Raw genomic sequence first — 140,313 nt, forward strand, 5'->3', positions numbered from 1 at the left:
TAGTGTCTGCGGAAGAAGATCATTCCCACCTGGGCACCTTTCCTAGCCACGGCCAGCGCTGTTCCGATCCCAACCAGTCCAAAACCAGCACCGAAGTACGGGTTGTCCTTCAGGCTGTCCAGAAAGTCCGACAGCGGCATCGTTTCTGCTCCTCATACGTGAAATTAGATTCTATAACATTAAAACACCGCGTAGAAATGAAAAGTCATGTTAGACCCGTAAAACACTCAGTTAAACTCCTAAAATACTCATGTGTTACAAATGAATCAACAGCAACCTCCGTTTCCTGTTGTCTCGTCAATAACATTCCGACTACACCGCAAGGCTCAGAGCAACGTTCCTACTGTTCTAATATATATATATATATATATATATATATATATATATATATATATATATATATATATATATATATATATATATATATATATATATATATAGCAGTCCAGCGGTGGCTAATCATTTTTTGGCAGCCAGTCTATTTATGGCACAACACCGGGATTGAAGGAAGGGAAAAGCGATGAGAGCCTCGACTGGTGCAGAGATTTTATTTCTGTTCATCTGAAATTACTTCTGATGAGGTCAACCATCAGACCGTGAAAACTGTACAAACGGTTAAATGAACAATGGTTACAGCAACTCAAAAACTAAACAAAAAAACACATCTTAATCACAGGAGCAGTAAATCATATACCTCGCTCCACTTTCCCAGGGGCTGCAAATATCAGATCCTATTGGGATGCTGTGTCACACAATACATAATCTCTGGGCTGGGCACATAAACCAACCAACATACATCAGTGCATGGTCAAAATAAACTCAATATTAATGTTCAAACATTTGTTAAACATGCACCTCCATTCTGATGGTTTGTTTGAGGCAAAGTTCCATGTCCTAGCTCAGCCGGGCGTGTTTCCTTGCAGAAAGTTTTTCTTTGCCAACACAGCCGTGTTTCATATGAACTAATGAGCAACTTCTGGTTTCACCAAGCCCCCACAATGCGGGTCAAAAATTGAAGCAAACCCGGAAGTAGCAAAAATTGCAGTTCCGTCCTCATCCGCTGGGGGCTGGTGTCAGAAGCGAGCAAGTCCTCCTTGACTCCCATGTTAAAAATACCAATTTCACAGCAGAAATAAACATGTTTACAGCCTGGCTCCAAAACATGTTTTTGGTTTACATGATCTAGTTTACACTCATGACAACTCTGAGGGGGGTGAATTTTTTTCTCACTCTTCTGTTTAAGTGTATTAAAAGCCTGAAATTCTGTATAATTAATGAGCATCAGACCCACGTGACCACAAAGCTAGCACTAGGGAAAGGCCTGTAACAGGATGAAGGTTCTCTAATTTGTGGCAAAGGTCACATCTACCCAGCTGGGTCAAGCTGGGTCAAACAGTACTTTTAAATCCACAGATTAACACAAGGAGCCACGTCTGCAAGATCATATCCATATCTGCCCAAGATCATATCACCTATCTGCTGCTGTTCCATCCCAGGAAGAGGACACTTCAAGTCACGATGATACTAACTAGAAAAATTGCATTTATTGCACAAATGCTGTTTGAATGCTGGATAGCTGAAACTGTAAGCTGAAGCTGCTGAACAGCTGAACTGAAGCTGAAATTAAGCAAAACTGTCAAAATGAGCTGAATGTCTTGAAAGATGTAGAAGCAAAAAGCACCAACAAGCAAATAAAGCACAAAAAGTAATTGAATAGAGAAAAATAATGCTAAATAGCAAAAAAAAAAAAAAAACTTTAATCTGTGAACATTGTATAAAAATCTGGACAGTTTAACTGTTATTTCAGTTTGCCAAGTTTAACAGTTTAATCTTTACATTTAGCTGAACTGTGAAATTAGCAGTGTATGCTAAATTTGGTAACTGATTGCTGAAGTTGTTGAATAGCTGAAGTAAGCTGAAACTAAGCTAAACTGTCAAATGAGCTGAATGTAGTGAAAGATGTGAAAGCCAAAAGCACCAAGAAGCAAAAAAAGCACAAAAAGTAAGTGAAGAATCAAGAAAACTAATCCTAAATAGCAGAAAACTCAAATCTGTGAACACTGTTTAAAAAAATTGGACAGCTAAAATGTCTAAACACCTGTTATTTCAGTAGGACTAGTTTCACAGTTTTATTTTTTACATTTAGCTGAACTGTGAAATTAGCATCATATGCTGAATTCAGAAACTAATTGCTGAAGCTGAAACTAAGCTAAACTGTTAAAATGAGCTGAATGTTTTGAAAGATTTAGAAGCAAAAAGCACCAAAATGTAAATAAAGCACAAAAAGTCAAGAACGGAGAAAACAATCCTAAACAGCAGAAAACTGAAATCTGAACATTATTTAAAAATATGGACAGCAAAAAGGTCTAAACACTTGTTGTTTGAGAAGGACTAGTTTAACAGTTTAATTTTTATATTTAACTGAACTGTGAAATGAGCAGCATAAGCCGAATTCAGAAACAGATTGCTGAAGTGAAGGTGAAACTAAGCTAAACTGTCAAAATGAGTTGAACGTATTTAAAGATTTAGAAGCAAAAATCACCAACAAGTGTCATAAAGCTCAGAATATAGGTGAAGAATGGATAAAAAATGCTAAACAGAAGAAAACTTTAATATTTGAACATTAATTAAAAACTCAAAATTTGAAATGTTAAACAGCTGGCATTTGAATGAGAATAGTTTAATGGGTACATTTTTACAATTGGCTGAACTGTGAATTTAGAAATATTTGCTGATACCTGAAACTGATAGATTAACATATGTTTAGATTTGATATGGGATGGATGAATGGTTGGATGAATGAAATGCCAGATGGTCTATTGGATGATGTTAGATGGTTTATTGGATGGATGGATGGATGGATAGAAGCATGTATGGATTTATATTTAGATGGATGGATTCCATAGGCCAAGCCGATCGATTTGATATCTCACATGTGTGGGTGTGTAATTCCATTTAGCCAGAAGATGATTGACCTCTCTCAACCAATCAGGAAGCTGGGAGGGATCGGGTAACTTTCCCACCTTCTGACGGTCAATCAAATTGAACTTAAGTATGTTGATACAGTTGTGTCTAAAATGTTGTTAAATGTTGTTGCTAAGCATGTTGCCATGGTAACAGTATCAAGTTAATACAAGACTCTTGAGACCAAGCAGGTTGAATTGATGTACCATCTGTGTGGGTGCATATTTCCTTTTTGAAAACTCTCAGCCAATGAGAGACCAGCGAAGGAGGAGGGGGCGGTTCCTGCCTTCTGACTAGTATTAACATGTCAGCTATGCTGCTAGTTTTAATTGTATAGAGCTAAGAAAGATAAGAAAAAGCAGTATGTTATAGGCTCAATATTAGGCTTTTCACATTCATTTCAATAAGACTTGTTTGGGGATATACTTATGCACTTGTGTTACCATAGTAACAGATAACGCATTTAAAATTGAATACAAGATTCCTGAGACCAAGCTTGTCGATTTGATGTGACATATGTGCGGGTGCACCTCCACCTGCTCCGACCAGAATAGCTAAAGAATAAATGAAACTGTAACCAGCTAACGAAGACTCTACCCTGAGTCATTGATTTCTGAAGTTAAGACTAGAACGTCCATCTGCCAGACGCTTGACAACCGTGTACCCAGGACAACTCTGGACCAGACGATCAGACACTTGCGTCTCCCCTACCAGACTGAGTGTCATCTTGGATGAACACATCCTCCTGATCTCCGGATCCACAAGAGGGTCTCCTGTTTGGGTGAGGTAGAACACGAGAATGCGTTTGATGCCGTTTTCTCTCTAAATAACTCAGTTAGCCGCAAAACATCATTTCATCCAGAACGCTTCCAACTCTCTGTGAAAGAAACCTTCTAATAACCTCATTCACGCATCCAAACTCGTATTTTTCATTTAGCTTCCATTCAGCCACAGGTTTGATTTTAAAACAAGTTTAATGCCAAAGCTGTTAACAATTGTCATGAAAATTTCCATCCATGAATTGTCATTTTATAATTGTCGTTTCAAATCTTTAAGTTTAAAATTGTTAGTAATAAATTTCTTCATTTTTAAACTTGCCTCATTATTGAAATGAAACACAGAAAAGGTATAATATTTCTGGTTATTTGAAAGCAAAGATCCTAGTTTCTGATTAAAAATAAATTTTGCTATTAAATTTAATTATCTAAATTAAACGTTAATCTATGGATTAAAATTATATCAAACATGTTGTTGTATGAACTTAGATCGATATATAAGTATCAGGGATATTTATATATATGATATAAGCTTCATAGGTTAATCTGATTGGTCATTTTTCGGAATCTCCACTGAATAGCAACAGAGGTTTTTTCAGTATGCAGATAACTCTATAGGCCTCAGTAGAGCCTCGGCCTCACCTGAAAACTGTTCGGTCATTTTCAGTCTCTCAACTTAGACCATTAGTTGTAGCGTTTGTGCGTTCTTTTTGGATATTATTTGTGCAATTGTTGGACAAAATGACTTGCTGTGGCATTAATTGCACTAATAAAGCGTCCAAGGAGTCTCCACTTCATTATTTTCAGTAAGTAAAATTATATTTATGTATTTTAGGTCACTGCCGCTCTTGCACTAGCTGAGCTTAGATTTTAACATGTACTGTTTAACCATGAAATTTAAATGTAATAGGGTAAAGCCCAGTGCATTTAACATAATGCTGCACTTTAGAAAATGGGTTGAAATATAACATGTTGGTGGAGCTGGGTTCCGACCAAGCCCCCACAATGCGGTTCTAAAATTGGTCCCAACCCGGAAGTAGCAAAAATTGCAGTTCCACCCTCATCCGCTGGGGGCTGGTGTCAGAAGCGAGCAAATCCTCATGCATGTTAAAAATACCAATTTCACAGCAGAAATAAACATGTTTACAGCCTGGTACCAAAACATGTTTTTGGTTTAAATGATCTAGTTTACACTCATGACAACTCTGAGGGGGGTGCATTTTTTTCTCACTCTTCTGTTTAAGTGTATTAAAAGCCTAAAATTCTGTATAATTAATGAGCATCAGACCCACGTGACCACAGAGCTAGCTCCGTGGAAAGGCCTCAGTAGAGCCTCGGTCTGGCCTGGAAACTGCTCCGGGATTTTAAGTCTCTGTGTTTGTGTATTCTTGTTTGGATATTATTTGTGCAATTGTTGGACAAAATGACTTGCTGTGGTATTAATTGCACTAATAGAGCGTCCAAGGAGTCTCCACTTCATTTTTTTTTCAGTAAGTTAAATTAAATGTATGTATTTTAGGTCACTGCCGCCTTTAAACTAGCTGAGTTTATCGAAGTAGCTAGCTAACTATCATTTTAACATGCAGCATGTACTGTTTAACCATGAAATTTAAATGTAAAATACGGTAAAATAATTAATAGGGCATATGTCGATGGGTACAAGGGTAAAACCCAGTGCGTTTAACATAAAAATGGGTTGAAATATGACAGAGAGACATAATAAGATACCTTTCGTCAAACATTTTGACAGGTCTATTGTTCTTTGACCTTTTTGACCTTTCAGTCCTATTGTTCATTTTGACCCTTGACCTTGCCCCCCTTCCCTATCATCAATCAAATGGACAGGTGTATTGTTCAATGACCCCCTGACCTTGCCCCCCCCTTCCCTATCATTAATCAAATGGACATGTGTATTGTTGAGCGTCCAGATGGCTTAGACCCCCCACGCCTCAGCATCAATGGCGTATTGTTGAACGTTCAGATGTCCATGATCCCCCACGTCATAGGCTAATGTGTGAAATATAACATGTTGGTGGAGCAACCCCTCCCTTCTGAGTGTATTCCTGTAGTGTTACCCCTAGCATAACTCTTTAAAAGCTCAGATTGTGTCCGAATGCTGAAAAGCCGACCTCTAAGAAAAAATGATGAACCACGAGGAGCTGAATGAAGCACCAAGCCACGAGGAAGAAGTGTATATCTAACATGACATGGGTCACTGACAGTGGATGAGTGCGGCCTAACTGCTGTGAATGACAGCCCCACACACTGATCAAGTACTTATGAAATGGTTGTACGTCTCCTCAAAGTTAAAGAATCTGACTGTAGAATGGGATGTGTCTGCTTGCTCTCGAGTGAGTGGCAGAAGCTGAAGTCAATGCAAGAACTTTTGCAGCCTTTTGCTGAACACACACAAACTCTTCAGAGTGACACATTGTCTATGTCATTAATACTCCCTGCTCTCTTTGATTTACTCAGCCATCTGGCAGATGTTCACAAAGTGCTTTTCACCCAAATATTAGATATTTGGATTTCGTATGTTCAGTCTTAAACTTTGTGTTTAAATGTGTAAATATTTACATGCAGCTCACTGACACTTTTTGACCAGAACTAAAACTATTGTGTAAAACTTTCTGTCCAGCAGCACATCAGGCTGAATCATCAGAGGCTGTAAACACACACACACACACACACACACACACACACACACACACACACACACACGCACACGCACACGCGCACACGCACACGCACACACACACACACACACACACACACACACTTCTCTAAGAAGTAAAAGGATTACATTCAAACATTTGTCTTTGACTAAACCATTCAAACATTTGTCACACTTCACAAAAGCAATGGTGAGCGAAGATCTAGGTTCACCATCCTAAACCATTTATTGTTCTGTTGTAAAGCACCCTGCATACTCAAGCCTATAAGAATAAAAGTTGATCCTTACCTCAGCGTGACGCTTTTAGTCGACAACTCACAAAGCATTTGACTTACTTATTGTTCTGCAGGTGGGCTTGTTTGAAAGCGTGCCAGGAAGTTGGTCAACAAAGAACTGGTTGAGCTTTCTTAAAGCTCATTCTAACCAAGTTTGCACGGCCGGCGACTTCTCACAAAGCAATTGACTTCCTTTTTTGCAGGTGGCGGGAAAGTTGTAAAACAAAGAACTGGCTGAACCGACAACACACAAAAGCAAATGACTTACTATTGTTTCAAAGAGCTATTTAGGTGAACAGCATCCTTTGGTTCGTCATCATCAACACTGAAAGCTTAACCCCTCGCCTCCAGCCTTTAGTGTCACATTTTGTGACATTTTGTTTTCATTGTCACACACACACACACACACACACACACACACACACACACACACACACACACACACACACACACACACACACACACACACACACACACACACACACACCCATCCCCTTGCTTCCTGCCTTAGAGAAAGGTTTGATCCTTTTTGTAGGACCTATAAACGGCTGAATTAAATAAAAAGCAGTTTATGAGGTTTGTTTTTTGGGAGAGGGGGATTAGTAAAGTCTCGGAGCAGACGTACCTCTGGTCAAACCTTCTTTATCAAACCTTTAATGTCTTACCTCTCAGAATAGTTAAACTAGGACACATGCATGTCGTAAACTGATTTACACACACGAGTGAAAGAGCTGCTTCATTTTATCCAATATTAAGGAAACATAAGCGATTTCAGGAAGAAATGTCCGGTACAAAACCAGTCCGGTATTATTTTTTGGATCGTAAAGGTTTTTTTATTTATGCTCTGGGAAGTTTTGAAGAAGCAATGGATACGAGTTAAACACACACACACACACACACACACACACACACACACACACACACACACACACCTTTCAGAAGACTCTCTCTGGGTTACCAACTCTAATCAACCATTCAATCATTTGTCTCCTTATACAACAAAGCAAATGACTCTGTATTGTTTATAAACATTTTTTTTCGACCAATCGCAACCATTTTCTATTCAAGATTTTTTTAAACAGCGGTATAAAATGTAAAACGCATTTTCGGAGTCGTGATTTGAGGTGTAACAAGCTAAGATGACGGGTAAGTTTTTAACTTAAGATGCAAATCTTTTTTTTCTCTTTCTGGTTTAACATCTTTATTTTTCAGACGCTATTGTCATATCGGACGGCGAGTGGGAAGAAATTCCTATTGAGGAATTAACTTGTAAAACACCGATACCTTACCCTAACCCGCTGGATGATTTGTCTAAAATTAACCGTGCGGTCGACAATCTGAGTGAGTGGATTTTATAAATATATACGTAACGTTCTTTTCTTCAGCTGAGAAATATCTCACTTTACAGAAAAGGAGGGGGTTCAACCAGGGCTGTTGCTAGCTATTTTGGTGCCCTAAGCACAAAGGCTTCGTGGTGCCCCCCCCCCCACACACACACACATACAGAAAAAACAACACAATAACACAGTATGTGCAAGCGCTTCACCTTAAATTTTCTTTAATTCTCTTGTATGCACAAACTGCTTATTATTTTCCAAAAAGTAGGATTGATATTTAGTGTGTGTGTGTGTGTGTGTGGGGGGGGGGGGGGGGGGGGGGTCATTTTGCCTTGGCCCCCAAAATATCTTGAAACGGCCCTGGGTGTGTGACTGAGTTTTGAAGGTGATCTGAATTATATCAGATGTATAAATATTGCATGTGTGTAACTTATTGTTTTATACAGGTAGAAACGTGTAGTGGAGATAAATCTACCTACATTTTACTTTTCAACACTTTGTTTTGTTTTCTTGTTTTTATTGAACTATTTTCCTGTCCTGTCTGTCTCTCATCTTCCTGCATCTCCTCTAAACTCTCCAGAAAATCTGCTGCCTGGATTTTTACTTTTTCACCTCATCAGTTACTTCTGAGCAGATCAAAGGGATCTCCTGACCGCAAAGCGGAGTGCACGATTCGATGCTGCATCAGTGAGGTGAAATCACCGCAGGTGATGAGCTCTGCAGTAGCGGAGCGCCAGGCACAAATAAGACAGAAAGTGGAGAACATGAGCGGACATGAACGATCATGTGCTAATTATAGTTTTTTTGGTTGCGCCACTTTGAGAATGGGCCGTGCGCTGGAAGCAGCTGCCTGGATCGCTGCGCAATAACGCAGCGCTGTGCCGCTCTCTGCGCTCTCTGCTCAGAAGAGTCCATAAATGATGTAATATAGGTAGAAAACTTTTTTCCGGCTCCCCTGGATGTGTAGGACATACAACTCCCCCATAATTCGATCCCTGCTCCTGGATGAAAAGCCGGACATTTTCATCAATAAGAACCCCCAGTCCGGACGTCCCGGACAGAGTGAAAAGTGGACACGGTCCATCTCCTTTCCTTTTTGTATTGTTTTCTCTCTGTAAACATGCTGTTAACTTGCTTTGCACATCTTCTAATTGAAATCTGTCTTTATCATATATATATATTATTTTTCATAAGCTTGCGTTTGGTGCCCCTTCCCCGGCGTGGTGCCCTACGCGCTGTGCGTGGTGTGCGTGTGCGGAGCGCCGGCGCTGGGTTCAACCTTACCCCGGAAGTGATAACTTTTATCCAACCACGCCTCCATCCACCAGCCAGGAACGAGTTAGCTTACGTTCAAAACAACCCAGCCAGACCGTCAGATCACACGCGAACGCGAAAGCTGTTCGTTACAGGACCATCACACCACAGACGATCCTCGAAGCTGGTAAGTGATTACAAAATAGCGATTAATAAGTCAAAGATGTGTCGTTCATATTTATCGTTTTTATTCTCCAGAGCAACAGCCGACGGCCTACGCAGCCCCAATATCTCAGCCCCCACCACCTCCACCTCCTTCTCCTGCGCAGACGGATGGTAACGATAAAAAAAACTGATTAATAAGTCAAAGATGACTCGTTCACATTTACCGTTGTTTTTATCCTTTCAGAACAACATCCGACAGCCTACGCCGCTTCAATATCTCCACCCCCACCACCTCCTCCTTCTCCTGCACAGTGTAAGATATATAAAAAGGTGTTTATTTACTTCAAAGATGATTCGTTCATATTTTTCCTTGTTTTTATTCTTTCAGATCAATCCGACAGCGACTCTGAAACCGCTGACCGTGCTCCTGAGCAGCCAGCCGGTAAGCTGTTTCACAAAACCGCTCTGCAGCGTATATTAAATTTTGAAGTAAAAAGATTATGTTTTTTTTTATCCTTTCAGATGAAGAGGAAGAGAACGCCCCACCTCCTGCACCCGTACAGAGTAAGTTATATATTTATATATATATAATTTATTAAAAGCTCGTTCATTTTATTTATTTTTATTTATTTTTTCATCAGAAAAACGTATTAAGAAGAAGAAAAACAACCGTCTTACACGACTTCAGCGGTTGAATCGTATGAAGTTGACATACTTATTACTGCAAGTCAACTCCGGCCTGGTCGATGTTGTGCAGCAAGTTTTGGGTTTGTAAAAGGAGGAGGACGACGCAGATTTTTTTTCTTCATTTTTAGTAGGTTTTTATTGTCTTTTGTATCATGAGTGAAAATTGGTTTGATGAACTTTCAGATTTGTTTGAAGTAGATGATGAATTGTTAGATAGAATTCTAGCCAGCCAAAATCCTTCAGAGGAGGAGGCCGATAATTTGGTGTTAACTGACTGGTTTGATTTAACCGGACTGAGTGAAGTAGATGAATTAGCTTCAGATAGTGAGATTTTAGACGATATTTTAGCATCCCAAGCCGTTTCAAACGAGGTCGATCAAATTCTATCAAATTCAGATCCGCCTTCATCAGAAGCAATAAATGGAATTTTGAGACAAATAGAACACCAGCAGTGTGGAGGGGTCATAAACGAGATCGATCAAATTCTATCAAATTCAGATCAACCATCTCCACAAGCTGTAGATGAAATTTTGAGACAAATACAACACCAGCAGATCGGAGGGAGCGTAAACGCAGCTTTTAACCAGCGTGAAATTAGAGAGAGAGTGTCTTTTCAAGCAATCAACGACCCAGCCGAGTTTTATATTAATCTGATGGAAATATTAAGCAGGTTTGCTGAAAGAGGAAGCCAGATCGCACGTCCCAATGATAGGGTACAGTTTGAAATTAATACTTTGCACACGGTGCACCACGTTAATTTTAATTATGACGGATCAAATATGTTAAATCAGCTTCAGTATTTACTGGATCGATTAGTCCAATCTAATGAAGCATTAGAGGCCGACAACGAATTTAATTTCAGACTGCAGGTGATAAATAACCCTTCTGGCGGCGGGAAACGAAAAATCGAAACCATTCTGGATCACGAATTAGTCAATAAAAAACGAAACCATCTCATTTGCCCTCCAGAGGCCAATCAGCCGTTGTGTTTTACGCTAAGCATAGCCGGACTGTTAAATCCCTCAGCGAGAGATACAGAATTATTGAATGTGGCTAAAAATATTCATCAACAGTCAGGGCTTCAGGAGCAATCAACCGTTTCATTTAGCGACGTGATTCAATTTGAAAATATTGTTCAAAGAAAAATAATCATTTTTTACAGATCCGACAGAATCATTTCTAAATTTGAAACAGATTTTAGCGATCAGTCAAATCCGTTGTTCATTTTGCTATTGAATCAACATTATTACGGCATAAAAAATATTAAAGGTTTCTTAGGAGCCAAATATTTTTGTTCATGGTGCTTTATCCCTTATAATAACATGAACGGACATCATTGTAAATGGTTCTGTCGCGTGTGTAATACCGATTTATGCAAACGGACAGAAACGTCTCTCATCACATGGTTCTGATTGTAATTGAATATGCCAAAATGTAATATGTTTTCAAACTCACAAAACACCTGTTTTCAGGCCTCAAGCAGACAGGGCAGTTTCTCCTTGCAAAATGTTTAAAAAATGCACCATTTGTAAACAAACTTATTACATCGCTATGGGTGGAAATGGCTCACAGCACGTTTGCTCAGCGACCAAATGCATCGTTTGCAAACAGTCGGTGGTCACGGATGATCATCGCTGTTTTATTCAGCTTGAAAAAAAAGATGACGGTTTAACGGAAAAGGTTATTTATTACGACACTGAAACGTTTACGGATCAGAACGGTGTGCATACACCTTTTTTAATCTGTGCAAAATGCGATTCAGGCGATGTTTGGGAGAAATTTGGTTTAGATTGCATTAAAGATTTTATTATGCAGATGCGTCGTCCTAAATTCAGCAATTATACATTTGTTGCACACAACGCGCGCGGATTTGATGCTTATATAATTTTGAGAGCTATGTGTCAATTAAAAATTGTTCCCAAAAATATACTCATGCAAGGCTGTAAAATCTTGAGTTTTCACGATCCAGATTTCGGGCTGAGATTCATAGATTCCTTAAGTTTTCTCATGATGAAATTAGCCAACCTTCCAGCTGCTTTGGGCTTTACAGATGAAACTAAAGGTTATTTTCCTCACAGATTTTCATCGCTTGAACATCTGAATTATAAAGGGCCTTATCCAGATGTCAGCCATTATGGGTTTGAACAAATGTCTCCGGAGCATAAAAAAATATTTTTAGAATGATACAGCGATGTGACTAAACATCAGCTGTTTGATTTCAGGAAGGAGGCCATGTTTTATTGTAGAAACGATGTGGAAATTCTGCGTAAAGCATGCGGTATTTTCAGAGAGGAGTTTTTTAATGAAACAGGGATCGACCCGCTGAAATCTGTCACGATCGCTTCAGCTTGCATGCGCGTGTTTAGATCAAAATTCCTAAAACCAGACACATTGGCCATCCCTTGTCCGCTCGGCTATCGACTGCAACAAAAACCATTTTCAAGTTCAAGCATCGTGTGGCTGGAATGGGTTTCACGCAGTCAAAATGTAGACATTCAACATGCTTTAACGCCTTTGGGGGAGTATAAAGTGGGAGATTTTTATCTCGACGGATATGCTGTGATTTCAGGCGTTGACAATGGCTTTGAGTTTATGGGTTGTTTTTTCCACGGCTGTCCAAAATGTTTCCTGCCATCATCCATATGTCCTCTGAGAAAAATCACTTTTGGTGAAATTTATGACAAAACCGTCGAAAAGCTTCAGTCGTTGGAAACTGTGCATCGATTAAAAATGAATGTCATTTGGGAACATGATTGGCATGAGATGGTAAAAACTGATCCAGACGTGAAACAGTTTGTCTCAAGATTTGACCCCCCGCCAGCTCCTCTTTCACCTCGTGAAGCCCTGTACGGAGGCAGAACTTGTCCGGTTCGGCTGAGGCATTCGGCTCAGAGCGGTGAAAAAATCCACTATGTGGATTTTACGAGTCTGTACCCTTACGTAAACGCCACACAGACTTATCCCATTGGGCATCCCGAAATTCATGTTAAAAATTTCAGAGATCCAAGTCACTATTTTGGTTTGATTAAAGCGGTTGTTTTGCCACCCAGAAAACTGTTTTTCCCTGTTCTGCCTTTTAAAACATCCAAAGGTAAACTAGTTTTTACACTATGTCGTACATGTGCTGAAATGAATAATCAATCTGATTCTTGTTCACACAGCGCGTCTCAACGTGCTTTGACGGGCGTTTGGGTGAGTGTAGAGTTCAATTACGCGTTGGATTCAGGTTACCGTCTGGTGAAAATGATTGAAGTCTGGGATTTTGAGAAAAGCAGCAAAGACGTGTTTGCAGGTTACATTAATACGTTTCTAAAGCAAAAACAACAAGCCTCAGGTTTTCCTGAAGGATTGATTGACGATGAGTCTAAAAGAAAATACATTCAGGACTACGAGCTTCATCAGGGGATACAATTAGATGAGTCTAAGATTCAACACAATCCTGCTAAGCGTGCCATTTCAAAATTATGTCTCAATTCACTCTGGGGAAAGTTTGGCCAAAGAGATGATCTTGTGCAAACCACATTTGTTCAAAAACCTGATGAATTTTTTGACATTCTGTTTTCAGGAAAATACGAAGTTAAATTCTTCAGCTTTGTCACTTCAGGAGCCGTTCTGGTGCAGCACAGTTTGACAGATAAATGCCTAACATCTCCTGGCAGAAGCAACAACATATTTATCGCCGCTTTCACCACAATTTATGCCAGATTGAAATTATTAAATGCGTTGAACAAACTGGGAAATCGCGTCATTTATTACGATACAGATTCTATAATTTATTCTGTCAAAGAGAATGAGTGTGTTTTACCAACAGGACCGCTGCTGGGGGATTTAACCGATGAACTGCATGGTGACTACATCGTGGATTTTGTATCAGCTGGTCCTAAAACGTATGCTTACAAAACCCGGGACCGCCAGCAGGTGGTGATAAAGGCTAAGGGTATCACACAGTCATTCATTTCATCTGATCACATCAATTTTGACAGTTTGGCGCAGCTGGTGGAGGGGTACATCGCTGGAGAAAGGGGGAGGTTTTTGCAAACTCGGCAGGAGATCGTCAAGAGGGATAAAAAAAGGCCTCATTCTCTCGAATGTTTCATTTGTGAAAAGGTTTCGTGTGATTTTTGATGAACGGAGGTTATTTGCTGACGGCAGTACAGAACCATTTGGGTATTAAAAATGGAAACTGATTTTGACGCTAGACTGAAATCTCCATTCAGTGTACAAATTGCTGGTCCGTCAGGCTGTGGAAAAACCTTTTTTGTAAAAAGTATTTTGGAAAATTGTATGCAATGTTTAACTGAAATGCCAAAAAACATCGTGTGGTTTTTTACATCTTATCAACCTATGTATGATGATCTTTGTAATAAAAGTATTAGATTCATTCAAGGTCTCCCGCTTTCATTCGATGATGATGATTTATTTCCATCGGGTCAAAACCACTTGGTGATCTTGGATGACATGATGTCTCAAACGTCCAGCCATCCTGGAGTGTTAAAATTATTTACGCAGCTGAGACATCACAGAAATATGAGCGTCATTTTAATCACTCAAAATGTTTTTCATCAAGGAAAACATAGTCGTTCCATCAGCTTAAACACTAATTATTTGATTTTGTTTAAAAACCCTCGAGATAAATTGCAAATCAATGTTTTAGCAAATCAAATATATCCTACCAAAAAGATATTTCATGGAGAGTTTTCAAGATGCTACGTCGGAACCGTACGGATATTTAATAGTGGATTTAAAAGCGGAAACGCCAGAATCTTTTCGTCTTCGTACGGGTTTACTTCCGGATCAGCTCACTGCAGTGTATTTACCTAAAACAGAGCCATGTCAGCCCGGATAAAACGCAACGCCAAGATTCTACGTGCTTTGTCACGTATGAAGCCTCGCCAACGTCAGGAGTTTTTAAAAGGGTGCTCCGAGGACGTTCTCAAGGCTTTGTGTGAGATAGCTTTAAACGTGATCAAAGGAAATATTCGTCTGTCACCGCGTCAATTTCAAAAGTTGTCTAAAAGCAGAGCAGTGCTCAGGCAGTTGACTCATAACAAAACTAGCCTTTTTAAAAAAAAAGAAGCTTTTAGTCGGCCAGAAAGGCGGATTTCTACCCATACTACTAGCTGCCGCAGCGCCTCTGATAGGGGAACTGATAGGTGGGTTAATAAGGAAATAAACGATGGCTTCTCAAAAAATGTTTATGGTGACCCCCCAACAATTACGTCAGCTTGTTAAACCTACGATACGGGACGTGGCTGAAGAGAATCTTGACTCTGAAATGAAATTAATTATGCAGGAGACGGGATTAACGCCGTATGAGAAAATTAAAAAATACAATGCGCTGCTACAGCGTTATTTAAAGCTGTTGAGAAGCGGTTTACACGAAAGTGCACCTCCCACTGAACCACCCGCTGTGACGGCTGAGCCTACGTCAGCTTTAGAAACAGCCGCTGACACACTCATTAATGAAACGCTACAGAATCTTCCTGTATGCGGAAGAAAAAACGCCGAGTACTTGCTGAAAATGACACGATTAAACTGGACTCCGACGGGGGAATTTAAATATAAAGGCGATGTGCAGAAAGGATCACACATCCTTGACTTGATTAAAAGCATCAGCAACCCGTTAAAAAAACATCCACAATCAGAACCGACGGGTTGGACTCATTTCCTAAAAACTCTGGTAGAAAAAAATGTACCCTTATCTATCGTGTCCAATCCGCTAGCGAAACGTCAGATTACGCAACTCAGGAACGAAGGGGGTGTGCTTCCGGATTCTGAAGACGGTGTTTTGAAGAAGAAAAAGAAAAAACCGAGGAGAGATATCATTTTATCACCAAGATGGGCCGACCCCCCCACTTTGAAGAAATGGATCAGCTTTTCACCTTAACTCTCTTGTTTGTTCAATAAAACTTTATTCAAAACAAATTTCACAGTCCGTGACATTCTTTAAACATTTCAAAAGTACAATTCACCTGTGTGAAGTATACATCATGATGTTTGATACAATTTGAAAATTTTTTAACAAAATGATAAACCATAGCATCATTCTTATCTACATTTTTATGATATTTAGACAGAATTTGTTTCAGAGAAAGTCCATAAGCCTTATACACAGGAAAAAAACACAATGCTGGCCACAACGGTCGGATGCAAAACTCTGTAGCTGATGATCTTGATATTGTATTCGTGAACAACGTTCTGTTAGAAAATTCAGGATGTTTTCAGGGTAATATTTAAATTCAGGCGATAGACCGTAAGAGTCAAAAAATGTCCTGAGGCCATTTTGTTCCACAGCTAGCGCCAACCAGTGTTCACCGGGTAAATGGACAGGATGAGTGTTTACCACAAAGTAGGCCGGTAGTTGAATGTTTTTTGGGACGGTAGACAGCTGATCAGATGCGTTCACGCCACCAAAATATTCTCCCAGCAGGTTCGATAATATACCGTCCAATTCGTGATTATCCATTAATAATAATCCACCGATACCTCTCTCTTTGAGTTTATCTCCAGAATGGAGTCGTAACACGCATACACAATGAGTGTAGCCGTGGCTCTCAGAGGTTCTCCAAAACGCATCTCCATCCTCAGGTTGCCGGTGGAAACGGTTGAAAGCGCCTCCGAGTCATCCGCCGTGTTCAGATTAAAGGCAAAGAGTGTATACCCCTGTTGATATTCCAACCTATTAATCGATAGAGGCAAATCTTTCAATTGTCTTGAAGTGGCTGTAAACAGATTATAAAATTCTCTGACCGATGTTGCCTGGTAAAAAGTAGGTTGAAAGGCTTTCGAAGGAATCTGTTTTCCGTCTCTGGACAACGCCAGATATTCCACATTCATGTGGCGAAAATTAAATGGAGAAAGGTCTCTACGTCCTGTGTAAGCCTCGTGGTCAACCAATCCCAAGACGATATATTTAGGAATGGCGCCGAGAAAGAGGTTCTCCAGATTACATATCCTCAAATTTTGTGGAATGGAATAAGTTTTGACGGTCACGCGTGAGAGCGGATACATGGCGTTTGCTTTTAGTAAAGCAGGCTCGTGACCCAAACGTACGGCGGGTGAAATATTAACTTTCTTTACAAAAAGTGATGCACCCATCAGTTTCAGCTTGTAGGTGGAATCACGCGCCCCCATCAGGCAAAAAGCATCACACGCTCGTGTCAGTTTAATTCTGAGATCGACAGAATTTAAAAGAAGTCTTTCACAGAAAAATATATCAGAATGCAGGGGTCCTATCAGATCCACTTCTCTGGAGTTTTCTGTAAAAGTCGCTCGTTGATTAAGGCCTAAATTGTGTCCATTAATTACAACGGTGGAATCGTGCGCACCTGCGGTGTCTTTGAAGAACAACCCCGCGCTGAATTGAGAATTCAAACTCGCTTCAGAAAAGTTCAGCAGGGTTTCGATGATCGCCCTGTACGGGTGCGTGGCGCTGGACTGTGAAATCAGACGGTCGCCGAGAACCACGTCACATTGTGAGAAAATCGTGTTTATCGGGTAATTAATCAGACCTGTGGCAGCACCATCATCTAGCGGGCTGCCGTCATCGTTTGTAATTTTCACCCGCAAAAATAGAAGAGTGTCGTTTAAATCCAAATATTTTTCTCCATCTCCGGGGACAAAAATTTCTACAGGCCCGCCGTCCGTCAGGGCCGCTATGGGTAAAATTTCACTGTAGATCTTATCTTCGATAGACAACTGCGTCATGGGGACGGTGAAGAGATCCAGTTCACTCAGCGTACATTCTGACGATTTGTTGTGGAGCAGTGACATGATTAAAAAATATCAGAGCCTGTCTGACGAGACTTCTTCCTCTTTTGCTTGCGTTTTGTAACTGGAGCTTTGATGCACCGGTCGCTTCGTGATGTAGATGTCTTTAAACGCCTGCCGGGGGGTCTTTTGTGAACACGCCTCGACAGAACCATGAGGCCTGACCCCTCTTGGGCATTAGGGTCATTGATTTTACCGACGGCTCTCGTCAACACATCTGACACGATTCCTGTAGCGGCCTTTTTGAGATGCGGTTTAGCCAGAGCAAATCCTTTTTTAACAAAAGGTGATATGAATCGAAACAGTCTTGAAAATATCGATCCAAAGCCACGTCCGTACATATAAGGAACACCGCTAAAACCTGGTAAACCATGACCGGCCTGAGTGACGTAATAATTGATAAAACGGTTGGGATCGTTTCTCTGCAGGTGATACATCATGTTTGCAAGAAGTACGAGCGTAACTGACTCTCTCACCCTGTTTCACGAGCGTTATATTATTGTATTTCTCTGATGTGCGGGCCTGAAATGAAGCCTCACCGTTGTTTTTCCGTATAAGAAGTGAATCGGCTCATTCTGATCAGATTTTATTTCGATATGAATGCTTTCTATATGATTCGTAGAAACGCTGATGTAATCCACAGGGTTAAACACATGAGTGACCGTGTGACCGAAGGTCCCTTCAACTTTCACCGTACGTAATAAAGGCGCAAAGACGTCGCCGACCAACTGCTCGGTCACGACATCCGTGTGGCAGTAAAATTGATATAGACCGCCTGTTAAATCGGGGGGGGGGGGGGGGGTGAGGCGCCGATTTGATCGGTTCATCGAAGCCGGAAGTACCTTCAGGCGTCAACCACTCACCCGCGTTGAAACCTAACAGATAGGCCAGAGGCGCTAAAAATCTAAATTCTATTTCATCGCCGATCTGATATTTGAGAATGGGGTCGGGAAATCTGTGAATGAGATAGAAATCAGGATCAATCTTTCTCATAGCAGTCTCACACTCCATTCTAAGTGTTTGGATAGCTTTATAATATCCGGGAGTAATCGGAGCTCTGTTGATTTTCTTAGGTTCTTTCGCTCGTCGCCATTCAACAAACGCACGATCGTTCGGTAAATTAAACCACGAGTACACGTAAGTGATTTCAGACAGTCCCACTTGCCACCTGCCATTGAGATTGATGTGACGGGCTAGATCGGTTCTGTAACTGGCAATCGTGTTATTTTTAAACACTTCGTTACTGGCATTAGAGGGTAATGTGATATAAAAACCCTCCTCTTGTCTCAGATCCATTTTTTTTATTGTATCTGTTTTTAAACGTCGTACAGGTCTGAGGCTTTAATCCAACTGGAAAATTTTTGAGGCCAGCCAAGCCATTTAACAAAAACTTGCTTCTGGCCTCTGTAAGTTCTGCGCTTTAAAAATTTTTCAACGTGGAAGGATCGTTCGATCGATAAGTTTACTTTCTGCAATTCGGGTTCATAAAATGACCCTTCAATTTTTTCCCCATCAAAATCTTTGAGTTTATAAACCGGCGGCGCTCGATGAAGACACTCGTCCACGGTGAACAGCTCGTGCGTGAAACTCTGCTCATATTTTTTATCAAAAACACCTCTGAGTTTGGAAATTCTCACAACGTTAAACTTCATTTTCTTTGCAGGCTTCGATGCGTTGGTCCCGTAAAGGCTGCGAAACACTTGCCATTGATTTTCCGTGTTAACTTCAAAGGGGGCCATTTTGATAGAAGTGTGGTAGCTATGATTATAACCTTTCACCAAATCTTGAATCACATCTATGTAGCGATGGGTGTTTTTAGCTGTGAAATATCTCCACATTCTACCTTTTAGAGTCCTGTTAAATCTCTCCACAACGCTGGCCTTTACGCTGCTGGCTGTGGCAAAATGCACAATTTCGTGTTTCTTCATGAGGGCTTCAAATTTCTTATTAAAAAATTCTTTACCAGAATCCGTTTGCAATTTTTTAGGGACACCGCTGTCTTTCAAAACTGAAGCAAAAACTTCTGTAACATCTTTCCCCGATTTGTTTTTCAGGGCTCGTACATAGGCTTTCTTTGAAAATACATCTATGACGGTTAATAGGTAATTAAAGCCGTCGTTTGATTTTGACAAGGCCTGCATGTCGCATAAGTCAGCTTGAAACTGTTTTAGCGGCCCTGAGACAAAAACCTTATTTCTCGGAAAATGAACTCTTGCAGGTTTGTGAAGTGTATAGGCGTCTTGTTCTGAGAGAAAATCGCGAGCCTTATCCGATGAAACTTTCTCCCCAATATCTTGTTGTAAACCGGTTCTAAACCTTTCCACACCACCGTAACTACCCTGATGTTCTGGTGTAAAATAAACCTTTTTCATTACCTCCTCCATGATGAATGGTTGGCAAAAATGATGCATATTTGTTTTCATTAGTTCTTTTTATTTCATAAATTGTACACACCGTCGTCAAATATAATGAATAAAATCACACAATCTAATGACGCTACCGTCAGAAATGAAATCTAATCATACTGTAAAAAAACAGCAGTCATCAAATATAATGAATAAAATCACACAGTCTAATCATACTGTCGTCAAATATAATCTAAACACTAATCATACTGTAAAAAACAACCGTCAAATATAATCTAAACACTAGTCAGAACTAAAAACAGTCATCAAATATAATGAATAAAATCACACAGTCTAATCATACTGTCGTCAAATATAATCTAAACACTAGTCAGAAATAAAATCTAATCATACTGTAAAAAACAGCAGTCATCAAATATAATCTAAACACTAGTCAGAACTAAAAACAGTCGTCAAATATAATGAATAAAATCACACAGTCTAATCATACTGTCGTCAAATATAATCTAAACACTAGTCAGAACTAAAATCTAATCATACTGTCGTCAAATATAATAATAAAGTTGTAGAAGAGACCCTCCGCAGCTCGCTCACTCCATCACCACCCCGGACAGCGCGTCCAGGTCAGCTTTGGACAAGCGATCGTACACCGGAAAAATGTCTTTGTGAATGGGCATCACAGCCCTGAATCCGTGCAGCTGCGTCACAGCCATGGTGAACAGAATCTCAGTGTCCAGAGGCTGGAAGCCGTGCAGACTGAGAAAACTTTGAAGAGCCGGAATCAGTTTAGGTGTTAAAACCCTGCGAATAATGTCCGTAAAGTGAAAATCGTAAAATAATTCATTTTCAGCTACGTAAAGACATTCGTGTTGCCTTTGACTGGGGTGATCGATCTTGCATCCGTGGCAGATGGTTGGTAAGTGAGCTTTGATCGCCATGTTGACCAAGTGAAGAAGACCCATTTTCACACGGTCTACTTTGTCTTCTGAAAACACCCAGTCAGGCAGACGGTGAGGCTCCTCATCGGTGCTCTGGATGTCGAGGGGTTGCACATCCTCCTCCTCCTCCTCGTGACCTGGCGGCGGCTCAGGGTTTGATGTCACCAAAGGTGGATCAGCCCCATCGACCCAGGGCCTGAATGGTACGTTCTCCGGAACCTCCATGATGGTGGGGAGTCGTGGTAGGTTATCCTCTGGAAAACACGGTGGCGCCGATGCGGGCCTCGGACTGCCGTTGTATCTCGGCGGTGGTGGTGATGGTAGCGATCTGGACCTCGGACTGGTGTTGTATCTCGGTGGTGATGAATCCGTTAGTACCCAGCTCGGTGGTGGGCTCCATAGGTCTTTAAGGGTCGTCTGATTGTAGAACCCCGTCATGCTGATGCCTTAGATCGTCTGTATGAAATGGTTTCTAACTGTAAGCTCTTTATAACTAGTGCTGGGTGGGGGGGCGTGGTATGATGCGACCTCCTCCTCCTCCTAAGGCAGGTCTTAGAACTCCAGCTTTTTTCGCACTGTCAGAATGTCGTTCCAACAGCGGCTGGTACGAAAAAGTGAAGTAATACGATCCTCCACTTCATTTATTTTTTCACACCAGGCTTCGAAAGGTACAACCTGTAGAAGGCGGTAAATTCCGCATACAGAATGCACATTTTCCAGCACAAAAATGAGCTCAAATCCTCTCACACGGACCGAGGCCTTGAACATCCACTCTCCATCCGCATCCTCTTCCCCCTCCCATGAAGCGCTGAATGCTGTCACAGTGTTCTGGATTTCATCCAACGTTGGAAGAGCTTGCGGCCCGCTGCGATTGACAGGCGGACGAGGTCTCTCACCATCATCTCTGTACACCTTGCGTGGAACAGCCAGCCTGAGCACAGCCCAGTCGTTGTAGGAGAGAACCGCTGGTGAGTTTGATAAATACGATTTAAGAGGTTCTCCCTCAGCCACATCTTGGATTAGACACAGTTCCTTGGTGTCATAGCTGAACCGGTACCCAAAACTACCGGAATAGCCGTAAGGTTCCAACTGCCATATTTGCTCCAAGATCTCTTTACCGCCGAAAGGAGGAACCTGCACTCTGCAGATGTAGAATGTAGATTTGCGGGGAGCACCAATCCCTGCAGGCATCTGATGGATAGCGATGGATTTTTCACAAAGCATGGTTTTTGACAGCGGCGTATCCACGCTCTTGTCTTTCACTTTTTGAGTTGAAGTTGAAGCGTCGGATGTAGTAGACACCTCTTCCTCGTGGCTTGGTGCTTCATTCAGCTCCTCGTGGTTCATCATTTTTTCTTAGAGGTCGGCTTTTCAGCATTCGGACACGATCTGAGCTTTTAAAGAGTTATGCAAAGGGGGTAACACTATAGGAATACACTCAGAAGGGAGGGGGCTGTGAGAACCACTGGGTAACACAATAAGAAACTTCACACACCATTACACACATTAGGCTATGACGTAGGGGATCATGGACATCTGGACGTTCAACAATACGCCATTGATGATGCGGCGTGGGGGGTCTAGTCCATCTGGACGCTCAACAATACACATGTCCATTTGATTAATGATAGGGAAGGGGGGCAAGGTCAGGGGGTCATTGAACAATACACCTGTCCAATTTATTGATGATAGGGAAGGGGGGCAAGGTCAAGGGTCAAAATGAACAATAGGACTGAAAGGTCAAAAAGGTCAAAGAACAATAGACCTGTCAAAATGTTTGACGAAAGGTATCTTATTATGTCTCTCTTATGACGGAGCTCTTGGAGGGACACTTCTGTGCTCCATTCTTCCACCCGGTTCTCCTCAGCGTTCAGCCCGGTGCAGGTCTGACCGATGCGGCGCCTACTAGCTGCTGCGCAGGCTGACCGCTCGTGGAGCTCTCGGACTGGGCTGACCGCTCGTGGAGCTCTCGGACGGGGCTGACTGCTCGTGGAGCTCTCGGACGGGGCTGACCGCTCGTGGAGCTCTCGGACTCGTAGAGAGACCTGACCGCAGATATACTGCAGCTCAATTCCCTACCTAAATGCAAAGTTTGAGAGACGTGGTTTACTTAGGTCTGCACTTCCTTCGGGCTAATTTGTCAAGTTCACAAAATGTGGAACGGGATGTAAGGTTAGAATCAGCGGCGAATCTGAACATATCTCGAAGCCCTGGCCGACGAAACGGTCCACATGACTATTACTGTCAGGCTCGGAGAAAATTCGGGTTGTTTTTGTGTCAGTCGGTAATTCTGCAACAGTGACTCTAACTAACGCAGCACTAGTTGACAGACATCATTACAGCGTGAAATCCAGCACAGAGTGATCCGGTTCTGTAAGGAATTCTGTTCAGGAGGTCGCATTTCAGGCTCTCCACATCATATGTGTTTATGTGTTTGTGTTTATGTGCTTAGCAGACGCTTTTACCCAAAGCGACTTACAATTATTTTTTTAACCTATAGGGCATGTTGTGATCTGTGGGGGAAACCGGAGTACCCGGAGAAAACCCACGCATGCATGGGGAGAACACGCAACTCCATGCAGAAAGGCGAGTTTTGAACCTGCGACCTTCGTGCTGCGAGGCAACAGTGCTAACCACTGCGCCACCATGCAGCCCATATGTGACTGACTTTTATGTTATAATAACGATCACACACTAGGAATGTTATAAAGCGCCTATATCTGACAGTTTCTTTTGTATATTATCTGACTTTATAAACAACAATGTGCTTCTATTTTTTTTTTCAGGCTAAATCTACCCAAGACACTGGCTGTCAGATTGATTTAGCTGCAAGAGTGCACTTGTCCAGGCTGACATGAAGCCTTACCCGTAGCAAAGGTGAATTATTTTTAATAATCTTCTATGTAAACATTTTATTATTACCTTCTAGTTTTAATTTGTTTTACAGATTATTGTTACACGTGATTTTATGCTCTTTTAAACATTTATAAATGTGATGCTTATTTGTTTTATATAGCCACCCAGTTTAGAGCTCCCAGCTGCTGTGTGTCTGGTGACACAGGGACCATGACGGAAATTCATCTTCCAGAAAGTCTGGCTCATCATTTAGCCAGATTTCTAAGGTATAGGCCAAAAATGTTTAGGTTAGTTTTGATAAGGTCTGTGCATCTCTCATTTCATGACATGTCTGTCCCAGGTGGCAGCCGGGTGAGGGTGAGCGTGTTGGGGGGGGGGGGTTGGTCATGCTGAGGGTGCGTTACCTGGAGGTGTGGATGATGTTGGAGAGGCTGTGTGGGTGGGAGAAGGCTGCGGGCTGGGGGAGCCTGATCCTGGGTGTGCTGGTGTTGAGTGTGGGTGGGAGAAGGCTGCGGGGATGGGGGAGCCTGATGAGCCTGGGTGTGATGCAGGTGAGAGAGGGGACAGGGCAGAGGCCGGCTGGACGTGCAGCGGGCATGGGGAAGCTTAAACCTGGGTGGGTGGAGGTGGATCCAGGGCGGGCAGGGAGAAGTGAGACCTGGGCCCGGGCTGGTCGTCAGCGGCGCGCCACAGGCAGCTGATGGCGGTGTGGAGGCCCAGCAGTCTCCAGCAGGTGATGGCGGGGAGGAGGAGCAGGAGTGCCCAGCAGGTGATGTTGAAGAAGATGGCTGGAGAAGCAGCAACAACAGCGGAGAGAGATCCGCGGCCGGAGACGCCAACGCACAGAGTGCAACACAGCAGGCAGGCAGAGTTACTCTGCCCCCGCGCGTAAGTAATTGATCCGTGCCTGGCAGTGTTAGAGTTGCTCTCTCTCTCTCTGTGAGTGGTCTGGTGCCGGGGACCTATTTACTGCCGGAGTTGTTGTGTGCCACAGGAGCCGGGCCGAGGAGGATTGGATCCACCGTGCGGCGATCCTGTGGTTCCCAGACGACGACGCCGGCCTTGGAGATTCCTTGGTCGAGAGCTCAGCAGGGCCGGACTGGACCGCCTTGTCTCTTGGGGCCCTGCGCACACTCGATTGAACGCTTTTTCCCCCTTGGCATCATCATCAGGGTTTTGTAATAAATGTACCTTTTTAATTTGCTTTGGCTGTCGCACTGCTTGCCTTGTTTTTTTAGAACCTATTTTAATCCTTTTAATATTAGTGGCACCTTCCATTCCACCTGGATCGTGTCACAGATACATAACCCAAACCAATATTACAATAACATAAACTCTTACACAAAACACTCCTCTTGATAGAGCAAATCTGTTCAGCACATTCTGACAGACAGACCACCTTTCTTCTGTCATGTTGCTGTACAGGACATTTTTAGAGTTTTTCTTTTTAAAGATAAATAGTATTCATTTAAAGAGCAATACTTTCACATTATCATCTTCCCACACTTTCTGTATACCTGTATTTTATTGTTTTTCAATAAAGAATGACAAATTATTTAAGTTTATGGTTTTTTTAGCACACAAATATTTATCTGTAAGAAGTATCTACAAAGGTAATATTTACATAACAAGTATGATTTGGTTTTGCAATACAGCACTCTGTTTATTTTAGTATGATTTTTAAACCAAGTAAAGTTAGTAAAGAACACATTTCTATTGGCTGCTAAGAAACTGTTGGACTTAAAACGGGCCTGTTGTAGAAACAACTTGGCATAAATGATTCTTCCTTTTTTGTCTTAACCAAAGAAATTCCAGTAAATGAGCAAAAACATTTATTTTTTTACGTCACATTTTATAAAATAACAGGACACAAAGTGTCGGGACATTAAAAAATACTTAAAATAATAAAAGGGGCCCAGAGAGCTGCAGAGTGAGTGGAACATTGGGTTGTGAAGGAAGAACAGTTCTCAACAGTGTGATATGAGGGTGTAGAAGGTGAAGCCGGTGCAGGTCCTCCTTCATGTTCACACTGCAGATCAGGAGCTGCTCTTCCATGCATGGAGTTGAAAAAGAAGGGGAGAAGGTCTTTCCACCTCAGTCCGCCCCAACCGAACCAGGAGACACGGACGTAAGGGAGGCCAAGGTTGTCTGAGGGTCTCTGCAGCTCTCTGGGCACCACGTCTCACTCAGCTGTCACCGATGATCCAAATGGCTATGGAGAAAAAATAACAGGTTTGGCCTAGCTGTTTAAAGAACAAAACCATACATGAAGTGGTTGAGGCAGGTATTTGGAACTTACACTTGCTGCGTTGTGTAGCTGATGTTGGAGACACACAGGCTGCCATGGTGACCTTTTAACAGATCTAAGAAAAAAATGTAATAAAAGAATGAAACTTAAAAACTCCCAGATCTCATGTCATGATTTCTAATCAGCTATGGCTGATTTATTGTTTAGATCACAGTGAGTTACACTAATTCTAATATATTTTTATTTCTATTATACATACATACTTTTTAACTGTTATTTTCACATGACTGTTATCAGGCTGTCTTGTTCTGGTTCTCATGATAATAATTCTGTTTCTTCCAGTAAGTTATCTTATGCTTACTTCATCTGTATAATGTCTCTTTACTTTGGGTGAATTGTACTGAGTCCAGAATAAAGGCTAGTTGGCTGTACAAGATACAAACAAGGATTACGTTTTGGAAATATATGAAATGTATTTAGCCTGCTAATTTATCTCAAATACTAATAACTGTCAGAGTCCAAGCCCCCAGGCCGGGCTCTCCCAGCTGACCGGCTTCTGTCTCGGACCATTACCCAACATGCCCCTCGCGGGGATTCCCTCCACGTTGCACCTGCGTCATCCATGTCTATATATGGAAGACGCCACACCGGCTCTTCACTCAGTCATCATTCCACAGTGATCCATGATCAGAGTATTTTCAAAGCTACTACAGCTAAACCTCCACCTTTCCTCCTCAGACCTCATCCGTCAGCCTTTCCAGCACCGCTTTCAGCCAACCGTCTGTGTAATAAACGCTCTTACTCCCGAACCCAGTCTTCGAGTCTGACAGGATGACTTAGACCATTAATCCAGCGGAGTTCGAGCAGGTGAAGAGAAAGATGGAGCAACTGGTGAACGAGAACGTTCAGCTCCACGCCCAGGTCGACCGGCTTAACACCAGACTGAACTCCCAGACCGATCTCTCCATGCAGCTGTCTACTGCCGTCACGGCACTCCAGCAGCAGGTTCATGCTCTCCACCTGCAAGCCCTCACTCCACCGACGGGAGAGCCACACTTCAGTCTCCCGGAGAAGTGGAATGGAGAGACGGGGAGTCCAGACAATCTGCTCGCTACCCTCGAGATGCAGTTCGAGTGCCACCCAGGACGCTTTCCCACTGCGCGTTCTCGAGTGGCACAGCTCACCTCCCTGCTCACCGGACGCGCTGCAGAGTGGGCCGCTGCGCTCTACAATTCCAAATCACCGGACTGCAATGACTACGCTGCATTCGTGGCTGCCCTCAGAAAGACGTTTGTTCCACCCAGCAGCGAAATGGGGGCAGAGGCATGACTCCTAAAACTCCGCCAGAAGGAGCGCTCTGTGTGCGCTTATGCGTCGGAGTTCCGCACCATCTCCGCCAAGCTGCGGTGGGATGACTCTGCCCTTCGAGCCGTCTTCTTGGAGGGACTGGCAACCTACATCCGGGATGAGATGGCGGGAAAGGAGCTGCCCCAGAACCTGGATGAAGTGGTGGATCTGGCGTTGCGCATGGATCAGCGGGTTCTGGTTCGGCCCAAGCCCTTCACTCGCCCATCCAGGGCGCCTGGACCTCTTCCTCGTTCCCCCACGCCTGCTCCGGGACCCGCTTCTACTGATGAGCCCATGCAATTAGGCCACCTTCCTCCAGAGGAGAGACAGCGACGGTGGCGCGAGGGTCTCTGTGCCTATTGTGGCTCCTCCCACCACAGACGCCTGAACTGTCCATTACGTTTGGGAAACGAAGGAACCCACTGAGTATCGGGGTCGCTCAGCCTGGGTCACCTTCAGCCCCCGCCTCTCCAAATCGACTCCTTCTTTATGTTACCCTCCTTCATGGTGAGGCCTCACTCAAGATGCATGCGCTGGTGGACTCGGGGGCCGCTGACAATTTTATGGACATGGATCTGGCTAAGCGCCTACGGATCCCCATGACCCCCTTGGAGAGAGTTGTGCCAGTGACCTCGGTGGACGGTAGGCCCCTCCAACCCTATCCGGTCCAAAACCGAACCCAGCCACTCCAGATGATTGTCCAAGGCCACAGAGAGACCCTCCAGTTCCTGATCATATGTGCTCCCTCCTCTCCTCTAATCCTGGGATTTCCCTGGCTCCGTCTCCATGACCCCGGTTTTCCTGGTCCCAGGGCCGCCTTTTGGAATGGGGGACCCAGTGCCAGGCCCACCTCTCTCCTCCTCCATCCATGCCAGACTGCCCGGCCGGTGACCCTGGCCCAACACCGCCCAATCTGCCACTGCCCTACCGGGACCTGGCTGCGGTGTTCGACAAGCGGCGCGCCACCACACTGCCGCCTCACCGCCTGTACGACATGGAAATCAAGCTGCAACCAGGAACCAGTCCACCCCGGGGGCGCCTTTTTTCTCTCTCTCCCGCCGAGTCCAGAGCCATGGAGGAATATATTGACCAGGCCCTCCAGCAGGGTTTCATCCGACCCTCGTCGTCCCCAGGTGCCGCAGGCTTCTTCTTTGTGAGGAAAAAGGAGGGTGATCTCCGCCCCTGTATAGATTACAGAGGACTGAACAAGATCACAGTCAGAGATCGCCATCCTCTGCCGCTCCTCACGTCCGCCCTGGATGCCATCTCCCAGGCGCGGATTTTCACCAAGCTGGACCTCCGGAGCGCCTACAACCTGGTCCGTATCAAAGCTGGAGATGAGTGGAAGACGGAGTTCATCACCCCCACCGGTCACTGGGAGTACCAGGTCATGCCCTTCGGACTGTGCAATAGCCCCACCGTTTCCAACGCTTCATCAATGATGTCCTCCGTGACATGTTGGGACGGTGGGTGTTTGCCTACCTGGATGACATTCTGATCTACTCCAAGTCAGAGGCCGAACACCACCACCATGTTCTCGCTGTCCTGACCCGGCTCCTGGACAACAACCTGTTCTGTAAGCCCGAGAAGTGCTCCTTCCACCAGCGGTCCGTTTCATTCCTGGGCTACCTGATTTCAGATCAAGGTCTAACTATGGACCCTCAGAAAGTCCAGGCGGTGAAGGACTGGCCCCTACCAACCAGCCTGAAGCAACTGCAGAGTTTTCTGGGTTTCTGCAACTTTTACCGTCGATTTATCAAAGACTTTAGCACCATTGTAGCACCTCTCACCTCTCTCACCCGACCGAGCCCTCCTGGTCAACCGTTCCGGCTCACCCCAGATGCCGTTCGGGCCTTCCACTACCTAGTCGCTCGTTTCACAACGGCTCCTATCCTGCGCCATCCGGATCAGGCAGTCCCTTTTGTGGTCGAGGTCGATGCTTCGGATGTCGGCGCCGGCGCCATCCTGTCCCAAGGCGGCCCAGATGACAGGCTACATCCCTGCGCCTACTTCTCCAGGAAGTTTTCCACCACCCAGCAGAAGTACTGCGTAGGGGATCGCGAGCTGCTGGCCATAAAATGGGCGTTGGAGGAATGGAGGCAGTGCCTTCTGGGCACCACTCAGCCGTTCACCATCTGGACTGACCACCAGAACCTAACCCACATCCGGTCCGCCAAGCAGCTAAATCCTCGCCAGGCTCGCTGGGCCCTCTTCTTCGAACCCTACGAGTTCCATCTCGCCTATCGCCCCGGGACTAAAAACCAGAAGGCGGACGCCCTCTCCCGGCAGTTCACACATTCAGCGCCCACGTCCGAGCCGGCGCCCGTCCGAGCCGGCACCCATCCTCCCGGAGCACCGTTTCGTGGCCTACCTTGGGTGGCCGTTGGAGGAGGCCATCCAAAACGCCCTCCGGGATGACCCAGCGCCGCCAGAGACCCCCGCCGGTCGGCTCTACGTCCCCGCGGCCTGTCGCAGTGAGGCGTTGGCCTGGGCCCACTCATCACGCCTGTCTGGTCACGCGGGCTTCTCTCGGACTCTCAAGTTCTTGAAACGGGCTCTCTGGTGGCCACGTATGGAAAGGGATGTTAAGGAATTCACGAGCGCCTGTGACGTCTGCGCCCGCTCTAAGGCATCCACCCAGGCTCCGGTTGGCACCCTCAGACCTCTTCCGGTGCCCAGCCGCCCCTGGTCCCATGTGGGGCTGGACTTTGTCACAGGTCTCCCGCCGGTCAACGACCTCGACACCATCCTAACGGTCACTGACCGGTTTTCCAAAGCTGTTCACTTCATCGCCCTCCCGGGCCTTCCCTCGGCCCGACGCACTGCAGAACTGTTTCTGGAGAATGTGGTGCGTCTCCACGGGTTCCCGGTCGACGTGGTCTCAGATCGTGGTCCCCAGTTCACGGCCCGTTTTTGGAAAGCCTTCTGCCATCTAGTGGGAGCTTCTGTCAGCCTGTCTTCGGGCTACCACCCACAGACCAATGGTCAATCGGAGCGGGCGAACCAACAGTTGGGCCTGTACCTCCGCTGCTTTGTCTCGGCCCAGCCCTCGCAGTGGCCTAAGTACCTCCTCTGGGCGGAGCTGTCTCATAATCTCCACACCTGCTCGGCCACTCAGATGTCCCCTTTCAAGGTCTGCTATGGCTACCAGCCCCCAGTCTTCGCCCACCAGGAACCCGAAGTCGCGGTGCCAGCCGCTCAATCCCTGGTGAGGCGCTGCAAGAACGCATGGATCAAGGCGCGGGCCTCCATTACCCGGGCCAACGCCCGTTAATCACACCAACACCTCCGCAGGTACCGCCCGGGTCCCTCCTATGCTGCAGGGGACAAGGTCTGGGTGTCCACGGCAGGCCTCCGGGTCCGCGCCGGTTCCAGGAAGCTCGCTCCCCGGTTCCTCGGGCCCTACCCCGTGCAGGAGGTCATCAACCCGGTCACGTACCGGCTGCGGCTGCCTACAAGCCTTTGCGTCCATCCTACCTTCCCAGGGTGTCCGCGGGGTTTTAAAAAGTATTAAAAAGTGATAAATAAAAATAGTCAAATTTAAGGCCATTAAAAGTGTTAAATTTGGTCTCGGAGGTATTATTTTTTCCAAGTTAGGTATTATTTTTTTCAGACTATCAGGTGTCGTATTCTGAACATCGACATAGAAATATATTCCGAATGAAATGTTTTGAACGATTATAAAAATAAAACAAGCCGATTATTTGCTCCTCCCACTTGAGCTGCCCTGTTACAAATGAAGCGCTCCGTTGCCAACTTAGCGACTTTGATGCTATTTCTAGCAGCTTTTCAGACCCCCTTCTTGACTTTTTAAATCTTAAAAGTACCTAGCGAACACCTCAGAAACATCTCTGGTAACCCTTAGCTACTTTCTGGATAACTGTCGTCGACGTTTCCTGCTGCAGGTTAGCTAAACACTCCGCCTGCGCTCCGGACCGTTCTTCAGGACATTAGGAAAGGGAATGATGTAGTGATGTGTCATTCGCTAAAGACAGCTCTCGGAGCCGTCTCCCTGTTGGAGTAACCAGAGTGAGTGACACACACTGTACCTGCGGACTCCTGAGCAACTAAAAACAGCTAAATGTGCGCGTGCGGCGCGCTAAACACACATGCAGCTTGCCCCGATTGCTGTGAGACCGGGTTGGGGGGTGGGGGGTGCAGCTGTGGTTGGGACAATTATTACATTAACTGATGGACGACTTGTAAATAAATAGTTTATAAATAAGGTAGAAATAAGTTCCTCACGCTGATAACTAATAACTAATCTCTCTGAGGACACGGTGCTAGTGCACTCTCCTACAGCACATTGACATGGCTAAATAAATGTTATGCAACATTTTGTGAACATCAATTTATTTGCATTTATTTGTTATAAATGCCACTGTATAATTCTTGCTGTCAGTATTTGCAAGATATTGGTATTTGGGTCTGTACTGGTTAGACTTAAATGAGTTAAACCAAGGTCTATAGCCCTTGGGTCATAAACTATGAGCTATGAGTATATTGGTCTTTTTATACTGGGAATCAGGAGTTCTTTTAGTGATCATCTTGTTTTTTGTTTATTTTTGCCCTGATTGTGCCCTGAGCAGTTTTATGACTGAATAAAAAAAAATCTACATAAATTGAAAAATCGTCTTAAATAATCGAGATCTCAATTTCAGTCACAATAATCGTGATTATTGTTTTTGCCATAATCGAGCAGCCCTGCTTTAGCATATCCGGTCACATTATGATGACGTCATATTCAGTGGTTCTGCATCATTTCAGGCCCCGTGGTCAACTGTCTGAACCGCTGAACAGAAGTGCCTGGCTTATTTTCTAAGTAAAATAAATATGCGCAATACGTTGTCAACATCAGTGAGTCTCTAAGTCTATTCTTTTTGTATGTTATATATGTTAAAATATGTGTAAATAGGTCGCTGATTAACACTTGCAATTTAGTGTTGTGATGGTTTTAAAAAAATTCTGAAGGTAGTAAAAAAGGTATTAAAAAGTAGTAAATTTTACTTAAGGATTGCTGTATATACCCTGCTTCCACACCTCCCGGCTCAAGCCTTACGTGGAATCCCCCCTCCTGCCACCTCAGGCTCCAGCACCTCCGCCGGCCCGCTTCCTCAACGGTGAGCCCATCTACACAGTCCGCCGCATTCTGGACGCTCGCCGCCGGGGTCGGGGCTGGCAGTACCTCGTAGATTGGGCGGACTACGGCCCTGAGGAACGCTCCTGGGAGCCGGCCTGCTCCATCTTGGACCCTGCCCTCATCTCGGACTTCTGGGCCCACCGAGGTGGCCCGGGGACTTCTGGAGCCGTCCCTGGACCGGGGGGTCCTGTCAGAGTCCAAGCCCCCAGGCTGGGCTCTCCCAGCTGACCGGCTTCTGTCTCGGACCATTACCCAGCATGCCCCTCGCAGGGATTCCCTCCACGTTGCACCTGCGTCATCCATGTCTATATATGGAAGACGCCACACCGGCTCTTCACTCAGTCATCGTTCCACCGTGATCCATGATCAGAGTATTTCCAAAGCTACTATAGCTAAAGCTCCACCTTTCCTCCTCAGACCTCATCCGTCAGCCTTTCCAGCACCGCTTTCAGCCAACCGTCTGTGTAATAAAAGCTCTTTCTCCCGAACCCAGTCTTCGAGTCTGACAATAACTACCGCATTTTCCGGACTATAAATCACACTTTTTTTCATAGTCTGGCCAGTCCTGCTACTACGGAGCGACTTATATAACAAAACATGTAGGCTACACCGTGCTGCTGCGGGCCGGCTCCGACTGTCATGTTCCTGGGAAGGTGTTTAACCCACGACATGAAGAACCATCACAGGACAAAGGCAGAAAGTTCAAACAATGATTTACTAACCCTAACTAAAAGTGTCCTGGAGATATCCAAGTGTGAAGTAGTCGGCAAGAGTCCAAAAGCCAGCAGGGAGGGCAAACGGTGTGACGGGGTACGTCCAGGAGAGGGAGCCAGATGATGGCGGCAGAGGGCAAGTGAAGCTGGAGGAGAGGTGAACCTTGAGTGTGTAATCCAGGCGGGTTATGGTGACTTCCAGGTAGGTACATCCATCTGTGGTTCAGCGATTCCAAGTATCCTGAAGATGAAACAGACTTGAGTCCAAACACCAAAAAATCCAAGCACAAAAAACCAGATAAATCCAAAAACTGTGACAGCACAAATGTCTGAGCAGAGACCAAGTAAAACCTAGTACTGAGTGGCAAGATTCTACCGTGAGTAGTTAATCATCCAGCGATGTGAAGTGGTTCCCTCTCCTCTTAAATAGAGCTCTGCTGCGGTTGATTAGAGGATCTGCAGCTGCCGCTGATCGGTAATGCCCCACAGCTGGTGAGTGCCCTCTCCTGGAATGACAGTCTTACAAAGATGTTGTGGAGAAGAGGGAGTACTCACGCCGTCACACAACAATGCCCCCCCCTCAACGGACGCCACCTGGCGTCCTAGCAACCGACTCCTCGTAGTCCCGAATGAGGGAATGGTCCACGATGAAGGAGCGCGGGACCCAGGAGCGTTCCTCTGGGCCGTACCCCTCCCAGTCGACCAGGTACTGGACCCCACGACCACGGGGTCGGGAGTCGAGGATCCGCCGGACTGAGTAGACCAGTCCCCCCTTGTAGAGCCGGGCCGGCGGTGGAGGCGCAGGAGCAGGGCAAAGAGGACTGGAACCAACGAGTTTAACCAAGGAAATGTGAAATACAGGGTGTACCTTCATATTCCTGGGGAGGTCCAGCCGAACCGTGGTGGGAGTAGGCGTGTCCAGGACTCTGAAGGGGCCGATGAACCTAGGAGTGAGCTTCCTAGAGGAGGCCTTTAGCGGGATGTCCCGGGAAGACAGCCAAACATCCTGACCAGGAGAGTACAGCGGGGCGGGGCGCCGGTGTCGGTCTGCCAGCTGCTTGTTCCTGGCGGCAGTGCGCTCCAAAGCCGCCCGGGTTGAGGCCCATGCCCGTCTGGCCCCCCTGAGAAACTGCGGGATGGAGACTGAAGCCGAGGACTGCTGTGGAAACAGTGAGGGTTGGTAACCCAGAGACGCCTCAAATGGTGGAGGTGGATACATGGCAGTTGTGAGCATACTCGATCCATGCTAAATGTGTGCTCCAGGTGTGGGGCTGGGAGGAGCAGACACAACGCAGCATGGCACCCAGCTCTTGGTTTAACCGCTCACACTTCCCATTAGTCTGAGGATGGTGGCCGGAGGTGAGGGCGACCTTGGCGCCCAGAGCTTCTGCGAACTCCTTCCAGACCCGAGCCACGAATTGGGGACCCCGGTCAGACAGAATCTCCGTGGGAATACCATGCAGCCTAAAAACATGCTTCACAAGGAGTTTGGCAGTAACAGTGGAGGAGGGAAGGCCTTTAAGAGGCACCAAATGACATGCTTTAGAAAACCTGTCAACCACAGACATGATACATGTGAAGCCCTGAGATTCTGGAAGACCTACAACAAAATCAAGCGCTATATGCGACCAGGGACGTGACGGATTAGGAAGGGGACAGAGGAGCCCAGCTGGGGCTCAGTGGTCTCCCTTTTGCTGAGCGCACACATGACAAGCTGAAATATAGTTCTTAATGTCTATATCCATGGAGGGCCACCAGAAGGTCCGTCGTATCAGAGCTATAGTGCGTCCCACACCTGGATGAATGGAAAACCTTCCTGTGTGTGCCCAATGTATAACCTGCCCCCTAAGCGCCTGAGGAACGAATAGCCTCCCTGGGGGTCCCCCTGGTCCGGGCTCGGTTTTGAGTGCCTCCAAAACCTTGTCCCGGATCTCCCAGGTGATCCCACCTACCACACACGACGAAGTAAGGATGGGTTCGGGCTTGGGTTCTTGGTCTGGTGCATAGAGTCTGGATAAGGCATCAGGTTTAGTGTTCTTTGATCCAGGGCGATAAGAAATCTGAAAATTAAAGCGTGAGAAAAACAACGACCACCTGTATTGGCGGGGGTTAAGATGTTTGGCTTCTTTCAGATAGATTAAGTTCTTGTGGTCTGTCCATATTAGGAACGGCTGTTCCGCTCCTTCCAGCCAATGCCTCCATTCCTCGATGGCGAGTTTCACCGCGAGCAGCTCCCGGTCTCCCACGTCGTAACGGCTTTCCGTCGGGGACAGCCGCCTGGAGAAAAAGGCACACTGGTGCAGTTTATTGTCCTCGGGCGCTACCTGTGAGAGGACCGCCCCCACCCCGGTCTCAGATGCATCCACCTCTAGCACGAACTGCCTCTGGGGATCGGGTCTGTGGAGGACTGGAGCGGCGGTGAAGCGCCTCTTAAGTTCCTGGAAAGCAGCCTCGGCTTCTGGGGACCAGACAAATGGGCGTTTCACAGATGTTAAGTTAGTTAGCGGTGCGGCTACCTGGCTGTATCCCTTAATGAAGCGCCGGTAAAAGTTCGCAAATCCCAGGAAGCGCTGCAGCTGTTTCCTGGATGAGGGGGTGGGCCACTCCGTGACCCCGCGGACCTTCTCCGGATCCGCTCTGAGCCTCCCGTGTTCCACGATGAACCCGAGGAACTTGACCTGTGGGACATGAAACAAACACTTCTCTGCTTTGACATATAAGCGATTCTCCAACAACCGCTGGAGAACCGCTCTAACATGTTCCACATGCTGTGCAGAGTCCTCTGAAAAAATCAAAATGTCGTCTAAATAAACTGTTACAAACTTATTCAGGAAATCGCCCAACACAGAGTTCACAAGCGCCTGGAATACAGCAGGGGCGTTAGCCAACCCAAAAGGCATAACCAAATACTCATAATGTCCAATAGGAGTCTTAAAAGCCGTCTTCCACTCATCCCCTTGCCTGATGCGCACCAGGTGGTACGCGTTCCTAAGATCCAGACGGCTAAACACCCGTGCGTTCTGCACAGGTTCGAAGGTCGAGCTGAGTAGAGGCAATGGGTATTTATTCTTTACAGTGATCTGGTTTAGTCCTCTATAGTCTATGCAAGGTCTGAGGGTACCTTCCTTCTTTGGGACGAAGAAAAACCCCGCGCCCAGGGGAGAGGAAGAGGGTCGAATGAGTCCAGCGGCCAGGGATTCCTGTATGTAGGTCTCCATGCTCTCCTGCTCAGGTCTGGAGAGGTGGTACAGACGACTGCTGGGAAGAGGAGCCCCAGGCAGCAGCTCTATGCTACAGTCAAAAGGCCTGTGTGGAGGAAGAGAAGTAGCTCTGTCCTTACTAAATACCTGTGCGAGGTCGTGATACTCCTGGGGTACATTAGACAGGTCAATCTTCTCGGCTGATGGCGGTCTAAAAGCGCTGATGTTAGGAGGGGCTGCTCCGAGGCAGGACTGGGAGCATCTCGGGCTCCACCCCTCCACTCTTCCCGTCTCCCAGTTCACCTGGGGATTGTGGCGGAGGAGCCAAGGGTGACCGAGCACTACTGCAGTCTGTAGGGAGGGAAAATAAAAAAACTCTATTTCCTCCACATGATTTCCCGACACCCTGAGTTTTACCGGGACAGTCCGATGCGTGATGGTGGTTAAGCTGCGTCCATCCAGAGCCGCCACCGCGAGTGGAGTGGAGAGCCGGGTCGTGGGAATTCCCCACTGACGTACTCGTTCTGTGTCAATCAAAGATTGTTCACAACCTGAATCCAACAAAGCATCAACCGGAAACTGTTTAGCATTAGCATACAACATACAAGGTAACACACTGCGGGACCCCTTAGAGTTCTGACTGCCCACCAGTAGTCCCGACATTACCGGTGGGCACGCCCTTTTACCAGAACCGGGCAGGCTTTGGCAAAATGCCCAGACCCCCCACAGTACATGCAAAGACCTGACCTCATGCGATGTTCACGTTCCTCCTTGCTGAGTTTGGTCTTTCCTAATTGCATGGGTTCCTCCGGGGGAAGACTCTCCGAGGAATGACTTACTGACCCAGTTGCCGGTGTGGGTGTGGGCACGTGAAGCTCCCGGTGCCTCTTGTCGAGGGAGATGGCCAGCTTGATCAGCCCCTCCAGGGACTGAGGTTCCGGGCACATGGCGAGCTGGTTCCTGATGCGGCTGTTTAGAGCCTCCGTAAAGGCGGCGATGAGGGCCTCCTCGTTCCAGGCGGATCGAGCCGCCAGGGTACGAAAATACAGGGTCATCTCTGCCACCGTCCTCTGCCCCTGTGACAGCGTCCACAGCCTCCTGCTTATGTCCATAGGGGATATGTCAGAGCCAAAAGTCAACTTAAATTCGGCCAGGAAAACGTCCAAGGGGCCTGCCAAAAAGGCAGGGTTGTGGCTCTTAGCTTCTGCCCACCTTAATGCTTTTCCTCGTAGCAGTCCAACAATATAAGAAATGCGACTTACATCAGTGTGGAAGGCTCCAGGAGACCGTGCAAACGCCAACTGACACTGGAGGAGAAAACTGTGGCACTCCTCGAACTCTCCACTGTACGTCTGAGCAGGAGGCGCAGGGGCGGTGTGGTAATAGGCGGGTTCCGCGGCCGCGGCCCCTTCAGTATTGAGCTCAGGAACGGCGAGGTTTCCTTGGGAGGTGGTGGCTCTCTCCTGAGAGGGGTCCTGAGCCTGGAGCTGGGTCAAGCCCTGTTGAAGTTGACGGATCATGGCCTCCAGCTGTTGAGATCGTTGGTTAACAATCTGGAGGTGTTCCAATAAGACCGGCAGGGCCTGTTCCTGCTGAGTTAACCTAGAACTGAAATCGGTGAGTGATGATTCCGTGGGGTTAGCGTTTTGGCTGGATGATTCTATCATGTTCCTGGGAAGGTGTTTAACCCACGACATGAAGAACCATCACAGGACAAAGGCAGAAAGTTCAAACAATGATTTATTAACCCTAACTAAAAGTGTCCTGGAGATATCCAAGTGTGAAGTAGTCGGCAAGAGTCCAAAAGCCAGCAGGGAGGGCAAACGGTGTGATGGGGTACGTCCAGGAGAGGGAGCCAGATGATGGCGGCAGAGGGCAAGTGAAGCTGGAGGAGAGGTGAACCTTGAGTGTGTAATCCAGGCGGGTTATGGTGACTTCCAGGTAGGTACATCCATCTGTGGTTCAGCGATTCCAAGTATCCTGAAGATGAAACAGACTTGAGTCCAAACACCAAAAAATCCAAGCACAAAAAACCAGATAAATCCAAAAACTGTGACAGCACAAATGTCTGAGCAGAGACCAAGTAAAACCTAGTACTGAGTGGCAAGATTCTACCGTGAGTAGTTAATCATCCAGCGATGTGAAGTGGTTCCCTCTCCTCTTAAATAGAGCTCTGCTGCGGTTGATTAGAGGATCTGCAGCTGCCGCTGATCGGTAATGCCCCACAGCTGGTGAGTGCCCTCTCCTGGAATGACAGTCTTACAAAGATGTTGTGGAGAAGAGGGAGTACTCACCCCGTCACACAACACCGACCCAAGAATGAGATCTCCTCGCCCGCCGGGAGGGTTTCAAACACCGCCTTCCTCTGCTGGAGACCGTGGCGCGCTGCTGTGGCGCATTATTCGGTTATTGTTACCGGTACTTGTCTTGCAATGTGAAACGCTTGGTCTCAGATTTTGTAAGAAAAGTAAAATTTCCCCCCAAAATACGACTAATATATGTTTTTTCCTTCTTCATTATACATTTAATGGCTGGTGCGACTCAGGAGCGACTTAATAGTCCTGAAAATACGGTACGTGATAAATAGTGAAAACTTGCTCAAAGCAAAATATATTTTCATTACGGAAATAACATATAAACTTACCAATTTAATATTTTTTATTCACAGAAAGGTACGTCTCATGAAAAAGCGCCGCAAACCTCCACCTGAACTCCATGCGGTCGATGGGTGTTCCACAGAGTTAGCTCCGGTTGTAGCTAGGTGGCTACATCCGTTAGCTCGGCTCCCACCTCCGCGTTAGCTTTGGGTTAGCTTGTAGCTAGTTCGACCGGGTGTCGTCAGTTGATCCCAGCCTTACAGCCCCACCCTCAGCTCCACCTCTCTTCCCTTTTGTGGAATTGTCTGGGCTTGACAGAACCTGTGACACGGTCAAAATGGCGGTGGTGGCCACCTCCCATTTTTCTTCAAAAGCGTGTTATTGGAGTCTATGGAAACCCATTGTCCAATATTTATATGTCGATGGGTTTCACACAGGATCAGTCAGCTACTGATTAGACAACAGTGCCCCCGGCTGGAAATTCTTCAAAGTGTTTGAAATAAACAAACAACTGACAGCTACACTCCCACCAAATCATGTATAACAATTATCCGAACATGATTTCCCATCATAGGATAAAACAGTGCGAAAGAAAGAAAGAGAGAAAGAAAGAGAGAGAGAGAGAGAGAGAGAGAGAGAGAGAAAGAAAGAAAGAAAGAAAGAAAGAAAGAAAGAAAGAAAGAAAGAAAGAAAGAAAGAGAGAGAGAGAGAGAGAGAGAGAGAGAGAGAGAGAGAGAGAGAGAGAGAGAGAGAGAGAGAGAGAGAGCAAGTCTTCCAAATAATCTTTCCAGGCCTCCCACCGTAAGCGCAAGTTTATGGAAGGAGTTCATCCCACTTGACACAACGGCGACACAACTCCTGTGGCACACTCTTCCTCTTAAGGTGAAAGGCGTCAAACCCTAAAGCGTCTCACAAGATGAGATAACAGACAGTGTGCTCTGACGAGTAGAAGGTTGTTTCTTGGTGCTTGTATTGAAACAGAAGTTGTCATTCTTCATTGATCACTGAATACCAAGGACATGACCTTGAGAAGTTTCACCAGTATCAAAATTGAGTGATTCATTGGTGTCAGTTCTTTCCGAGGGAGCAAGATGGGAGAGTGCCTCACTTTGGTTAGAGCTGGACTTATGAAGACGCAACCCTGCTTGTCTACAAAGTGCTTGGGTTTTGGTAATGAGTTCTTGTGAAACACTGGTTAGACCTCTCTCATTAACATCCGACTCCAGGACCTTAAGTACATCTGGAACTACTGGCGTAGGCAATTCTTTGACATTTAGTCTGTGCACATAACTATGGCTATCTGCCCTTTCTAGGTGGGGATTACAGGACCCGATAATACTCCATCCTAATATGGTTCTTTGAGCAAAGGGTTCATTCTCTCTTCCTGTGATGACTTCTAAGGGGGCTAGTGCTGATGGACAGTCATAACCAATCAATAAACCAACCTCACAGTCATGTAATGGTTGCAACTTGGTTGCCAAGTTTTCGAGGTGGGACCACTGAGATGCAGTTTCATGAGTAGGAATGTGAGACTTTTCAACTGGGATAAAGTCACGAGAATAAGTTTGTTTGATTTGAAAATGAGTTTTAGAATTAAACCCATGCACCTGTAAGTTGTTAACAAGTTTACTAGCGACATCTGTGTTAACTGAGGTCATTGTGCTAAGTTTTAACCGAACAGGTTAAGCATTAATACCCAGTTCTGAAGCCAAATCCTCTAAGATAAATGATGAATCTCTTTGGGTGTCAAGCAGAGCATACGTAAGTATTTCTTTCTGTGGCTCTGATAAAAACGGACACAAAAACAGGTACTATGCTAGATGTAGGAGGTTTTTCTCGTCAAAACATGGGTCATGATGTTATGCGCCTCAGCTGGGGTTTCAAGATCCACAGTTCTCACCAGTTTTGGTTCAGTTACTCTATGTGCAGACAGGTTGGGTGACGTTGTCCACACTTTCTGCAGGAATGACGTCCTCGGCATTCTTTGGATAAATGACCCTTTCTCAGACATCCAAAGCAAAGATGATTTTCATAAATGAATGATTTCTTATCACTATCAGACTTTGCTTCAAACTTTGGACACAGAGCCACAACATGAGAATATTTTTCACAGAACAAACAAGGTGGCTTAGGTCCAAAGGAGAATACTGAAGGAGACTCGGTGAGTTGCAGAGTAGACTTTGGTTGGGTGTTGGTACTAAATGTTTTAGCTCTTTTAATGAAGGCTCTCTCTTCTGAGGCCTTTTCATTCTTTAGAAAAGGTGAAGCTACAGGATTACAGACAACTTTAGCTTCCCTTTGTAAAAACCTTGTAAATTTGATGAAGTCATGATATTCTTGGCTTTTATCCAGTTCCTCCACCACAACACGACTCCATCTATGTACTATCCATTCAGGTAATTTTCTTAAGCTTGTGATTTTCCTCACAATCATTAAGAATATCCAAACCCTTAACCTGAGGGATAGCCTCGGTGCAGCTTTGTAGGAAATCTGCAAACTTTCTCAGTGCTATTGGATCATTTGCAGCTATTCTAGGCCACTTTGTAAGCTTAGCCCTAAAGGCTCTTTGGATGATAAAGGGGCTGCCATACCTCTCCTGTAAAACACTCCAAATGCCCACGTATGCCTGCTCACTGTTACGTAAAAAATACCCATCTACTGCTCTAAGTGCTTCACCTGCAAGATACCTCTTCAAATGTAACATTTTTTTTCACACACAGGTAAAGGTTTATCACCAAGAAGTGCCATAAAGGATGTCTTCCAGTCCATAAATCTAAGAGGGTCGCCGCTAAAAACAATGGGCTCAGGTACAGGGAGTCTGTTTAAGGCAAGGGAGCTGGCAAGAGCCTGAGCCAAGTCAAAATCTTAAAGTTGAAGGTTTAGATGAAGCTAATATTTTTGATAACTCTGAAAGCTCAACTGGATCAAAACGGTTCAAACACAGATGAGGTTCTACAGTTACCTCTGATGCTGCCTCACTTACTGAGGAAGAAGAAATCGCATTAGGGAGGATGCTAAAGAATTTTTTTTCTAATAGAATTAATTTTACTTGTAAAAAATCCCATGAAGTCATTGCTGCTGAGGGCTAAGGGAATAGATGGCTCAGAGCTATGATTCTGTGTAAGTTTAGCAACTGTACTGAAAAGAAATTTAGGATTATTCTTATTCTCCTCAATTAACGCTGAGAAATAAGCAGTTCTAGTTTGTCTAAGCTTATTTTTATAAAGCACAAGACTATTTTTCCAGGATAGGTAGGCCTCCTCATGGTGCGAAGAGCGCCATGCTCTCTCCAATTTCCTAGAGTTTTGTTTTAAAGCTCGTAAATGAGAATTAATTAGGGACAGGAAGTTGGCTCCCTGGTTTACCTTCTTTTTTAAAGGGGCAACATCATCTAATGCCACACGTAAAGAGGAATTAACATGAGGAACTAAGGCATCAATTTGTGAGGGGCTAGAACTGAAAATATTGCCTTCTGCTACATGCCTCTGAGATGCTGAGGACAGTAAAGATGGAACAGTTGATTTAAAAGATGCAACAGCGTTGTCAGATAGAGACCGACTACAGTGAAATTTACTTTCATGTCTTGAGAACTCAGTTATATACAACTCAAAGGTTATCAGAAAGTGGTCCGAGAGGACTGGAATATGTGGAAAGATTGTTATTTCCTCACACTCAATGCCATAAGTCAGCACAAGGTCCAATGTATGATGGCAGAAGTGGGTGGAGCTATGTATTCTTTGAGTGAAACCAATTGAGTCTAAGATATTACTAAAGGCTACATTGAGGCAATCATTTTCAATGTCCACATGAATATTAAAATCCCCCACTACAATAACCTTATCAGTATTTAGCACCAAATCAGATAAAAAATCTGAGATCTGATCCAAAAACTCAGAGTAAGGGCCTGGTGGACGATATAAAACTACAAGCAAGAGTGGTTTTACAGTTTTACAATCTGGATTAGGAAAACTAAGAATAAGATGTTCGAACGACCTGTAGCTATTAATTGGTAAGGGACTGATTAATAAGTCCGAATGAAAATTGGTTGCTACTCCTCCTCCTCGCCCTGTACTTCGAGCAATATGATGATATTGGCTGTGTTTGAGATAAGCTAGTTCTGCGCAGATTGGACCAGCGGTGATCGGCGCGGAGTGCATGCTGGTTAGATTTGTGTCCGACTTGACGCCGACTTGCTCTGACGTCATGCACACGTAGGCAGCGATAACCTCATGAGATCAAGGCGGCCGCAGATTTTGGAGCAAGGCGCTGCAGTTGCTCTCCACCGAGTAGGTCTAGCTGCGGACGGTTGGCCGGGGGCGTGTTTGGCCCGGGCTACGTCCGCAGCTATGCTCCACCGGCTGCAAAACCTAGAAGATGACGGGAAACACCTGGCTCTCACCTGATCTAAAATCTGATTGGTTCTTATTTTGATCCAAACATCCGGTGGTAGAACATGAAATGTTAGTTGGTCGCATGTATTCTGTAAATCATGTTATGTTGATGATGATAACTATATAGGCCATAAAGAGGAATGTGTTTTGTGTTCTTTTGTCACGTTTCCTATGAGCACACTAAACCTACAGCTGATAACCTTTACTTATTATTACAGTCATGTCTTCATATACAATATATGATATCCACAAGCATGTGAGGATGTGTTTCAGCTGCTAACAGGCACCAGAATTAAAATAAATAATTAAACAGTGTAAACTCTAACGCGATATCTTCAGCCATCGTCACCCCCGAGCTACACATGTAGGGAAATCTGTCCGACTTAAACGCCGGCTTTCAGCCACTCCCCCTGCTGCGTCCGTCTGCTCTTGTCTGTTTTCCAGGCGAGGCGCTGCTCAACTTGAACACGGCCAATGTTATGATATTTCATAAAGGCAGCACTATCTGATGAAATAAAACTTTAGAGGATTATGTTGAAAATAATGTTCACTATCGAAAACGTTGTAAATGTCACCAACCAAGCACCAGAATATCTGATGATGGTTTTTTTTTTTCTTGTTTTGTTTGATGTTTTTTCGTGAAGACAACCTCAAATTATTGCACTGGAGAGGCTACTGAGAAACTGCATTTCGTTTCAGTTTGTGTATTTCTGTAAATAGCTTTGTAGAATAACAAAAAAACAATCTTCAAGTTTGTAATAAAAAACAAGTGTCCATTGGGTCGTAATAAGTAACCACTAGAGAGCGACAGTCATTTTTAATAGAAGCCAAAGAAAAAAGTTGCAAGATAGTTTGCTGCTTTGTACTTCCGAACATGCAACAAAAATTCCCTCAGCAAATAGCTCAAAAATGAATTATTGTCCACCTTAACTTAAGGTTGCGTTCTCATCAAAATTGTAACAATTTAACATGTCTTGTGTTTTATGGGATTTGTTAAGATATTCACTTCATTTATTGAAAAAGGCGCAAACCATCCGGAAAAGGTATAAAAACATTGCCTGTTCAGCATCCGGGTCTTTCTATTTGTAAGCACCGGTAAGCACTCACAACTAAATATTTTCTCAGTCATTGAGGTTCTAGAGTTTTGTTTTGTGGACTGGGTGTTTTAACTTAAAATTTTGTTTGCTGCTTCTGTGTGTGACAGGATGCTCACACTGTGACAGTGTGAGCATCCTGTCACATGTGTATTAATTTTTTTTGTTTTACTATTTTCTGTAAATTCAATCAGGTATTTGAGTTTTTATTTATAAGTTGATATGATAAGTTATAAGGTATCTTAAAACTTATATTTATAAGTTGACCTCAGTTTACAAACTACAGCTAGTTCATCAGAAGCGGATCTTGTTGACATTAAAATGGTAAGTCTGGGAAATTGACAGGATGGGGGAAAACGGCTGTAAAGTGGAGTGAAATAAGGGGTTTCCTGCCAAAACTGAAATTTCATAGCCATGTCTCTAATGTTTCTAAAAAACCAAACCGTATGAAAATCGGTTGAAAATTGAGAAAGCTAAGAGTGGTGCATGCACCACTAAACACCAGTGTTAAGAGGGCAGCTGTCCGAAGTAAGATGGCCGCCGCGTACTGACGTCAGGGTCCATTGACGAACAGCACGGGCGAGGGATCTAGTTAATTTATTTCTATGCTCACAACAAGTTAGCTAACACAAGCTAGCTAACAATAACAGTGTTTATTATAGCGTGTTTAAACCGGTTTAAACTGTTTAGAGTTAAGAGTAAATTAAACTTCTGTGACGTTTAGTGTATACTAAACCCTAAAGATAAAATCTGGGTTAACGGAGCAGAGAGGAAATCCCGGCGGATTGGTCTTTTGTTTGTCAGAAAATCCAGTGAAAACACAGGTGGTAGGTCTGCCAGCAGATCCAGTTTCTGATGTAAGCATTTTATTATTTTACAATCATACTGTCTGTCTGTCTCATTCATTATATCACATAGCAAAAATCATGTTATAAATCTAATCCTTTTCCCCAGAAACCTATAACCCTCCCACTGTCCTAATGGGTGTGACCCCGCGAGGAAAGTTGACCATTGAGCAGGGTTGATGGTTTATCCCTTGTGTCCATGTGGCAGGGGTGAGGTGGTTCTCACTCCTCACCCACCACCTCACCCCTGCCACATGGACACAAGGGATAAACCATCAACCCTGCTCAATGGTCAACTTTCCTTGCGGGGTCACCCATGAAGACAGTGGGAGGGTTAAAACAGATTGAATGTGTTTTACTCGGTTTATAACTACTTATTTAATATCAACTTTTACAATTAAAACAGCAAAATAGAAATTTTTGTAATATATTTAACAACCTGTGATTTGAAAATAAATACTTTTCATTTTCAGGCTTATTGACTCAACTGAAAATTAATTTAAATGCAAGACGTGTAAAAAACGTTGAGGTCTAAATTCATATGATCATGTTACTTGTTTTCAGACATGATGGAGACACAAGGACATCAGAGTTTCCCTGAGATGGGACCATCAGCTCCATGCAGTAAACACATGTTAGACAGCTACAGGTGTTCTCAGTGCAATCAGGTTTTCTCTAAGCCACTGGATCTAAAAAAACACTTTAAAAATGAACACAAAGACCACGAGTCCAGAGGCCCATTCACCTGCTTGGAGTGCCACTGTCAGTTCAGCTGCTCGAACCATCGGGACTACCGGGATCACCTGGTGTCGACACACGGTCTGAAGCTCATCCCCTGCTCCGAAAGCTCCTGTAAATCATCATTTCTCACACAAGGAGACATGGAAAAGCACCGCAGAAGCCACATGCCATTTGGGTGCTTTCACTGTCAGTTTGTCTCTCAAAATGCAAAAAACATGAAAGTGCATCTGTTGGAACACAACCATCTGGCCAAGAACAGCCCAGGTAAAATCATCTGTGCACAAAGTCATTGGGCGTGCGGGTTTTTTCTTTTGCTTTTCATGTTGAATTGTGGTAGAGCAGGATTTCTTTTGTTTGCTGTTTTCTGTTTGTGTTTAGGAAACGGGACTGAGTCGACATCCAGGAAACGTCTGAGAACGTCAGTAGAAAACAACATCTCTTCATCACCACATGCAGCTCCTCTGCCATCCAAAGGTAAGAAGATACACAAGTGCTTTTGCGACTAAAACTGGCCTGTTTTCATCTCTTCTCCTACAGGAGTGTGTTACGGATGTAAACCTTTACAAAACAAACTCCTCTTGTCCTTTAGAGTACCTTGCTGAGGGGACTGAGGACACTTATCGCACCCACACCTGCCCCAAATGTCGCCGCTGCTTCAAGATGCGCTCTCACCTGCAGGAACATCTGCGTCTACACTTCCCCGACCCCAGCCTCCAGTGTCCCACCTGCAACCGCTTCTTCACCAGTAAGAGCAAGCTGCGCTTGCACAGACTCCGCGAGGCTGGTGAGAAGACCCATCGCTGCCATTTGTGTGACTATTCTGCTGTGGAGAGGAACGCCATCCGCCGCCATGTTGCCAGCGTGCATTCAGTGGATTCAGAGGACACCATGAAAAGTCAGAGCTTCCTCTGTCCAACGTGTGGTCAAAGTTTTCACCAGAGCAGGGCCCTAAAGGCTCACATGAAGACACACAACGTCCTGTCAGACCGCACACCGTTGGACTGTTTCCAGGAAGGTTGTGCTTTCCAAAGTTCTGTTCGTAGAGATCTTCTCAAACACGCCTCTGAGGTGCACGGCATCAAAGCGGCAGAGTGTCGTCACCACGCCTGTGGCGCCGTGTTTAGGTGCCACGAGGACATGGAGGCTCATTATCGAACTCACCTGGCCTACCACTGCTCGGACTGCCGCTTCGCCTGCTCTAATAAATCCCTCTTCCTGCAGCACCGGAGACTCGGCCACTCTGGAAACGAGAGGCTTTGCTGTGACTTCTGCCCCTTTGACACCTTTAACCCCATGGAGTTTGAGCAGCACGTTGGACATTTACACGCCAACGAGAAGATCCACCGCTGTTCTCAGTGCAGCTTCGTCACCTCACATAAGCGTGGATTGAAGAGACACGTGTTGATGCACAGCAGTAAGGACGGCCTCAGAGATGTTGCCCTCTCAGGTGGAGCCCTTATATTCACCACTGTTTTCTTTTGCGTTGTTTATTTTCCAGGTGAGAAGCCCCACAAGTGCAGCCTCTGTGATTTCAGGTGCAGAGACGAGTCCTACCTCTCTAAACACATGCTGACCCACGAGGACGAGAAGAACTTTATGTGTGCTGAATGTGGTTACGTCACCAAGTGGAAACACTATCTCACCGTCCACATGAGGAAACATGCAGGAGATCTCAGGTAGTCAGGGACCCCAGGTCACGTTTCTAATCTCAACAACGGAAAAAGACTTGACTTGTTCTGCATCCTGGACCTGCAGGGCCGGTATCCAGCACGTTTGACTGTTTTCCTCCTTCAACACACCTGATTTTAACCAGCAGGTGATTATCGGGGTTCTGCAGAACCTGATGAGCTGCTGTGAATCAAGTGAGCTGGATTAGGGACACAACTAAAACCTGCCGGATACCGGCCCCCCAGGAAAGGGAGTCTACCGTAAACCCTCCTAATGTTGTCTCAAAGTTCAGAAACTGGGTCAAGCGAGGTTCCAGGTGCCTGCAACAGCTTTGCTGTTTGTCGTTCTAAATGAGCAAAGTCCTGTTTGTGATTTGTTACGATTTTGTCCAGGCTGCAGTTGGAAAAAGAAAACTATCTTTACATTAGGCATGACTTTTATTTTGAAAGGACAAAAGAAGTCTTCACCTCCTGTCAGCTCTTCTAGCAGCTTTGCTGAAGTAATTTTGGTTTGGTGTTCTGAATGAACTTCCTGTCTCCTCTGGCAGGTATTCGTGTGATCAGTGCTCCTATCAGTGTCACCGCATGGACCAACTAAAGAGCCACAAATTACGGCATCAAGCTGAATCGCTCATCTGTGAGATCTGCGCTTACGCCTGCAAGCGCAAATGCGAGCTTCGCAACCACATGCTGGCCAAACACTGTGGACAGGAGAAGACGCGCGCTGCCTTTAGGTGTAAATACTGTACGTACACGACCTGCTACCGGCAAGCACTGCAGAACCACGAGAACTGCAAACACACCAAGCTGAAGGAGTTTCACTGTGCCCTCTGTGTCTATTCGTCCTTCAGCAGCATCAGCCTCTTCCTGCACAAGAGGAAAGTCCACGGGTATGTCCCCGGGGACAAGGCATGGCTGGAGAACTACGCAGCAAAGGAAAAGGAGCGGAGTTCTGCCGAGTTCATGCAGGGTTTTTATGTGAAATCGTCTGTAGATCATAAACTCCCTGAACAGCCCACCTGTGGATCCGAAGCTCAGCTCATCTCAGCTGCCGCTGGACGAGCTGGGAATTTTGTTTTTGATGGTTCTCAGGATGTTGTGAGTGAAAGCGCTGTACCGTACTGTACCCTTGTGCTGACCACACTAACAACTGCTGAAGATCAAACAGAAGTTTCACAAACGGAGGATGCAAACTGCAAAAGTGTTTCATCCTTGGATAGCTGCAGACCCGAAAGATCAGACCCATCGATGCTTGCAAGCTCGCTGGAGGAAGAGAACGTGCAAAGTGAAGAGAGTTTCACAAATACAGAAGACCAGACACATGAAGTGGAAAATAATGATCAAAACCAGCTGCCAGAAGCAGAGATTCGTCTGAAAGCTCTAAAGGAACTTGACAAGGAGCAAGCAGAAGCCATGGTTCTAGAGGGGCGGGTCCGGATGCTCGTGGTGCCGTCTGAAGAGGTTTACTGCTGTGACAAATGCTCGTATGTAACATGCAAGGAGACTGCTCTGAGACATCACCGCAGAGCTGTGTGCACTGGCAGGATTAAGGCACATGAGTGCCAGGCCTGCGGAGTGGAGTTCAAACAGAGACGAGGGCTCCAGTTCCACCTCAAGAAGTGTTCGGCGCTTCCACGCGAGACCAGAACGTCCACAGATGTTTCAAATCCACGTTTCACCCCAAGAGAACCTTCTGCTTCAGGATCTGAGCGAGTGGAAGGAGGAGGACGTTCAGATCAGGTTCCGACAGAATGTCCCCCCACACCCACACAAAGGCTTTACGTTAAAGCAGGCGGGAGATTCAGGTGCCAGCTGTGCAGCTTTTCCTCCCTGCAGCTACGGACAGTCAGACGACACCTGTCTACCTGCAGGGAAACGAATCTGGAGCATGTGGATGAGATTGGTGAAAGCAGTAAACTAGATCATCCACCAAAACGTTTGCAGTGCCAGCTCTGCGTCTTCAGCTGTAGACAGCAGCGATCCATGAAGCATCATTTATCACTTAAGCACAAAGGTTCTGGGCCTCATCGCTGCCGGTTCTGCCCCTTCGGCACCACGAGGCGCTACCGCCTGGAGGAGCACGAATCTCTGCACACGGGAGTTGGCCGTCACAGCTGTGACACGTGCAACAAGACCTTTGGTGCCATGTCCAAACTGCGTCAGCACAAGAAGCGGGTCCACGACAAGCAGCCGTCATACTCCTGCTCCCGGTGCGACTTCGGAGGCTGCACGCTGGACGATGTCCAACGACACCACCGCAGATGTCACACCGGGGAGTTGCAGGATGTTTGCACTCATTGTGACTCTCGGTTTAGTTCTGAGATCGCTTTGAGAAACCACTGCAAGCGTGTGCATCAGCTCCAGGCCCGGTTCTCATGCAAGAAATGTGACTTCACCTGTAGCAGTGACGTGGTTCTGAAGAACCACCAACTGGACAGACACCCCGAGGTGAATTGCACCACCTGCCAGGAATCCTTCGAGACAAAGGAATGCCTCGAGGTCCACCAAAGAACTCACCTGCCTCATCGGTGTCAGTGCTGCTGCTTCACAGCCAAAACCCGGCAGCTGTTGGCCCAGCACCTCCTGAGTGAACACGAGGAGGGGCCTTCGGAGGACAAACCTCTCAGGTGCAGCGTTTGTCAGTTCGCTTGTCGGCATCGGCTGGTTCTGGAGCAGCACCTGCGCTCACATGGAACCAAGCGCTTGTACAAATGCACGGACTGCGAGTACGAGACCCGAAACAAGCAGAAGATCACGTGGCACATTCGTATTCACACAGGAGAGAAACCGTACGGTTGTGAGAGGTGCAGCTACGCGTGCTCGGATCCCTTTAGGTTAAAGGTAATGATGGAGGGGACAAACACACACGGTGGCTCGGTCCTGCTTTCTGTTTAGGGTTCACCATTCAGACTGCAAGCTGTAGTCCTTCAGATTAAAACAGCCAGAGCTGTGTTAGAGAAGATTAGGGGGTTAAATATAATCCAAGTTGGCTGACATAAAATCCAAGGGCAGCTAAAATCCTGCTAAAGTGTGGGTAAACATGGCCTGAGCAAGGTGGGATTAGTGTGTTTTGGTCTCACTAACGCCTGTGTGACAGAACCTTTCACTCGTTTCTACCAAAGCTTCACATGAGAGTTCACCAAGAAGAGAAGAAGTACCTCTGTCCAGAGTGTGGCTACAAGTGCAAGTGGGCGACTCAGCTGAAGTACCACATGACCAAGCACACAGGTATCAGCCGCACACGAAAACAGGTGCAGATTAAATTAGATTAAGCCCCTAATCTATAAAGTCTTGTTTCTTTGCTTGAATTAAATTGATGAATAGTTTTCATATTTGTTGATTTTGATCTCCTGGTGAAATTGTAGTTTTTGCCGTTTTCAGGAGAGAAACCGTACGGATGTGATGAGTGTGAATACCGGACCAACAGAGCGGACGTCCTCCGGGTGCACCGGGACACACAGCACTGCCAGACGCGTCTCTATATCTGCGAGAAATGTGGCAAAGCCTTCAAGACAAGTTTCGTGCTGAAGACCCACCAGCGGGAGCACAGCGACGACCGGCCGTACGCGTGTGGACTCTGTCAGAAGTCCTTCCGATGGCCGGCGGGTCTCAGGCATCACTACCTGTCCCACACCAAGCAGCAGCCTTTCAGCTGCTGCCACTGCTCCTACAGAGCCAAGCAGAAGTTCCAGGTGGTGAAGCACCTGCGGAGGCACCATCCAGAGGCGTCGGTGGAGCTGGGAGTGCGGAGAGATCCTGAGGGTGGTGGTCTCACGCTGAAAGAGGCTCTGCAGGGGACGCTAGGAAAGGAAGCATCGCAAGGAGCAGCCAATGAGGACGGAGACATTCGTGAGTGTGCGGCAGCGATGTAAACTTCAGAGAGACGGTAAAGATTCTCTACGGTTTTTTATTGCCTGTTAAATGTAATCGTACAGAAAAACAAGAAATGACCTCTGACCTTTTCTCTGTCAGCGATCAGCAAGAGAGAGCTATGCACTAAACCAATTACAATACAGGCCTTTGCACACATTTCCATCCCATAATCGTGTTTCTTTAACATTAGTAAACAGACAGGCACTCTGCAGCTCAACAGTGGATTAATCACGCAGCGTCTATAACACGACACCTGGCAGCTTTGTTTGTTTGTATAAATGGAAACGATAAACTTCCACAGCTGTTATTCCAACAAACATTTAGGCAACATGCAGCAGATGTTCCTGTTTTTCATTCAGACCAGGATTTTTACACTTTTCTGTGTCAAATTAGGATCAAATTAAACTAAATGTGTTTTTATTGCTTCGAGTTCAGGTTTGTTGTTCAGGTTTGGATTCATTCAGGTGTCACCAGTATACCATGTTTTAATCAGACTCCTGAAAAGTAGCGTGGAATAAAACTAGACATCAGAAAAACCTAAAGGATAAAACGATTCTAACTCATGAAGACAAAGTTCAAACATCAGGTCTTTGATCCGTACGGTTCTCCGTCAGGTTTTTAGAGATCCAGGACCTTCCTCTGGGTTTGGCCTCTTCATGTCAGCTCTGAAATACTGACGTTAACGAAGAGGGAGGAGGGGGGGATGGGCGTCCCGTCTTTACTCAGCAGATGGATGTGACGGTATCCTAAAAAAGATTGGATTTCTACAATCAGAACTAAAGCTCGGTAACGAGATGGAGTGTGTCCTGCTCACCTGGCTGGATGCAGGTGAAGGGAAGAGTAAACTGTCCAATGAAGTCGTTCTTCGTTGTCATGTCGAAGTCCTCCACCACGAAGCGGACCAGCGCCAGCTCAGGAACATGGATGATGAAATTCAGAGTTTGGTTCCAAACTGGGTTAAAACCTGCAGGTGAGACAGCAGCAGGTGAGGATGACCTCATGTTCTAGTCCTCACAGTCTGACCCCGGCTTTCCACGGGAGCCGTCAGCAGCACGCTACTGCAGCAGCACGCTACTGCAGCAGCACGTTACTGCAGCAGCACGTTACTACAGCAGCACGTTACTGCAGCAGCACGTTACTGCAGCAGCACGTTACTACAGCAGCACGTTACTGCAGCAGCACGTTACTGCAGCAGCACGCTACTGCAGCAGCACGCTACTGCAGCAGCACGTTACTGCAGCAGCACGCTACTGCAGCAGCACGTTACTGCAGCAGCACGCTACTGCAGCAGCACGTTACTGCAGCAGCACGCTACTGCAGCAGCACGTTACTGCAGCAGCACGTTACTGCAGCAGCACGCTACTGCAGCAGCACGTTACTGCAGCAGCACGCTACTGCAGCAGCACGCTACTGCAGCAGCACGCTACTGCAGCAGCACGCTACTGCAGCAGCACGCTACTGCAGCAGCACGCTACTGCAGCAGCACGCTACTGCAGCAGCACGTTACTGCAGCAGCACGTTACTGCAGCAGCACGCTACTGCAGCAGCACGCTACTGCAGCAGCACGTTACTGCAGCAGCACGCTACTGCAGCAGCACGCTACTGCAGCAGCACGCTACTGCAGCAGCACGCTACTGCAGTAGCGTGCTGCTGCAGCAGCACGCTACTGCAGCAGCACGTTACTGCAGCAGCACGCTACTGCAGCAGCACGCTACTGCAGCAGCACGTTACTGCAGCAGCACGCTACTGCAGCAGCACGCTACTGCAGCAGCACGCTACTGCAGCAGCACGTTACTGCAGCAGCACGCTACTGCAGCAGCACGTTACTGCAGCAGCACGTTACTGCAGCAGCACGCTACTGCAGCAGCACGTTACTGCAGCAGCACGTTACTGCAGCAGCACGTCTTGCTCGCGTAAGCTGCTGCTTGGCCCTTCCCACGAGACGCGAAGCAGCAGGGGAGCAGCTGTCACCGACCGAGCACGAAGTCACACGAGTGACTTCGTCAGTAAACACAACAACAAGCAGGAGAAAATTACAACATGGTTTGTGTTTTATGTTCTGTCCGTTTTATAATCGCCAATACGGACCTGAAAAATAAAGGAGACCGCTAGCTAGGTGATAACTTCTCACGGGGACGCACAGTTAGGAACCTTTTTTAAAAGTAAAGCAACCGGAAGGCAGTACGTTCTTTATTCTGAAAATCTCGGGAGCTTCTCTCCATTTCCACGTCCGATTTCCTGTCTTTCCTTCCCCGAAAATGTCGAACTTGACCCGTTTCAGAGGCGTCGCGCGTAGAAAATAGAACCGGCGCGTAAAGGCCGCGACATGCTGCTCCTGAGACGCGGCCGACTCGCGCTGCTGACGGCTCCGGTGGAAAAGGTTCTGTTGACCACAGCGGTTCCTATCAGCAGCTATGACGTGCTGATAACGGCTCCGGTGGAAAGCCGGGGTTAGTGATGGGACTGGTGTGTCACCGTTGTTGTTGATGTGACTGGTCTCCGCCTTGACCTGGTCTATTGGTACTCCAAAGATCTCCACTCTGACCAGCGGGTCAACTATCGAACCTTCTTTCATGTTCACCTTTGGCAGCTGCTGCCCACTGATCACCTGAAACACATGTTTAGATCAGGGATGGACAATATAAAAAAAGTATATCGATAACACATTTCTATGTTGATCGATATCGATAATTCTTGTAAAAAAAAATTTAAATTGTAGAAAATATGTTTCACGTGCAGCCCTGGCCATTTTATTTTTGGTTTTTATACTTTTTCTCTGCCTCTTCTCGCTGTGACATGTTGCTGCCTCATGCTCTGTTTGGTTTGAGAGGGGGAGGGGCCTGGTGATGTAGCGTGCCCGAGTCTGTGGTTTTGATTGGTTAGGAGTAAGTAGTGAGTCTAGTATGCAGCTACCTGATAGCTTCTAACGATAAAAGGAAACTTTTTTATCAAAGTTTTCTCGACCCATTCTTTTTTCTATTGCACATGTCTATCGATAGATCTGTGGATCTATTGAAGTATCGTGCAGCCCTAGTTTAGATGTTTGTTTTCTTTTAATCTTTTATTTCATTCACAATGTATAAAATAAACACAAACAAATACAACATACATTAACATATTGAAAAAAAAACATTTGAATGAAAAGGAGCAGATAGAAGAAAAAATCTTCTGATTGTTTGTTAGATGTTTAGATGTTTAGATGTTTCTTTTCTTGTCTGTACTTAATAGCTTTTAGTTGTATTTGTGCATCAAACCTGTATGGACAGGCGTAGCGGCTTGTAGCCTGGTCTCTCCTCTGGTTTCTCTGGGCTGAACCGACTGTTGGCGTCTCTCATAAAGTCCGGTTTGAGGATGAGCCCACAGGAGCCGTTCTGCCTGAAGAACCCATCATTCAGATCCATTTCCAGACCAGCTGTCTGAAAGTTTAGAGCCACTTTGAGGAAAAACAGAAAAAGTTAATCCACTTAACTTTCATTTTCTGTTAGTTTGGCTGCATCACGTCATCTTCCAGGCTTTGTCTGGCTGTCGGAGTGGAAACATCTGAGCAGACTCTGCCAGTGAGAGTTAAAGTTACAGGAAACATCTGTTTATTCTGACTCCATCACAGAGTAAACAGTCCATGGATGTGTTTTTATTCAGACAAATAAGCTGTTGCACCTCACTGCACCACTCCTCTTACCGATCTGACAGCCTGTGCTCCACATGTCCTGAGGATTGTAGTTGGAGGAGTCGGTCCTCATGCCACTGGGGTAGGTCCTACTCAGCTGCTGAGAGTTGTACCTCACAAACTCTGCCCCTGGACCAACAGCAAATCATTACAGCTGTAGGATGTAGGAGTCCTGTTCAAATCAATCCAGCATGTATCCACGTCATTTAGATACCTGCTTCCTTAGAAAGCCTCTTTGCTTTGGATTCAGAGAATGAAGATATCTCATAACACGTAGCGTTGGACCGGGCCTGCTCAAAGCCCTGGAAGCGCACGTTTTTACAGTAAACCACCAAGTCGGAGAGCTCCCGGGACAGTTTGGACTTCTGCGAGAGGACGGGACGTGATATTAAATTAGTGTGCACAAGCATTAAAAACCACAGCTAAACTGGGTTTATATTTTAATTTATAAAAAGCAACTTTTGGTTTCTAGATACCTTTGTGTTTAATATTTATTTACACCTTTGATTCTTTATTCTCATGGCAAGCCACTTCTCACATCAATAACTGGTTTATGTTATTACTTCTTCTGTAGATTCTACGACAAACTTTCTCCAGTGCTTCACACAGACTCTAAAAGCTTAATACAATAAAAGATTTGTTCTTTCACCAGAGTGGCCCTGATGCAATGTCAGAATTCTTAATAAATAATTAAGTACTGAGTTTTAATTCTAATAAAAAGCTAAACTCACCTTGTTCTCCTCTGCTTGTGGATCTTTTAAGGTCGGGCTCTCCGGGTCCCCATCAGCCACCTCCTCCTCATCACTGGCTTCATATGCCAGAGTTTCATCGAGACGCGTTTCCAGACCGCCACTTTTCTTGGCTTTGAGTAAAATCTTCCCCCTCAGTTGCTGTAAAACACACAGAGCGAGAGAGAGCTGTCGGTTGTCCACAGCAAAGCAACAGGAGGTGCTCCGTCTTGTTGCTCCTAACTAAATGCTGCACTGCAACATTATTGACTAAACCTGCACAGGACTCCGCATCGCTCCAAGTTAACATTGATTATTTTAAGTGCTCTGATGGAGAAGAGCCTCTGAATGATGTTAGTGCTTTTAGCATAAATCTTTAAAATATCCAATATACTGAAGTTCACCTGCTATTTTTAAAGAGGTTTATGAGTGAATGCAGTAGAACCACGAATGATCAAATGTTTCTGGGAATGTTCAAAATAAATAGATATTAGCTTTTTTTCTTGTTTACTTACATTATTTTAATTTTACTTTACAACATTTGGTTTATCCTGTAATAAACAATAAACACGATCTATCATCTATCTGTCTGTCCATTGTCCTTGAGAAAGAATGAAAACATTCAAAAAAGGGTGAGAATTTTTAAATTCCAGAGTTTTAAACTAAGTTGAGGAATGATGAAGTCACAGCAGCTTTGGTCAAACTGACAAGATTGTGACCTGCGGTGAAGGGAGACGTTCAGGGATCTGTCCATCCAGAGGAGCAGTTAGCAACATGTCACCAAGGATCTGGCGAAGGTGGTTGGCCATGACAGTCTGCTGCTCCAAGCAACAGTGGTTCTCGAGAGACACGATGACGGGGAACTCTGACACCTAGAAAATAAAGGTACTGTTATTTTTGTTGTTATATAATATTTCAGAGTAATTTTTGGCTGTTTTGAGGATCACCAACAACCAAGTCTGGATAAGTATTAAGGATTTGTTTTATTCTGCCTACTGTGCGGCGGCTCAAGTACATTACAAGTTCCTGTCTCTTAATTAGTGGCTAATCCAGAATCCCAGCATGCTCGATAATCAAAAGACCACTGAGCAGTTCTGTTGAGGGGAAAACAAAAACAGGAACCGGTTAATTTCCTTACCTTGAAGGCGTAATCCCTGAGAGTCAAAATAACATCTTTGAAGAGGATTTTTTTAGTAAGCGTGTGGCCGTGATACACAACAGGCTCTCCGTCATCCCCGTCCCAACTGTCCACCTCTACACAGCGACAGCCTCTTTTCAGGGCCCTACAGACATATAAACACTCACTAATTTGCACTTTTATTACTGACTTTCTATTAAAACTTCTCTGTTTCATCTATGACCCAACGTATCCCATATAGTTTTAATCACTCGTCTCTATTTGAGGCAGCCCGTACTGGATGTAGCCTTCCAAACTGCTCAGTCCTGTCAGCTGGTTCTCCAGGAGGTAGGTGTTGTGGGAGGAGGAGATGAAGTAATGGCTGAGGGGCTGAGTCATGTCCTGATGGAGCTCCAGGAGCTCAGGTTTAAAGATGGAGCCATCCAGGGAGCACAGGTACGCCTGGAAGCCATCCATGGTCATGGCACTTTGGTTCACAGCTTCACAGAGATTAAGATAATAATCAGCAGTTTGTGTATTAATAACAATAAAATAATAGTGTAACACTGATTAATAATCCTAGGATGTACTCAGCAGTGCAGAACTTTAATAACAGGAACGATGAGCTGGGTGTCATTTATGGGTCGTGGTAATATTTACCCTTAAATGTTTAGAGCAGTAAGACTTTAACATGAACATAAAATCTGACGTGTGCTGTTTAGTCCTGGTAACAAGATTAGATGTCTCAGTAAAGTCATCAAGAGGACAAGAAGCAGAAGTATGAACAACCTGAAAGAAATGACCTGCTTCCCAGTTTGCTGCATTTTCTAACAACAATCATGATTATGTGTCGTGCAATTTTAAATGTGATACATGAACAAGCATAGAAATAACAAAGAAAAGGGACCAAGGACTGATCCCTGAGGAATCCCATAAGTTAGCTGCACCAAGGATGAAGTAAAGTTACTTCAACATAAAGAAAGAAGTTAAGATGTAAAATATTAATAAAGACTTCTGACCATCTGTAGAACTGTTTTTAAATATGGCTGCAAATAATAATTGATGGATGGGTTGAAAGGTGTTGATCACTAAATAGCAGCTTCTGGGTCACTAGTTAATGCTGGTGTTGTATAATAAAATGTACCTGATTCCAAAGGTTCGTAACGCTGAATTAGCTCCTCGGCACGATGGGAACTATGCTGTCCTTCCTGCTGCTCCACCCTCAGGAAGCACTCCAGCTCCTCCAGCGTCAGTATTTCTCCATCCCCAGAGTAATCCTGGAACACCTTCCAGACTTCGTCTCTCTGGGTCAGGATCTTATAGAAGTGAACAAACTGCTCGATTTCCAAATAGCCAGTTTCTGATTTATCCGCCATCTGTAGAAATAAACAATAAACAACATATCTTCTACTTGATGCATATTTGTTGTTTATCTCTTATTTCTTGATGTTTCACTTCCAAACAGCCAAATCTTTCATATTCATTTTGAGAAGAAGTTCTTTTTACTAAAATCTTTTCAAAAGACAGAGACGGGACTAGGGTCCGTCTGTCATTAAAATGATCGATGTTCAGTCTGCCCTCTAGCACGTTGCAGGTCCTCAGATCGGATCCTTACCGTAAAGAGACAAAGAGCGTGGTCTTCGTTCATGTCCACATTCATCATCTTCAGCAGCTTCTTTACTTCTTTAAAGTTCATCTTCCCGTCTTTGTTTTTGTCAGCCTTCAGAAACCAGTCCCGGACCCATCTGAGAGGAGGTTCAGGAACATCTCAGAGAGAGGAGGGTGTGACATAAACCAAAAGTCAGAACCAGCCCTGAAGTCGTTAAAGATACTGGTCCTGCCTTCCCTGCTCATCCATGTTCTGGGCTTTGTGGATCAGCTTCCGGACTCCCTGGATCCAGGCTTGGGCCTCATCTGGGGTCTCGGCCACAAGGTCCAGGTTGCCTTGGCGACCGTGGAACACCAGGGTGAAGCAAAGCTCAGCAGGAAACTCCTCAGCGATGCTCAGCAGAACCTCGGACTGGTGGCCCTCGCGTACCGCTTCCAAATCCGACACGGAGACTGAGACATCGAATTGTAATCGGAGAGAAATTAGAAATCGTTTTTGATCCATTTAGTCCGATAAAGACTAAAGAAAGAAGGTTTAACAGGGATGACTGATTGCCAGATTAAGGAGTTACTCTCACAAGACTTTTTACATTTAGAGTTTAATCTCCTGAATCCTTCTCTCCTGACCTTTGATCCGTGCAACTCTTCCATCTCTAATCTGGACATCTACCACCCACATCAGCTCCACGTCTCGAAGATGCAGAACAACGCCATCCAGTCTGACGCCTTCAGCTGCCTCAGCCCTCGTCACTCACCATCATCATCGCTACTCAAGTGTAATTCCTGGGTTTGGTTCTGTCCCCGTGTCTGTCTGAACTTCTAAAGGAGTTCAGGCTCAACATTTGTTGAAGACACACGGAGGTTACCGACTACAAAACCCTTTATCCTTTTAATCTCCAATCTAATCTCTTTATTTTCTAACATGGATAGACAGTTTATCAAATAACAACACACTGAAAGACTGATGGAGTATTTTACCTTAAACATCAGACACATTCAGTTTTTAAAGTTGGTCTGGCATCAGTCGGCGTTTTATCCATTCAAACAGCCTACTGTGCTTTACTTTGATGGCTCATTTGATAAATAAAAAAAAGATGTCAAGAAGTTGCTTCTGCACTCACACTTGGAATGGCCTTTCCCCGCCCATCCAGACTTGTACCAGATTGTCAGGCCGTCCTCTAGAAGGCGGAAATGCCGCTGCTTCTTCCAGAAGCGGGACTTGACCTTCCTCAGAGTCGAGCCTTCCATCATCAGCTTGACATGAGGATCATCTTCAGTGCCTACTGACAGCAACAACTTAGAAATCATGAATTACAACAGACTTGCAGTCTGAGGGAGAACTCACATGAACCTTCGGGATCCATCTTTATCCCTGAAACATTCCGGTGGAGACGAGCAGCTGTAAAAGCAAAAAAGCTCAACGTTCACCCAGTTAGATACCAGGAAAATAATTCTGATCCAGTCCTGATCATTTTCCTTCCCAGCGGCCAGACTTCCCTGTAATCTTTTAAAGTGGTTTTGATCAATTGTTCTTCAGACTTTCTACAACCAGGTCATCCCCACAGGGCTGTCGGCCATCAGTCAGCTGGAGGAGACCCATTCCTTAGGAATTTGCTGGATTTGTTAACGTTATTCATGTTTAAAGCTCAATACTGTTCCTCTGCTGGAGAGAATGTTTTGGTTTGTCCAATTTCCTCAAAGAAATGTCTTTAAGCATTGAACAGCACACTAATGGTCAGGTGTCATTACGGAGAATAGCATTGAACAGCACACTAATGGTCAGGTGTCATTACGGAGAATAGCATTGAACAGCACACTAATGGTCAGGTGTCATTATGGAGAATAGCAAGTAAAAAGCACTACGATCTCTGAAAAACTTTTTAAGAGATTACAGGGAAGGAAAATCTTTCTAATATGCAAATAATTCCAAAAAATTTTAATTTTACTAATTTCTCAGAGGTGTAGAACTTTTGTGAAACCCCTGATAACAGGGAAGACGTGATTTCTCCAAAGTGATTCTCAGATGCGTGATTTAATGCAGTCCTAATGAACAAAACAGTATTTACATTTTTTATTGTTACACAGTAAAAGATCTAACTTACGAACAAAAAAGTAACGACGACACAACTGTTGATTATAGGGCTCCCAACATATATGCATTGCACAGTAGCCTAACATGTAATCAATAAATAAAAAACTAAAAAACCGTTCACTTGAGACTTTCCTACTTGTCTCCACAATAAAATAGCAAATAAATAAATAATTACATAGCTAAATATCTATATTTTTACACAGATAAATGACGTTTAAAGCTCCAGCCGTTATTCCAACGGTTAGAACTGCATGGTGGCACAGTGGTTAGCACTGTTGCCTCGCAGCACGAAGGTCGCAGGTTAGAAACTCGGCTGCGGCTTTTCTGCGTGGAGTTGCGTGTTCTCCCCATGCATGCGTGGGTTTCCTCCGGGTACTCCGGTTTCCCCCACAGATCACAGCATGCCCTACAGGTTATAAATTGTAAGTCGTTTTGGATAAGCGTCTGCCAAATAAATAAACATAAACATAGAGCTGAACCGCTAAAACCAAACCATCACTACTCATAAAATGATTAAATGCTTCTAAAGTTCACAAAACAAGAAAGGGTGTGCTATAAAATGTCTTAATAATAAACAGATTACAAGCCTTTTGATCACTTTTACCCGAAAAACGGGAGAATCACAAAGCGATTTCAGATGCGCTCCCCTAGTGGAGAATTAAGGTACTGCCAATCAATCCCAGAGAAGCCGTGACTCATTGATTACCGATAAACACATATTCCCTTGAATAACATAATCAAAAATGAAATTCTAATTTCCAACTATTATTTATTCGTATTTACATTATATATATTTTGTTTTTATTATCAGTTAACAATAATATAACAGCTGGACAACTTAGGACTATAATAGTTTTCCCCACAATCACACTTTACCCACAATGCCTTGAACATCTGACCCCAGAGCGAGGAAACCAGCCACCCCATTGTGTTGTACTATAATCAGGTGTGCTGTAAAATGGTGGTGGAGAAGATTTAGGTTTAGTTTTTTAAATAACTCAGGAAAGCCAACGCAGCAATCGAATCTGTCATTAGCAGAGGGGATAGTGTAGCCTGAGTGCTGACTCAGCAAAACCTCTCCTACTCAGCAGTCTGTTCATGACTAAAGCAGAACGGATTTAAACCAGCAGCACACTTATTCACCAGGATACATGCTGCAGCAGCTCTAAAAATCCACAGAGAAGGAAACCTTCCGGTTTTGTTTCCAGCTTTAAAACATGAGCTGAAATGTTTTAATCCATACTTTGTGTAAGACTGGCACGCACGCACACACACACACACACACACACACACACACACACACACACACACACACACACACACACACACACACACACACACACACACACACACACACACACACACACACACACACACACACACACACACACACTTTCCTGACAAAACACATTTTGTCTGCATTGACTTCTGTTTGGACCTTTGGGCTCCTGTAGCAGCTTTTCTCTGCTTTTATAGCAGCACTGCTTGTCCATGTTGTCTTTATGCAAGTGGTTGATGCACTGTCTAAGCCATGACAATATTTTTATCCACACCATTTTGGGTTTGTTTCATTTATTATTGTAAATGGTTTTAAATGTATCTCAGTATATTTTAATGTGGTCAGCTAAAGAACATCTGCTTCCAGAGTTTCTTCTGTCTCATCAAAAGGAAAGAATCTGACACAGCAGAGGAGAAATGATCTGTAAACCTGCAGCTTCACAGTGAAATCTAACCATCTCCTGATATCAATGTTCTCCAAGGATCAAACTGATCCAGACAGGAAAGGCTCCGTGTTGCCGGTGGACCTTGGTCCTTTCCTTTCATTGTGCTCTGCTTGTTTAATATCGCGGAGCTGCAGCTTCCTTTGGCAGCTTTACGAGTTTCACACCACAACACCATGAAACCAATCCATTTGCAGCAGCTTCTCATTTTAACATCCCTCTAAGGAAACGTGACGCTTTACTTTCCACAGCTCTTTCTTTTGTGGATTCCTGCAAGTTTCTATTGTTTTTCTGCTTCCCTACAGAGCAGCAGCGTCACTTTTATTTTCCATGAAGGTTTTTTAATACACCCTTTTCCAGACTCAAAATTTAAAGTTTTCAGTTGCAGTTTAGTTGTTTTATTTTAGGGTTTGAGTCATCAGAGATTAAAGACTGCACAGAGTCATTACTCAGAGGGACATCTGACGGGATAGTGAGGAACAATGAATGTGTCATAACAACCAGCAGCATCCAACAAGGAATGAAGTCCAGTTAAGCACAACTCTTAGAAATTCTGCAGGATATTTACTGTAAATCTGAACCTGGGGCAGACAGAAACAGTGAATGACTCAGAAAGACATCATTTTCATTTAAGTTAGATGTGAAAACAGATGGTACTTACCAGGGAATTATGGCTAGAGGAGGGTGGTCTTCAGGCCAAAGATGTCTGAAGGAAGAAAGACTCAGGGAGACCCGGTACTAGCCGCTCTGCTTTGAGCCTTTAAACACTAGAGGTGTGGCTCCTCCCTTCCCTTCAGTCTCACTGCTGGGTATGAGAAATCTGATTCCCTGCAGGGCCTGCTCTGCTCCACTCCCCCTCCTTCCTCACTAACCACCCTTCCTGTCCTGCCACTCCCTCAGTCCACCATCCTCAGACCGACTGATGCATCTGGTCAGGCTCATTCACCTCGGCACATCTCGGCTCCTCTCGTCCTGTCAGAGATCAGAGGTGGTCTGCAGGATTCATTATTCATAGGCAAACTCAACAATTCAATGAAACAGAAAACATCTAACAAACACTGATGAATTCCTTTACCAAACAACATGGCAGCGTGCCATAGATGGGTATAACTCAGGCCAGAGATGTGCAAAAATATTTTCCAGGGAATCCTTTTAACTTTAGCTGAACTTGTGAAAACTTCCAGAAAACAAGATTTTAGTTTCCTAAAGAGCTGTTAAATCCCCTTTCCTGAAATATTTTAGGGCTGCAAATCAAGTTAAGTTCATTTTGATGGCAAAGAAGAACTTTGTAATCAATGACAAGCCTCCTGATCCCTCCTCACTCAGTCTGAAACTTCTACTGTACTCTCAGAAAGTCTGAAGATCAAAACCACTTTTATAGATTCAAAGAAAGTCTGGCTGCATGGAAGGAAAATATAAGGAGACGAGAGCTGGATTAGAATTTTCTGCATGACTTTTAGCTCTGCAGGAAACCTCTGAATCACAAATAACTCAAAAATGGAAACATCCCTTTCTCCGCCTGCTCTAGCTAATGCACCATTCCTTTTGTTCCCAGATCTAATGATGTTAGCTGCTGCAGTTCCTTCTCCTCATTAGGACTAAACATACACAAACTCAGTCCATACTTAGCTCCCAGTTCAATCAGGTTATGTCCCAAATGGGCGTCCCGAGTGCAGGTGTTTCCATGATGCTCATCTCAGACACTGAGGGTAATGGAGCCCATGAGGGAAACAATCTGGTAATGTGCCGGTGAGTGGAAATGAATTCACATTAGTGAGGTCCATGGGGCTGTGATGATGGAGCACTCAGCAAGCACAGGTACTGAACCACATCCCAGGGACATGTTTTAAAAACCTGACAAGACCTGCTCTGAGAGGTAAAAAAAACATCAATTCATAAAATTTCTGTATAATGAAGTCTGTTAAAAATCTACATTTGTGCTCATTTTCACTCTGAAAATAAACAGATCCCTCCTAATAAGCATCAAATATCTAAGAGCATCCTGTAAAAATTGTTTATTTCCAAAATATATTGAACAATCACAGCTGAGGCCATGAGATTTGACTCAGAACTGGAGACTTTTAGGTACAAACAGGTCCACAAACAGTCACCAACCTGCTGCGAAACGCAAAGACAAAAACAAACGGCTGAAGTTATGTTTGAAGCTGAAAACTTAGTTTATGATGGATGTGGATTTGTGTGTAGCATTACTGCAGCAAACTGGAATACTAGCATCTAAATGTTGTTGTTTTAACCAAGATTCTGTTACAAGTACTCAGAGTTAAATGTTTTCATGTATAACAGACGACATGATTCAGTAAACGTTACTATTATCCCACCAACACATTCCTGCATCCAACAGTCGTTTCTATTGTCAAAGGCAAATCTCTAAATAAGTTTATTTTTTAAAAGATTCATCTCAGGTGTGAAATTCTAGAGTTTCTTCTGGCCACATCCAGTCAAGAAGAAATCCACAAAGTTAGAACAAAATCTTCCTCCACGTCTTCCTGAAGCGTGAAGACAGTCTTGGCACCACATTTGGCAAAATACAAATCCTAAATGAGTTCAGCTGTGTCCACAGTGGATTCACACCTCATCACTGTGGAGCCAGTGGGATGCCTCTGGCGTCGGTCACCTGGCTTTCTTGCAGGTTCTTAACCAGCTGAGCCAGCCAGCGTTTGGTGGTTGTGTCGTCCTTCAGCACCTGAGCAAACGTGCTGTCCTTCAGCTGATCAGGTAGACACTGACGCAGCGCCTCCCTCGCTCTGGATGGACAACAAGATGGATTAAAAACCAGATTAAACATGCTTGTTTCATTAGTGGCTCCAAATAAACTGCAACTTAAAAAATGCCCCAAAAAGTACAAATACTGTATGTATGAAGTAATTTTTAAGCCCTTTCTTCCTTTTATGCAGATCTTGTGTGAGTGGTTGGCACTCAGTGTGTTTTTAATAACTCTAAGCTAACAAATCAAGCTCTAGCTCATCCATCCACTTTCAAGTCACTTATCTGAGAGTTCTAGCTCAATATTTGCTAAAGTGACTGAGTTGAAGCCATATTTTGTTTGCTAATGCTAATTAATGGAAGCCACGTCAGGTAACCTCCAAACGTTAATCAAGTGAAGATATTCATCTAATAGAGAAATGAGCCCCGCACAACAAAAACTGTCAATCAGATGAAAAATTCAGCCGTCAGTGTTTCTAATCCCAAAATGACTTTATGAAAAAACAAATCTGTGATGTAAGAATAAAATATGCTTTTAACTTCTGGGTCTCACCAAAAAAATCTAAACAAAACAAAAGAGCTTTGTTTAGATTCAGGCTTTTAAAGACCACTCCTCATGATGCATTACCGGTACCTATTATTAAACTTCCTGAAGGCACGCCAGCTGTAATGGACAATATCTTCAATATCAGCCAGACACGCTGAGACAGGTCTGTCTGCAGACAGCGAGAGTGGCACAACATGAATCAATCCAAAACAGAACCTCAAGATGTATTCAAACAGATGCTGGCAGCAAGATGGCAGGTCGAACGTAGACCAAGTAAGCCACAACTGGAAGTCTGCCATCCGTACAAAAGTTACACACACAGCACAAAAATCACAATCAGGTACAAATGTGTTCACTACTGCACCACAGCAAAAGCTGAGGTCTATGCAAAGTAAAGGAACTGAGTTATTCAGGCTGTTTGTTGCTTTGCAGAAAAGCTCAGCATCTAATGGGAGAAGCTGCATACATGAATGAATAATTATAAATGACTCTGTTACGGTAAGTACTCAGTGCCTTCTTAATAGTACCAGAGGAACAAAAGGCCCCTTATCTACTAAAAGCAATAACTAGAGTTTCCCATCTTATATAAAACTGCTCCCACCCAATCAAAGCATCTCTGGAGGAATTTTCCTACTTTCTGTAAATTTGAATAACCAAAAGCAGACAAAGTGTGTTTAATTGCTGATCTAACTGAATTCCTCTATTTTAAATGTTAGATTTGTAACGTTATAACTACATACTTTCTCCTGACTGACATTCCCAAGATGCCAGAGTATAAATAACTTCAAACTACTTATTTTTCTTTTAACAGAAGCACAAATATGACACAAAAGTAGTTGCCAAAAAGAAAATGAGACCAACTATAAAAGCAAATTTAAGTGGCAACAAATTATTTCCACAGATTCCTTGAGTATACATTTATTTGCCACTGTAGTGCCTCCTAGTGGCAAAACATGACTCGTCTGTGCATCAGTTAAAGGGGCATTATGGAAGTGTGACAGCCAAAACATGTATAGAAATAATAAATGTCTTCTTCATACATTCTCCTGCAATGCCCTGGTCCTGTAGAATGAGCCCTGGCATTTTTACTGTGATTGCCTGTTTTTCTGTAAAATCACAGAAAAAGAGAGATGCTCGGGTCGAGCAGGCTGCTTCATGCGCGTTCACGCTCAGGCATAGCCCGTAGCATTTGCTATCCGTAGCTTTAGCAGCAGAGAGAGAGGCAGTGCCACTTTGTCGCTCCGAACCGTTCTTTGGATTGATGTTGGTTCAGCTGTCATCAAGGATATAAATGTTACAGATACAATGAACTTCACTGGCGCTTTAGGTCACATAGTAAGATGTCTGACTCTCATGCAGAAGACCTGGGTTCGATTCTGGGTGAGTACATTTTTTATTTGAAGTTTCTCTTTTACATTAATGGTATATTTTTTACTGAAATAAAACACCCAAATTTTTATTTGAGACTTGCTGAACAGCATTGAATTCACAGATAAAAAAGATGTGGGTTCAACTTTCATTTTGGAACAATTTTTCAAGCAAGGGAAGGGAATGATCTGAGCATGCAGGAGGACTGACCCATCATAAACCTTTGTCGGCTGTGCTGAATAGAAAAGTACAGAACCACATTATTTAATTAATTAGCTGCGTGTTCTCCTGTCCTCTGTCCTCCGGGCCACACACACACACACACACACACACACACACACACACACACACACACACACACACACACACACACACACACACACACACACACACACACACACACAAGGGACTGTCTCAGTTGTTATTTTCGTTAAGGAGTGTGCACGTACAGCATGCGCGCCTTGTGCACGAGCCTACTATTGAAGCTGCCGTTACACTTTTGGCCTGAGGGGGCGATCGCGAGCATAAAAATTCAAAAGTCCGAAAAGTCCCTTTAAATGATGAGGCTAAAGCTTCTGGCACTGTACCTGAGGTTGTCTGAGAGGCGGAGATAGCAGCGAACAACATGTTTCAGCAGACGAGCCGATGGCTCTTTGGAGAGCTGCAGCACCATTTTACCCTGCAGAGAAAATAATGGAAACGTTACAAAACACTGAAGGCGGCTAATCCTTCTCAGATATGTTCTAACAAACCTACAAGAATCATGGCCACGTGGGAGAAACGTTCGTAAGTCTGACAGATATACGCCAGGCCAGTGTCGTCCAGCAGTATCTTCTGAAGTATGAAAGTCGCAACCTGATAAACAAAAAATGACTGGTGAAAAATATGCAGCTGTTAAAGGTCTAAGTTTTAAATGTAAACAGGGATTAGGATCATTGGTTGTTTTGTGTGACATTTAGGGACATTTGTAGTCGAAAAAGGTTTCTTCCTTTAATAAATCAGGATGAAAAGTTACTAGATCGTATTCTTTAACGTGTTTATTTTGTTTTCGGGGTCAGTGCGAGGAAGAATTGCAGAAGCTCACCAAGCTGTTAACGAGGTTTCCTGGCTGTTGCATCAACCAGTGCACGTGTTTCATTCAACTGCAGGAAACTAAATGATTGTTGAAACAGAACATCCATAAATCTTTACAAATGGATGCTTAATGTCTAAATACTCACTATAATTAGGACTAAGACAGAATGCAAAATTGTTCAAACTTTAATGAAAAAATAAACAAAAAGGGAACCAATGCTCTTGTGCGTAGCATAGAGCAGCCATTGTGCAGATTTTAGTGAAACTCTCAGAATGCCTACAACTGATTCACTTTTGGGATCCACCTGATTTATGATGCTGGCCACAGCTAATCAATGTTAGGAAATGCAAAAATGGCTAAAACACAATAAATGTTACAGATATAGAGCTCTAGTTTGATGCATTAGTAGCTGAGATGACCGCAACACTAAAGAGTTTTAACACTTTAAGCTTTTGCTTTCAAACTGGGCAACAGTGGCAGATGAGTTAGTGCCAGCCCTGTGGAGGGTTGCAAGTCCAACCCTCTTCTGTGGCAACCGTGTCCTTGGGCAAGACCCTTAACCCACCTTGCCTGCTGGTGGTGCTTGGTGGGACCGTTGGCGCATGTGTTCGGCAGCCTCGTTTAAGTCAATGCGTCCCAGGGCTGCTGTAGCAACAATGTAGCTCATGACCACCAGTCTGTAAATGTGCATGGGTGAATGACTGTTTGTGTTGCAAAGCGCCTTGAGGGGTTGCAAAACCCTAGAAGGTGCTATATCAAATACAAGCCATTTATCATTCAAACTGGTTCAGTGGGTCTTGAGCCATAAATGCTACCATTTTCTTACTGGACAGCACTTTGCCACCCTCTGCTGACCAGAAACTGCACTTAACAGGGTAGGTTCACTAGTGGGGGTCTCTACCTGCTTCATAGCTGTTTACAGTGGCAGTGGCTAATATAAACGCTAGCAGTTAACTTTTTCAGTTCACCGACTGTCAATAAAAAGCACAAGAAGAAGAATGTTGCTTTTTTGTTGGCATCATGGCAGAGCCTGGAAACGTAAGAGTGTTATGTCTTTGGAGGTGAAACAGCGCTAAACCCAGAGTGCACATCAGTGCAGCCTACACCGGTTTGAGGGAGCTAGGGAAGCTACTAAATCACAGAATGATTGTGACCTGGCTTTGTTGCTACTAGACTTGTAAGTAATATTTTTCGTCCAACAGTGTGGATCTTTTTACACGGTGGCTTATTTTGTATCAGTTGGCTCATGGTAGCACAAGCTACAGCAGGCTGTGGTAGTTGCTTATGACAGTTGTAATTCCACTTTCAACTTGTAGCGTGGAGAAGCAGGAAACATATTTAGTGTTGCTTTAAAATGTAGCATGAAGGGGATGCGAAGTGTTTATCACATATAATTAAACATTTGAGAATCTCTGAGTTACACTAAAGAAAATGCACATTTATAGTTAAAATACCGTCTTGGAGAGCTCACTCCCTGATTCCATGATGCGGAGACACAGTGGGATGATTTCAGTTGTGAGAAGGAAGTTAATCACTTCTTGTTCATCTGTTTTGACCAATGCACCTAAAACAAATAAAGAATTTTAAATGATCAAAGTTGCTCTATTGTTAGTTTGTTACATATGCTAGATAAACAGCCAATTTGAAATTTTGATCCTCACTCACCCAACGTGCAACATTCATTGACAGAAAAAAACCAAAACAACAACAAGCACGCTGTAATATAGCAGGATAGCAGTGAAGTAGACTGATAATGGTCACCAGTGTAAATGTAAGCAAATTAAACACCTGAACCAGAGGACAAATTACCTATGACTCCCAGACTGGTGAGACGCAGGTACTCAAACGGCCGTGTTTTGCTCACAGTGTGCAGAAAAGGATAAAGGAATAGAGGAATATGAGCTGCAAGAAAAGCTGACCTGGTGACGAGAGAAGAATTAGAAGTGTTTTTACATGAGATCAAATATATGTGAAACACATTTATTTATTACACATATTTTCAGGTTTAAGAAATCTTTGTCATTTTCTGCTACAGTCTTTTTTACCGTGTTTCTGGATGTGAGGCAACACACTGCAGAAGGGCCAGAGCATTGCACACTCTGTTAGACTGATGAGCTGTCAGTGTCGGTGGGTTTATAGATGGATAAATGTTCACTATTTCCTAAACAACAGAGAAATCCTATGAATGTAGAAAGTATTTACATCATCAGATGAAAACAGTGTGTGTTATGAGTAATGTTCTGACCTGTAACAGGGCAGCGATAGTGCCAAAAGAGTGCCACAGCATCGGTGCCAGGTCTGGCACTGACTCACGTTTCTTGCTTAGTTCCAACAAGGCGTTTTCTCTGGTTTCTGGGCTGGAAAGCTCATTGATCCATTGGTAGATCTTCTCACGGTCTACCTGGGCTAGGGCTGTGACATTAGTAACAGACTGTAAAAGTGAGGAGGAAATGATAATTCATTACTCGTGCTTAAAGAGATAATCTGCAAACACGTGTACTGTACGAAAACTAATAATGATAATTTAACTGTCTTAGGTAAGTTTTCTTCAACTTATTTGGTAGTCCAAGAAAACAGTTTGTGAGCAACGTGGTCTCGTGAAGACAGCCTGCTACTGCGGCTCAAAAGAAAGCAGGAGACTTGAACATAATAATAACAACACAGTTTTAGGCTTTAAATAAAAACTGAGAACACGTATCTATGACCCGCTTCTGGTTAAAGATAAGTGAACACACTATTTACTGGTTATTATTTGTATTATAACGCAATATATTCACTGTTGGGCTAAACATGAGATACTGAAAACAAATTAGTCATAAAATATTAGAAAGTGCGTTATACTGTCATGTAATGTATAATTTTACGCAAAGTGTTCAAAGTTAAACCGAGATAACAGACGAGAACCTGCACTTACCGCTCCCGTCGTCAACATTATGTTAAGTGCTCGGTGTTCTACAAATATTTCTTAAAATCTTCTGTTTTTACTAATTATCAAACTAGTAGTCGCTTTTCTTTCTAATTTTGCTTTTGCTAGTCACAATAAGCTAATTGATTCTCTTCTCGCGATATCTCAAATATCGCGAAACCAACGCATAGTTCCTCTTCCCCTTGAACAGAACAAATGTCGCGATATTAGTAAACGTTCCCGCCATCATCGCGCGTTGCTGAAAGGCGTCAACAACAAACACGCCGGAGGGCAGGTGAATGCCGGCAAAACGAACTTACCGCTCCTGAAGGAACGTCAAAAAATACTACATTGTATGTTACACGTTCGAAGGTGAGTCCAGCGTCGCGGATAGGTAAAGAAGTAAATGAACTAACCTAGCTGTGTAGTGTTTTCATCTCCATATTAGAATCAAGCAAATTAGCCACTTGGCTAGCTACCTTTAGCCTGTTAGCGGGTGTGCTAATGTCGGCCTAATCCGTCCATCCATTCAGCGTCTCCAGAAACAAGTGTCAGCAATTCAATCTCCGATATTATGCTCTTTCAACTATCCTATTTGGTATTATCTGTCTTTTGAGAACAACATAATGAGATGAAATCAAACCCAGCAGCAGAGCTTTCGTAGGGCTACTTCGTGGCTAGTAAACGCAGCCTGTTATTTTCTCTAATTAAACCGTTAGGTCGTCCACTTAGCCAGAACCGATTTGCTCGAATTGAAATGCGCTCTCCCCTGATCTGTTTGGATCGTATTAATTGAGAGGCATTTACTCGTGTTTAGCCTATTCTGACTTCTGTTCGGTCGGATGGGAAAAATGAAAAGGCTGAGGTTTGTTGTGACTAAAATCAAGTGGCAAGGCTAATGGAAACACCCCAAGAACAGATTAAAATAAACAGGTCTGATTTTGAAAGAGTCGATGAAAGTAGATTTCCTGGAGTGTCAATGGTCGAAATAACTAGTTCAATAACTTTTAAAACTGCTTTAAACTCACTGTTGTTCAAGGGGTAAGAGTCTAGGACTTTTCACAAAGCAGGTTATAGTGAGTAGATGTGCTCAAAATCCAAACCGCTCTTATTTTGCATTGAGCTAGAAACTTAAAAAAATATATTGTTTTTAAATGTTGTTTCATACAGAACATGCCCCCATGTTAAATATTCAAAGTTAATGTGTAAACTAAAACGTATTTGTCACTACAGTACTTAATTTATCCACAGTTAACACACCTGCAGACCGAATATGACTGACAGAATCTTTGATGCTTTTTGTTTAGGGTTTGATCTCAGGACATCCAAGTGCACCACCAGGATATTAAGCCATGGCAACTATGGTGCCCAAACTCTCCAGTGGTGGCACTGTTGACATTCGCTTCGTTAGCATGGAGCTGGGCACCACAAAATGGAGAGAAGGGACATTTGAAATTTTGGAGAAGGACAACAAAGTTAACCTCTGTGTAAAATTCAACAGTGGTGGAGCTCTCAAAACTTTCCAGGTATATTTAGAGTACGCTTACAGTAGCCTGAAATGTAACCAAATGCTTGAATTTTAATGTGGTGTTTTCATGGTTTTGAAAGTGCTGGAATTTTCCAAAAGTGCTTGAAAATGTAATTGTAATTGGTCATAGGACTAAATCATGTGACGGTGAATACAATGCTTTTGATCATTAAGTAAACATGTTCGTAAGAAAACAGATTTTATCCTGGTATTTTTCTGCTAGGATCTTTGTCTGTTATAGTAAGTGTAACTTGTGTTTATTGTTTTATTTATGGTGTGTACTGTTGGTGCTTGTGGAAATTATCACCAGTTTAGGCTGCTGGAAAATCTTCAAAACCCATGCTAGATAAATCACTTAATTTTTTTCTTTTCACCTAATGGAAAATGTCTGAATATGGATATGTCTGCATGTGTACTTAGCTGACCCCTGAAACACGATTTTTTTCCCCTAACATTGCATTCCTACTGAGTGAATGAATGTAAAGCAGGATTGAGTCTGCTGTGTAGATATGGTTTCTATTTGGCTTTTTTTTAATACGGGCACTTTCTAAGCCTACGTTTTCTTATTTCTTCACGGCAACTGTAGCAAATAAAACATGAACATGTAAAATAAAAATGCCACATTGGATAGGTGTATGTTAGTACAACAAAGACTGAGATTGTGTTTAATAGTGTTACTGTTTAGATTTTAATCACTTGTGCTCTGCTTTAATGTTTAAATTCAGCTCACCTTTTTGTTTTAGTTTTTTTTTTTGGGGGGGGGGTATTCTGCTGTGTTGCTTTCTAAAGAAGAAATGAAAAAATATTAAAACTCAGGATTTACAGTGTGTTAATGAACAGAGAAAAGGGCATGATTAGAACATCTGCTCTATGTTCATTTGACTGATTTTCGTCGTCTTATTGCTTGCAGCTGAACCAGAATGTGAAAACCGTTACCAATAATGTGAGCCGAATCAGTTTGACATTGAAGGATAGCAACATCATCACATTGGATAAAATGTCCCCATCTGTGGTTCAGAGGACAAAGGAATACCTGGAAAAACTGAAGCAGGACAAGTCAGGTAATTTCCCTTTGGGATTAATAAAGTATTGATAATTTATTATCATGAATGTCAGCAGCAGCTCAGGAGGTAGAGCGGGTTGTCTGGTAATCAGAAAGTTGCAGGTTCATTCCAGGCTCTGATCAGAGAATGCTGCTGTTGTGGTCTTGGGCATGATGGTTGGAGAGACCGGTGTTTGTCTGGCCTTGCCTCTATCAGTGCGCCCCAGGGCAGCTGTGGCATAGCTCATCCCCATCACTGAATGCCTGATTGTGTTGTGAAGCGCCTTGGGGGGTTGTAGAACCCTAAGAAAGTGCTATACAAATACATCACCCCCCCCCAACCGAAAAAAAGATCCTCTTCAAAGCTTCGTCTTCAAACAAACATGTTTAATGGAGAAAATTTTCAGGCTTTGCTCTGAAACAATACATTTTAAAATTGAAAACATTTATTTATTGATTTGGCCTTAGTTTTTACTTCATAGGTATCGAAATTGAGGGTTGAGCTCTTGTTTTTCTATTTTATTTTTTTTACATTTGTGTTGTAAGTTATCATGTAAACCAAAAACAACTAGTGGAATTGTTTTATTGCTGCAGCTAAATGCAGGTGTAGCACATTTTGTATAAATAGTACGAGACACGGGTCAAGAAATTAAAAGCTTGCAAAAGAAACTGATAAGTTGATTAGCCTTGATGACCACTGCTTTTCTGATATAGCTGAACGTGGTTGCAGTTAGCCTGTCCGCTGTTACCTTTGGAATACCTAATAAGCCTAGTCTCACAGTTGGAATGGTTCTGCAACACCAATTTATTACCCAAAATAAGCCGTATGCTTTTTGTGTTTTCAGTTTTGAAATCTTCTCATGGAAGTGCAAACTTCAGCGTGCTAAGTCACAGATCTGTGAAGAACGAGAACAGTCCATCAGGGGAAAGACAGGTGAGCAACACACCCAAGAAGTTTTAACTTGAACATGTTCAGAACAACGTGCAACACTGAAACTTTGACTTTCAATGTGTTTCAGACAACACCGAGGCGGCAGAGTGCAGAAGGCCGAGAAGAGATGATGCCACGTAAACTTCTGAGCTGCCCTGGCAGAGCGGCCTCCACGCCCACTCGCACTGGTCTGTCTGAAAACAGGTGAGCTGAGGATCTGTTCTGAATTCAGGGATTGAATTTGTGTATCTTGGGTTTGTCAGAATTCTGCTCTTTGTTTCAGGGCTGAGAAGAGAAAGAGGCTCCTAAACTCTGAAAGTGACTTAACTGAAGATTATCCCAAGGAAAATGACTCATCAAGGTAAACGCATAAACGGTATCTGTTAAGCCCAGTTTGCATGAATTTACATCTCCAGCTTTATTCCAAACCCTAGACTAGCTTCCAGATGTATTTCTAATTCCATATTGAATTTGTTGTATTTTATTTGTAGCAACAACAAAGCCACGTCCGACCCATCCAGGAAGTTTCTCCTGAGCTGTAAAGAAAAGCTGAAGCAAGCGGATGAAAACAGGAGTTCAGGTGAGCTGCACCCTCCTGGATTCTGGACAGACATGCTAGCAATGAACAGCTTTTATGGCCTTTTGTGAAATGAAACGTGTGACAATAACTATTGAGATAAATAACTTATTTCACTTTTTTTTTGTTTGAACGGGGGGGGGTTGGTATTTAATTTTTGTTGCTGTCTAAAAGAACATCTCCTTCTGCCCCCTTATTCGACTTTCTGCCCTCTTTATTTTGGTCCAAGACCATTACTGGGCTGGCCCTGTTAAACACGTTCTACACCCCTGCTTAGTAGACTTTATGAAGTATTTTTAAGCCAGTATAAAAATGACTGAAACACATACTTACGTATTTGGCATTATTGACCAGTATCTTTGATTTAATTTATTTAAGAACATCAAGATGCATTACAGTGAACATTATAATAAAGTACATGTTTCTAGTGCAGAGTGGAGCCAACCCATAGAAGCACTGATTTGATCTCATTTCAGAGAAAAATAGAACAGGTCAGATGCACCTAATAAATAAAATTACTAACATAAACTCAGGAATCTGTTTCTTTGCTTCATTGTTCTGGTGCTGAAAACATCACTAACGTGGATCAAAGGAGATACACAGATGAATGCACCTTATTATTTGGAAATTAGTGGGTGTGGTTTACATCAATACATTATTTTAAATCAGAAATTGATATGGGTTGATCAGAAGTTGCTGGGTGTATTGTTTATTGGAAAACTATTTACAGAGCAGCCTCAGAATTGAGATTAAATATTTTTGATCACAATAATAAAGGAACTGTTACTATTAGAACAGAACAAAACAAGTTTTTCAGTAAAATCAGAACATTAATGTTTAAGTGCATGAATTAATGCATCTGAACTCATGCAGTAGGAAGTAGGAAATATGAAATACTAGAACCATTTTATTTTAATTTGATTAAACTGATTTTTTTCTTAACGTTGTTGGCATTTTCCCCACACACACTTAAACAAAACAATGTTGATGTGTGTGTGTGAGAGAGAGGGAGAGAGATAAAATAATAAAAAACCAGAGCGGAGGCAGTGACCGACGCATGCAAGAGCCGTTTTCAGCTCTGTCTTGTCAAATGCACCACGCACGTTACGAAAAAAGTAATTTTAAATATTCAACCGAAAAAGCGGCGAGCTGAAGAAAACCTAGGGAGCACTGAAGAAACGTGAGCGACAGTGAAGCAAGCACAGAGGTGTGTGAGTGTGACTGAGCAGAGTTTTGTGTGTAGGGAGGGGCGGACGCTCTATGTGACTGACCAATCACAGAGCGTGAAGACAGTCAGTTACCCAATGAGGATTTTCCTTCAGCACGATTACAGATATTTAGGAGTTTAACACGTTTCATGCTCGTATTCATCAAAAATGCTTTATCCGTACCGGATACTCGTCTGAAATGAGTATCCGGCTCATTCCTAGCTGTAACCACCCTGCCCTGCCTCCTCCTCGCTGCCTGCCGGCTGTGATCACAAGCAACAACAGAGTAGTTACCGCTGCTTCTTTGGGAAACGGCGCAAAAAAAAAATCAATAAAACTTGGGATCTTGTAGGCGTGGCGCTGGGATTTCGCCACGGCTACGCCTATGTAAGGGAAACACTGAGTTATACTTATTTAGGCATGTTTCACCTCACCTGTAGCTCCGCTGGGTTCGTCTCCTCTTCAGCCGTCTTCTTTCTATGTGAGCCGGTCTGGAACTAAAGACTACAGTCAGAGCCGCTCTTTTCTGGACAGGTGAGTCTGAAAAGTTTCTCCAAGTTGAACTTAAACATCTGAGTTACATCTGTTGATGAAAAATAACCCATTGAGCTGTTTAGTCGGTAGTACATGTAATGATTATATATCTTGTCCAAACCCAATTCAAGTCTAAACTGGGAACACATTTGCATTTGGTGATTTCATTAGTTTGCTGAATTTATGGTGTATTGTGTTGTATAGAAATGATTTTGGTCATGTGACACAGCCCTAGGCCTGCCAGCACCGCACAGACCAGCTCAGCCAAGAGGAGCCTGGTGCTCCCCAGCCATTCAACTCCCTTCAAGAAAGTACGGTCTTCTCTGGACTACGGCGGCTGGAACAAGCAGAGACCCTCTGCCCTGACACAACCACAGTCGCCCCTGCAAGGGTAGAAAATAAATAAACATTTTTTAATTTCACTCGTTGTTTAAAACCAAACTTAGCGGCACACACCCCTCGGAACTGAAGGAAAAATAAAATGGCCTAAAAATTAACACACTCCAAAATTCCAGGTTTTCCAATCTGGGCAACACTTGTTACATGAATGCCATCCTTCAGTCCCTCTTCAGTCTCCCCTCATTCTCCAGTGACATGCTAAAGCAGAGCATCCCATGGAAGAAGGTGCCCATCAACGCTTTGCTACGGTAAGATTTAGTACCACCATTTGAAACGCTGTCGTGGCTAACATGGTCAGATCCAGAAATCTATCTGCGAGACCCGGATGATGTTGCATTCAAATGTCAGTTTAGTTCTGGAAATAGGTTTAATTTCCAGAGTCTTTGCATCTGTCTACTGATGGTCGTTGAGTATGTTTTCTGCTCATCTTGACTCTGTTCAGGCGTTTTGCTCACCTTATGCTGAAGAAGGACGTGAGCTGTCCAGAGACGAAGAAAGATCTGTTGAGGAAGGTGAAGAACGCCATCTCCTCCACAGCTGAGCGCTTTTCTGGAAACATGCAGAATGTAAGTTTCTCTGTTTTTAGTTAATGTTGTGAGTCGGCATTGTGATAACTTGTATTTCTAAATACTCTACATCACGTGTCAGACACGAGGCCTGCGGAGCATTTTTATGTGGCCCGCGAGATAAATATCAAAATATATTGAAACTGACCCGCTGGCCGATTTTACCGCAAAGACTACAACTCCCATGATGCTTTGCGCTGTTGGCGCGAGCCGAAGCGCTGTCCCCCTCCTTTGTGTTTTTGCCGGTGTCTGCAGCTCCGCTGTCTCGGACAAACTAAACACTCCTCTCACTCAGCGCCGAGTTCACTCAGCTATTTGCCGACGTTGAAGTCCAGAAATGGAGATTTTAACTGCTCAGTAATGTGTTCACGACTGAAAGAGAAAGTTTTCCAACTAACGTCCAGACAGAGCTAATATAACTCCAGCGAGCAGTGACACGCTCATATCAGCATGACTCTGTGGCTGCTGTAGTTATTTTTCCTCCCCGACACACAACAACGTGGTCAAGCTGCTCAGACATGTTCAGCAGCACAAACCTATGTGAGCACCTGTTGTCATCTAATGTTGTCATTATTATGATGAAGATGAACAAAACAACAGGAGTCTCCTCCTCAGCTCAGATCAACCCCATGATGCAGGTATCTGGCTGGAACAGGTGAGCATCACAGTAAACCAGTGGAGCAAACTGAGCTTTAAATATGTTGGTTTTATGCTCTTTTTCTGCTCCAAAACATGAAAGTTAACAGGTGAGATGTTGCATTTTCATTTAAGATAAAATGATATTTTTATTTTGTTGTTGGCCCGTGAGAAAAGATTTAACCTACAGTAAACAGGAAGTGGAAAGGCTGCAGATAGATGAATAGAAAGCTAGATGTCACAGCAGCGATGACACTTATTACAGGAGAATAAAAAATAAGAAAAATGAATAAACAACAAGAAAACAAACATCCTGAATAGATTTTAAAAATGCTGAATATACCACAAGTAATAAATACCACTGATGCCTTTTATTGTTTGAATGCTGTTAAGCATTCAAACTATTGTTTGCCTGTTCTTTTAGCTGTCTGAAGCCGATCAGAGGAGAAAAGTTTCTCGTCATAGCTTCTAGACAATTCATGGTAGGCACATAAAAATGGACACACATGACCATCAAAGCCTTCTGCCGCTCACGCTTTTTGAAATTTTCAAATCGGTGCAGTACTTTTCGAATGGTGATGAGAAGTTTGACAGGTCCAATTTCACTTCTGAAGGACAGATTTAAACAAGTGGTGCTCGCTGCAGAACCACAAAGGCGGAGCTGCACCAGAAGGTGGAGCTGCACCAGAGTAAGCCCCGCCCATTCCAGAATCAGCCCCGCCCATCCATCAGAGTCAGTCCAAGTCCTTCCAGTTGTCAGACTTGATAGCATTCTGGAATCAAAGAGGGTGTCATAGCAAAAAAATGCAAGATTGAGGACGGAGTTGAGAAGTTAATTGAACAGTTTTTGTAAAGGTTCCATATAATTAAAAATCTAACTTTTGGAACTTTTAATCATGTTATATTGTCATTTCCTCATAAGAAACATGCCAAAGCCATTTTTAGCCTCATTCATGCATTTTCCTCCCACCTCAGCTTCAATTTGGTCTCCTCCCCCGAAGCGGGTCTGGTCTTGGTTCTCAAATCTGGATATTCTGTGAATTTTCTGACAAATTATTTCTGAAATGACTTCTACTGAGACGCCGCCAATAAACCATACAACCCATCTCAGAGACACACTGGGCAGCACAATTAGATGTAACGCCGCTTGAGTTAAAACAGATGTGGTGGTGTAGTGGTTATGGAGTCCGGTTGACATGCAGTTTTGCGTAGGTTCGCCTCCCATTACTGTATTAGTTTTAGGTAGTGTACAACCTATTTTCTTCATTTCTAGCTACACTTGCCAGTACTATGTTTACAACAATTTACTGGTATACCGTTTAACATATGACTAATGTGTTTTTTTTATTTATTTATTCGTTTATTTAGCCAGTGTGAGTCCATTTGTGAGCAGAGTTTCAACTAAAATGCAGTTTAGGAACGACCAAATTCAAAGAACTTTGAGAGACATAAATATGTTGCTGAAAATAAACATTACAACTAAAATATAAACAAATTAAATGTTTCAGCTGGCTAAAGAGATTGCTGACGACCCCACCGAGAATCGAACCAGTATCAGCTGAGGGGAAAGCAAAATTTTACTCAGACGATCTCGCCACTAGACTACCAAAGCCCATTCGAAAGTCTGACATGCTGTTATACACCAATTCTGTTAGACCGGCTGTGGGCAGATATTCGCTAAAAGGAACCTTTTCATTTCGAGATGTATTCAGTCTTTGTCATGTAGCAAGTTATATTTATCTTGTTTAATTGGAGCATAGAACATAGCATTAACGACTGTAAACTAGTAACAGCCGTAATTCATGTGGGTCAGGTCAGTTTGCGATAAAGTTGAAAACAAAAACGGAAGTCAGTGGGTTAGGCTGAGTTTGCGTGAATGGGCGGGGCTGACTCTGGTGCAGCTCCACCTTATGGTGCAGCTCTGCCTTTGTGGTTCTGTAGCGAGCACCCTCTCGATTTAAAGGCTTCTCTCATTAACAGGAGTACAGCTGCAGGCCTCCAACAGCCAGGGGGAAAGGCGGGAAAATGGTGCTGCTCTCTGATTGGTTGAGTGTTCAACCATTTTCTGTCCAATCAGGATCCAGCACCCACACAAATGACACATCAAATCAACCAGTTTGGTCTCAGGAATCTTGTATTCAATTTTAAATGTGTTATCTGTTACCATGGCAACACAAGGAAGTACATATCACTTTAACCAAGGCTGTGTCTCAATTCAGGGTCTGCATCCTTCGAAGGACCCAGCCCACCCGGCCGACGTGGGCTGCGTCCTCCGTCGGCCGGATAGACCGGATGTTAACGGCTGTGAATTTGGACAGGCCTAGCCTTCATGAACTCCCTCGGCGAACGTTCCGTCGCCTAGCAACCGTGGAACCGCTGGGCAGAAGGGAGAAGGAACTTTAAACGATGGAGCTCGACGTTTTATTTAGCTTTTTAACCCCCAGAAACCCAAATTTAGAAAACAACTGCAAAATCTTTTTTTAACCTTTCACGTGTTGTTCTAGTCCAGATAAACGGGCCTATTTACACATTTTAACAGCCAATAGTGTTGCAGAACTGAACAATAGGACCTATTAGCAATGTAAATGTGGTTTTAAAAAGAAAAAAAGGGGGAAGGTTTATTTTTGTAGACTTAAATCTGATGTTGTAATATTACAACCGTGGGTCTCTGGGGGTTAATCATTTCCTTGACTATTGGAGAGCTAATTCAGTGAAAATACTTTAGACAAGCTGAGCCTGAGCAAAGATGTGATAATAGTTTTTAATATTTTCTAAGGGTCTTCATTTGACCACAACCGATTTATCACCTTTTAAGACTTTAAGACCCAGCGGATACCCTCTAGTAAACAATTCTCCTTTGTAAACAAAAATAAAATTCAAGAGTTTAATGCAGAACTGATTTTATTTAGATATTTCATTTATATGTACATGTTTAATCTTCCTTAAACATTTTTTTCTAGCAAAGTAAAAAGCTGTCAAAGTTCTTCCTTCTCTCCTGTGCCCTCTGCAGCCTCATGTCCTCCCAGATCAGCTCCAGAAGCTTGTCATCGCTGGCACCTTCCCCTGGATGCCCATTTTCTCCAGAATAGTCTTAACAAACATGTAAGAAAATAAACAGGAAGAGAAAAGAGGACAACGGGTTATTCCTTTCATGTTTTCGCAGAAAAAATAAACTCAAACGAGTTTTTAAATTATGAGATGTTATTGTACCTCCATGCCACAGCCGCCGAATACTTGGCTCCAGTGATGATGTGGTCCATCTCCGCCCTAAGCTTAATAAATTCCCTGGTTTTCTCTTTTGTTCCTAAAATACAAACTTCTATTAAAATCAGGGGGAAACGTAGCGGGAGAAGTACGACACCGAGCGCGGCCGAACATACGAGCCGAGACCGCAATACAAGCACTTTTACTGTAACATTTCTAACTAAAATAACGTTCATGTATCACAAAAAGTCCTTAACCTAACAGTTTTCAAGTTTATACTGACATTTATATGCGCAATCCTCTCCGACAGCTCCCGCTTCGCTGTCCGCCATTGTTTTTAAGTTTTTCTGCCGGCCGGCCCGCAAGGCATCTTGGGAAATGCTAACTATTGAAGGATACACCGGACCCATCCTTCATTCAGGCGAAAAGAAGGCCGCATTCGTCGACCGCATTTGAAGGAGTCTTCGAATTGGGACAGGCCGAGTCGCGGCGCTGTGACGTAACCGGCCGACGAATCCGGCCGACGTAGGATGCAGACCCTGAATTGAGACACAGACCAAGTCTCATAGGAATGAATATTGAGCCAATAACAGACTCCTGTTGTTGATCTTTTTGAATGATCTGCACTTAAAACTAGAAACGCGTTCAATTTGATTGACCGTCAGAAGGTGGGAAAGTGCCCCGCTCCCACCCAGCTCCCTGATTGGTTATCATCTTCTGGCTAAATGGAATTACACACCCACACATGTGAGACATCAAATCGATCGGCTAGGCTTAAGGAAAGCAACCGACCGACCCTCTCTCATTGGCTGAGAGTTTTCAATAGTCTTCTGCCTAAAGGGAAATGTGCATCCTGACGTATGGTATATCAATTCAACCTGCTTGGTCCCAGGAGTCTTGTATTAACTTGATATTGTATTCTGCGTTACCATGGCAACGTGCTTAGCAACAACATTTAACATTTTAGACACAACTGTATTAACATACTTTAATATAGAAATGTTATTCAAAGTTTAAATGAGTCATGTGTTATTGTACATAGCTTTATTAATGCAGACTCCTGTCAAATCAAAAATCAAATCAAATCTTTATTTATAAAGCGCCTTCCGCAACCCTGTCAGGAAGCCCAACCCTTCCGCAACCCTGTCATCTGTTACCATGGCAACACAAGGACCTACAAATCACTTTAACCAAGTCTCATAGGAATCAATATAAAAAGAAGAATATTGAGCCACTAACAGACTCCTGTTTTTGATCTTTTTGAACTATCTGTACTTAAAACTGGAAATAAGTTCAATTTGATTGACCGTCAGAAGGTGGGAAAGTGCCCCGCTCCCTCCCAGCTCCCTGATTGGTTGAGAGAGGTCAATCATCTTCTGGCTAAATGGAATTACACAGCCACGCATGTGAGACATCAAATTGATCGGCTTGGCCTAAGGAATCCATCGATCTACATATACCGTAAATCCTCTAATACAGGCCCAGGCCTGTATTTGACTCAAGCTCATGAAGCTCCAGGCTTTTATTGGAAGGAGGGCCAGAATTAGAGGCAGGCCTCTATTTCTATTTGAGCAAAATGAACTAATGGTTCGCTGGAGTTTTTGGCAATTAAAATTGCGCCCACATTTTCAAAGTTAAACACATTTCTTTTAACAATGGTAGTTTCTGCTTCAGCCCTCTTCCCCCTCCCCCTGCGCAGCGGCCGAAAACTCACTGATGCGCCTGCAGCCTCTCGGAGTTCCTGCTGCTCTAAACATTAAAATAATTATTATATTTTCTGTTCCTCACTTCTGATTACCTTCAATGCTGTCTGTTTGTTGCAACCACCAGGTACAAAAACTAACTTGTTTTTATTTGACTGTTTTTCTGTCCTGCCTGTTTATTATCTTCCTGCATCTCCTCTCAATCCTAAAGAAAAACTGCTACCTGGGTTCAAATATATTCACCTTATGAGTTACCTTTGAACTGCAGTTCTAAAAGATCTACCGACCGCAAAAACAGCGGAGAGCGTGCCGGCTGCACCGGTGAGGTGCGTCACCGGAGGACAAAACAGGTGATGCGCCCCGATCCACAGCAGCGAAACGCATCAGGCACAAATAAAAGACAGAAAACATAAAAGGAAATGAGCTGACATGCACGATCGCGTGTTAAATTAGTTTTTGAGGTGGCGACACCTGATTTGATAATGTTACTGTGGCCGTGCTCAGGACGCAGATGTCTGGAGCGCGTCAACAATCAGAGCTTTGCATGCGCAAGCTGGTAAAGGTTAGGATGGGGGTGACGGGAATGTTAAATTGCAAGAGGGTAAAGGTCACAATTTGGTTAAATGTCCGTTTTATGGCGGGTTTTCAGTACCGACGTGCAGGAGCTTGTCACCTGCTGACAGCAGGCTGCTGTCTTTTCCGAGGGCTGCATCTTGCCGGTCATTATCACGCGACAGCGACTAGTCGATGACAGGCATAAAAAGTCACTATAGAGCGATGAAGTCGACTGGTTCATACAACCCCTGTTACTGCTCCCCAGAGTGTTCTGCAGCATAATCAGCACTTTCTCTTTGAACTTGATATCAAATTTTCGCCTCCTCTTCGTCTCCGCACGGTTAAAGTTACCCTCGCGGTCTATCACTGGCAAATCAAAAGTGAGACGATGACACAACTGCCCCCCGTACGTGCTTGTTACCACATTCCACCCGGCCACAATAATAGACCGGCCATTATTCACCTCCGCCGACTCCGACACCGGCCAAAATATGATACCCGGCAGTTAATTAAATACAGGCCAATATTAGAGGATTTACGGTAAATCCATACATGCTTCTATCCATCCATCCATCTAACATCCGTCCAACAATCCATCCATTATTTCATTCATCCATCCCATATCAAATCTGAACATATGTTAATCTATCAGTTTCAGATATCAGCAAATATTTCTAAATTCACAGTTAAGCCAATTGTAAAAATGTACCCATTAAACTATTCTCATTCAAATGCCAGCTGTTTAACTTTCAAATTTCGAGTTTTTAATTAATGTTCAAAGATTAAAGTTTTCTGCTGTTTAGCATTTTTTATTCATTCTTCACCTATATTCTGAGCTTTATTACACTTGTTGGTGATTTTTAAATACATTCAGCTCATTTTGACAGTTTAGCTTAGTTTCAGCTTCACTTCAGCAATCCGTTTCTGAATTCGGCTTATGCTGCTCATTTCACAGTTCAGTTAAATATAAAAATTAAACTGTTAAACTAGTCCTACTCAAACAACAAGTGTTTAGACCTTTTTGCTGTCCAGATTTTTAAATGTTCAGATTTCAGTTTTCTGCTGTTTAGGATTGTTTTCTCCGTTCTTGACTTTTTGTGCTTTATTTACATTTTGGTGCTTTTTGCTTCTAAATCTTTCAAAACATTCAGCTCATTTTAACAGTTTAGCTTAGTTTCAGCTTCAGCAATTAGTTTCTGAATTCAGCATATCATGCTAATTTCACAGTTCAGCTAAATGTAAAAACTAAACTGTGAAACTAGTCCTACTGAAATAACAGGTGTTTAGACATTTTAGCTGTCCAATTTTTTTAAACGGTGTTCACAGATTTGAGTTTTCTGCTATTTAGGATTAGTTTTCTTGATTCTTCACTTACTTTTTGTGCTTTTTTTGCTTCTTTGTGCTTTTTGCTTTCACATCTTTCACTACATTCAGCTCATTTGACAGTTTAGCTTAGTTTCAGCTTACTTCAGCTATTCAACAACTTTAGCAATCAGTTACCAAATTTAGCATAAACTGCTAATTTCACAGTTCAGCTAAATGTAAAGATTAAACTGTTAAACTTGGCAAACTGAAATAACAGGTGTTTAGACATTTAAGCTGTCGAGTTTTTTATACAATGTTCACAGATTTCAGTTGTTTTGCTATTTAGCATTATTTTTCTCTATTCTTCACTTACTTTTTGTGTTTTATTTGCTTGTTGGTGCTTTTTGCTTCTACATCTTTCAAGACATTCAGCTCATTTTGACAGTTTTGCTTAATTTCAGCTTCAGTTCAGCTGTTCAGCAGCTTCAGCTTACAGTTTCAGCTATCCAGCATTCAAACAGCATTTGTGCAATAAATGCAATTTTTCTAGTTTAAAACTGACTTGCTCGTGTGTAATTTGGCTATTCTACATTCAGTGTTAATGCAAAAATAAGTTTGTTTCCAAATGAAAAGGTTCAAAATTGCATATATGTTGATAAAGAAAATGTGCTAATTTGCCGTCACTTTTTCAAAAACAAAATTAAGTTTGGCCTGCGACTTCGTCCCAGAGTTTCATTTTGGCCCAGTGTGACTTTGAGTTTGAAACCCCTGCTCTACATCATTGCGTTGTGAGTTTGGAGCAGATCCAAACATCTCAATTCATGTATTTTTTAATATCTCTTCCCTGTTTGTTTGTTCATCAGGATGCTCATGAGTTCCTGAGTCAGTGTTTGGACCAGCTGAAAGATGATGTGGAGAAAATGAACAAGAGTTTGACAAGCGATGCTGCTGCCTCCTACTCTGTGGTCCGTGACAACAGTTCAGAGGCCATGTTGTCTGCTTTTAAGGTAGAACCTGGTGAGGAGGCAGATACCTCCCGACTCTACACCTGCCCCGTTGCAGTCAACATGGAGTTTGAGGTGCAACACACAATCACCTGCAAATGGTGGGGCCCCGATAGACTCAATTTCCCCTTTAATGTGTTTTATATAGCAGGCAGTGGCTCTGGATGATGCTTTCGTGTTGTGTTGCAGCTGTGGGGAAGTGGTGACAAAACGCGAGCAGTTCAACGACTTATCCATTGACCTGCCACGCAGAAAGAAAACCCTCCCGCTCCGCTCCATCCAGGACTCTCTGGATCTGTTTTTCAGGGTAACTCTTTAGCTAAATTCATGTTGCAACTTCCCACAGGATTTGTCTTTGTTTTTATTTAGTTACCATGACATGGACACACCATTAATGTATTTTTCTGTTTGCAGATGGAGGAAATAGAGTACTCTTGTGAAAAATGCTATGGAAAATCTGCCACTGTTGCACATAAATTCAGCAAACTTCCCAGGTACCTGCAAACAAAACTCATAAAGGCACAAACTTAAATACTTCCAGCAAAAGCACAATCATTTAAAAAATATTAAAATGTTGCTGTTTCAAATACTTTATCTAAATTTCTTTTGCGTATCAGAATAAAGAAAAGTAAATCAAATTTAACCGGTAAGCTAGTTTTTGTTTTGTAATGTGTGTTTATTCTACAGAGTTCTAATCCTGCACCTGAAACGGTACAGCTTCAACGCTCAGCTGTCCCTGAACAGCAAACTGGGCCAACAGGTGGTGATCCCTCGGTACCTGACCCTGTTGTCCCACTGCACCGAGTTGACGAGACCCCCCATCAGCCTCGGCTGGACGACCCAAGCTTCCTTGTAAGACATAAGCATACTGACGTGCCTCCTTCCATCATGAGGAGTATCTGTGTAACTGCTAACCTTAGCATCGCAGGGGGAGGTGTGGGGGCTTCAGAAGAAGCTCAGGAAGATTTGAACCATGAGAGGAGTTTAAATCACTGGAACAGTATGGTAAAATGTCTGCAATAGACCTTGAAACTAGCTACCATGCCTAATTTGTTGTTTTATAGGAGGAATGTGTAGGGCTGCTCGATTATGGCAAAAATGATAATCACGATTATTGTGACTGAAATTGAGATCTCGATTATTTAAGACGATTTTTCAATTAATGTTGATTTTATTTGTTTATGTATGTATTCAGTCATAAAATTGCTCAGGGCACAATCAGGGCAAAAAGAAAAGGAAAGCAACAAGATGATCAAAAACAACTGACTCCTAGTATAAAAAGGCCAACACACTTGCTCATAGTTTATGACCCAAAGGGCTGAGGTTTCACTCATTGAAGCCTAACCAATACAGACCCAAATATCCAACCAATATCTTGCAAATACTGAATTATACAATGGCATTCATAACATAAATAAAAACACAAATATATACTGTATGTTTTAGTGACGGTCACAAAATGTTGCATATTTATTTAGTCCTGTCAAGCGGTGCTGTATGAGTGTGTACATTAGCAACGTGTCTCAGAGAGATTAATTCATATTCATCGGCGTGAGAAACTTATTTCTATCTATTTCTAAACCATTTATTTATTTACAGGTCCCTTCAGTTAATGTAGTGGTTGTCCCAGCCACAGCAATCGGAGTTGCGCCGTACCCCCAACCCAGTCTCACAGCAATCAAGGGCAAGCTGCACGTGTGTTTAGCGCACCACACGTGCACATTATGCCGTTTTTAGCGGCTCAGGAGCCTGCAGGTACGGTGTGTGTCACTCACTTTTTTTTTTGTGACCAACACATCACTACATCATTCCCTTTCCTAATGTCCGGAAAGACGGTCCGGAGCGCAGGCGGAGTGTTTTGCTAACCTGCAGGAAATGTCGACAACAGTCTTCCAGAAAGTAGCTAAGGGTTACCAGAGATGTTTCTACATTGTCCGCGAGATACTTTTAGAATTTAAAAAGTCAAGAAGGGGGTCTGAAAAGATGTTAGAAATAGCAAATAATTTGCTAAGTTGGCAACAATGTGGGAGGAGCGCTTGATTTGCAACTTGGAGCAGCGCAAGAGGGAGGAGAAAATAATCTGCTTGTTTTGTTTTTTGTAATCGTTCCAAACTCAGATCGAAATTGGGATTAAAATTCGATTAATTGAGCAGCCCTAGTAATGTGTTTTGCACACCTTTTTGAAGATCTCTGATAACAAAGTAATATCTATATTAGGGATGCACCAATCGGGTTTTTTGCTGCCGATCACCGATACCGATATCAAAGAATGCTGATCACCGATACCGATCACGCGGATTGGCCAGAAATTTTCTACAACATTATGATGAGTGCTACAAACTACATAATCTGGGAATAAAGGAAATGTAACCTAATTTAAAATGGTCTGTATTAGGGTTGTCACGGTGTGAAAATTTCACAGTTATTGTGACCAAAATTACCACGGTTTTCGGTATTATCGCGGTATTTTTTTTAAACGTGCTACATTTTCACAAAATTAAATAAACCCTGTATATCAGGAAATATTGTCCTCAGTTTGTGTCTAAATGTTGCCTAAAATGTGTTATTTTGTAATTATGTTGTTTATTTGTTTACATTTTTCCCCTTTAGTCTTTAAAATACCAATATTCGCCCATAACTTATTTTATGTCTGTTTGATGTCATCATTTAAAAATATTAGATCAGATGATACTCAGTACTCAAGTAGCCTTCTAATCAGATACTTTTTTTTACCCTTACTTGAGTAATGAACCCAATATCAGGAAAATATTGTCCTCGGTTTGTGTCCTTCCAGTGAGCTTTGCAGATGTGGGAAAATGTCATCAGGCAGTAATCATTGTTAAATTCATAATTATTCTCAGAGAGAGACCAACTCTTATCTGCCCCTGGGAGCCCCGTAATGCATAGCGTCATTTCAACATGGGGGTGTCCGCGACACGGTTTATATGCAGGTAGCGGCGCTGCGGCTGCTTTATATAGCTACTCGTTGCATTCTCCCTCAACCCAAATCCTCGGATCACGCATTTTAGCTAAAACGCTAACGATGGCTTGCCTTGCGTTGACTGTAGAGTTGTGGGTGACGGTCACGCAGATGTGTCATGAGATTTGAAGCGTTGCTGCCTTTCACAGACACTTTTTCTGCACGTGCTGCAAACAGGATAGCCGTCTTCTATCAGCTGTCCCTCGGCATTCTTCAAATATCCAAAAGATGCCCGTACTTCCCACTTTGTCTTCTTTGAGGGATAAAAATGTCCTCCTGAGCGCTGCTGTATAGTCACAGACACTAGTCAGTGACTTGATTCAACCTGCTGGGTTCCTTATATAGGAAACATTATTTCTGATTGGCTTAATGAACTGACCTGAATTGGAATGTTTATTATGTGAAGTGCCTTGAGACGACTCTTGTCGTGATTTGGCGCTATATAAATAAACTTGAATTGAATTGAATTGCCGTCTCCTCCTTTGGCCATTATTTCAGCTTTAGCTTCAAGAAAGTTTTGGTTGTAAACAACAAAGTGCGCATGTGCCGCCGGCAACTTCAGCAGATGATACGGTGGCTGGTAAGGGTCACCGCGCCTACATCGCAGCCACGGTAATCCACCGAGATAATATAGTTTTTTTTTTAAACAAGACGGTTATTATTGTCAACTTTTTTACCGGTGTTTACCGCTACACCGGTTACCGTGACAACCCTACCTGATCGGTCTGCTTTGATCTATTTTGAAAACTCCGATCAAAACCGATAGGGGCGCTATCGGCCGATTGGGATCAAATGCCGATCCATCGGTGCATCCCTAATCTATATATTTTTTTATTTCTCAAAGGTCCAGAACATTTAAAATATCACCTATCAACTCCCCCACAGCATCTTTTCGGTGAGTAAAAATGTGCATTAAATAATTTTTTTTTTACTTGGATGTCTTGGGATATCTGAATTGTTGCTTTTTAGCCAAATACTGCTTTAAACTCAATTTATTGGTTAAATGTTTTTAGAAGGACTGGAGGAAAAGTTGCTAACTCCAGCTGTAGCTCCATCCTCTTGGACTCTGACTGTAAAGAGGAGCCCATCAGGAGAGTCAGTGTTAACCGGAAACGTCGCTTCAGCAGCTGCCTGCCTGAAGAAGATGAACGTTCAGAAGAGGCGAGTGTCTGTTCATTCACCTTAAAGATCGTGTCTGCCTCTTTTATTTCTGTATTTTTATATAGAGGAATGTAATTTCAGAAGGCAGCAGTGATGGATCCAGCAGAGTTCGATGGAATAAATGATGATGAAATGCTGGCAGCTGTGTTGGAGTTGAGCCCAGATGACGCTGGACTGTCTGCACCTCCTACCCTCGAGGATGAGCCAACAAGCAGCCCAGACACAGGGTTTGGAGACTCGGACGTCCATGACCTGGCTTATCACACAGATCTGTTAGAAACGGGGAAAAAACCTGCAGGTAACTCATCAACTGTAAATAGTCTGGAAAATGTTTACAAGTTAATCAGAAGGGTCAGAGTCAAACTGATTTATAACATCTGAAAACAAAGACTGGTTTAAAAGATTACGTTTCTTGGTGAAAACTAAGGTTTAGAATTTAAGATTATAATGAGAATTTTACAGTGAGGGAATACCAAGAGTCTAGTGATTCAGTCATTTGGGAAGGAATGTTCTACTGAAACATTTCATATCCAGCTGGCTGCTGGATTGTCAGTTTTTGTCCTTTCAAATCAAAGGAAGTAGGGACGTAACTGCTGTTTACCATCAGTGGGTGTGGGGGTGCTGCGTCTCCTGTGAGCTAATACTGCAGCGCCGACAAAAACCTCCAGAGGTGTTTAAAGTGGTTGCAGTAACCACATTTTACCACAGAGTGTCATTTTGACTTCATTTCTACATGATAGTAGTAGTGATGATTATTTGACATGGACACAGCAGTTACATTGGACGAACCAGATGCATTGTTTAGTGTGTTAGCACCGTGCTAATTTGCAACACTTGTCCATAGAACCTTTCTAAAAAGTAGAATACATTTAAATAAAATACAAGGAGATAAACAATAAATCAAACAGAAAACAGATTAAAATTGCAAACAATTTTCAATAAAAAAGAATAAAAAGAATAAAACAAGGCAATTTGAGCAGCAATGTAAGACTTTAAAACTGTTCATGTAGACATTGTTGTTTAGACTTTAACCATGTTTTGAGTTCTTTGTTAAAAACTTTACTGTCCGTTTCTAGTTTTAGGTCAGCAGGTAGAGAGTTCCAAAGTTTTGCCCCCTTTACAGAAAGAGCAGACTGACCAAAAGAAGTCTTGCACCGCGGGACGAGACAATCACCGCAGGTGGAGGCTCGAGTGATCGTTCTATGAGAGCTCTGACGTCTGACGGCCACAGTAGCGAACAGTTTAGACAAGTTATCATTTAGACAATTGAAAAAGAATCTTGGAGTGCTAAAATTAATAACATTTTCAAAAGTGAGAAGATTATGTTTCCTTAAAATGCGACAATGATGCCATTTCAGTGGTTTCTGGTCCATAATTTTTATTGCTTGCTTGTACATTAAGACTATAGGATTTAGAGTGGTGGATGAAGCCTGTGACCATGATGTAATGCAATATGATAAGCGGGGGAAGATCAGTGCATGCATGTACAGTTTAGCAGTTTGGTGTGACAGGTTCCTTCTGATGAAACGGAAGCAGTTTAAATTTGTATTAACCTTATTACAGACGTGCTTAACCTGAATGTCAAATTTTAAGTATTTGTCTAGGATGATCCCAAGGTACTTCACATCACTCCTTACTTCAATGATTTCCTCTTTAATCCTAACCTGAAATAGTTCCTGATCAGGCCTGTTTCTCATGGAGAAGCATATGGACACCGTTTTTGTCAACATTAAGAGTTAGGTGGGATGACTCTAGCCATTCTGAGATGTCTGATAAAGCCTGCGTCAGGCGCTCTCCTGCCAGGCCAGGTGTTTTTGTGAACACATAAATGACGGTGTCATCAGCATACATCTGGCAGTTGATGCCTGTGCAGCTCATCGGAAGGTCATTAATGTACATTGTAAACAGCAATGGACCAAGCACGGATCCTTGTGGTACACCCATGTTGTTTGCAAGCAAACTTGACTTGACCTCATTAACCCTACCACACTGCTGTCTACCCTCCAGGTATGAACTGAACCATTTCATAGCTTCAGGTGATATTTTAAATTGCATTAGTTTATTAAGTAAGACCCTGTGGTTAACTGTGTCAAACGCCTTTTTTAGATCCAGAAACACTGCCCCTACAACACATCCTTTATCCAGAGAAGTTTTGATCTTTTCAAGCAGATAACAATTTGCAGATTCTGTGGAGTATTTCTGTCTAAAGCCAAACTGCTGTGAATAAAGCAGTTGGTTGGATCCATTAGTTGCACAGCTACAATCTTTTCTAGGATTTTTGAGACTATCGGGAGGATGGCAATAGGCCTGTAGTTACTTGCCAAGTCCTTTTCTCCCGATTTGTAGACTGGAGCAATTATTGCAGTTTTCCAGCTTTCTGGGAATCTCTTTGTTTGAATTGATAAGTTTACTAAATCTGTGATTGGCTCCAACATATAACTGTGATGTTTCTTAATAAATGTAGTATTTAAGTTATGGATATCCTTTGCCATGGACATCCGCATGTTTGCAATAATTTTTTTAACTTTATCCTGGGAAACTTCTTTTATATAGAAGGAGTTGGTGTGATCCTTATCACATTTGTTACAGGGTGGGTCATTTGATTTAAAACGACTGGCTAAATCTTTCACAGACTCAATTAAAAAAAACTGTTGAAACCATTTGCAATTGACTCATTACTATTAATGAGTTCATCACATATTTTAAGGCTATTTATTTTTGGGTGCTTTTGCTTGCCAGACTTGGTTAGTCTGTTTATATGTTGCCACAGTTTAGAACTGTTGCCATTTGCCTCTTCAGTCAGGTTATTAAAATAATTAGTCTTTGCTTTCCGCAGCTCAGACACTACTTTATTTCTTAGTCCAGTGTAAATTAAATGGTCAGTTCTGGTTTTAGTCCTTAAGGATCTTTTCAGAGCAAAATCTCGCTCTTTGATCAGCTGACTGATATCACTGTTGAACCAAGGAAGAGACTTTTTCTTAGGTTTTCTTTTCCAGGTTCTTGTGTGCTTACCAATTATACTGTGAAGGGTCAAGACAAAACTGCTTACACTATGGTCTGGATCAGGCTCTGTGATTACCCTGTCCCAATTAGCTGTCTTTAGATCACGTTCAAAGTCAACCATTTTTGACGTGGGAATTCCAGTAGTTAAAGTATAATTTTCTGTTTTGTTATGATAAACTAGACGCTTTTTTGTTAGCTTTCTTATGACCAGTATCCTATTATGATCTGAAAGACCAGTAATAAGATTGTATACTTTTGTTACTCTCTCTGGCCTGTTTGTGAAAATCAGGTCTATAAGGGTTTCACTCTTTCTAGTAACTCGTGTAGGACTGTCAATCAGCTGTTTGTATTTAAATTTGTCCATAGTTAACTTTAGTTTTGCCTTACCCTTTTTATCTTTCCAATTGATGTTAAAGTCCCCAAACAGCATGCATTCATGAGAGTCATCAACAACAGACAAAAGATTTCTCAGTTCATCATAGAAATTTACATCATGAGATGGAGGATTATAAAGCACGACTATACTAAATTTCATGGTTGGTGAGAGAATTATGCTCAATCCTAAGCACTCCAAATTTACACCCAAATCGAGCTCTGTAACCTTAAACTGCTCCCTAATGTAAATTAAGACACCCCCCCCCCCCCCTGTAGCATGCGTATCTTGGTATATTAATTAGGTCAGTAGGAATATTACTAGTCAACCAAGTTTCAGACATACGCAAGAAATCCAGATTAGACTCCATAAGCAAGTTCTGTATCTGATCTATTTTTGGTAGTATGCTTCTAACATTTATATGCCCTCCCAATATTCCATTGGGTTTTGTGTCCAAATTCCAGATGACTTGGGCATGGTTCACAGTTTGAAAAAGTCTTGACTGTCTCTGTTTCAAAGTTGCACTGTTGGTTAAATGACTTTTGGCACTCATATGAAACTGTCTGTGTAGACATTTACCAGCTGTTTCAGTCAGTTCCGTGTTTGTTAGTGGCCCAGCCAGGAGCGGTCTTGGTCCAGCCAGCAATGGTGGGGACCCAGCCAGCTGGTTTAAGGGCCCCAGCCGTGGTGTTGGTCCAGCCAGTAGTTGTGTTTGACCAGGTTGCCGTGGTGGAGGCCCAGCTAGCAGTGGTGGAGGCCCAGCTAGCAGTGGTGGAGGCCCAGCCATGGTGTTGGTCCAGTCAGCCGTGGTGGAGGCCCAGCCAGCTGTGGTGTTGGCCCAGTCAGCCGTGGTGGAGGCCCAGCCAGCTGTGGTGTTGGCCCAGTCAGCAGTGGTGGAGGCCCAGCCAGCCGTAGTAAAGGCCCAGGTTGCAATGGTGAAGGCCCTGCCATCAGAGATGGAAGCCCAGCCAGCAAAGGTGAAAACCCAGCTAGCCATGGCGTTGGCCCTGGTGGCAGTGGCAAAGGCCCAGGTAGCAGAGTTGCAAGCTCAGCTGGATCATAGTGGGGGCAGGCAGAAAGAGCAGAGTTCACTGCACCCAGTGGTCCTGGGTTGAGCTGTATATCCCCGCTTAGCAGCAGCAGTAGCAGTGTAGTATTGTAAGCATGCCATTTGTTTTGCTTAATTGGTCTGCTTCCTTTCTCATTGTAATGTTCTTTTTGCCAGAAGATGGAATAAGTTGCTAAATATCCATGTCCAAAGAAATTCAGCCTTGGTGTGTCCTTCAGAGAGTTACCATGTGCAGGAGTCGATGATTGATCCATTTCCAGACTGAAGCTAAGGCTCTGAACAGGTGGAACAATAAGAAGCCACAGACGGAGAAGAAATGTCCCGACATAGCCATTTTTCCTGTACCTGTTAGGTAAAACTTGGTTTAAGTCCAGGCAATGCTTTACTTCAGGGAATCTCTGTTGAGTAGCTCTCACTGTAGCCAGCAGAAAGTGAGAAAAGGCCAAAAGCCAGGAAAGGCATGGAGCCAAACAAACCAGTCCAGCCATCGGCGGCCAATGTGAGTGGGGGGGGGGACCTGCTGATGCATCAGCGGTTTTAATTTACATGTTTTGTACAGATGTGCTGGACTCCCTTGACTTGACCATGGATGAAAACAAGGAAAACCAGACTCCAGAGTGTCTGCAACAGCAGGGGGAGCTAGACTGGGTCCAACAGTACAATCTGGACCAGGAGAGGGAGGAACAGGAGCTGCAGCAGGCCCTCGCCCAGAGCCTCCAGGAACATGTGAGACCAAAAACCAAGTCACATCTGCTTTATGCCCTGGATGATTTTAATACGAGTGATAGACGAGTAATCAGACCATCGGCATCCAACAGACACGAGTCAAAGTGCATTTATAATTTATTTACTGTTCTTGAATCTCAACTATTGCAGGAAGCTCAAGAGTTGAGAGAAGATGATGATCTGAAGAGAGCCACTGAGCTCAGTTTGCAAGGTATGAAAAAGAACGTTCATCTATTCATTTCCCAGAATGTCGACATCCTCGTGCCACACAACCCACCTGTTAGAGAATCAAAAGGTCTGAACAGGGAGGGGAAAAAATACTGTAATTTGAGTTCATGCTTCACGTTGATTTTTACTCAGTTTCTTCACATGTGGGGCTTGTTGATTTAAACGGGAACCTTCTCATTTCACCTAACAGAATTCAGCAACTCCCTTCCTGAGGTGCTTTGCTCGGATGAGGATTCTGGGAACGAGGACATTCTAGACATGGAGTATAGTGAAGCTGAGGCAGAGAGCCTGAAGAGGAATGCTGAGGTATTCAGCTGCCTGATGTTTTAAAGCTGCAGTAACAAATCTGCTAAACAAGCTAGCTTTTAAATACAAACATCGTCATGGAACTCTCACCCTTCCCATTGGCCATCATCCCTGGGCCACACCCCCCTGGTATAAGAACCTGCATTGCCACAGGAAGCGAGAGAGCGCTGAACACCAGTTATTTTCTAGGTCCAGACATTTTTTGTTGTCCGTGACTTCAAATGGTGTTTTTCTTTTTGGGACTCCGGTAGTTTGTCCTAAAGTTGAAGTGGTAGCAGCTCCTCCTCTGATATTATTGAGTGGAGAACCTCTCACACCAGTGGTGTTCTGGTGCTAAATACGTGAGTGGAGGACCCAGGGAAGTGTGATGGTTCGGTGAGACAGACTGCTGCAGGGTTTCCCTTACAAAGGCGTAGCCGTGGCGGCCCGCCACGGCTGAAATCCCAAGTTTATTTATTTATTTGTTTTGCGCTGTTTCCCGAAGAAGCAGCGGGAACTACTATGTTGTCGCTTGTGATCACAGCCGGCGGGCAGCAAGGAGAAGCAGGCAGGGCAAGGTGAAGTTACTGAGTTTAAAATTAGAAAGGTAGCAGTGGATATAACGCTTTTTGGTTTACATGTTTTAGCAGCATTAAGATAAACGAATGTTGACGATCTTGCCAGATTTTCCTCCCCCCACCAGGCTAATCATCACTTATTCATGTAAAATTTATTTATTTTTTCATGTCTGACTTTAACCGCATCTAATAATGTATTACGGCGTGAGCGCAACAGCGACAACTTAAGATCGATGTGTGAGCAGCCTGAGAGGTCGGGTGTTTCATCTGAACCCTTAAAACCTCCAGCAGGCTACGCTGCACTATTGACGTGTTAGCGCACGGCGCTAACAACTTAGCGACGTGACATGTCTCGGAGAAAGCATAAAAACACGTTGGACGCTTCTTCTGAAGCGGGAAAATAACACCTCTTCTTAAGCAGAGCACTACGTCGCCTCGGCTCGTTCACCCTCTGCCGAGCCGGACTGAGCTAGATAACATTGACCCAGCACAGCCACTGGGTCGTTGGAGCTGCCCCGTGACTGCCTGATGGAAAACCAGCGGGTTTCATCAGACTTGTAAAGTTTCTTGTTTTTGCTGGGGACCCCCTGTATTTTACCGCTCCCTCCTGCAGTCTTCCCCTATTAACATTTAAAATGATTCTGTAAACTCCGTGTATCAATAGAAAAAATCTCTGCCTCTGCCAGCTGCAGTAAATGTAGTCTCCAAATAATAAATAAGAGGTGCATTCATCTGTGTATCTCCTTTGATCCGCATTAGTGATATTCTCAGCACCAGAACAGTGAAGCAAAGAAAGATTCCTGAGTTTGTTAGTAATTTTATTTATTCGGTGCATCTAACCTGTTCTATTTTTCTCTGAAATGAGATCAAATCAGTGCTTCTATGGGTTGGCTCCACTCTGCACTAGAAAATTTTTACTTTATTTAGAGATGTGTCATAACTTCTCCCCTAGCCCCCCCCCCTCCGGCCAGCCGGCCCCACCGCCACAGCTGGAAAAATTCCTAGGGGAAACACTGCTACTGTATGGTCCAATAGTGGCTTTCGGTCTGAAACGTGTTATTGGTGGAGGTTTTTAGAACCATTTCATTCATTTATTTTTACGTCCACAATATACTTATTGCTATACTTTGTTAGAATGGTTGTTAAGAAGCGTGAAAAAAGGTTTTAAGCTTATTCGTTTAGCAGATTTGCCGTTGTAGCTTTAATATCCGACCAGTGATTAAAACGCACCAGACAGACATTAACACTTTCACTGCTAATGCTGATGGTTTACAGCTGTTATATGAATTCAAATTAAAATGACTGCTCAACACTGACCTAACCTTTAGTCTTTGTTTGAATATTTATGACTTGTTCTTTAACTGACAGACTGGAGACTTGGCTAACTCCTACAGACTCATCAGTGTTGTCAGTCACATTGGCAGCAACTCCTCCTCAGGTGTGTACCTATAGCTTTATTGTAATTTAATGTAGACTACCACTGGGTGGTCATTACCTTTTATTCATTTATTTAGCTAAACACATTTTCCTCACCCTAGGACATTATATCAGCGACGTCTACGACATGAAGAAACAGTCATGGCTGACCTACAATGACCTGGATGTGTCACACACACAGGAAGCAGCCGTGCAGCGAGACCGTGATCGCAGTGGATACATCTTCTTCTACATGCACAAGTGAGTTGTTTTATTGTCAAAACATACAAATACATGCCTGAGATTTGAATTTCCTTAATGGTGTTTGGGGCTGAAGTTACTGTGGGAAGTTATTTTCTAACTCAGAAGAGAGAGAAACCATTCTGGAGTTGATCACATGTCCTGATGATGATTTTGTGTACTCAGAGATGTGTTTGAGCAGTTGTCTGAGATGGAGAGATCAGGATCCAGCAGCGGTTCAGAGGCAGGAAAGAACATCCTGCAGCCTCTATGAGCTCCACATCTTCCAACACCCCATCACCAACCGCTCATTCTGATAAAATGAGTTTTCCTGTGAACAGCCTTCCTGGTTCCCAGGCCTACTTTTCCTAATCTCTGGCATGAAACCTGGCTTCATGCCAATGCAGGTGACAACTGTTAGGTCTCAGAGGGGATCCAGGATTTAGGGGTCTAAAAGGTATTTTCTTTTTGGTTTTGTAAATGTATTTCTGTCTGAGGTTTGTTCTATAAAGCAGACTTTCGCTATAAAAATGTTCAAACACCAGAAAGCGCTGGTGTTGTGCAGACTCTAGTTCTCACATAAACTAACTAAAGAAAAGGTTTGACCTGTGTTGGAGCAAATCTGTCAGAGTTAGACAGTTGGTGTATTTATTTGGGTACTTTTGGTGCAATATTTAGGTTATGGCACAAACTGGCCAGTTCAAATCAGTTCGTCATAGAAATGAGTTCTTTCCTGGTGGCTTTCTGTGCTTGACCTGCAACGTGCGTGCGGTTCCTTCCGTATTTTAAGATTTCCTTAGGGAAAGTGTTAGCTGAACTTTTCTCATTTGAGCCCAAATGATTGTTTTGGGGATTTTGACTTTGTGCCTCCTAAGACAACCTCTATAAATATATGTACAAGCTTTACTTTGAATGGTGCAAAACCTTCCTTCTGAATGCTTGTGAGTCAGATGTTCCATTTATAAATATAAAGCCAACAGACTTTTAAATATAGTATTTGCAGCATAGACTTAATTTGTCTAAATTAGCTGAAAATAGTTCATTAGAAAATGGAAGTCATGATTAATACCAGAGCAACTATTTATGTTCCCATTATTTCACAGTATTTAACTGTAGGTCCTGGCAAACTGTTGCTGTCAGATTTCCTTTTAAATATCATTATAGAAGTAGACAATAGGTCTGTTTTATACACTGTAAAAAATTAAATAACATTTACACACCAGTCACAATTCACCAAGAGATTATTTAATCATTTACATCATTTAGAATGAATAAAATACTATTTAACTCAGTGTAAATGAAGTCTGGCAGGCCTGTGTATGTGGATATTAAAGTGAACATTTATCAGCTGACTCCATGGGTGTCCTGTCGCATGGTGGAAGTTTCTGTTGAATTATTTTTTGGACCTTGCGCTGTCCTGAGTGCTGTGTAACGAGGGTGAAATGTATTTATGAAGTGAGTGAACTGTTTTTCTACCCTTCAGACACAACTGGCTCTTCCTAAAGCAGATTTTAATAAAAAAGTGTGAAAGACAGGACTCTTTGATCTTTAACTTGTTTAACCCCTTATGTGATTTTCAGTGAATCCTCTGATCCCAGCAAATGTAATTAAGACAGTAGTCTCCTTTCACGTTGGATTTAAAATAATAATAAAGAATTTCCTTTAGGAAAGTGCAAAAGCATTACTGCTGCTGTGAGGTGTGCAGATTATGGTCCCCGTCACGTTTCTTCACCGCATCTCTTCATCAGCGATTCCAGCTGTTGGCCCGTGAGTCGACTGAACTCACTGAGGATGTAGCTCTCCCTCTGCAGCATCTGGAAGAGCATCAGACCTTAAGTTACACACTGTTTATATGTAACACCTGACATGCTGATTACAGGAAATGCCTTTGTTTTACGTTAAAATGTTTCAATAACTGTAAGCTTTGAACAGACCTCTGCCCATTCCTCGTCCGTCTCGTGTCTGTAGCCCAACAGATGGCAGATCCCATGTGCGGTAACCACCTGAGACGAGAAACAATCATGTTTACATCAGTGTACATTTTCATAAAGGCAGGCATGAGTAACTAGTGAAATACTCTAAATAAAAAAAAATTACACCTTGCACCGAAAAGGCAAAAAAAAAAAAAAACAGCAGAAACTATTTTAGTAGGCTGAGGAGATGGGAGTCATGAGCAAGTGAGTCCACAGAGGTGGTTCAGGTGCTCTAGTTAGGATCTTGTTTTATTGGACCAGGACACAAATGGTGATCAGGGACTGCATATCTGGTAACTGAGCAAGGAGGTGGAGGACATGATTTCTACAGAAAGTTTCCTGGTAGTCTCATTGCATCAGTAGGTCTGATGATAAAGTCAGTATTGGTCTGAATCTGAACAGAAAGGTAAAAACAAAACAGAATTATCCTTGCAGACCTGAGAAAATTGGATCATGAGTGAGGTATGTGCCTGAAAAACCCAAGACTGGAAAAGATGGGACCTGTGAGAAATTCAGTGCGACTCTGGGTCCTCACCCTGTATATATTGTTCCTTCTACAAAGATGTGAAAAATCCTGCTACAATGGTCCAAAAAAGACAAAATTTTACAGGTATGCAAAAATGGATGCTGGTCAGAACAGCTTAAAACGGGGTGTACAAATCTGCGTAACCTGCTATGAGGTTGGGTATTAGATATTGTGTTTGACCCACTCCTCAGGTAGACACTAACACACAAATGTAACAAATCAACACGATTACTTTCGAGTAGGGAAATGAAATCATGATCTGAAGGTTTAAAAAAATCTAATCAGAACAGATCATCAGCATTTACATTTCTTGCATATACTGAACACATTTCCTACATTCATCCCTACAATATTCAGGTTGCCAACCTGGGAGGCACAAACAGCACAATTAGGGTGGCAATTGCCCCAATCTCCCTTAGTGGCGCCTCTGCTTTTCCTCGTGTGACATTGATATGAAAACACAAGACTCACAGTAAGGGCACCGTGAAGATCTACAGATTCTTCCCGACATTGCTTCATCACAAACTCAACACCGAGGAAAATGTCCCCTAGATTCAGCTCATCTCTGTGGAGAGGACAAGGCAGCTTCCCCGGTCTCAGGTCCTGAAAAACAGATCTCCTAAAAGTCTCCTAAGATAAGGTTAATAAACACACTGTAGACCATAAAATACGCTTTTACCTCATAGAATGGAAACGAGAGAATATCAGTAGGAACATTTTTCTTCCTGTAAATGTTATTAATTTGCTGAATTTTATGGTTGTCGACACAAATGATGCCCAAATCGAATTTCTGGATGCCCAGAATGTGCCTCAGAGTGTCCACGTCTTTGCGCAGTCTGGAGCGGCGAAGAGGTACCACCTTCTGGAGGTTCCGTATTACTACCCCCATTCCAACCTGAAATAAAAGAGAACGGGCTGTTAGAAAAAAATGTCACCACATGGGTAAAGCTAAACTCTACCTCAGACGGCAGATACAAACTAAATCCGTGGCTGTCTCTTTTCTGTTAGCGTCAGTTGTTCGTTCAGGTTCACACCCGGCAGAATTCAAGGTGACACTCGACGCCGAAGTTCAGTTGCGATTCCTCTTTTGGACCCACGCAGTCCATAGCTATAGAACCATCAGATAGAACCGATAGAACGCGTGAAACTGCCTTTCGATTCGCAAACCGACTTCAGCTTCGTCACCAAAATCACAAGTCCTCAAAACCAAGCAAACAGGTTGTGTATTTATAACGTTATTGATAAAAAAAACATTTATTTAACTAGAGAAATTAGTGCTTACCAATAACGATGTACTGTTAAATCACGGAACTCAATATAAAAATAAACGGGGACCGAGAACTCTGTCGGACCTGAACCGGAAATGAGCGAAAGGGTAACCGAACAATCCAAAAGAAAACAAGTCGAGTTGGACATATATATTTATATATGATGACTATGGATTTGAAAGTTGAGGTTTGAGCGCTGAAATGGATATTTTTCAATATCTTAGAGAATAATAACTCAAAAAGTGGAAAACTGACTTCTTCGTTTATACTTGTTAGCCGACGCTAAAGCAGAATTACTCATATTAATGTTTTAACTTAAAATCTTGCTACAAGCTTTAGATATTTTGATACATTTTGTTTCAACTAACAATATTTTGTAGATCTACTCAAATATACGCGTCATGAATCAGTCCAACCCGTTCGGTAGTCCCCGCGGAGCTTTCCAAGCCCCAAACAGCTCCACGAAGCCCAGCCTGTTTCAGACGTTTGGACCTCAGAGTTCCGAAACTCCGAGCCAGAATTTTGGCTTTTTTCAACAACCTGCTTTCGGACAGACGAACCCGCCTGCAGCACAGAGTGGTTCCATATTCGGACAGCCCACGATGAGCACGGCTCCAGCGTTTGGACAACCGCCTCTCGGAAAGGGAGGCTCTGGGTTTGTTAGCAGCACAGCACTGGCGTTTGGACAGACCAGTGGTCCGAATCCAATTTCAACTTTTGGACAGGCCGGACAGAACCAGACTCCAGCTTTTGGACAAACCAGTGGACAGAACCAGACTCCAGCTTTTGGACAAACCAGTGGACAGAACCAGACTCCAGCTTTTGGACAAACCAGTGGACAGAACCAGACTCCAGCTTTTGGACAGACTGGTGGACAGAACCAGACTAAAACTTTTGGACAGGCTAGTGGGCCGAACCAGAATCCTTTTGGGCAGACACCTGTCTTTGGACTGCCTTCTGCATTTGGACCAGCTTCAGGGTTTGGTAAGCCTCCACCGACTTACGGGGACTCTCAGACATCTGCCAGCTCCACCGTTAATTTTGGACAACTTCCATTTGGACAGCCGTCCTCCACCACTGTTTTTGGAGGTTCTCAGAATGTGACCCAAAGCAGAAAACATGGATTGTCTGAGTTCTGTTTTAAGCCAGCCAACGAGGCTGTTTTTAAACCCATCTTCAGTGCTAGCCCAGAATCAGCTAACCTTCCAATTACTACAATGTCCAACTCATCTTTTGGTGGCAGTGGGTCCAAGACCAATTCCCGTGGCTTTCCTGTGTTGGCTGGGGCCAAGTCTGGACCTCTGGGCTTCAGATTCACACAGCCTGCAGCGCCGTCTGTTTCCTCTCTAAACAACCCACAAACAATGACCACTAGCACTGGTGCAACCAACTCTCCTTCATTTGTCTTCTCCCAGCCAGCTTCCCCATCCAGCTCAAACACTTCATCTTCCACTGCAGAACCCACGACCCCATCGTCCTTCAGCTTCACAGCCAAAACCCTCCAGGCTCAGCCCGCACCTTTCTTAGGAGCAACGAGTTTTGGTCAACCTCCAACCTTTCGAGACAACACAGCTAAAGTTGAGAGTAGCTCAGATAACAAAGAAAGCAACTTTATTGGTAAAGAGGAGGGAAACATTTTTGCTCGACTTGGCAAGGCCCCCAAGAGGAAAGATGATGCAATGGTCTCGAGCTTGGCTGTAGAGAAGCCATCAGCAGAAGACGACGCCTCATCTGAAAGAGATTCACCACGGCATCCCTCAAAGAGGCCTCTGATCCGGTCCCGTGGCCATCCCGGAGGCCTGTTCAGTAGAGCGCTCAAAAGCATCTGTGGAGATCAAGCAAACGTAGTAAAACGGGACACCACGAAGGAGACCCAGAAGCTGGCACCAAACGAAGAGGGTGAAGAAACTCGAGGTGTTGGGCAACCTGCGGCACCTCCCATGAAACAGACGTTACTGAGAGATGCCGTGGAAAAGGCTGAAGCTTCAGGTGAGACTTGCAGATCATTTCAACATGAAAGGAGGTTTGGGTTCAGATGAATATTTTATTGTTTGATTCTTTATGTCACAGAGTTTCACATTAAACACCAGCAATGATCTGAATAAGTAATACTTGTTTTTTAAAAATAAAAACAAAACTTGTTTTTTCTTGCGCTCCACATCAAAGTTGCATGAAGACACAATTTTAAAAAGTCAGTTTTGACTCAGAAGACTTTTTCATGTCATGCTGTTAACCTCTAGATTCAAGCGTAACTCGGAGTGCAGAATCCGAGGCGCTGACCCCTGTGACCTGCGGTCCACGCAGGGACAGTCTGGACAGCCTGAGCGGCATGTCCCCACATGACTTCACCTCCATCATGTGCAGAAACGTGCCTCGGGCTCTCAACAAAAAGGACGTGCTTGAGAAGCATTTTAGTCGTTTTGGGAAAGTCTGTAGGATCTTCTGTCGACCTGCTAAAGATGTGGCAATAGTTCACTTTGATGATCATGTAAGTTGATTTTACTTAATGCAAAAATGCAAGATTTCCTTCTAGTTTAAGTTCTGCGGTGTCTTTCAGGCTGTAGTTTGGTTTCTCTTCACTCCTGTTTTAAATTTGAAGGCTCTGTTGGATCTGTGCTGATTTGGTCTGCTTGATCTTAAAAGACTTTGTGTTGCTGCTGCTTTTCCAACATACTTGAGATGATGACATGCATCTGTGGTGTAACTGAATTCTATACGTTTGGTTTTCTTTGTTGACTTTCCTGTCAGACTACAGCGGTGAAAGCAAAGAAGAAAGGAAAAATGCTGCACCGACACGAGCTGCTGCTCCTGTGGCAAAAAAAGAAGCAAAGTAAATGTGACACATCTATTTTTAAGTTTTAGCAACCAGATGCTGCAATGGTCCAGTTAAAGTCTAGACACTCCCACGTTTAGTTTCTGTTCATCTGAGGTTTGTTCTGCTGGATCAGGTCCGGATGAAACCGGGAGAACACCTGATGGAGGACAGAAAGAAGCTGAAGCGATTAATCAGGAAGTCATGGAGTCCAAGGCTGCTTCTTCCCCACTCAGGAAGCCCACACTGATGCCCCCCGCCCTTAGCGGCTCCATCGTGCTCCGTCACAGGTACTTCAGCTTAAAGCTTTCGGTATGGTTTCATCGTTTAATGAGATTGCTCCTGCACTGTTGAGGCTTTTTGTTTCCATTCCAGCTCTCCAAAGAAGAAACCTTATCCAGTCAAGCTCCTGCAGTTTGACACAGAGCCACCGAAGGACAGCACTTCTGAGTCCCAAAGCTCAGGCTGTCCCGTGCCTTCGTCTCTTGTTCACCTCCTCGGTCAGACGGCTGAGACCGCTGAGGACAAGTATCGTCTCCTGGAGCAAAGAGACAAGATCCTCCGTCAAGGTGAGGCTGGGCTCTTGTGTAATCTCGGTGCCATTTGGAAACAGGACAAAATTCAGTCACGTCTGTGTCTTCACAGTTCGGCCCAAGCGCACAGATCTGGATTTGTCAAAAGTCTTTGTGGGGACATGTCCCGACATGTGTCCAGAGAAGGAACGGTACATGAGGGAAACCCGGAACCAGCTGAGTGTGTTCGAGGTCATCCCAGAAACAGAAATGGTAATCATTTCAATTTTTATTTTATCAACTGCAAATCTGACAGAGCTGAGGCACGTTCGACTTCTTCATACCAAGCCGAAGCACATCTGCTGTGCTCCATCGGCTGTACTTATATTTAGCCCTTCGTTCCTGCATGTCAGGCTGCAACATAAAAACCGTTGAGCCTCAGATCCATCTGCAGGGTTTGGCAACAGAGCAGAACAGGTTATTGTGGACCAGCGTGTACTGGTATAGGTCTGCAGTTTCAGGAGAGCGTTTCTTTTGCAGTTTGGGCTCTCGTGTTGGCAGGCGGGGTTAAACGAACTGTCGTGAGTGATTTCACAAAGAACATATGCAACTATTCTGTGTATTTGTGCTGCTGAGCATCTGCTGAGATGAAGACAAACCGACAGACTCCCCAAGTGACTCCAGAATGCTGAGTCCAGGTCTGCCTGGCTGCCTCGGTTTGCCTTCTGTGGCTATAAATAGCATCCAGCACCTTTGTGTATTTCCACTTTGGCTGTTTCGGTTCGTAACTTTTCGATGTTGGGTTTTATTTTCTTCAGCTTGGCCCGACACCGTTGTCACACCCGCTCGGATCCTTCGGCTGCCATCCGCTGAGAAAAATAACTTGGCGATCCCTCTAGCTCCTCATGAGTGAACTCTCACAGTGATGGCGAGGAATGTATGGAGATATGGCGATGACCAAAATTTGCTGCTACTTGCAGGCAGTTTTTCACATTTATGTACAACTATGGAAAATACAAACAACAGCACTCCGTTAGTTTGCTTGTTGCATGTAGTGACGTATTTCTGTCCCCTAGTCAGTGGACTGTGTTGTTGCGTCGCCCTAACCGGGCCGCTTCAGAAGTGTCTGGACCTTCAACAGAAGGGGGCCCAAAAAGCCGTGACTTGCCCGGTTCAGTTGGGTTGGGTTTTCTGGACCGGTTTACAATGGGGACAGATGAATTAGCGAGCCGATCCGCCCCGTTCCACGCCAAACCGCTCTGTGGAAATGAGGCTTGAAAGCAACAGTTTTTTCTCCCTTATGAAGACGTTCTAACATCAAAGACACCGAGACTTGATGCCAAACCCTTTGAATGTTTTAAAGCTTTTCTGTTCTGTAGAGGCTAAATATGGAAATCTCTCCTACAATTGAACTGGGGAACATGTACATGTGCTTCTTAAGGTTTCTGTTATTCCTTGGACGGTACATTGAAGGTCTAAGTGCACAGATGCATATGGACAGCAACGGTTGTGTCTAGAGACCCAAACTCTCCTGCCTCCACCAGGTGGATCACGCCACTGCTATAAAGGAGTACAGTCGCTCCTCGGCAGACCAAGAGGAGCCCCTCCCGCACGAGCTGCGTCCCCTGCCTGTGCTGAGCATGACCATGGACTACCTGGTGACTCAGATCATGGATGAGGTGCAGAACAACTACCGTGACTGGTATGACTTTGTGTGGAATAGAACACGAGGGATTCGCAAGGTAAGGATGACAAACGAATCTCTTCCTTCTTACAACCATTGTGTGTTTTTCCCAGCGTGGCCTCACAGGTGCATGTTTCAGTCTGATTCTTGTGTTGCACCTTCAGGACATCACCCAGCAGCGTCTCTGTTGTCCCCAAACGGTGTCACTGATAGAGAAGTGCACACGCTTCCACGTGCACTGCGCCCACCAGCTCTGTGAGCAGCCCATGTTGTCTTTTGATGCTAAAATCAACAATGAGAACATGACGAAGTGCCTGCAGAGTCTCAAAGAAATGTACCATGACCTGGCAGCTGAGCAGATCTTCTGCCCCCAAGAGGCCGAGTTCCGCCAGTACAGCGTTCTGCTGAGGCTCAACGATGGAGACGTCCTCAGGTAGCTTCTCATGGCAGAGTTACCACAAGGTTCAGTTTGGTGTGCCACCCCAAACATTTGTTTGACCCCATCCGGCCACCCCATCAAAGTTTTCTGGAGGCGCCCCTGTCTGAAAGTGGAGAATTATTCATCAAGATTACAAGAAAATCTTTCTGCTTGGAAGGAAAACATCAAGAAATGAATCCTGATTTTAGTTGACAGCGTTTATTACGGACTGTGTCTGTGATTAAAACCCTTCATCTCTGCAGAGAGGTGCAGCAGTTCCGAGGGGAGGTGCGAAACTCACCGGAGGTGACGTTTGCAGTTCAAGCGTTCGCTGCCGTCAACAGCAACAACTTTGTTCGCTTCTTCAAGCTGGTGAAGAGAGCTTCTTATCTCTCCAGCTGCCTCCTGCACAGATACTTCAGCCAGGTGAGAAAGCTTCAGCTCTTTTCTTTCTGGTGTCTGAATGTTGTTGGTGTTAAACGCTCCATCTTGTGTGTGTGTGTGTGTGTGTGTGTGTGTGTGTGTGTGTGTGTGTGTGTGTGTGTGTGTGTGTGTGTGTGTGTGTGTGTGTAGGTCAGAGCGAAGGCACTGAAGGCCCTGAACATGGCTCACACTGTGGGTCCTCGATCTACCGCATTCCCGATAGAGGATGTTGTCCGGATGTTGATGTTCCGAGATGCAACTGAAGGGACCGACTTCGTGCAGCAGTACGGGCTCGTGGTCAACGACGGGTAAAGCTCGTTGCTGCTGAACTAAATGCCATAAAGATTTCTCCACCGTTTTGACACATTGACCCATAAAATACATGTTTGGATTTAAAAAAGGCAAAATAACATAGTTTAAACTGTGCAGGATGGTGGAACTGAGCCGGATAGCTTTTCAGGAGCCAGAACTGCCCCGGTCTCAGAAGATGTCAGAGGTCATTCTCTCTAAGAAGACGGTATTAACTGGACAGGTGGTGAATGGAGGCCCCCTCCCCAACCCCCCGCAGCACACCCCCATCTGTAGCTTTGACTCTCAGAATAAATACAGTGGAGATGGGAAGCTGACTGAGTCCACATCCAGCTACATTAAAGGTGTGATGGTTTACCAGATTTCTGCTTCTTGTGTCGGTAAAGCCGTTAACCAAACCCGTTTTTGTTTCAGGCAGCAGCGCGGACGCTCCAGCCCTACCAGCTGTTGATCTGTCCACTCAGCTTGGTCCAGATGTTTCTGCAGTGTTTGAGCCGCTTCCCGCTGTTCCAGATGAACCAAGACAACCGTATCACCCTGAGGCCTCGCAGTTCCAGCATGAGCCTGTCGAACCTCCATCGCCCCCACCCAAACCTCCTCAGCCGCTGTACAGCGACGAGGTGGGAGGCATCGCCAAGCTGCTTTCTGCTCTGAACTTGTTTGTTTGCATTCTGCTCACGTTTCTGTCCTCTTCAGGACATGGTGGCAGCGATGGACTCTGTTCTAGACGAAGTGGTTGAAGCAGAGGTGAAAGCTGTAGCTGATGCTGGAGCAAGCTACGTCACAGAGGCTCTCTCGTAAGCTCACATCCGCTCGCGCTGCATTGGAGGCCATGAAGACATCTTGGATGATTTTACCTTCTGCTTCTGCAGGGAGAGCAGCGTGCAGGTGGAGGCTCTGGTGAGGGAGGTGCTGGGACAGATGTTGCAGGACATATCGTCCAACGAGATCAAAATGGAACAAGAGCGTGTCGTTGAGGAGAAACGCAGACTTGAAGTGGCAAGGTTGGTGTAGAAAACGCCTTTTCTGACGAGCTTAAGATGAAACCAACTTCTGCAGGATCAATAAACGCTGTTGTGTTTATTCTTCTGTAGGAGGAGGCAGGAGCACGAGGCATTTCTGGCTCAGTTCAGCTGTTGGCTCTGCACACAGATCATCCATGAAGTGCTGGATGAGACCATACAGCAGTCCGCAGCGTCTCAGATCCAGTAAAAGCTTTGCTTGATGCTCTTCTTTACTTAATCACACTTTCCTTAGTTTTGGGATATTTCCGTGACTTTTGTGGGTTTCTCTTTAACAGAAGGATTTTAAATATTTATGCCTGAACCAGAACGCTGATCTGAACTTTTTATTATCAGGGAGGCGGTGAACGAGGAAGCGGAACGTTTGGCTCAGTGCTCTGAGCAGGTCTGCTGCAGTCTAATGGAGGAGACGTTGGCTACAGCCATTTCTCTGCTGGCTGAAGACTTCCTCGAAGCTGAGCTGGAACGTATCCACAAATACATCAAAAGGTTAAAATCTGCAGAACGAACCCCTGGACAGCTATATTTGACCTAGACGTGGTAAGCTGAGTGGTCTGGCTTTGCACCAGGTGGCGTGATGTGGTTACCGTTCGCCGCCAGCTGAAGAGACAGATGAGAGAGTTCCCTGCAGCTCCTTGCTGCGTTGATCCCCGTTTTAAACTGAAGGCCCTGGTTCCCAGCGCTCCTGCTCAGCCCTCCATACAGGATCTGGCTCAAGGTCTGGTCCGACTGGGAAACGCTGGCGTGTTGGCAGTGTCCAGCACCAGGTACGTTCGCCTCTTATTTCTTTCTAGTTTACGGATCTTGACAAGCCGTGAAACATTTTCTACCTTTTTCAGGTTGTTGAGGATGAGAGAAGGAGCAATGCATCAGATGAGAGTCCACTCCTTCTATCAGCAGCTGCTGGAGTAAGTCCTGAGTCCACTGGGTTAGAGGCTTTGCCAGGAAACCGCAGTTTGACGAGTCTGTGATGATTTCCTCAGAGAGGCAGTGTGGGAACCACTTGATCTGCCAGCACTTGTGACAGAAAATATCCCAAACCCACCTGATCGCATCTTCTGGAAAGCTCTGGTCCTCCTGCCTAGCGATGATGAAAGTGTAGCCAGCCTGGCCGACAGGTGAGAAGACACCAGATGTTTTACTGCATGGGTCCAACCTCACGTTTCCTCCGACATGTCGGGCTGGTGTTGGCTGTGTTCTTCCAGGGTTCTATCAGACTGGATGGAGGTGAAACTCGGAGGAGATGGAGGCTTGGAGGAGCCGCGGGACGGCACCATGAGGACACTTTGTGTCTCCAACACACTGCAGGAGAATGGACAGAGAACTCATAAAGTCCACATCACATTGAAGGTAGGATTCGCCGTCGGGGCCTGAGTGTGAGTTTGTCCGGAGGCTCTGTGCTGCTGATGCAGGCTGGAGGTAAAACGTGTTCAATTTCAGGCCTGGGAGCTTTGTTGTTTCAGTCCAACATGCATCTTTATCGTGTTACTTTTTGTTTCTGTGAATTATTTAAAGAAATGTGTTTACTTGTTGTTTAAAGTTGTTCTTTGGGTGTGTGTGAAGCTGCACCTCCTGAGCAGGTTCATGTTACGTCTTTCAGGCGTGTCGAGGTCCGCTGTCCGAACCCGGCTTGTCCAGATTGGAGGAGTTCCCTGAGCTTCAGGGCACAAAAGCCATCATCATGCTGCTTCCCGCTCAGCCGGTAGTGGAAGTGGGTCAGGAGGACCGGGATGTTCCTCTGCTGTCTGCTTTGCTTCAGCTTAAACAGCTGCAGCAAGCCAGCAGCTGGTTCTGTCCTCTGCCTCTGGTGCTTCTGGTACCGGGCTGCCAAGATGCCAGTGTAGCTCCCGACCTGGAGGAAGGTACTGAACTACTGCTGGAAAACAATTTTAACTTGTAATGGTGGATATTTCTGTGCTGTGAATCAGCACGAATCTGTTTTCCTTTGGTGTGAACGGTTCCTCTGATCTCTTAGCCTTGAAGCTACGCACGCTGGTTAAAGAGGAGCTAATATCGGAGTACATGCTGTTCTTCATACCAGAGACAACAAATGATCTGCAGGGATCCAAACAGGTACCGATAAAACCCGGCACCAGCCTTGAACACATGTTGGCAGCTGTAATGGTTTTATTCTTTTGATTCTTTGTTGTGTTTAGAGAAACGAGTTTAGTCCGTTTTCTAACTTTGAAACGGTTCTGGATGAAGGTTGTGGAAGCAGAAGACCAAATAAAAGTTCTCAAAAAATTGAATCATGGGATTAACTTGTCTTTTCCGTGTTTATGTACTTTCAGCTGTTCTCTCTGACCTTTGACCTTTTGTCCTCCCCGTCTCCAGCTAACCCAGGCTGTACGCTGGTTGCTGCCTCGTGCTCCACCACACTTCCCGCTCCGTTGTCAAACCCTGGCGCAGCTGATCGAGGCCAGTTTGAGTCGTGAGTTCTGTCCCAGAGTTTACGCCAACCGTCAGAACCGAGCCGCTGCACAGCTTCTGCTCCAGGAGCCGGCGCCCGTCATCCAGCTGTACAACGCCGTCCTGGATCACGTCGCTAATACCGTGGCCTCCCAGGATCTCTGCAGACTGTCATGGCCTCCCGCTGAGTTCAGTCTGCCTGAAACCAGGGAGTTTGTGCCTCACCTGGGCTGGAATTCTGTTCAACACCTGGCCTGGCTGCGTGAAGCCATCCTCAGCTTGCAGTTACCTGAGTGGGAGGAGCTTCCAGCAACAGGTTAGTGCCTCAGATAGAGCTTGGATTAAAGAGGAGAGAAAGATATTTATTTGTGACCCACTCTTTCAATCCAGACATGTGGTCGGATCTGTGCTCCTCCATCTTTTGTTACGCCTCTAAAATCACCACGTCCCGTCGTAGTCAGCCTGTCCTCGTGTCACACCTGATGAACCTGTTTGAACGAGTCAGAGTAAAGGCTCAGCGAGCCCAAGCCTCCAAAACCAAGGGAAGGTGTGGAAATGCCGACTACGATGCTTTCAGCCAGGTTCCATGGGATGATGTGGTGTTGGTCTTTGTAGACCATAAACTGAAGGACTGGCTGCTGCCAGGACCACCGGTCTGTGAAGGTCAGCTTCATTCATTCATGTTCTGCTTCTTACTGGCTTCACACTCAAAACACCTCAACTTTGCTTTTTGTCCCTCTTCAAGATGCTGTGACAGATGATGGAGAGATCCTGGTTTACTTTCCTGAAGGTTCACTAGAAGGTTTCCAACCACCTGAGGGGTGGACACGGGCCGTTGAGCAAACACACATGGAGGAGAAGCAGAGGCAGAGGCATGGGTACGATTACTGATCCTGGAGAGTTTTGAAAAGTCAAAATCAGAACTTTGTTTTACTGCAAGGAACCTGAAATAATTCCCATCTCAGCCCGTTGATAGCTTCCTGAACAGCCTGTCTTCAGGACTGATGAGCTAACGGCTAGTCAGAGCGAGGTGTAAAAGTTCCTAAAATAATGTAACATAAACTTCTGTGAAACTTAGGAAACTGGAGCAGTTTTAAGACGGCAGCAACTCACTGGTTCTTCACCCAGACGAGCTGTTAGCTAGTCGGTCCTGAAGGGCATAGACTTTATTTCTGTGAACAGAGGCTGTTCGGGAAGCGAGATAAGAATGAACTTTTACACAGAAATGCTCTTCAGCATGGTCAAGATGTTCTTTCAACATGAATATTGTTAGTTTTTAGAACCTCCATCACTATCAGTGTTCGACAGCGAGGAGGAGATTAGAGACGATGACGTCTGAATTATTTCCACTGCTCTCTTGGACACGTTTGTTTTTGACAAGTTAAAGTGGGAGATAAGTGCCAATCTCCGGAGAGTTAAATGTTAGTGGTCATCTTCACTGTCGTAGCTCCACACAGTGTTAAAATATGAAACCAAGAAGCAAACTGAAGGTTTGTCAGGTTTCTGGGTGTTGGTGGGAGGACGGTGGAAAATAAAAGGAAAGAAAAACACTAAATCTGTTGTTTGTCTAATTCTATAAGATTCCTTCCAGTAAACGATTGTTTATGAATTAATTTAGACATGTTGCTCAGTATGAGTGTGTTGGTGTCATCTTGATCTCTGCCTGCCTCTTTCAGGGATGCTGAAGCTGCCCATGCTCCGCCGGCTGGTCCGACTCTCAGACAGAGGTTGTTCCACAGTTTGGTGGAGCCTGCGGAGTCATCCCCCACTCCTCTGGACATCACACACACCCCCACAACAGAAGAGCAGCTGGCTCACAAAGTCCTTCAGAACATGGAGCGTGAACGGGCCGAGAGCAGGAGGTACCGCTGCAGCTCTGCTGCTGGACTTCTGATTCACAGACACAACAGAAGAAGTTTATGAACTTGTTTATCCTTCTGGGTGTTTACCAGCTTGTTTCTTTTTCTCATTTTATACATTTAATACCAAGAAGAACATTGAAGGCAAATGATTTCTTTTACATAAATAAAACTATTTCCAATTTAAATCTTGGCACAAGAATAGGCAGAGCCCAGCAGGGGCAGGAATGAATCTGAGGTGATGAAAAGCCACCTCCTTGGTAAGAACGTGGTGCTCTATAAATAAAATATTCACCTTAAAACATCTGTGGGCCAATTTGGCCCCTAGAAGGAACCCTTTTATGATAAATGTATTCCTATAGCATCTTCTAGAGCCCTACAACCGCCAAAGCTGCTACAACACAACAGCCAATCACACCGTGAGCGATTAAAGGAGTCCGGTTCAGATCCAGATGACCCTGCAGGTGTTTGGTCAGCTCACCGCAGTTATCAACACGGATGTTGGGAATGTTGCTCTGGTGTCTTTGGCTTTGTTTCAGCGCCATTTTTAGAACCGTAAAGAACCAAATTAAAACTGGACCCCTAAATTTCTGATGTGTAAAAATTTTTAATCATTTACAGGAAATATTTTAGCTCCAACTTCTCATGTCTTCAGAAAGATGTCTACATGTTTTCAGTATTTGTCTCCTCACAATCAGCGGGTCAGATACACTAAACTTCCTCTCTGCAGGAGCATGGAGAAGCTGCAGCAGTGGGTGACTGGCGAGCCGTTGGATCATCTGTCCACGCCGCTTTTCATTCCGTCCTCCATCCTGCTGTCCACACCGGCAACCATAAGGTGTACGCCCACAGGCAAGACTGGACCGGCTGCTCTCACTCAGGTATCCCAACACTGCCTGGACAGGGTTAATTATTAAGTAATCAGAATAGATCAGGCGTAGAATAAATTCGAGGTGGGTAATACTTTGTTCCTGTAAAACCTTGATGATGTAGGCAACGTCACACTGAATCACAACAATCAGTCCAGTTGTCTTACAGAGCAAAATGTACACAGTGAAAAGTTTTTAGCTAATAGCTCTTAGGATGATCCGGGTTCTGGTACGAGAAATGGACTGAAAGTTGGTTTTGTGCCAGTCAGACCAAATGAAAAGATCACAAGAGCGAAGCTGGCTGGATCAGAAGTTACATGGGCAACACTTCTTTTATTTTTGTCCCCAGAGGTCAGAGCGTAATGAGCATTTGGATGGAGCAACTTGGTCCGGGACTCGTCCCGTGTCTCTGACATGGAGACTGAAGGATCTGGAGAGACAGATGTCCTCGAGTCAAGAGGAAGAGCTGGCCTGCAGAAGGAAGCTGAGAGGTCTTCTGAGCATCGTGCATGACTGATGGGACTCCTGTGGTTTTTATTCAGCCCTGCAGTCCCACACATATTCTAAACAACAACGAAACTTCTCTGCCTTTAAAGAAGGACTTTCTCATCAGACTGTGTGTGTGGATGTTAAATGTTTGTACCAATATGAGAAAGTTCTGGTTTTACAGGAAAATTTTGTCTTTTCATTTAAAACTTTTTGTCTCGAGTTTTAAAGATGCTGAATTAAAAATAAAACTCTAGTTTGTTTTTTATTAAATCCCAGTTAACACATTTTTTAAAGAACTTTTCTAAAGGAGCGCTTCCTGAACTCCCAACACGTCGGACATGTTCAGAAGAATAGAACCGGAGATAAAACAAGTTCTGGTTCGTAGCAAGAGTTTAGAAAGAAGTTAGCGAGATCCAGCATTTATTTTGGTAACCAACTTCCGCTTATTGGCAAGCGAATCTGCCTATTAGCTAAATGTTTAAGTACCAGCTAAATATTTATTTTCCACAATGTTATTTAGCTCCACACTATATTTTATATTTTTGGGTCAGACTTAAATATTTATTTCTCAAATACTGATTTTGCAAACTAAATGTTTAGCTCCAAAATAAATATTTAGCTGGGATCTAAATATTTATTTCGGAAAATAAATATTTAATTTACAAATTAAATATTTAGTTCCAAAATAAATATTTAATTAGTAAATTAAATATTTAGTTAGTGAATTAAATATTTATTTTACAAACTAAATATTTGGAGCAGACCTAAATATTTAGTTTGCAAAATAAATATTTAACTACAAATTAAATATTTAGCTTGCTAACTAAATATGTATTTGGAAACTTTAACATTTATAAATGTATGAATAACATGGTGAAAATATGACTTCAAAAACGTGAACTCACAATTTTTTCTCTTGTGATATGCTAAATAACCAAAAATATTGCTGTTAGATTATGACTGTTTGACTTTACAAATGGCACCCCATAGGTTCCCTTCACTAGCTTCCCCTACGTTACAACAACCAGTTTAAAGTACTGCTGTTTGTCTCTCCAAGGCCTAGCCCCACCCTACATAGACGATCGACTGACCATGTACACTCCTGTCAGAAATTTGAGATCTAGCTCCTAGTCCCTGTTCTGATCCCAAGGTCTTGTCTAAAGACCCTACCATATCATACCAACTTTATTTATAAAGCACTTTTAAAAACGGCATGGCAGCAAACTAAAGTGCTGTACAGATGAAAAGTAAAACACAACATAAAACCAAAAACACAATAATAAAAGTACACATCAAATCAGTTAAATCACAGTCAATAAAAGAATACATAATAAAAATAATTAATAAAAGTCAAGGGTTTAAAAATGCCTGGTTGTATAAGTGGGCCTTAAGCAGTGACTTGTAACGGGGAAGGGGTGGTGCCAGCCCAGAGGGACGGAGCAGCGTAGACAAAAGCACGCTGCCCCTGCGTTTTGTATTTCATGGTGGGAATGTGAAGCAGCAAGCAATCGGCAGATCTCAATGCCCGGTTTGGCACATAACGAGCCACAAGGTCGGACAGGTAATCCGGTGCCAGACCATTCAGAACCTTAAAAACAAAGATCAGAATTTTAAACTTCACTCTGAAGTTTACGTGTAGCCAATGGAGCTGCGCCAGTACAGGTGTATCACGCCAGTACAGGTGTGATACCCAAAGAGATGGAGCTTTTTCAGTAGCTGCCCCTAGGCTTTGTTGTTTAACACATTTCTTTGACCTTCTTTTTAATATTGGTTGATCTGTGCAGTTATTCTTTTACTTTTTATCTAGTTTTATGATGGTTTTATTCTTTGATCTTTTAGTTATTGTTTTACTCTAAACTAGTCATTTTATTCATGGTTTAATTATTTTTGTTGTCTACTTCTTATCTTTTTAATGTGTTTCATTTTTGGGTGAGTTTTATGTGGCATTTTGGGCACTGCACAGCACTTTGGGTTGCTTGAGCAACAGTAAATGTGCTACATAAATAAAACTGACCTTGACCAAAATGTAAACCTTTTGTTTAAAAAAAAATCTAAATCTTTATTTTTGAAAAGTTTAAAAACTGGTTTTTAAACTATACTTAAACATACCGTAAATCCTCTAATACAGGCCCAGGCCTGTATTTGACTCAAGCTCATCAAGCTCCAGGCTTTTATTGGAAGGAGGACCAGAATTAGAGGCAAGGCTCTATTTCTATTTGAGCAAAATGAACTAATGGTTCGCTGGAGTTTTTGACAATTAAAATTGCGCCCACATTTTCAAAGTTAAACACATTTCTTTTAACAACGGTAGTTTCTGCTTCAGCCCTCCCCCCCCTCCCCCTGCACAGCGGCCGCAAACTCACTGATGCGCCTGCAGCCTCTCGGAGTTCCTGCTGCTCTAAACATTAAAATAATTATTTCAGTTTCTGTTCCTCACTTCTGATTACCTTCAATGGTGTCTGTTTGTTGCAACCAGCAGGTACAAAAACTAACTTGTTTTTATTTGACAATTTTTCTGTCCTGCCTGTTTATTATCTTCCTGCATCTCCTCTCAGTCCTAAAGAAAAACTGCTACCTGGGTTCAAATATATTCACCTCATGAGTTACCTTTGAACTGCAGTTCTGAAAGATCTATCGACCGCAAAAACAGCAGAGTGCTCGCTGCTTGGCGGCCGCATCAATGATCGGTGCGTCACCGGATGACAAGGTGATGCGCCCCGCTCCACAGCGAAATGCATCAGGCACAAATAAAAGACAGAAAACATCAAAGGAAATGAAATGACATGAACGATCGCGTGTCAGTACCGACGCTCTGGCACAGCGCGTTGTCCCCCCGAGCGCAGGAGCTTGTTACCTGCTGACAGCAGGCTGCTGTCTTTTCCGTGGACTGCATCTTGCCAGTCATTATCACGTGACAGCGACTAGTCGACGACAGGCATAACAAGTCACAATAGAGCGGTGAAGTCGACTAGTTCATACAACCCTTGCTGCTCCCCAGAGTGTTCTGCAGCATAATCAGCACGTTCTCTTTGAACTTGATATCAAATTTTCGCCTCCTCTTCGTCTTCGCACGGTTAAAGTTACCCTCGCGGTCTATCACTGGCAAATCAAAAGTGAGACGATGACACAACTGCCCCCCGTACTTGCTTGTTACCACATTCCACCCGGCCACAATAAGAGACCGGCCATTATTCACCTCCGCCGACTCCGACACCGGCCAAAATTGGAGACCTGGCCTTTAATTGAATACCGGCCTGTATTAGAGGATTTACGGTAAACTAGAAAAAACTAATATTTTCTGTCATATAAACAATGCAACAGAGCCACCTAGTGGTGATGTTAAGAAACAGCACAGCTTTAATGCAACAGAGCCACCTAGTGGTGATGTTAAGAAGCAGCACAACTTTAATGCAACAGAGCCACCTAGTGGTGATGTTAAGAAGCAGCACAACTTTAACGCAACAGAGCCACCTAGTGGTGATGTTAAGAAACAGCACAGCTTTAATGCAACAGAGCCACCTAGTGTTGATGTTAAGAAGCAGCACAACTTTAATGCAACAGAGCCACCTAGTGGTGATGTTAAGAAGCAGCACAACTTTAATGCAACAGAGCCACCTAGTGGTGATGTTAAGAAGCAGCACAGATTTAATGCAGCAGCAAAATAACGTGTATTTACTTCAGATGGAAACAGAAATATTAAAAATGGTTTAAATAAAAAGTTGACTAAGAATTTTTTTAAATCAGTTAGTTCAAAAACTTTGCAGCTTAAAAATATAATTTTTAACACCCACATCACCCCGCTTCTCCTCCAGCTTCACTGGCTGCCAGTCAACTTCAGGGTTCATTTCAAGATCCTGGTTCTGGTCTATAGGGCCTTACATGGACAAGCACCATCTTACATTGGTGATCTTCTTAGTCCCTACACCCCCAGCAGGTCCCTGAGGTCCAGTGATCAAAGCCTCCTGGTTGTGCAGCACCAGGCTAAAGGTCAAAGGTGACAGATCATTTGCTGCTGTGGCCCCCAGACTCTGGACCTCTCTCCCCCTGAGCCTGAGATCAGTGGACTCTGTGGTCTCCTTTAAACTCACCTGTTCAGGCTTTGGTGGGACCTTTATCACCTCCCTCTCCTTGTTCTGGTCTTCCTACCAATTCTGCCTTTCCCAGGATCCACTGTAATCAACGCTTTCTTTCTGTTGCAGGTTCCTGCGAAGGCGAGGTGGACCTTCTAAAACAGAACCAGCCACAGACCTGAGGCGCTGGAGGCTGACTAATGTAGGAGGAGGGCAGATCTGGAGCTATGTGGAGGATCAGGAAAGCTGCCACAGACCTCGGAACATGCTGGAAGCTTATTCTGTTGGATTAGACACTGTAGGCGTAAGAAATAAGAGCAGCATTTTTGTTATCTGTAGCTGAAGTGAAATCTGAAATGAAATTTGGTGTGTTTTTTGCTGATAACTGGTCATCTCCTCAGAGTGAGTTTGTTCCAGAGTCCCTGCCTGCCCAAACTGCTCTGGCTGCTGCAATGAAAGGAATGGACTTCTACAGTCACCTCCAGGTTGAGGATGGTAGCTGGGTGGGAGACTTTGCTGGACCACTTCTGTTTTTCCCAGGTGAAAATAATCATTTTCCTGTTTTACATTTGCAGTGATTACCTGTAGCACCCCCATTCTGACTGGATTAAAATTTAAAGGACTAGAACATGATGCAGGAAAATCATTTGGTCTTTTCCATTGGACGTCTTTATGCTTCCAGGTCTTATCATCACATTTTATATAGCTAAGATCCACATGCCAGAGGCATGGAAGAAGGAGATTGTGAGATACCATCGGTCGGTTCAGCTGCCAGATGGAGGCTGGGGTCTGTAAGGCAACATCAGACAGCTTCATACGTTTGTTTTTTAAGTTGTACCACAAGCTGAAATCCTGAAGGGGTATAAATTGTGACAATTATCAATAAGTTTTATTTTTTATTGTTTAAAAAAACCTCCTTGTTGATCATTTTGATGACAGTGTTTTGTGTGTTTTTGGTTTATCTGCAGACATATTGAAGATAAATCTACCGTGTTAGGAACAGCCCTGAACTACGTCGTCTTGAGGATCCTGGGGGTGGATCCCGATGACCCAGATTTGGTTCGTGCTCGGAACAACCTGCACAGCAAAGGTCAGAGTAGAAGAAAATCTGGCTGGACTCTGTAGGCAACAATAAATGGCTTCAAACCAAGTTGTGCTTTTATGTTCTGCAGTAGCAGCTGATTCAAGTTCGCTTTGTGTTTCACGCTTCGTAGGTGGTGCAGTCGGGATCCCATCATGGGGTAAATTCTGGTTGGCTGTTTTAAATGTCTACAGTTGGGAGGGAATGAACACGTTAATACCAGAGATGTGGTGAGATTTAAGATATGTTACTGTTTTCTTCTATCTGCTTTAAAATAAGAGAAACTTCTAAATCTTAATCCTAACTTTGCAAAAGTCCCTTGTTTTCCTTCCAAGCAGCAATACTTCCTTGTAACCATTTAAGGTTTTTGTTCTGGTGATAAGATATTTAACTTCTCTATGTATCTGGTCTTAAAAACAACCTCTTGGACACCCTGAGTTACTCTGACAGCAAAGTGACAGACTGCATTAGGAGATGTTTCTGCAACATCAAAGATAAACAAAGTATGAATCACATCTCTTAAGCTTAAAGTTGACTCATGTATTTTATCTGATTCAGGCTTCTCCCCACCTGGGTACCAGGCCATCCCTCCACTCTGTGGTGCTACTTCCGTCAGGTCTACCTGCCTATGAGCTACTGTTACGCTGTCAGACTGTCTGCAGAGGAAGACCCTCTAATTCTCGGCCTCAGACAGGTGATGAAGCTACCATCTACCACATGAGAGAGCCATGGTTATTACCAAGGGTGCATGTAACTTTTACAATGGAGTTACAAAACTGAGCGCCAAGTGTTGATGTTTGGTATTCACTTCACATGGAACTGGTGCCCCTGAGAAGGCTGAAACTTGATATTTGACCTTTCATGGCGGCTGTAGTTCCCTTGTGATACAAGCACAGCATAGTGAAGAGCAGTTTTGGAAACACAAATGGATGGGGCATCTCTTACCAACACTGGTACATAAGGGAGGGTAGCTGAAAAGAAAATGGTGCGCACGCTTTATGATTGTTGTGCACGTGTATCTGTGGACCATACATGTGCAGACCTGCTTATTATCCCATAACCCAACAAAAAAAACCTAAACAATTTAAGAATGTTAATTTCACAGTTTTTTCATCGATAACATTTCTATCATCCATCCAGTTATACCTGCCTATCTGGGGTCGGGTTGGGTCGTGGGGGCAGTAGCCTAAGCAGAGACCAGATTTCCCTCTCCACAGCCACTTGGGCCAGCTCCTCTGGGGAAATCCCAAGACGTTCCCTGGCTAGACGAGAGACATAGTCCCTCCAGCTTGTCCTGGGTCTACCTTTAGGTCTCCTCCTGGTTGGACGTGCCCAGAAAACCTCACCAGGGAGGCGTCCAGGAGGCATCCTAACCAGATGTCCGAGCCACCTCAACTGGCTCCTCTCGATGTGGAGGAGCAGCGGGTCTACTCCGAGCCCCTCCCGGATGACTTGAGTTTCCCACCCTATCTCTAAGGGAAAGCCCAGCCACCCCAGAGAGAAAACGTATTTCATTTGCTTGCATTCGCAAGCTGACAGTGACGGTGGCACAGGAGTTAAGTGCTCGCCCTGTAATCGGAAGGTTGCAGGTTCGAGCCTCGCTCAAGGGGTGAATGACTGATTGTGTTGTAATGTGCCTTGGGGGGGTTCCAGGACTCCAGAAGTCGTATATCAAATACAGGCCATTTACCATAATCGAGCAGCCCTACTCGTGACCATAGGTGAGAGAATGGACGTAGATCGACCGGTAAATCAAGAGCTTCGCCTTCTGACTCAGCTCTCTCTTCACCATGACAGACCGGTACAACGCCCGCATCACTGCAGATGCAGCACCAATCCGCCTATCGATCTCACGCTCCAGTTTTCCCTCACTCGTGAACAAGACCCCGAGATACTTAAACTCCTCCACTTGGGGCAGGACCTCATCCCTGACCCGGAGAAGGCGTTCTACCCTTTTCCCAATCAAAATATTTATTTATTTATCAATCAAACAAAACCTTTATTTAACCAGGAAATAGACCTCATTGAGATTAAAAATCTCTTTTTCAAGAGTATCCTGGCCAAGAATAGCAGCAAGACATGTTTCTGGACACACACACAGGCAAACAATTTATACATAAAATTACATTTACACGAATGTTGGAAGGGTTGGCTGTAGATGTTTTATTTGATAGTTTTATCAAGTCAATTTTTATGAAAGGTCTAACCCAATTTTTTTATGTTGGCATTTTATTATGTCATTTTGGAAACTTTTATGATTGACTATTCATTGATATTTTTTTATTCTGACTTGATAGTGGAATTTTTATTTTACACACACACACATATATATATATATATATATATATATATATATATATATATATATATATATATGTATAATTATTTTTTTTTACATATTTTATGTATTGATTTTTTGCCTGTGTGTGTGTCCAGAATCGTATCTTGTTGCTTTTCTTGGCCAGGATACTCTTGAAAAAGAGTTTTTTTTTTATCTCAATGAGGTCTATTTCCTGGTTAAATAAAGGTTTTGTTTCACAGATAAATAAATAAATAAATAAATAAATAAATAGAGTCAGATGAGGGTAGAATGACTTCTCCAAGTCAGGGATGAGGTCCTGCCTCCAGTGGAGGCTGTAACGTAATGATGTAAGGCTCTTTTATGAAAGATAAACCGTCCTACATAATAATCTGGAATATTAATTTTAATAAATTAATAGCCACATTTTATAGAGATAAGAAGACTCAAAGGTTGTTTTGATCGATAAACTGACGATCATATCCAGTTGTCTGTGTTTCAGTTCAATGAAAAGGCAAGTTTGAAATTAAAGAGTTTAATTCTTCAATTTAAACTAACGATTTGAAATGACAATCATAGGAAAAACAATCAACATCGGCAACCTTGTTGGACAATCTTTAACAGTTGATATTTTAAGCTTGCACAAATAGACCTTGTGTTGGATGTGCTAAGATTGAGGATGATGGAATTATGAATGCGTGCATGCAGGTGTATGAGATTGCTTCAGGGAGAGAAAAGGTGATCTGAGTGAAAAATGATGTTTTGTAATTAAACTTTAGTTCTTATTAGAAAACCAGCATCAGAACGCTATCTATCATGTTCACCCCCTTTATATCCGGATCTCGGAGGATGTTTATCCAGGACACCTTGGCTGACAGAGAAGACGAAGGTCCAGTCCAGAGTTGACCTCGGTACACGTTGATGAAGCGTTTAGCAGATGCGCTTTCTCAAATTTAAATTAACTCAGAAATCAAAGACTCTGGGACGAGTCTGCGTTAGCTGGTTGCATTTCAGCTATTCTGTCTGGCTTGACAGAAATAGCGTGGGGGGGAGAGAAAAGAGCCGGCAGGGCTCCTTTCCCATTGTGTTTGTTCCGCACGTCCGCTCTCTTTCGTTCTCAATCTCGTTCTGACTAACTTACCAAAAACCACTTCTCTTCCCAAAGCAAACTTGTGCGTCAGAGCAAATGTGTTTTGAGTTACTGTGAATACAGACCTGTTTGAGCGAGTGTGAAGGTCATCGCTAAACATCTTCAAAAACATTATTTAATTAAGTACTGATTCATTATAGTTCATTATGATTACCCAAAGCATAATAGTCATTCATTTGATTAAAATACATTTATAATGAGCAAAGTGATAAAATGATTATTTAGCATTAATAATGAAGAAAGTTTAAGACTCTGTTTTATTATGACTAGACTGTGTGAGAATTCCTTCTTCTGAAGAGCAGGTGTTAGATATTGTGGCTTTTTTCAGACTTGCTGTTGGCTCAGGTCTTAATCTGTGGGTGAAAGTTGCTGCGTGACCCAGCTTTGACCCAGCCGGGCAAATACGACCTTTGGCACAGAAAACCCATACTTCCTCACGTTACAGTCGGTACCTTAAAAAGTACCGAATTCGGTACCCATCCCTGGGGAAAGATGGTTATTTCCTCACACTCTATGCCATAAGTCAGCACAAGGTCCAATGTATGATGGCAGGAGTGGGTGGAGCTATGTATTCTTTGAGTAAAACCAGTTGAGTCTAAGATATTACTAAAGGCTACAATGAGGCTATCATTTTCAATGCCCACATGAATATTAAAATTCCCCACTACAATGACCTTATCAGTATTTAGCACCAAATCAGATAAAAAATCAGAGATCTGATCCAAAAACTCAGAGTAAGGGCCTGGTGGACGATATAAAACTACAAACAACAGTGGTTTTACAGTTTTGCAATCTGGATTAGGAAAACTAAGAATAAGATGTTCAAACGAACTGTAGCTATTAATTGGTAAGGGATTGATTCCGAATGAAAAATGGTTGCTACTCCTCCTCCTCGCCCTGTACTTCGAGCAATATGATGATTTAAATAATTTGAAGGAGTCGACTCGTTTAAGCTAACATAGTCCTCTTGCTGCAGCCAGGATTCTGTGAGAGAGAGCAAAGAGATCTGATTATCACAAATCAAGTCATTAACTAACAAAGTCTTAGAAAAAATGGATCTAATGTTCAACAACCCACATTTAATTATTCTAGTTTTCTGCTCAGTTGAATTTGTTCCAATATTTATGAGGTTTCCATGATTTGCTTTATTAAGCCTGATATTTAATCTGTGTGGTTTTGGCCGTGGGCAGGACACTGTCTCTATGGGGTAGTGGGTGGGTAACAGTACAGAAGCTGCAGAGGGGTGGGTTAAACTATGACTCTGCTTCCTGGTCTGGACCCTGGGTTGTCATGGAGGACTATTAAAACTGGCCATATTCCTAGAAAGAAGAGCTGCTCCATCCAAAGAGGGATGGATGCCGTCTCTCCGCATCAGACCAGGTTTTCCCCAAAAAGTTTTCCAATTATCAATGTAGCCCACGTTGTTTTCAGGACACCACCTAGACAACCAGCGGTTGAAGGACAGCATGCGGCTAAACATGTTGTCACTGGTCCGATCGGGCAGGGGGCCAGAGAAAATTACGGAGTCCGACATCGTTTTGGCAAACTTACACACTGAAGCAACATTAATGTTAGTGACCTCCGATTGGCGTAACCTGGTGTCGTTACCACCAGCGTGAATAACAATCTTACTGTATTTACGCTTATCCTTAGCCAGCAGTTTCAGATAAGATTTAATGTCGCCCGCTCTGGCCCCAGGTAAACATTTAACTATGGTTGCTGGAGCCTCTAATGCCACGTTTCTGACTATGGAGCTGTCAGTGATCAGAGCCGGCGTCGGTACAAGATCTGCTCGGGTGCAAGATCGGCTCGGGGTCCTTCGACTGCCGATGACGTCAAAGTACGGCAAACCGACTCGGACAAAATGCACTACAAATCTATACTGTTGGAAAGAATTTAGCACTTTCATTATTAAAATAATGTTTCTTAAGACATAAGTTTGTGTTTATAATGGTATTTGTAAAATAAAACACTACATCTTATATATCTTATTCATAATGTTGAACTCCTCTTTGAGCACATCCCTTGGCTTGAAGAATCATAGGTATTAGCAACACCTGTGAAATTGTATTTGCAGGAAAGAAGGGTGTCCCGTTTATTTAAGTATTTTGTGTTTAGAGTTTTTGACGTCTTGTCATAGACTGTAGCTGCTAGCCAAAACTCTGGAGTTAAAAGTTTTCTGGCTTTACTAAAAAACCTGTCTGTACTTATTTGATTGATGGTATTTTTACTTTCTATTAGACTCCAAATGTAATCATTTGGCACGTTTGTAATTCATAATTTGCAATAATGTAATCGGCGATATTAGCATTATGGGTTTTTCCATGTATATTAGCATTGCGCTAACCACTCGCTGCCAAATTGCAGCCTTTGAGATTAGAAAATCTCCTGGCTTTACTAAAATACCTGTCTGTACTTATTTGATTGATGGTATTTTTACTTTCTATAAGACTCCAAATGTAATCATTTGGCACGTTTCTAATTCATAATTTGTAATAATGTAGTCGGTGATATTAGCATTAGCATTGCTATGGGTTTTTCCATGTATATTAGCATTGCGCTAACCACTCGCTGCCAAATTGAAGCCTTTGAGATTAGAAAATCTCCTTTTGTCACATCGCAATTTAATTGCACATGCAGTTAATCGTTCAGCCCTAATATACATGCAGCTCTATGCTAAAAGTGTATTTTCAAAGAGGTAATGATGGATTTCTTTGTAAAAGTTGTCCATCTTTCCAATAGAAAGATTTGCCTGGAACAACGTAACGTGATAACAACGTAACGTGATTACGTAATTCCGTAAGGTTCATGTTCAGCCAATCAACTACTTAGACGTCATCGGCAGTCGACGGACCCCGAGCCGATCTTGCACCCGAGCAGATCCTGTACCGACACCGGCTTGTCAGTGGGTGCGTCACTGAGCGGGGAAAATCTATTAGAAACGTGGACGGGTTGGTGGTGGCCCACGGGCTGGGTTCTATGCTTCCTGTGTACCGTCACCCAGCCGGCCTGAGGTCCCGGCTGCTCGAGTTCTGCTGGAGGATCGCTACGGGGTGGTTCTGAGCTAGTTAGCCCCGCGCTAGCTAAGTAGCTACGGCTGTTAACGGGCTTTTCAACAGCGCGGAGCCGAGACTCCAATTCCGACACCCTCGCCTCCAAAGCTACAAAAATGCTACATTTATTACACGTACCATTATCACTAAAGGAGGCAGAGGAGTAACTAAACATCTGACACAGAGAGCAAGAGATAGGAGACGGAGAAGCAGAGACAGAAGTAGCCATAGCCGTGCTGAGGCTAAGCTAACTGGAGGAGCAAACTGTTCCAACACCAAATAAACTGCGTGCAAATTCAAATGGTTCCCTAAAAGCTTGGTGGAACAACAGAAAATGTGTGTTTTAGCGTGCTTTTGTGCTACAATAACTCAGAGATATCCTAGTACAGAGAAATTAAATCAGTTTTAGCGAGCCCCAAACACCAAACAGCTACATGTAGAGCAACACTGAAAACAGGAAACGCCTTACCGCCAGGTGCACTATATGCCTGGTGGGTGGGATGATGCAACAGAGTGAAACAAGAGTATGCCACATTCATTGTCCAGTGGACTGCGGAGATCATTTGAAAGACAACGGTAGAACCCGCCCCACAACCGAGAGCCGTCAATGGAGCGTGCCCAGACTAAATACATTTATTTAGTCTGGCTTGCCAGGCTAGCAACCCACAGATATATCTGCTCAAATCAATTCCATGTTGAGCCATTGTGTGTGTGTGTGTGTGTGTGTGTGTGTTTGGGGGGGGGGGGGGGGGGGTGTCTGTGCCAGCCCAATGGATGTTTGCATTTCTGCACCAACTGTGTTCATTTCTGTTAGCACCCCACAGTGGTATCCACCTAAAAATTCCCTGGATTCCCTATATGAGCTGACATTCACAGGGCCACTATGAGTAGTTTGGGGGCAGAAATCACTGTGGGGTGCCCACATTGGGCTCTCCCCTCTCTCCCACACTCTTCCTGCATCAGGATGCCCAGGTTGGGCCAGGCTGAGACTAGATTAGGCTCGCAGGACTGTGTTTGATTCTAATGGGTCATTCCCATCTGTACCTGGTCGGCCCTGCCCGGATAGCTCCAGTCGGCCCCAGCCTGGTGCGGTTGATTCCACACATCCAATGCTGGACTGACCATAGGGCATAGCAGGCCGACCCTTTCATCTTTTATGGGCCGGTGTGTCTGTTTTTTTTTTTTCCGGCCTCTAGTTGTTGCGGACAACTTGTCCGCGCCACGCGACGCCTCGTAAAAGTTGGTGGATTGGCCAATTGGTCATAATACACTCTGGGCTGGACCAATAGCCAGAGGTCTGATGCACCCGCCAGTTGTTTGAGTCTCAGTAAACAGACAGACGAGCTTAACAAAATGGAGAACAAAAAAATGGAAAGGAGGAGCAGAGAAAATTCGACTAAAAAAGAAACTGGCCCTTCAGGTTGATGCTGGCACATGTGTTAAAATCTCACAGTTGTTTGGTAGTGAAGGTTCAAGTAAAATCAATTTAGGAAGTGATGGAGCCTCAGCCCAGCGACAGGTTGGAGAAGAAAAGAGGGAGGAGGAGGAGAAACCCAAACCGGGCCGTCTCCTCATTCCCCACCATTTTTTTCTTCTTTTTGTTTTATTGGCAATAAAGGAGGCGGGTGACATCTAAACTCAGGTGCATTTGATCATCAGCGGATCCGTTTATTAGCCGATGTTTGCTGTCAAAGCTCCTGGCCATGGTGTCAGTTTGGATCTGATGAGAGAGAAACATCGGAAGAGGAGATGTCCAGACTCAATCATCCAGTTAATGGAGAAACTGTTTACATTTTAGATTACATGAAGGACTTGAAGAAAAGTTATGAACAAATGTCACCAGGATTCTTTTTTATGTAGCTGATAGGAGAGAGACTTCTCCTGAAGTGTTGAAGAAACTCACAACAAAGAATCACTTCTCACTCTAGATTCTCCGGGTCATAACTTCTGAATTACTAATCGAATAAAAATAATTCAAACGGTTTCTAAAAGTACATAAAACGAGCTTTCCAACGAGGTATTACATGATGTAATTCATGTTCCTCCAAAAATCGCTATTAGAGGGAAACCAGCTTTGCAGCGTCACAGAAAGAAACGGAGTGAACCGCGACGGGAGAGCGAGAACCGAAAGGAGGAGTTGATCTGATCATCTTCATCAGCAGCTTTTATAAAGTTATGGAAACGTCACAAATAAAATCCACCTGGTTGGTCAGGTGTCCCAGAAGGCTGTTTCTGTAGATGGTGACATGAGGAGGGACAGATTAAAGTCACACTGGTTTTTATTTGAACACTCAACTGTTTACTAAATGATTCAGCTTCATTCTAGCATTATTTATACGTACAATAAATATTTATTTAGCTGAAAATATAATGTTATCAGTGCAGAATTGTTTTAGTTGACTTTTTGTAATGAAATGTTTACATTTAACCTTTTATCTGCTTATTGATCTTCATAATGCTGGTAGAAATGCAGCTACAGCTGTGAAGTACCCTATGAGTGTTATTTAATGATACTAGTATTTATTTTACTGTATCCCGTTCTCTGGACCAGAGCATAGACCTGTGGTCACAGACAGGCTGCAGTCATTAAAATGGTTAACATGAGGTCAGGGGTCACACTGTTTTCTGAGTGTTTGCAACACAGTTCTGAGTTTAAATACCGGTAGTTCTTTTGACATAGTTTGCTCAAGTCATTTTGAAGTTCCTGTTTAGTAATAAATGTAAAGAAAATTCAAATCTGTTTTTTTTTTCATTTAAGCTGCAGTTTTACAGACTTTAATAAACATAAACACTAAATACAAACCAGACACTGAAAGCTGAGGTTGTTCTGAAAAAAGGAGCAGAGTTACAAACATTTTACACTTTTATTACAATTTTAAAGCCATAAAACAAAACAAATACCAGTTATATTTATGGTCATAAGAGGGTTAACCGTGATGAATATTCCACCTCCCACAAAGAGATGGTAAAAGTGAATGTGAGCATAATTATATACGTTTTATTACTTTATTATGTATTTTTTATTATTGACTATTACTCCAAAGAGTTCAGATGAAGGCAACTGGACTTCTTTGGTTTCTTTAAAACGTTTCACTTCTCCTCTGAGGAGCTTTGTCAGTTCTAACTGGAATATGGGAGAGTCAAGCTCATAAGCTGTAGCTGTCTGTTGTTATTTAAAGAGCAGAAACTACTCTGAGTACCCCGCCTCTCCATCTCTTGATGAGTCGTTACCCTCTATTGATGGTGAGTCATCGTGTTGATTAGATGCAGGAAGGTGTGACCTAGACTGAAACTGAATGAGATTAAAGCTGCATTATTGGTACTGGAAAGGTTAAATCTAAGCCCCGCCCCTATTTAAAGTGGGCTTTTCACGTTTTGACATAGATAGCTTATTTTACTCCTCTCTCAAATCATCTATCTTCTCTGTCCAGAATGTGGACTTTGTCATCTTCAAAGGTGTGTCCCTTGTCCTTCAGGTGGAGGTGGACTGCAGAGTTTTGACCTGAAGAGGTGGCTCTCCTGTGTTGTGTTATGTTCTTGTGTAATTGTTGTTTAGTTTCTCTAATGTAAACATCTGGACAGTGCTCCTACACTGGACTGCATAAACGACCCCACTGAGCTTCTGTTTGGGTGTTTTGTCTTCTGGATGGACCAGGTTCTGTCTGAGGGTGTTGTTGGGTTTAAAGTTTACTGGGATGTTGTGTTTGGAGAAGATTCTTCTAAGTTTCTCCGAGACTCCTGCCACGTATGTGATGATGGTGCCTTTGTCTAAAGGGTGTTGTTGTTAGGTTGGTAGCAGAGCTCTCATGTTTAGTGGTAAGTTCAGTGAGATCATGGAATGGGATTAAGAATTTTCTACTGACAAGAAAAAGATCTCAGCTAACATAGCTGTAGATCACACTGGTTAACTCTCTGTGGTTGCATTTATTTTACATTAATTTTACTACCTCTTACTATAGCTGTCTTTAGTAAGCACAACATATCTTTGGTTGTACACCTTTGCAATAGCAATAAAGTATCTTGATTTCTGTTAAATGTACTTCCTGAATGAGTGACCTTTTCAGGCTAAAATAACGAAATGACAAATACAGACAGAAAGATGACTTATTTCTTCTTTTATAATGCGTTGCATCACCACCTGGTATCAGAACAGGACTCAGTATTGGAAGATAATCAAAAATCAAACAACTTGGACTCGGATCAGGGGCAAAAATGTGGTTGTAACACCTCTAGGTATAAGTCAGCTTTATAAACTAAAACTGTTATTTATGAACTAACATTAACACTAATGACACTAATTTATATATTTTTATTATGTTGTTTGAACCCAAGGGTCTCATTATCTGAATTTTCTAACTTATTGGATTGCTCTATAAGTGCCCCTTTTTTTACTTTGAGCACCCGTCTCATCAAAGATCTCTGCACGGCCCTGAAGAAGATACATAATTGGTTTGTAAGCAAAATATTTAGTTAAATAGTTAAATATTTTGTTTGGATGCTAAATATATATTTAAGAAGACAAATATTTAGTTTGCAATCAAAGTATTTAGTTAAAAAGTTAAATATTTAGTTTGGATGATAAATATTTACTTAAAGTTAAATATTTAGTTAAGAAGGTAAGAATTTCATTTGTAAACAAAATATTTCATAATTAATTATTAATAATGGATTATTTTTCAGAACAAATTTTCAGAAATGTACAGTAGAATTAAATACAAATAATCATAAGTTAGTGTTTGTGGAGACTTTAATATGGATATTCTAAATGCACACAATCATACACAAATAATTTATTAATTATGTGTTTTGTTAAAGATTCCGTCCAACAATTACACACCCTAACAGGATAGCTATAAATACTGCAACTCGTATTAACAACATATTAACAAATAGTTACAGACATGGACGTAATTTTGGGGGGGGGGGGGACGGGGGGGACATGTCCCCCCCACTTTTTCCAAAGTCAAGGTTTGACCCCTGCACTTTTTACCATCCAAAAACAATATTACGCTATATTAAATTGACACTAGTTGCGCTCTAGGACCAAGCAGAAAACAACCGTTTGTGTTGAAGCCTGTTTCCCATTAGAGCATACTGTAAAGATTCACCCCCCTCCCCCCTCCCCACTCCGTGCCCCCCCCCCCCCACTTCTAAAGTGAAAATTACGTCCATGGTTACAGAAGTAAATACTGTATATGATGTCAGCATTTTCCCCACATTGTCTAGATACTGCACCAGTACGATCTCTAAAAAGACCTCAAATGGTCAATGAAGTTATTTTATCTCACCTTTCTCTGTCTCCTTTCTTTTTTAAATGTATTGTAAAAATATTTCCTAGTTGGTGTGGTAATAAAACAGTTTATGAAAATTTCCATAAATGTCTTTTTTATATTAATATTCATTATTGATTAATAGTTCTCTGTTTTAATGTCAGGTTTCCACCAAGTGTTAGAGATTGTTTGGGGTGTTACCTTAATCAAGAGGTGTTTTTTCCTTTTTACTAAGTACTTTTTAGAATACCAGGACAGGAAGGATGGTGTAGGTTTACGTTTATTAGATTGATACATAAATATTACCAACAAGAAAGTGTACGTTGGTGTGTGTCAGAAACAGCGTAAGGCTTAATGTCTTTTCCACAAAAACCAGGTGATGGGCTGGTCTCCAGTCAAAATGCCCGGGCTGAATTTTTGTCCCAGTCCAGCCCTGCACACATCCTTGCTTAGGCATGCAAGGAATGCAGTCAGAGACATTTTCAGCTTCCTGGTAATCAGCATGATAATGAATGATAATGAATTGAGCATGCCTTAAGCCCATGTGGGCTGATTCTACCCCACAAATCAGAGGCTTGCTCTAATGGAAGGTGTGAATTTGAACCACCAACTCCCAAGGCCAGGGCCAACACACCCACTGTGGCTTATCAGTCAGCAGTGGGTGTGTTGGCCCTGGTCAGCCTGAAGCAGACCACCTCAGAAAGAGGGCTGAAAAACAGTCTTGTTGCACCCTGAAAAAGGCAGGCCACCAAGATATGTAAGCAAGCTATGCTATCCAGGCCAGGCCGACCAGTGAAAATATATGTGTCTTTCATATAAGCTTTTTCATATATTATTATAAGCTCTTTTATATGAAAATATATGTATCTCTCACATATGCTACTTCTATATTATCATAAATACATTATTATATGCCTTTTCATGGAATCTTGTTATAATATCAAAAGCTCTAACCAGCTGCATACCTGGAAGGGAGTAACACATCCCATCTCCTGTCCGCCTTATCTCACAGCACCAACTGTTCCGAGGATGTTGCAGGATGTGTTCCTGGCCATCTCAAGGTTGCATGTTCTTGGGATGAATTGGTCTTTCATTAACAAGGCTATTAGCTGACGTGCGTCTGCAAGTGCAGATGGCAGAACTACGTATGTAACATTCCATAATCTGTTAATAAATATAGCTGCTGATCAGAGAACGCCAGAACACTTGGATGCAGCAGACAAGAGCTAAACGCGGGTTTAGCTGGGAAAGCTGTGTGTTTCTCCCTCTGCAGCGGTGAACCAGATTGATTCTTCTGATTATTTGTCTTCACTCTCTACCAACGAAAGGTGTTTTTCCTCTCCATTTACTCCGTACCTGTGATGGTCTTACAGAAGAAAAGACCAAAACATTTTGGCGTCACGAACAGGATTTCTTCCTTTTAAAGAAGAAGGAGTTTTTTGGAGAACATTCGACCAACCGACCCAGTGAATGGATCCAGGCACAAAAACACCGCGGTGAAAATCAAGGTAAGCAGGCCTTTTTCTAAAAATCTGCTCATTGGATATATCCAAAGCCTTTGTGTCTTGAATCGTAGTAACTGTGGTCCTAAAAATAATCATTGGAGAAGAAAGTGGAGACAAATGCAGAAATAATGAGAGGTTTTTAAAATGGTTTAATGGTAAATAAGATAAGGATTTTTACAATGGTGTAATGGTAAAATAATAAGAGGCAAGTTATATTAAAAAGGGGGTTAGAGGCCCTAGGAGCAGAGAACTCCTAAAATTCTACAGGTCAGGGACCTGTTCAAGGGAAAAGAAAGCTTCCAGGTCGTGGCGGACCACACTATTTACTGACGAGTGAATAGAAATATAACGAGGTTATATTCCGCTAGGTTAAAGTCCTTAGGATGTGGGAACCCTAAAATGCTACAGGTCAGGGACCTGTTCAAGGTTATATTAAAGTCGGGTTAGAGTCCCTAGGAGGTAAAAAGAGAACTCCTAAAATTCTATAGGTCTGGGACCTTCTTATGAAATAAGAAAACTGTTTTGTGAACCAAGGAAACTGTTTTTGACACAAAACACACGCCATAGTTAGAAAACACGCTGTATGAATGTCAAGTCTCAATCAGCTTTGTCGGTAAAACAGATGAAGCTGACTGATTAACTTGAATTACACAATAAAAGAGACAAAATAAACTCCACATGAGAGTAATAAGTCTCTTTAGGCTGAGCAACCATATTATCTGTGCTTACGAAAAGTGCAGAGAGTAAGGATAAGTGTAAAAACACATAGAATTTTTATATCATACAAATAGGGAAATAGCTGAATGAGCGGTGAACACCACCCCCACCGCAGATAAGAAGGGTAATGAATGAATGAACTGTACTAACAATTTGTATGTGTAAGTGAGAGAAATACAGCGCCCCCTTGTGGATGCAGAGGTAAGAACTTTCCACCTGAAAAGGTAGAAGCGAAAGTTACTACAACGGGTCATTAGCGCTGTCTCACTTTTTAACACCGGTGACTAGAGCTCCCTATGCGCTAAGACCTCACCGGTCCAAATTGTCACCAAAAACAGCAGCATACTAACAGAATGATGGATAAAGAATTTGATCGTGAAACGGAGGATGATGGATGGGGGCCGAATGACATCCTGAGTACACTGGGAGAGCAATTAGCCTGCATAGAGACTGTAATAAATATGACAAATGGTTCAATAGAAGCTCCGAAACACAAAATTTTATTGAGAAAAACAGCAGAAAAAGCGATGAAAGAAAAAGGAGCAGATGTGAACGGCAGAGGAAACTGGGGTAAAATATGGGAGCAGAAAGCTGTAGAAGCGAGAGAAAAGGAAGAAGAAGCTAAGAAAGCTTTAAGAGAGGCAGGAGTATTAACAAGGAAGAAAATAAAAAGTGAAGTTGAAAAGCAGACTGGTCATGTAAATAAATACAGGCAGTGGGTCATGTTATGGAATGCAGCCAGACCTAATATGAAGAAAGTGAAAAAAGAGACTAAATCACCCACTCAACCACCCCCATACTCCTCCGCTGTACAGCCTACACCTCCTACTGCTCAAGCAGCAGGACTGTACCCATTGTTGGGGTTATTAGGAGCGAACAATTTGTAAGCTTTAACTTACTTTTGGATTCTTCAATAAATTCTGTAAATATGGGAATATTTACTGATTTATTAATTAATTAAGATATTCTTAGATATACGGGGGACCATTCCCCTTTAACCGGGGAAAAATTGAATCCAAAACTCTTATCAGTCTTTCTTGAAGTTCGTAGAATCCTTGGAGCAGAGACTTCTCTTCGACACAACAAAGCTACTGGAGACAAAAATCTGAATTTTATAACGTTTAATTAACAATTTGTCAAATGAATAAACAGTGGCATAAATGAATAATAACCATGTGATATAATAAAAGGATGGATATTCAAAATAATGTTCAAGGTGTTTTGTGTGTATGTATGTGTGTGTGTGTTTCTAAAATGGAGTCTGTATGCAAGATGGCTGACCCCTTTGTCTGGCTAAAGTGTGGGTGGCAACTTGCACTTTAACTTCCAAGGCACTTAGAATCATAAGTAACTTAACCTTAAATCACTCAAAACATTTCAAAGGATCATGAAAGAACACAAAAGATTAATCACAAGTTAATATCTTTTAGTTTATCAGCCTGGCCATGGCCGAAAACATTTAAAGATACCAAACAATGATCAATAAGCAGTTTATTTATTCAAAATGACCCGGCGGACGTGTTTTGGGAGCGAAAGAGGAAGACACGAAGCTACTTTTTAAGCAATAGCGCGGTTTTATTGCTTATTCTGGACTATAGAGGAAACGGGAGGAGAAAAGGAGAGAGAAAAATGAGTTTTCTGATCACCAGAAGAGCAAGGCGTCCCCAGCTGTTTGATTTGACGGTTCTCCGTGTTTTCTCCGCAGTTTGGCGTCATCCGTCGGTTTGATGCTTTCTCCGTTGTTTACCTCCACGAGTGTTTCTCCACGGGCTGGACACAAAGAGAACGAAGTTTCTTTTGTGCTGAGTTTGACAACTTACAGCGTCTCTGAGAGCTGGATGGAGCTCCGCTCGTTCCCAGTCAGGTCCAGATGGAGTTCGAGTGGCTTTGTAGCGGTTTCGTGGCTCAACTTGGGCACTTAGAGCTTCCGCGTGCTCAAGTTGTCGGAGCGTTCAACAAGCGTGTCCTTACCGCCAGGTATCCTGGGCAAAAGAATGAGGTTTCTTTGTCTCATTCATGATTTATAGTCTTTGAAGTCGCGGGAAAGCTGTCCAAGCTCCCGCCTCCCGCAGATCGTGTTTCTGGTATTAGGCGGTGACGTCATCACGATGCTTCCGTGTGCAAAGCATCATGGGAAATGAAGTTTCTTGGCGCTGATGTGATTATTTGCTTTTCAGAGCAATTTAAGCACAGTCATTTTGGAGAAAATCACTGCATAGTAATTTCCTCATGAGGTCAGACCCTCAACATTCCCCCTTTTGGTTTCGGGGATCGCGCCCAAAGCTCGATCGTCGGAAGCACAGATGGGTTTGTCCCTCATGAACGTAGGTCGACTTGATTGTCGGAAGCACAGGTGGGTTTGTCCCTTAGGACGTTGGTCTCCTTGGACGCCTTTGTCTTTGGTCTTTGTCTTGGATCCTGGCGCCTTTGGTCTTTGATCCTGGTTAGGCACAAAGAGGATAGGAAACGGGATAGTCCCCAACGCGCATAACGAGAAGAAGCCACTCACGCAGGTGGTACGCAATGATGATGTTGTCCATGCGAGAGGTAGTAGTGTAGAAGGAGGAAGGTCGGTGGGCGGTTAACTCCACGAGGGGACACAAAGGCATTTCACCGCCGGCCATACAGTTCAGTTTATGGAGCACGCGGTGATGTACGAGGTCCATAGTTCGCAAACGCGCATTGACCTATGTGGTCCCAAGATTCCCCCCTTTTTGGTCCAAAGGGTGGATCAGGACAGTCTTTGGCCTAAAACAAGGACCATAAAACTAAGAGGTACTACAATGTGCTGGTGCGTCAGACAGAGTCATTGACAGACTGAGCTGGGCCGGCACATAACCACTAGTTAATATGTGACCAAGTACGAAACAAAAATACAGAAAACCCCCCAAAAAAAACATATAACATCCAAGAAAATTCATAGCAACCTTGAGGTCTCATAAAATGCATTCTTAGGTCATACATTCAGTGTGTAGCTTATAAAGAATGTGACATACTGCAACACTCAGATAAATAAGTGAGGTAGACTAAAGTGAGAACTACTCTTCGGGTTACAGAATAACAAAGAAAATGTTGCTCACCCCCTTTAGACAGGTGTGATACATTCACGCTTGGAGTCTCCCCGAACGCGGTCACGAGGCACACCGTAGGTGAGCAAGTGCATCTTATCTTGGAGTTTCTTAACACGCCTGTAGGCGGAATAAGCAATCACGGCCGTGATGAGCCATCCCATCCCCAGGGCGACCAATGTGCAGATTAAGGTGGTATAATCTGTGTGAATGTAGCGTCTTGGGCGTCAAAGTAAGTTCACGCGGGGTTTGTGTGAACTTAACAAATTTGGTTCCTTCAATCAGTAATTGTTGGTCAACTTCTAAATCGAAGGCAAAGTTATAACCCTGGAAAGCGTCCATGATCTCAGTCTCCGAATCATGCTGTTCAAGGTTGAGGTGATGGAGTGCCAGGTTTCTAGTTCTAAGTGGAAATGCCTACCGTCCTTTCAAATACCAATGTTCAGCATCGACCTAAACCTATAGATGTGAGGTGTCACAATCATGGGAACGTAACAGGAAACCGAGTTCTAATTTTCCTGCATCAACATGAATGGGAATTGCACTGCCTAGGCTGTACGCTAGGTGGATTTGTGAAAGGTGCACAGTAGAGGGGTAGCAGCTGTCAAGCTAACTTTGAGCAGGTCCAGTGGTACCAAGTACGGGGAAATACGTCTTTCAACCAAGCTGTCCAGCGTGGAACTTACTTCCCTGAGCAGGTCCTGCATCAAATCTCCCACCACTCGTGTGTACACAATATCCTGAGGTATGGTTTCAGACAAAGTCTTGATTGCACGTAGAGATTCATTAAGCAGAGCAGAATGTAGGTTCACAGTAACATGAGTACCCTGTAAGGTTTTAGTGAGTACTTCCTGTTAAGAGTTCTAGGAGGAGGAGGTTCTCTTGGTTAGTGAAAGGGACGGCGGGGGGGGCCTGGTTCTTTGTCGGTTAGTACATGTTAGTGGGTTAAACGTGCACTTTCCCCCCTTTCCATTTCCATGCATAGAACTATGTAGAGACTACGTCTACCTCCTGCGGGGAGTCTGGTCTCTGTACCCGCGGGGATGGTTTGACGTAGGGTTTGATTTGGTTTGCATGCACCCATTTGTAGACAGGCTCCTGTCTCGCTTTGGTGATGCGTAACCTGTATGCAACTGGAGAGAGTTTTGCCACGATTTCAAATGGTCCTGACAAGCAGGGCAGGAACTTCTTAGCTTTGCGTGCCGGTTGGGGGAACCGAAAGTAGAATACTTTGTCACCCACCTCGTATTCGCGGCTGGTTGTCTTTTGGTCGTAGTAGGCTTTAGCGCCTTCTACGTTGGTCTCCAGTGTCTTCTGAGCGTGCGCGAACGTAGCTCTGAGGTGTGTTTTCAAGTCTGCCACATACTGATGAGCGGTATAGGCAGTGGCAACACTGACATCCTCTGGGTGATACAGGAGGTGCAGTGGTAGAGTCATCAGTCTGCCGGTCATCATCTCAAAGGGCGTAACCCCCGTGGATCGCTGGGGAGTGGACCGTATGGCCATCAGGACCAGAGGGAGCTTGATGTCCCAGTCCTTCCCAGTGGAGCAGACGTACTTTTTGAGCATGGAGACGACCGTGCGGTTCATCCGTTCGACCTGTCCGGATGACTGTGGGTGATTGGGAAGGTGGAATCTCACTTCCACTCCCAGAAGTTCAAACAGGGACGTCATTACACTGGATGTGAAATGAGTTCCCCGGTCAGACTCAATGCAGAGTGGAAGTCCCCGTCGACTGAAAACGTGGTTAATCAGCAGTACAGCGGTTGTGACGGCTGTATCGTTTGGTGCTGGAAGGCACTCAACCCACTTTGTGAAACTGCAAGTTACAGTTAGCATATATTTGTTTCCTCTTGCCGATTTGGGAACCGGTCCAACCCAGTCGATCTGCAGGTGGGACCAAGGGAAGGTTATTCCCCTGCGTTGCAGTGGTGCTCTAGCAAGCGGCTGGGAGGGTTGAAACTGGGCACAAATGAGGCAGCCTTGGACATAGCTGTGTACGTCCTTGGACATCGACGGCTAATATGCTACTTCTGTCAGTGACGCGAGGGTAGCTTTTCCTCCGCGGTGACCTCCAACCGGAGTGTCGTGGGCGTAGGCAAGCATCACTCTTCTGTGGTCGAGTGGAACAACCCAGCGCGGCGGGCTGTGATTGTCACGCATGTAAACTAACAAATCGTTTTGTAGTTTCAGGTGTGCGAGTTGACGATGCACGGTTACCAAATCTCGGCTTGCGCCAGTAGGTGGTGACGGTTGTTCAGGCATCGGGCCCTTTTGGAGAAGCTCGCGGATGAGGTTCAGGTCAGGATCTTGTTCCTGCATGGTGACTAGGTCCGCGTCATGTGGTTGTCTGCCTAGAAACACGGGTACCTCGACGGTCCGAGGTTCGTCTGCCTGTTTAGCATGGCGACGAGTAATCGCGCAGACCTCGTGAACGGCCTTGGGTGGAAGCCACTCGTCTTTGAATTCCCAGCAGGTTCCCTGGTCAGCACCGAGCTTAGCAAGGCGGTCTGCTTCGTCATTACCATCTTTCTCCGGACCTAGGGTCCTGGAGTGACCTTTGACCTTTTTCCAGTAGACCATTATGCCTTTCTCAGTGGTGAGCAGATCACACGCTAGGAATAACTCCGAGTGTTTCACGTCTCTGTTCCTGGCGTTTTTCATGTGGTTCTCCTTCCACATGGGGAAGTGAGAAATGAAGCTGTGTCTAGCGTAGTTTGAATCTGAGCAAAGGACGATTTGAGTGATGTCCAAGGCTGCCGCCTGCTGGAGGGTTATCAACACTGCAGCAATTTCGGCGTACTGA

General features: G+C 43.7%; 8 protein-coding genes and 2 long non-coding RNA genes across 20 annotated transcripts in view; 4 read left to right on the forward strand and 6 right to left on the reverse strand.

The window, feature by feature from the left end:
• Positions 1-1,023, reverse strand: part of bcs1l (BC1 (ubiquinol-cytochrome c reductase) synthesis-like) — an 11,967-nt gene extending 10,944 nt beyond the window's left edge. The window contains exons 1-3 of one of the 2 annotated variants that reach the window (XM_015976205.3): positions 856-1,023; positions 695-770; positions 1-171 (exon numbers count right to left, since the gene is read on the reverse strand). The exon at positions 1-171 is cut by the window's left edge and continues 180 nt beyond it. In XM_015976205.3, the coding sequence (XP_015831691.1) occupies positions 1-140 (140 nt within the window). In that variant the 5' untranslated portion in view covers positions 141-171; positions 695-770; positions 856-1,023. Of the gene's footprint in view, positions 172-277; positions 295-694; positions 771-855 lie in introns of those variants that run through there. The other variant, XM_015976206.3, reaches the window with a different exon arrangement.
• Positions 1,024-38,432: 37,409 nt separating this feature from the next.
• On the reverse strand, positions 38,433-39,011 carry LOC139070649 (uncharacterized). Its single transcript, XR_011521133.1, has 2 exons — positions 38,826-39,011; positions 38,433-38,690 (listed from the first exon to the last, which is right to left on the reverse strand). It is a non-coding gene; the product is annotated as an uncharacterized lncRNA (long non-coding RNA).
• A 6,478-nt stretch (positions 39,012-45,489) lies between these two features.
• Positions 45,490-56,486, forward strand: znf142 (zinc finger protein 142). The gene is made up of 9 exons (XM_015974811.3): positions 45,490-45,649; positions 46,202-46,642; positions 46,757-46,852; positions 46,968-47,792; positions 47,877-48,054; positions 48,594-50,886; positions 51,168-51,273; positions 51,427-51,931; positions 56,348-56,486. Exons 2-8 carry the CDS (start codon positions 46,204-46,206, stop codon positions 51,915-51,917), a joined length of 4,428 nt encoding a protein of 1,475 aa, XP_015830297.3. The 5' UTR covers positions 45,490-45,649; positions 46,202-46,203; the 3' UTR covers positions 51,918-51,931; positions 56,348-56,486.
• On the reverse strand, positions 51,937-63,646 carry plcd4b (phospholipase C, delta 4b). 4 transcript variants are annotated; one of them, XM_070552916.1, is made up of 16 exons: positions 63,513-63,646; positions 60,384-60,437; positions 60,160-60,318; positions 59,281-59,491; positions 59,046-59,175; positions 58,575-58,806; positions 57,729-57,930; positions 57,452-57,596; positions 57,033-57,185; positions 56,317-56,475; positions 55,800-55,950; positions 55,598-55,714; positions 55,173-55,351; positions 54,394-54,526; positions 52,733-52,882; positions 51,937-52,664 (listed from the first exon to the last, which is right to left on the reverse strand). In XM_070552916.1, exons 2-16 carry the CDS (start codon positions 60,400-60,402, stop codon positions 52,573-52,575), a joined length of 2,232 nt encoding a protein of 743 aa, XP_070409017.1. In that variant the 5' UTR covers positions 60,403-60,437; positions 63,513-63,646; the 3' UTR covers positions 51,937-52,572. The 4 variants fall into 4 exon arrangements, with proteins under 4 accessions (XP_070409017.1, XP_015830301.3, XP_015830303.3 ...); XM_015974815.3 differs by having other exon boundaries at positions 59,263-59,491; XM_015974817.3 differs by lacking the exon at positions 63,513-63,646 and adding an exon at positions 61,735-61,801 and having other exon boundaries at positions 59,263-59,491.
• Positions 63,647-64,851: 1,205 nt separating this feature from the next.
• Positions 64,852-71,636, reverse strand: LOC107395433 (CCR4-NOT transcription complex subunit 9). Its single transcript, XM_015974818.3, has 8 exons — positions 71,480-71,636; positions 70,811-70,996; positions 70,611-70,726; positions 70,375-70,484; positions 70,020-70,129; positions 68,247-68,345; positions 68,078-68,169; positions 64,852-65,616 (listed from the first exon to the last, which is right to left on the reverse strand). The coding sequence occupies exons 1-8, from the start codon at positions 71,495-71,497 to the stop codon at positions 65,448-65,450; spliced, it is 900 nt and encodes a 299-aa protein (XP_015830304.1). The 5' UTR covers positions 71,498-71,636; the 3' UTR covers positions 64,852-65,447.
• Positions 71,637-71,711: 75 nt separating this feature from the next.
• Positions 71,712-99,283, forward strand: usp37 (ubiquitin specific peptidase 37). Of its 2 annotated transcripts, none has more exons than XM_070552914.1 (24): positions 71,712-71,842; positions 72,778-72,996; positions 73,909-74,059; positions 74,886-74,974; positions 75,060-75,175; positions 75,255-75,332; positions 75,463-75,551; positions 77,197-77,290; positions 77,520-77,681; positions 77,806-77,937; positions 78,132-78,255; positions 86,522-86,763; positions 86,852-86,969; positions 87,077-87,156; positions 87,350-87,514; positions 90,487-90,537; positions 90,656-90,807; positions 90,892-91,101; positions 95,808-95,974; positions 96,125-96,185; positions 96,393-96,508; positions 98,434-98,503; positions 98,604-98,742; positions 98,908-99,283. In XM_070552914.1, exons 2-24 carry the CDS (start codon positions 72,823-72,825, stop codon positions 98,993-98,995), a joined length of 2,868 nt encoding a protein of 955 aa, XP_070409015.1. In that variant the 5' UTR covers positions 71,712-71,842; positions 72,778-72,822; the 3' UTR covers positions 98,996-99,283. The 2 variants fall into 2 exon arrangements, with proteins under 2 accessions (XP_070409015.1, XP_015830298.3); XM_015974812.3 differs by having other exon boundaries at positions 90,656-90,803; positions 90,885-91,101.
• Positions 81,775-82,453, reverse strand: LOC139070539 (uncharacterized). The gene is made up of 3 exons (XR_011521023.1): positions 82,379-82,453; positions 82,102-82,195; positions 81,775-81,981 (listed from the first exon to the last, which is right to left on the reverse strand). It is a non-coding gene; the product is annotated as an uncharacterized lncRNA (long non-coding RNA).
• Positions 96,115-102,572, reverse strand: LOC107395434 (ybeY metalloendoribonuclease). Of its 6 annotated transcripts, XM_054733805.2 has the most exons (6): positions 102,255-102,460; positions 101,900-102,115; positions 101,692-101,823; positions 100,656-100,724; positions 100,407-100,535; positions 96,115-96,251 (listed from the first exon to the last, which is right to left on the reverse strand). In XM_054733805.2, exons 1-5 carry the CDS (start codon positions 102,324-102,326, stop codon positions 100,440-100,442), a joined length of 585 nt encoding a protein of 194 aa, XP_054589780.2. In that variant the 5' UTR covers positions 102,327-102,460; the 3' UTR covers positions 96,115-96,251; positions 100,407-100,439. The 6 variants fall into 6 exon arrangements, with proteins under 6 accessions (XP_054589780.2, XP_054589779.2, XP_070409019.1 ...); XM_054733804.2 differs by lacking the exon at positions 96,115-96,251 and having other exon boundaries at positions 99,945-100,535; positions 102,255-102,459; XM_070552918.1 differs by lacking the exons at positions 96,115-96,251; positions 100,407-100,535; positions 100,656-100,724 and adding an exon at positions 102,503-102,572 and having other exon boundaries at positions 101,297-101,823; positions 102,255-102,419.
• An 89-nt stretch (positions 102,573-102,661) lies between these two features.
• mcm3ap (minichromosome maintenance complex component 3 associated protein) lies at positions 102,662-115,547 on the forward strand. The gene is made up of 28 exons (XM_015974810.3): positions 102,662-104,477; positions 104,729-104,976; positions 105,237-105,318; positions 105,437-105,590; positions 105,676-105,869; positions 105,946-106,085; positions 107,357-107,554; positions 107,661-107,929; positions 108,178-108,340; positions 108,488-108,645; positions 108,767-108,990; positions 109,061-109,266; positions 109,343-109,443; positions 109,519-109,650; positions 109,741-109,854; positions 110,005-110,157; positions 110,238-110,435; positions 110,508-110,576; positions 110,652-110,786; positions 110,874-111,018; positions 111,269-111,530; positions 111,644-111,741; positions 112,003-112,393; positions 112,468-112,740; positions 112,823-112,955; positions 113,754-113,939; positions 114,667-114,817; positions 115,155-115,547. The coding sequence occupies exons 1-28, from the start codon at positions 102,890-102,892 to the stop codon at positions 115,320-115,322; spliced, it is 6,333 nt and encodes a 2,110-aa protein (XP_015830296.3). The 5' UTR covers positions 102,662-102,889; the 3' UTR covers positions 115,323-115,547.
• A 4,224-nt stretch (positions 115,548-119,771) lies between these two features.
• On the forward strand, positions 119,772-121,466 carry LOC129154082 (lanosterol synthase). The gene is made up of 5 exons (XM_070552854.1): positions 119,772-119,904; positions 120,047-120,151; positions 120,333-120,454; positions 120,579-120,675; positions 121,004-121,466. The coding sequence occupies exons 2-5, from the start codon at positions 120,093-120,095 to the stop codon at positions 121,164-121,166; spliced, it is 441 nt and encodes a 146-aa protein (XP_070408955.1). The 5' UTR covers positions 119,772-119,904; positions 120,047-120,092; the 3' UTR covers positions 121,167-121,466.
• The last annotated feature ends 18,847 nt before the right edge of the window (positions 121,467-140,313 follow it).

This window comes from Nothobranchius furzeri, chromosome 7 (assembly GCF_043380555.1).
Source record: "Nothobranchius furzeri strain GRZ-AD chromosome 7, NfurGRZ-RIMD1, whole genome shotgun sequence".
In the NCBI taxonomy this organism is placed as follows: Eukaryota; Metazoa; Chordata; class Actinopteri; order Cyprinodontiformes; family Nothobranchiidae; genus Nothobranchius; species Nothobranchius furzeri.

Bases quoted from the DNA above. Each gene is read 5' to 3' on its own strand.
- mcm3ap (XM_015974810.3), top strand. From the start codon at position 102,890: ATGAATCAGTCCAACCCGTTCGGTAGTCCCCGCGGAGCTTTCCAAGCC. The intron at 105,591-105,675 runs GTACTTCAGCTT...TTTCCATTCCAG, and splicing joins TCCATCGTGCTCCGTCACAG to CTCTCCAAAGAAGAAACCTT. The intron at 110,436-110,507 runs GTACGTTCGCCT...TACCTTTTTCAG, and splicing joins TTGGCAGTGTCCAGCACCAG to GTTGTTGAGGATGAGAGAAG.
- LOC107395433 (XM_015974818.3), bottom strand. The intron at 68,346-70,019 runs GTATTTTAACTA...TTTGTTTATCAG, and splicing joins GGAGTGAGCTCTCCAAGACG to GTTGCGACTTTCATACTTCA. The intron at 68,170-68,246 runs GTAGGTTTGTTA...TTTTCTCTGCAG, and splicing joins CCCACGTGGCCATGATTCTT to GGTAAAATGGTGCTGCAGCT.
- plcd4b (XM_015974815.3), bottom strand. The intron at 57,186-57,451 runs GTAAGGAAATTA...TTTATTTTCTAG, and splicing joins TCAGGGATTACGCCTTCAAG to GTGTCAGAGTTCCCCGTCAT. The intron at 52,665-52,732 runs GTGAGCAGGACA...AATCTTTTTTAG, and splicing joins CTTCACCTGCATCCAGCCAG to GATACCGTCACATCCATCTG.
- LOC129154082 (XM_070552854.1), top strand. From the start codon at position 120,093: ATGGAAGAAGGAGATTGTGAGATACCATCGGTCGGTTCAGCTGCCAGA. The intron at 120,152-120,332 runs GTCTGTAAGGCA...GTTTATCTGCAG, and splicing joins GCTGCCAGATGGAGGCTGGG to ACATATTGAAGATAAATCTA. The intron at 120,455-120,578 runs GTCAGAGTAGAA...CACGCTTCGTAG, and splicing joins GAACAACCTGCACAGCAAAG to GTGGTGCAGTCGGGATCCCA.
- usp37 (XM_015974812.3), top strand. From the start codon at position 72,823: ATGGCAACTATGGTGCCCAAACTCTCCAGTGGTGGCACTGTTGACATT. The intron at 86,970-87,076 runs GTAACTCTTTAG...TTCTGTTTGCAG, and splicing joins CTCTGGATCTGTTTTTCAGG to ATGGAGGAAATAGAGTACTC. The intron at 96,509-98,433 runs GTATTCAGCTGC...TTTAACTGACAG, and splicing joins GCCTGAAGAGGAATGCTGAG to ACTGGAGACTTGGCTAACTC.
- znf142 (XM_015974811.3), top strand. From the start codon at position 46,204: ATGATGGAGACACAAGGACATCAGAGTTTCCCTGAGATGGGACCATCA. The intron at 47,793-47,876 runs GTAAGGACGGCC...TTTATTTTCCAG, and splicing joins ACACGTGTTGATGCACAGCA to GTGAGAAGCCCCACAAGTGC. The intron at 50,887-51,167 runs GTAATGATGGAG...TTTCTACCAAAG, and splicing joins CGGATCCCTTTAGGTTAAAG to CTTCACATGAGAGTTCACCA.
- LOC107395434 (XM_070552918.1), bottom strand. From the start codon at position 102,326: ATGGACTGCGTGGGTCCAAAAGAGGAATCGCAACTGAACTTCGGCGTC. The intron at 102,116-102,254 runs GTGTGAACCTGA...CTTTTATTTCAG, and splicing joins GTCACCTTGAATTCTGCCGG to GTTGGAATGGGGGTAGTAAT. The intron at 101,824-101,899 runs GTAAAAGCGTAT...TCTGTTTTTCAG, and splicing joins TCTCGTTTCCATTCTATGAG to GACCTGAGACCGGGGAAGCT.